This window comes from Andrographis paniculata, unplaced genomic scaffold (genome assembly GCF_009805555.1).
Source record: "Andrographis paniculata isolate CXL003 unplaced genomic scaffold, ASM980555v1 Contig51END, whole genome shotgun sequence".
NCBI classification, from domain to species: domain Eukaryota; kingdom Viridiplantae; phylum Streptophyta; class Magnoliopsida; order Lamiales; family Acanthaceae; genus Andrographis; species Andrographis paniculata.
The window spans coordinates 4,665,183-4,809,361 of NW_026137586.1; the positions used below are offsets into that span (position 1 = coordinate 4,665,183).

Here is a 144,179-nt window from a genome sequence, read left to right on the forward strand (position 1 = left end):
GGGACGTCCAATTACAAAGTTAACATTTCATTAAATACCCTACTTTTTTCCACAAATACCTTTACTTTACATCACATTATTACTTTTACACAAAAAAGTAAGGGCAAAAATGTCATTACACTACTTTTAACTACTCACTATAATTAAAATACTATTATTTCTTAAACACGGCACCAAAAGTAAATGTAAACTTTCAAAGCGGACGGAGAGTATATTTTTTATTAGAAATAATATAAATATAAAAGAACAAAAATCGTTATTATATGTATCTTTATTAGATTAATTTTTAATTAATATATATTTATATTAAATTTATAATTTTAAATAAATATATTTATTTTTAATAAAAATATTATGTGATAAAAAATACTATATAAATGAATCAATAATATTAATATTTTTATATTATTTTTATTCTAAAAAAATAAAAAAATTATAAATAAGGTAATTGACATATAAAAAAATAATTATTTTAAATTTATAAATATGAATTTGTAAGTTATTAAAATAAAATATATCTATATAATTATTAAATAGTATATAATTAATAAATAGTGTAATAAAATTATATATTAATATACGGGAAAGAATTAATTAATTTTAACGATAAATAAAAATAATTAATTTTTGGACTGAATAAACTAATTAAAAACACTAATGTATTGAACATCAAAATTAACTGATTTAAAACAACTAAAATTTTTTCAATAAACTAAAATTTTTAAAAAAAATTATTTACCAAAAGACCGTATAATTTAATATAAAAGAATTCGTACATAATCAGAATTCTATGGTAGTATTAAAAATATTCACATTACTTTGTTTTATTTGTATTTTTAATTGGGTTTTCTCCTACCCTTTTTTTTATAGATTTTATTTTATTTTTTTATTCTCCTTTTTTTCTTCAGTAATTTCTTGTAGATTTTTTTCTTTTTACTTGTACTTCTTCCCCTCCCCTCTTCTCTTCAGTCTTCTCTACTCTTCTTCTTCTAGAATTTAATTTTTCTTCTTCTGTTTCTACGTTTACTTCTTCTCTCCTCTTCTTTAGTTCTTGTACTAGTTATTTTATTTTTCTTCCACTTCCACTGCTTCTTCTTCTTCTCCGGTTTCTTCTTCTTCTCCTTGTTTATTTTTTCATCGCTTCTCCTTTGTTTTTCTTCTTCCTCTAGTTATTTTTCCATTTTTTCATCTTCTTCCTCTCTTCCTTTTCTTCTTCCTCGATCCTTTTCTCTTCTTCTTCCTCTTCTTCTTATCTCTTGTTCCTTGATCATTTTTCTTTATCTTATTCTTCTAGTTCTTGTTTCTCAATCTTTTTTCTTCTTCATCTCTTCTTTGTCTTTCTTTTTCCTCGATCTTCTTCTTTGTTTATTTTTTCATCTTCTTCCTCTCTTCCTCTTCTATTCTTCTTCTCTTTTCTCCAACTCTCCCGATGTACTCTTCGGAATTCTCTGAATTCCTTTCCTCCAATCTTAGAATAGGAAACGGTATCAGCCGAGATATTAGAATGAAACTAACATCAAGACTTGGAGCCGGTCTCAATTTCTTTTAATTCCAACCAATACTCAACAGATTGCGGAATAGCCTGATCATCCACCCCAAATAAAGAAACAATAGAAATTCAATTCAACTTCTTTCTTTCTAAAATCAACTCAAACTCAAAGAACAAAATACAAATCGAAACATCAAACCCAGCAAGAGAAAAGAAAATAAAAATTACCCAGTACCAAACCTGATCTTGAATTGCCAGATCACGAAGATCTTTTTTTTTTTTTTGAGCGATCTCTTAATCGCTACCAATTATTTATCACTTATTCTGATCATCTCTTACAATGACGTCCTCTTCCAAATTCATGGTTCGCCGGATCGGCCGGTTCGGGTCCGACTGGGCCGATCCGGAACCGGCAGGACCGTTCCGGTACTGAAAAAAAATCCGATTTTCTTCCAAATCTTCATGAAATCACTCATTTTATTTTTTTATTTTATTTTGGAGATGTTTTTGTCAATCATTCTCCTTCCATTACTTCAATTTCATATTTGGAATTTGAAACTTGGAAAGGAGAAGATGTGAGTTTAGGGATAAATTTAGGGAAGATATTGTTCGGTAAGATGAAGAAGTAGTGGAAGGTGCGGCTGCGTTGTGAATAAAGAAGGTTGCTGAAGAAGAAGAGGAAGATCGAGCAGTGTTGTCGGTTGGGGAAGAGGATAGTGCAGGTTGGGGAAGAAGAACGAGTAGCGAATAATTGATTGAAAATATTTTGGAAAATGACCTAAATAATTATTTAAGTCTATTTAACTTAATTTTTGTAAATATAAGTATAAAATTAATTTGTTTACTTTGGATCGGAATTAGTATTAGATTATTTTAATTATTTTGTTTATTTAATTTATAAATTTAATTGTTTTGAATTGTATTTAATTTTTACTTAATTTATACAAATTAATTTTCATTAAAATTGATATTTTAGAATAACTCATAACTAATTGTAAAATTATTTTTTTAGATCAAATTATATATATAATTTTTAAATTAATTATATTTATGTTTTAATATATTTAATCGTGTATATTATCATTTTTTAAAATAAAAAATTTTATATAAAAATAATGTTGATCGATATTTGACCGATATACCGCGCCGATATGCCGCGACGTATTTGGAACGGTGAAAGCCGATCCGCGACAACGATCCGCGACGGGGAACCATGCTTCCAATAGTACCCATGACTACATGTTCGAGGAGAGCGTCTGTCTTCTCTTAAGGGCTTCATGGTTTAAACCTGTAGTCGTCAAACTGGGCCAAGAAGGGACGCTGCTGCAGCTGCCGCTGCCTCCTCTTCCATGGATGACACGGAGGACTACTACTATAACCTCTACGAGGATGAAGCGGGCAGAAATCTTTGTGACATATACCTCCTTCGTAGATCCCTAGGTCTCCGCATGGTAATCGGAGGTGGGGCGACAATGGCTATGTCCGAGCAGAACGGCAAGAAGCAAGGCCCGTCGTTCGTTCCACCTCTGCTGGCTCGTCCCAACAGCACAAGCAGACCACTTCTAAGGAAGTTGTCTGCCGCCGTGCCAAGAGGGCTCTAAAGCGTGAAGCCATCGACAAGGCAACGATGGTGAAGCATCTTGCGAGGTTTTGCCGAAAGTAGGAGTAGGTCTGTCTCTCTCTTTCTGTCAGGTAAGACTTTCTGAACAAAAGGCAAGGCGCCATTCCTCGTACAATATTTTCTTTGGTAGATGAAATAAGATGCTTTAGCCCAAAACAGATAATGAGTTGGACTGCAATTGCATTGTGTAAAGTAAATTTCTTTTTTTCTTACATTCAAACTTTCATCTCTAACATGGCCGGATCATTCTCATTTCATCTTTGTTGAATTGTTTTTGTTAATAATTTGCGTTTATATAATAGTATTTGTACAATGTGAATTTAGGAAATGTTTAGTATGACTTTTATTCTGTAGTCCAAAGTTGTATTGGCCAATATTATATGGAAAAAAAATTGAACCATTTCATAAAGGACACTATATAATTCGCAAACCACAAATTATTTACAACAATAATTCAACAAACACAAAAATAAGAAATGTGGCTAAAAGAATGAACCCCAAATGTTAGAGATATAATTTGTATGTAAAAGAAAATCTACGGTACACAACGCAAATACAAACTAATTATCAATCCAACCTATTATCTGTTTTGGTCTAAAGTGATCTACCAAAGAAAATACATATTACCTGACAGAAAGAGAAAGAGAGAGAGAGACAGACACACCTACTACTTCTTGCAGCCGAACCTCGCAAAACTGCCATTTCCTTGTCGGAGGCTTCACTCTTTGGAGCCCTCTTGCCATGGTGGCCGACAACTTCCTTAGAAGTGGTCTGCTTGTTCTGTTGGGACGAGCCAGCAGAGGTGGAACGAACAACATGTCTTGCTTCTTGCCGTCCTGCTCGGCCATAGCTGTTGTCGCCCCATCTTCGATTCCCAATGCGGAGACCTGAGGATCTACGAATGAGGTATATGTTACCAAGATTTCTGTCCGCTTCATCCTCGTAGAGGTCATAGTAATAGTCCTTCATGTCATCCATGGCAGAGAAGGTGGCGGCAGCTGCAGCTGCGGTCTCTTCTTGCTTCAGCTCGACTACAGTTTGATATGAAATCAACATTTTTAAATGATGATTTAAAGGAGGAGGTCTATGTTACTCAACTTGAATGATTTATAATTGAAGATAATTAGGAGAGTTGCACAAAGCCTTGTACAGGTTAAAACAAGCTCCGCGTGCATCGTATGGAAAGATAAATTCCTATCTTTGTAAAAATGGATTTGAGCGAAACAAGAATGAACCCACATTATATGATAAAAATAATTTTCTCATTCTTTGACTTTATGTTGATGATATGATTTATATGGGTTCGTATCTTTTTCTCATTGGTAGACTTAGGCAAGTTGCAATAGTGTTTGGGTTGGAAGTGAAGCAAAGTGACGATGGAATTTTTGACTCTCAACAAAAGTACGTTGTTGAAAATATTTAATATGCTGAATTGTAAGGTTGCAGCAACACCTATGAACTTGAATGAGAAGTTACAGATTGATGATGGTTCTGGACAAGCAAATGAAAAACAATTCAGAAGCTTGATTGGATGATTGATTTATTTGGCGCATTTACGTGCAGACATTGCTTTTATTGTGGGAGTACTTTCCACGTTTATGCATTGTCTTAATTCACAACATTGCTTGGTACTGCAAAAAGAGTGTTATGCTAATTTTGTTGGAACAATTCAATTTAAAAAATCAGGACAAAACAATTTTTATTATAGTCATTCATTCTTAATCGTATCTTCAACCTATGCAATTCATTACCCGGCTAATTAACATGATATTTTCAAATTTCACCACTAAGCATGAAAAATTTTAAGATGTTAAAATTCATTTATTCTTATCAAAGTATCACTACTACCACCATTATTATTATTATTATTCTTATTATTATTATAGTAGTTGTTGTTGTTGATGATGATATATAAGATATAAATAATATGATAATGTTTATTAATAATATTATAAATATTTGATAAAAATTAATTTAAAATTAAAATATATTAGCAAACTATTATTATTGTTTTTTTGAAAATATATATTTTTATATAATAAATATAATATTTAAAAAATATTAGTATCATAATAAATATGTATTATTATCTTCTTTCATTTTCATTTATCAAATATACTATATTGTCGACAGAGGCGGACGCACATAGAGGCAATATGATTATATGTATATATAATACTACTATCCAGTCCTCCTTTCATATTTTATTCTATTATTTATCTATATTCTTTAATATATATACATATAATATTTATATATATAGTATTAAAAAAATAATTAGAATAGATAAAAGATATACTAAAATTTTAGATATGGTGTATTTGTTTGGATTTTGAAATTTGAAATTTTGAATTTAAGTTTTGAATAAATAAAAAAAATTAAATTCGAATATTTTTTTTAGAATATAATAAGTGTTATGTAATATTTTTAATGTAAAATTACTTTTTTAGTAAAAATAAAAAATATAAGAAAAACTCCAACAAAACACATTGGAAAAAAAATCTTCAATAATTTATTTTTTCCGAAATTTTTTAAAATTAGCTCCCCCTCTCATCATATCCTAGTTCAGCCACTGTCCGTAAATTTAACTAGATATATATATTTTTTCTTTGTTAAACTATTAGTTATATTTATTTATTTTTTAAATTTTTTTATTTTTTTGGACAAAAATTGTAAATACAGTTTTTTATTTTATCTGTATATTTATTTTTATTTAAAAACAATATAAGTAAGAATAATAATAATAACTAATAATAAATATAAAAGTAAATTAATATATTGAAGGATAATATAATAAAAATTAAAAATATTAATACACAAAATAATAGTATTATATATGTTACAATGTTTTTATATCATTAATAATTATATATTATTTATTAATAATTATAAAAGTAAATTGTCCATTACTTTCTTGTGATTACAAAACTCGGCGTAAATATCTCTTTACCTTAAAAGTTGCATTGCACCTCCTTATACTTTAAAAAATATTGCATGAAATCCCTTCTATAATTTCAAAACTCAGCGTAAGTTCTCACTTTATTTTAAAAGTTGCATGGCTCTCCTTGTACTTTTAAAAATATTGTATGAAACCCTCCCGCCATTAAAAAAAATATAGATAAAAAATCATCTTCTCATCACACAAGGGAAGTTTCGTGGGGTAGGGTTTCATGCAAAGTTTTTAAAGTATTAAATGGATGTCATGCAATTTTTAAAGTATAGAGAGTTAAATATATAAGCAATTTTTAAAGTTTTTACGCTAAATTCGAAATCGTAGGGAGTTATAAGCAATTTGCCAAAATATCATAATATATAATTAATTTTATTATATCATAATTTTATTTTATTATAATATATATGATATTTAATTTAATTTAGACATTTAATTTTTAATGCCTACAAAATACCTCCTCAAGACTTGTTAAGCCGACGCAAAGCGTTTAAGGTGTGAAGAAGTCTCAAAACAAACTTCTGTTTTTTGCAATTTTTTTCTTTGCAGTTTTTTTATTTTTAACTGAAAGCTTTTTTTGCATTTTTTTTAATGGCCTTTTTTGCAAATCTTTTTTTTTTTTTTTTATGGCGTTTTTTTGGCCATTTTGTTTTTGCAATTTTTTTTTTTTTTTTTTTTTTGCAATTTCTTTTTAATGGTGTTATTTGGCCTTTTTTTTCCAATTTTTTTAATGGCTTTTTTTGCCATTTTTTTTTTGCAATTTATTTATATATATATATTTTATGTCAGTTTTTTTTTTTTTGCCTTTTTTTTATACACATATATCATATTATATATGTATATATATTCTTTCATTATTTATTTTTTCCTTTTTTTTTATTTTCTTATATTCTGCTTTCCTTCACTACCAAAAAAATGATCTTTCACCACGGCTCGACAGTTCGTTACAATAACATCGTAACAAATAATGGTTTTTGTTACGACAATTTCCGTGACCAAATATATATTTTCTTGGTCAACGTTTCAGGTTCTTTAATTACGCAAAATAATCCGTAACAAAAACGGAGTTGGTAGACTTTGTTCAAAATAACATTAGTTACGATTGTGCTTCGTAAGAAATGGTGTTTACTTTTATTTTTTAAATTTAAAATATATTTTGGATTTAAAAAAAGGTAGAAACGCTATAGCGATTTTGGAAAACTAAGAACGATTTCATACCCACACGCGCAGGCTTTCTTATTCCCCTCCTCGGTGCTGAATAGATTTCACACTTAGCAAATTTCAGAAAGTTAGGGCACATCTCATTCTTCGACGCGATTTCTCAATCAGCACTGGACGAAGGTGGGATCGAGGAGGTTAATCGGCACGGCGTCCAGGTAATGTTTTTAAGTTATCTCGAGTAGTATGAGGATCGATCCACGGATCTTCGTCGCGTCCTCTGTAAGGAGAAATCGATATAGGGCGTCGTAATATTCTTCTTCTTTCTCATGTGGTATTGGGAATTGTATGGCTTGTGTGTGATAAACAGAACTTGATTAGTTGGTAGGATAACGTATTCTTGTGTTAGAGAACTAGTAGGCAGATTGTTTAAGTGCCCTGTGAAGTTTGATTTATTAATGTTGTAATTTTATCACATGATTATTTTGGTTCTGGAATTTTGGTTTTTGGTCTGCTGGTTTGAAAGGGAAGAATCTCAATCTGCACCTGTTCGACTCTACCCTAGGATCAGTATGGGTTGAGGTGTTTGTGTTTCTGTCTTGTTGTTTAAGATGGGTGATGAGAGTATAAAAATGATAAAATAATACATGGCTGGAGTATAAAATTATTTATAATGAGAGTATATTGTATCATGACTGGGAAAGATAACAACGCGCACAGCCGCGGGGCTGACAGCTGAGATGCACCCAGCCTGGCTCACTGTCATCTACAGGTATTTCGTCACAATGCCAATCAGCTTCATTTTTGCATTACAATTATACTCATTGTTCCAGTTACAGTGAGTCATCGTCTTTTATTTCAAATTTGTGCAGGAAAGGGAGGGTAAGAGGTGCTGATACTTTGCCTGGATCAGATCAGATCCTTTATTTGTTTATTTTATATATTATAACATAGTTAGATTCAATTCATCGTATTCACTCTCAAATTGATTGAGGGTGAGATGGGAATTGTTTTCACGAGGCTGTTTTCTTCACTCTTCGGGAACAAGGAAGGTCGGATTCTTGTGTTGGGCCTCGACAATGCCGGAAAGACCACCATTCTTTGTATGCCTCATTTTTCGCTTCATACGATTCATGTTGTTGTGGTTGCCTACTTGCCGTGGTGATGACTTTTAATTAATTCTCTATAGCTATTGGTTTTTGCAGATCGACTTCAGATGGGCGAAGTAATGTCTACTATTCCAAGTACTTACCTTGTTATCCTCACTTTAAGCAATTCGATACTGTTATTCTATGAACGTGGGTTGACTGACATTTAACGCGCTAATTTTTGGATATTTTGCGTTGTTTCTAATTGTTTTATGTTATTCTCTTCTCTTGAGCTTGTTTTGGTTGCTTTCTTGAGTTCATTAATTTGCTGCATCTATTTCATAGGCAGAATTTAATATGACAAATGGTGATATGCGAAATGTGTAGTCTGAAAATATGATTAGGGAAACTTTGCTTTACTTGATTAATGAGTAGATGTCTTTTTCATTTTACAGCTATTGGGTTCAATGTGGAAACAGTGCAATATAACAACATAAAGTTCCAAGTTTGGGATTTAGGTGAGTTTATCTTCCTTAATAGAATTGGGATTGTTTTCAAAGTTTTTTGGCTTTCAGGATCCTTGCTGTTTGACTTGGACTCGTGAATTTGTTTATTTTCATATGGGGTTCATCATTTTAATTTTTAATTTCTGAGTTTGGTTGTTATTGACTGTGTCATGTGTCGCCCTTGGTGATTTATGTTGAAATTATGAAAAGAAGAAGTTGAGGACTTCTTGGCTTTAGGTTTTCACTCTCATTAGAGCTCCAGAGCATGAAAACAAATGATGTCCATGGATGAACTATTCACATTAATACACAGTGGAATGAATTTGTAACAACTATCAGCTATTAAATGTTGCCACTGGCTATGGTTTCAAATGCTGCCATACATTATAAAAGATAACTGTAGGTTTATCTTAGAGAATGTAGACTACAAGTCAACATTATCCTTCTAGTTAGCCTAAGATATTTTTTTTTTTAAATATATATAATCACTTCACCAATGAGGGAGGAATATTGTTTTGTTATACTTGCAGTTTCGGCGTGTCTCATGAGCTAAATGATTGGAATGTAAATGTTTTAAACTTGCTTCCTTATTTTTTCTTTTTCATTCTTTCCATCAAGGAGCCGAAGGATTTTATAAGTTATGATTTACTTTATAGACATACGATTTGCTTATGAGGGTGGGTCGTGATTCTAGAGTATAATTAGGCATCTAGGCCATTAAGCTTAATGCAACTACAAAACACAGTTATAACTTTAACCTGTGGAAGTCATAAAATAACATTCAAGAAAATAACCATGGGAATGCTCTTTGTTATCACAATTTCATTTATGCTAAGTGGTTTTGTGATTACTTAGTAGTTTCTCTTCCAACCATTTCTAAGAAGTCATTTTGAAGTTTTTTATTCGTAACATTGGTGGTTTTCCTTGTTGTGGTAGGTGGGCAGACCAGTATCAGGTAACTAATTACTCAAAAAAGTTCCAAGTAATTACTTGTGATTTTTATTTCTATCGTCTATTTAGTTAATTTGTCCAATTTAATGGTTCTCTTTTCAATCACACAATACTGACATGTGTCTGTACCCTGTCTAATATTGCCTATTGGATTTGTGCAGTAATGACATTTCTTCGTTCTAAATCCATGTTAAAATCTCTCTCTAATGATTTTTTTTCATACTTTTTTACTTTTCAATAGAATGTTTTATTTTTTATTCTGTATCTAAGAATTGATAGATTTAGTTAATTACTGCCATGGATAAATAGTTTACCCAGGTGAAATTGTCAAAATAATATTCTGTTTTCAGGTAGGAATTGCTTTTATTGTTATTATTTTTTTAGAAAAATTTTAAATTTTTTCTTTTGTATATTTTTTAATACTTTATGTGGTGCTTGACAACATCAAGTTCACTTTAATTTTTCAATGGAAGTGGTAAAAATGTCTAGCAGTAGTTTTTTTTTTTTTTTTGCTATATTATTGCAGTCACATTGGTTGTTGTTCACTAGGAGCTTTGGTTAACTATTGAATTTCAATGATTGTTTATCTCGAATGTGTTTATATATATACATAAGTGGATAAGTCAAAATTTTGAATTAAGACAACACTTTGCCAAATCCTTCAAATCTGGATAGATTGCTGGTACATTTTTTTGTTGATAGCCAAAGTGCTACATATTTTTATTACTAGATGATGCTATAGTGAGAATCCTTATTTCTATATAAAACATGACTTGTGGTGAGTGAGTGCATCTTACAATAGACCTTACTCATCTTTGAACCAACCACATGATACACATATACTAAATGATATTCTTATTTTCCGGTATCTTTTCCTTTTTATTTCTTCCTAATCCCTTGAATCGATGCTAAGATGTTTTGCTTTGTTGCTTAGGCCATACTGAAGGTCCTATTTTCCCAATACTCAAGCGATAATATATGTTAGTGATTCAAGTCATACTGATAGACTAGTGGTTGCCAAGGAAGAATTCCATGCAATATTGGAGGTGATATTTCCATTTATGTACTATCAGAAGAAAGTTCATCACCTATATATTTCAAAGGGGATGTTCTTGTTCCGTTTTACACCAAGGTTAATGGAAGATCAAATAAGCTAAACTCTATGTTACTGGACAGATCTTAAGAATGTAATGAAAATATTTTTTATTTCATATGTCACCATCACATATTCATGGTAAACAACTTGCTTGTGCTTGGCTTCAACAGGTATGCTGTCCCGATTATGGTACTTTTAGTTGTCAAAGGTTAACAATGTTCTCATTAATTGTGAAGCTTTAAATTTCAAGAACATAATAGAATTAGAGTGATGTTTTTTTAATAAACACTTTAGTAGTTTTTGTAAAATATTGAATGGCCACCGTTTGCATAATTTTGCTGCACATAATCCTTTGAAGTTCTCTGAGTGTTCTTACAGTAAGTTCCTACCTAGGTGGCCCTGGAACTTGAACCAGTACTTAACAGTTTGTTTACCTTTAGCTTTGGTTTTTAATATTTTAGGCCTTGGCAGTTTGTTTTCAACTTAAATAGAAATGAAAAATTGTTCTTGTTTCTAGTTGTTTTAATTTTTCCTACGTCAGTTAAACTGTTTGTTTAAACTGTTGATGATCTTTGTTAATGATTGACTGTACTTTCCTCTTTCTTATATGGAATTACATTGGTCCCTTGCCAGGAGGAAGAGCTAAAAGGCGCCGTTGTCCTCTTGTTTGCTAACAAGCAGGTGGAATTTTATACCATTCTTTCTGCTATATATATATATAAACATTAACATTGCACTTAATTTACATACGATAAGCATAAATTTCTTGATGCATTTGCATACTTGTTAACTCTGTGTGTCGGTTGAAGTTGCTTGTTAATCCACTCACAAGTTAGATAAGTGTACTCTCTTATGGCTTAACATTATCTGACTTACAGGATCTTCCTGGAGCAATGGATGATGCTTCGATAACTGAGGCCTTAGAGTTTCACAAAATTAAGAATCGGTAATGGTCTATCTTCAAAACTTCCGCCATAAAGGGAGATGGCCTCTTTGAGGGCCTAGACTGGTAATTCATGGATACATAATGTGCTTTGGTACCTAATTCATGGATATAATACCATGTACTGTACGACATGTCTGAATATACATACTCGTATTGTTCTAGTTGCAAAGCTTTACACTTCTAATGTCTGTGTTATGGCATGTTATACATACATTTTGAACGTCTGTTGATATCTATGGCTCAATATACTCAAAAATTGCACTTGTGGATGCTGTAGGTGACACACTTTTCCTGGTCAAGGTCTTCGTGACATCCGCCTCAGTCCCGGACACACCCCTTATTTTGCCGACCATTGCTGGGGCGACTACCCTTCGCGATGTCGTTGGTGAAGATCCTATTGAGTGGAACTACAAGGACGTAAGGATCTACTTTAATACCTTTCTTGTATTGCCTTCCGAAATTTATAAGAAGTATGACTTAAAGTAATCTCTGTGTTGGCAATTGCAGCTCATGCGCCGGGCTTGAAATGTTGGTACCGATACACCCATGTTAATTGCCCCGTTTGTCATATGGATTGAATGTCGAACCTGTCTTTGGATGGATTGTGTTGAGTTTTTGTTGAACTATGTCTGGAATTGATGCGTAGACCTTTGTGGTTTGAATTCGTATGGTGAAAAATGTGCCTAATGGGATTGATGGATAACCGTATTTGCTTATTGCGTTGTTTACTTGTGTTTGAACTGTTAAGCACGTTTTGCGGAACAGGTTGTTGATGTGTAGATACTAGTAGGCTTGTTCTATGGGTTGCTTTACTTTGTTGGTAGGTATGGAATTCAGATTTTAATATGAATTAATGTTTGCGCGGGGCGTAATGATGATGATGTTTATAGCAATCTTTGTATTCGTAATTTATTTTCGTATCATACGCATCACAGCAGGTCCATTTGTTACGAACAATTTCAATTGCAGCGTACCCCCTGTTTTTCACAATACGCAATTTTTCCGTAACAAAAGGCCAGAAAATCGTTACAAAAAGTGGTCTTTGGATATTTGTTGTTACAGACGGTTTCGTGACTATAAGTAGGTAATATTTTTTTTACGGCGTTCAATGCCGTTACAAATAGTCGTAACAAAAACCAAGTTCTGACAACCGGTCAATGGAAAACACTTGTAACGCGAGGAACTTCCGTAACAAATACCGTAACTAAAAGTCCTGCCACACGCGCGGAAGGATCTACCTTTCGTTACGAGAGAAAATTCGTAACAAACATCGTAACAAATACCATACTTCAGGGAGCATTGACCGATCGTAATAGTTACGAAAAGTGGCGTGGCAAAAAACATTCGTTACGCGAGTACACATTACGGAAAAAAGTCGTAACAAAGGCGTAGCAAATACGCAAATTGCACGAAATATGGCTTTTTGTTACGATTTTCCGGCCGTAATAGAAAACAGTTTTTTTGGTAGTGCTTACACATGTCTTTCCATATGGCTCAATTTTTAGACACTATATAAACCCCTCACCATGAGAGAATTTTGTCATTCTCAAATTCTCGTAACTTTGATTTCTCCCATTCTAGTGTAGGCTTCTTTCTCTTGTGTTGTTCTATTTTTTATTTTTTGTTTTGTGTTTTTTTTTTTGTAGGCAAGATGGCTTATTTTAAGGATGTCTCCCCTCTCCCTCTGGAAAAGCCGAGTTGGTGATTTTCGAGTTTGAAGGTCAACCGTTGGACAAGGCGACTCGTCTATCGGTGCATCCACCACTCGTATGACGTGGAGCTGCTCGATCTCGTTTGGAGGTTCCAAATTTTTCGAAGACGTGGTTTCGGAATGTCGCTGGTAGAAAGCATACCTTGCAATCCTCACTTCATTGACACATGCCGAATGATACTCTCCCACTTCCAACCTTGGGGCGCCGAATCATGGAGGGGGGGGGGTGCGCTTGGGATGGTCTTCGCAATCCTCACTCCATCGACACATGCCGAATGATACTCTCCCACTTCCAACCTTGGGGCGCCGAATCATGGAGGGGGCGTGCGCTTGGGATGGTCTTCCTTCTTTTGATGGCAATTTTTCTTATGTGGCCTGCTATTGAGAATTGGCGGAGGACATGCTGGATCGATGCGAACGTCCGCTAAACAGATGATGCATTTACAATGCGGTCTATGCTTTTTTGTTCTCATACGACTATTCTCCGGAGATTGTCAAGGTCGTTTGCGAGGCGGGTGTCCCAGTACCAACACCCTTTTGACTGCCGCTGGTGAAGTGTCGATATCTCTCCGCGACTTGGCATCCTTGGCGGGCCTCCCCATACTTGGCTCCTTTTACGACAAGGTGATACCAAATGCAAAGGAACTATACGAAAGTAAAGAAGATAGGAAGTTGGTTCCTCGTTCGTGCAAATACCTGTTGCAGGCCTACAACTTTCTCCACAGCCGTGATAAAGGTCAACGTGGTGTTAGCACAACCGATTGGATTTCCTTTTGGTGCAAGAAGACTGTCAAGTACAAGTGTCCTCAAATCTGTCGCGGCAAGGAGTCTACTCGTTCTTCTCGGCCCGATGCGACTTACAATCCTTCGGAGAGATTGGTTGCCACGAGCCATGTTCGAACGCGCAAGAGTCATCTTTTGCCGAACTCAAACTTGGATGGGGGCACCTTGAGGAGACTTTTCTCTCAGCGTTCCTTGCTTGTCGGCTTTGCATCTTTGTGCTTCCGTTTGACGATGTTGGTTTGATACGTCCTTTAAATTTCAAGATGGCAAGTGTCTTAGCATCGGGATTTCCAGTAGGCTTGGCCATTCCAGTCTTGACCAGTGTTTATAGAGGGCGGAACCTGATCGCGGATTCATCCTGTCCTAGGAAAGTTCGGACGACACTTCCTCTCCACTTTTTGACCGGATGGATCGCTGAGTATTTTCTGACCCACTACGGCATATGGAAGGGAATCCGCAGTCCGGGGATGGTGAAGCACTCTGTGGCTATTATTGCTCGTGCGTATAAAGTAGATGTTGCATGCCGAAAAATCTTCGCGGTGACTACTTTCGTTGGGCTTGCACCATGATCATGAAAGACTTCGACGTACGGTTCGTTGATGATGGGAAGCATGAAGACTATGAGCAAGAATACTTCATCTTCATTCGCTCTTGTTTTTCTGATGAGAAGCGTTGATGATGGTAAATTTTTTTCTTTTTGACATATTTTTCTATCCCTTTTTTAGTTTGGGTAAAGAATCCCGTGTATGGATGAAAAGATGGCAAGCCAAGATTCCATTATTGAGGTGATTGGAGAAAGCAGAGGTATCTGCTATGACCGAGTAAAGGATGCTCCAACCAAGCCCATAGTTGTTCAGTCTGTTGTGCCCGCGATTTTAGAATTCTGTGGCACAGATTTTGTGAAGATGATCCAGTGCAAATATGTAGGAAAAGTATGGTCCGATCTTCGGGGCAAGCTTTTGAGGACACCAGCTCGGTCGCTTTCCTCGATTAAGAACGAGGTTGATATAGTGCTCCAATCAATTAAAAGCTTTAAGTACACCAACATTTCTCATATTGAAGACTGAGTCAAGGCCTTTTTTTATGATTGTTGATGTAATTTTTCAACAATAAAAAAGTAAAATCCGAAAATAGGAAATTATCTTCGAATTTGATATAATTAGTGCCTGATATTAGGAATCTCTAAACACTGTAGGATACATAAATAAACTGGAAAATAAAAGACTGAAAATTAAATGATGATCCCCGAATCACTGACTTTGTTGTCGTTTGAAGATGATTGAAGATCCTTTGCCAGTTGCTGACCCCAATCTTTAAATATTCCTCAGAAACAACATCTGGAACGTCGCCCGAACGGTTACAACGCCTCCTCTTAACCGTCTACTAATTCCTCTTCTGCTGACACGTGTTCTCAACCATCTTACCAACCGCGTAACCCGACCGACCAAGCTATTGTTCTCACTCGATCTCCGCAGCATCTGACCTCCACAGCAGCCGACTTGCTCATCCGACCGCAGACCAACTGACCTACTTATCCGACCGCAGACCCTCTAACTTGCTTATCCGACTGCGGATCAACCGACCTGCTTGTCCGACCGCGAACCAACCGACCTGTTTATCCGACCACGAACCTTCCAACTTGCTTATCCGACTGCGGATCAACCGACTTACTCATCCGGCCGAGGACCTTCCGTCTTGCGAACCGTCCGACTCGTGGACCATTCGACTTGCAAACCATCCGACCTGTGGACTGTCCGACTAACAGACTGTCCCACTCGCAGACCATCCGACTTGCGGACCATCCGACCTGTTGACCATCCGACCTGCAGACCATCCGACCTGCGGACCATCCGACTTGTAGACCATCTGACCTGCGGACCATCCGACCTGCAGACCATCCGACTTGTCTATTTCCTTAAAAGACGTCCGTTTCACCTGATTATCTTGAAACACCCCTTAATTAATCTAACAGACCCAATTACAGGCCCACATCTCCTTCTAGCTTGGGTCTCTTAACCTAATTATAAAATTCATACGTAACAACTTGCCCGCCGCCATCGGACTTTCAAACGCCACTCTCCAATCGCCGTTTGGAAGTTCGCAATCCATATAACGACACCCCCTTCATGAAACCACCTCTGCAATTGCACCCAACAGCTGCAGCACAGTTTTTTGCCAAAAACTCTTCACTTTCGCTGCTGGCTTTTGCTTTCTCTCAAACTCTACAACTCCCAATTATGGAAAATCAATACATACCTGCACTTCCTTTCGACGGATCCGATCCAGAAACAACATTCGTTGCTACGAAAATACGCACTCCTACTATTCGCCCATACTGCACCACTCCTGTAGATTCCAACCGGATGAGAGAAATCTTGGAAGCAGGAAACCCCCTTGTTGTCAATAATCCCAACTACAAAGCTATCCGTCTCCATGACAGTATCAAAACGCACCTGACAGATCCCAAAGACCCCTACCGCACCTGGTACAAAAGGGTAGCAGAACGTTTCCGAGATCAATGGAAACGCCAACAAATCAACCAGGCAATACTTTTGTCCACTCTCCCATGTTATTTACACGAGAAAGTTCTTTTGGCGATGTCGGCGTTCTGGAACTCGGAGATGGGGCATCTTCCTCCTTCCCACGGCCCCCATCGGCCCAACGCTCATGGATGTGCCATGATCGCCCATCTTCCAATTGTAGGTGAGGACCCTATGATAGGAGCCCTAGATGGACAAGAGCCCAATGCAGACCACTTGGGCTGGTCTTTGGCTAGCGTGAAGGAATGGGGCTGGACCAAATTTTTAAACGACCAACAAGGAGGAGTTGGGACCCCTGTGACCGACCATGAGCATGTCGCGTTCCTTCTCTTTTGGCTCTGCAGGTATATCATAATTTCCCATTCGAAATGTGTCCTTTCTTCTCACCTTGACTTGACCATCCATATAGCCTCAGGTCGGTTCTTTTCTCTTGGCACTCTCTTCCTTGCCAATCTTTTTGTAGGGTTATCCAGGGTTAGCACCCGCCTTACAGATAATGATGGCAAAAAATTAGATACCGCCGCGTCGGGCCCTTTTTGGTTCTTGGAATTATGGTTCCGTCTCTATTTCCCCGAAGCGTTCCAACTTGGCCATCCCCCTGTCACTCCAACACCTGACGAATCTTTGGGAATAGCCCTTAATCGACTATGCTTAGGTCGCAATAACCTCCAAGCATCCGACCCTATCATAACTGCCATTCTAGCCGATGACCGTAGTAACTCCCGATTTTACATGTACAGAAAGTATGTCGGATACGCGTCTGACTTGTTTTGACCATTCCCTGTATATTCACCTTTGTCCGAACTGGATCCACTTCCTCATCCGACTTAATCCTTCGCCTGGGACATTGCTCTTAAACCCAGGTCCTTATTTATCAGTAAAAAAATTGATAAGAAAGGCCACAAAGCGTTTTACCTTCAGCTATCAACCTCAGTTTTTGGCACGCCAGTTCGGATGCCAACAAGGTTTACCTGGCCCCATCGCCTGTCCACATCTAATAATCCAAAGCTCGGACGGGAGAGTTATCCCTGAATTGATTTCTCCTTACATATCTCAACTAACCAATTACATAACTTCCAACTCCTACATTCCCTTCCGATCTTCTCCAGACTTTGTTGAGTTCTTCTGCGAATGGTGGTCGGTCACCTGGGCCTTAATTGCCCCTGACAAGGATCGTCTGCTAGGCATTTTTCTACCTCCGCCTGCCTTGGTATTAGGGGCGGCCCTATTGACCAACACCCGAAGAAAAGTGGTCGCCCCAGGCACTGGATCGGGAGCCCCACAGAGAAAAAGAAGAGCTTCTCAGATTCAAGTTGTCCCGTTCTCTGAAGAAAATCAGCGGACTTCGAAAGACCGATCATCAGGTCGGGCGCTAGTAAAGGCCCGACCCCGTCTAGATATGTTCCAATAACCCAAACTTAATCTGATTTTTCCCTTACAATTTTATAAATCATCGTTTTTATATTCAGGCCCGACCACAGTGAAAGCGACCGTCCAGACTACTTCAAGCCCAACCGAATCACCAAAGTCGTTTGCCGACCAACTTCAAGTACCTGAACCCCCGACCAAATGACGAACCTTAGAGCACGCTCCCCCACCAGCCAAACTGGCAACAACAGGGGCCTCGCCCGATAGTGAGGCGACTGCCTTGCAGATGGGTAGATTGCCTTATGTTGCCTTAGACCCATCTCTTCCTAACGCGAAGCCAATGGTCACGCCAACATCCGCCTCTGCTGCGATCGCTTCTGGTGCAGCCGCCTCTGCTACAGTCTCTCTTGAGGCGTCCGCTCCAATTAATAGAGACGTTCCTGATGTGGCCGTCCGAATTGCTCCCAACGAACCGGCCGCAGCCGCCCTGGGCGTAGCCTTCCTGATGGCAACCGACTTGAGGGCAGCCGACCTGAGGGCAGTAGACCAGAGGGCAGCAGACCTGAGGGCAGCCGACCTGAGGGCAGCCAACCCTCCTCCAGAAGCAGCCAGACGGGAAGAAGAATCAGCAGCTGCCCAACCGAGGGGTCTTTTACAAGAACTACAAGAATTACAAGAAGTCCCTTTCCTCTGATTTAGAGACCTCTGTCAACTTGGTACGCCTTAAAGTCCCTTCTCCAAACTAAGAGCTAGTGTTCACATAATATTAAATACACTATATCTTCATCTGCAGGGACCCAGATCAATACTGCAGTGTCCATTCGAAGCAGCTGACGAATCGGCCATTGCAATACCAGTCGCCCCTTCTTCCAGACCCAGAACAATCCTGGCACCTTCCACGACCACGTTCCGCCCAGAAGTAAGTAAAGCTTTCACAACTAATTCTTGACATTTGTGCTTCATGTAATCTGAAATAAAAATCCATTCTCCCAGGGATGTCTTGATCTAGCCCCCTTGTCAGCTGTTCCAATTTCGACAGATGTCCGAACTATAATTGCGCAGGCTGTTGATCAACCTTTCCCCGACCTGGGATCAGACTTGTTAGACGGTCCCTTCAAGCCATTGGTGGCCTTCTATTTCAAATTTCTTCAGAATTGGTTGCCGCCCCCATTCTTCATTGGCTGATGGAGCGACTATCCGAACTCTGGAATGACATCTTATTCGCTCAACTCCTGTCAGCTGAGACGTCGCTACCCAATTCGGATCAAAGAAGTCTGGAGGTTTCCTTGACTAAAACCAGGGAATCAATTCAACAAGCAACTGTAAGACTGGACGGACTCCTTAGTGCCAAGAGTCACATAGATAAATCAATTCAAAAGAAGGAAGCGGAATTAAGAGCACTTCATCAAGAAAAATCTGTCATGGAAGGCCACATAAACGACGAACAACACCTGATTGATCGGTACAAGAAAAATGAAACCGACTTGGACCAAGAGTTAAAGATTCATGCCCGATCCCAACTCATAAGGCAATACCAGTCGGCTGCTAACACCAGGCGATTCTCCAGGACAGAAGATAAATAGTCCCAGATTAAAACCGTTTTAGAGTCCTTTCTGTAAAATTTTGGAAACCTTGACTTAGTAAATAATTTTTTTCTCCTTTTTTAAAGGATCACTTTCCGAAACTCCAACCCTCCAGGGAATAGATCCAACTCATTTCCTTTATAAACACTTGCAGTCCCTTGTAAATCAATGAACAAACGCTTGACCACAAATTGAAACTTGGGCACGCTTGAAATACTTATTAAAATGCCACACAAACGTCCTCATGTTCTTGTAAACAATTGGCAAGGTGTTATTCAACCCTTCTTCGTGGGTAATCATCCAGTTGGAGGACATGCCGAGGACTTGTTATGCATACTCAAGCAATAGGATTTCAAATTCAGATTCTCCCACCGAGGCAGAAAAACCATTCATCGTGTTATTCGCTTGATGGAAAATGTGTTGGCAGGATATGAGACCTTTCGGGATATAACCAGTAGGGGGCAGATGAGACAACTGTTGTGGGACCATGCAATGAAACCACACCCGTTATCCAGTCGGGAGCGGTGGAGCCTACTGTTGCTGGATCAGAGGAGGAGCGGGAGATTGTTATAACCGAAGAAACTATCGGCGGGATCGATGTTACCGTGGAATCCTATAAGGAGTATCCCGCCGAGGTCCCTGCTGCCACAACCGCTGAAGCTGCCAATAAAACCGAGAGGGTCGAGGCAGTCATAACAAATCTTCCCTTTCTGGAGGTGTCTCCACACAGCCCAAGAACGCCAATAACAACTGGAACACCTATAAACAGTCTGACTCCGGCCTCAGAAAAATCTGACAAAATAATCTTCGATGAGGAGGAGGATGAAGAGGAAAGAAAATTTCGGGAAGAACAAGCTCAGTTGCTCGCCACAATGCAACAACTGGAATAGAAACGACAACGTGAGCGACAGAAGAAAAGGAAGATGAAGGTGCTGGCTAAGTTGCTGAAGTACTGGAAGCTGCTCACCCAACTCCAGTTGCGATTCAAGAAGTACTTGGAGTGAAAGAAAGCAGAGTAGCTGGAGTATGAAGCAGCGAGGCAACTTGTGTTCCTGAGGGACGTCAATCCTGAGCCAGCACCTGATTCCCCAAGAAAAGATGAGCCACTGGACATCAGTTCGGCTGAGTCTGAGGGACAGTCACCATCACCCGCGGAGGCAAGCACATCAGCCTCCCGCGCGACTCTTGACACTTTAGAAAGACGACTGGATGAACTCGACGCAGCCATGCTCAGCCAATACCTGATGACCCAAACGCTGATAGACACATATGCAAAGAATTTGGCTGAGGGACTGGCCACTGGCAGGAAGGCAAGCGCTGCACTAGAAGCGTGTATGAAGGAGCTGAAGACTCGAGTTGCAAGCCTAGGTGCATCTCAAATAGAGATTCTGAAGGCACTCTCAGCCATCACCCAGCAGAACGCAATCCTCATGGAACAACAGCTTGACACAGCTCGAAGTCTCCAAAGAATGGAAGATCTAGTGCAACAGCTGACAAAGAATTTTTCCCAAGGACGAAGACCTACAGGCGAGAAAAGAAAATAAAGAAATATCCTCTCCCGTGTATATAATTTCTGAAATGGCAAGGGCTGTACAAAGAACAAATGATCAACGATACAATAATTTTTGGTAACAAGTGAAATTTATCTTTATTGTATGTCTACCATAATCTGAAGTATGTGTTTTTATTTGAAATACTTGTGGTACCCCGCTGCGTTAGCTCTGTGATATGTTTTAAAGTAAAGTTAGATAACTTAAAAACATCAGACCGAGTAATTTTCCTTCGAACCATTTCAATAATGCGAACATCGATGTTAAACTAAGTAACAGCGGATAGGACTTGTGAGGATTAGTGCCCCATTTGTTTCATTTTCCCATACTCAGTAGGGCAAGCGAACTTCTGTCTATCGACTTTGTTCACAAGAAATGACTTGAAAAGAGAAATCCTTAAATATGGTTTATGACACGATGTGAGCAAAGTAGGGAGGACCTATCATTAGAAAGGAGCTGAAAAGGCCTAGGTGCGCGAGAATCAAATAAGATCATGAGCAGACACAATATTTGTTTGAAACTCTTGATCCAAAAAAAATAAAAAAATGATGATTCTCCGCACCCTTCGGCTGAAGGCTTCCTTAATAAAAAATAATCTCTGTTAAGCAAACAAAGTAGACGATACCGGGATAACTCTATTCATGTTAAATCAGATGACAAGTTTGAATGCTTAAGGATCAATTGTCTCTATCCGAGATTCACCTTACTCTCAATCATGGTACTGATCGTAAGCAATACTTAACTGCAGTGAACATGATGATTCTTTGATCTCATAATTTAGTTTGTTCGAGGACGAACAAAGGTTTAGTGTGAGCAGGTTTGATGACTCCAAATATAAGTATATTCTTTGCTTGTCAAAACTACGTATTACTTGAATTTCTGTATAAAAACTATCACAATAGCTGGTTAATAGCATACTTTATTGATCTATATTACTTGGCATGATCCAGAATTGGTTTGTTGAGATTATTAACAATTTTTGTCCTTTTAAGCGGTGTTTTTGAGCCAGAAAAGCTAAGGCAGACGCCACAAGCGACAGTCATCTCCATTCGCAAATGGTGACTCCATTGCCAGAAAACTAAGGCAAGAGAGGCAAGCGGCAGCTTCTACCGCTCACAAGCGGCAGCCTCTCCCGCTTGCAAGCGACGTCCCAGACACCCACCGCTGCAGAGTGACGGCAGCCCAACTCAAATATTGACTAAGTGTCTCAATTTCAGTGGTACAGCTATTTTACTACCAGCCAACACAAGCAAGCCCGCCTAGCTGCGTTGATGCCCTCCAGTCATCCGGCAAGCGAGGAAGATCTGCGCCCTTACAAACCCATGCAAGCGAAGTGAGCACACTAGGAGTTATGGCCAGCAACTGCTTCAACACAATAACCGTCATCAACTGCCTAACTACCTAGCGGTTGAAACCGCCTTGTAACTGCTTGTGACCGTTATTTCTACATGCTATAAATAGAGCCAGATACCTGTATGTAGATATACTTCGATTGGAGTATAATAGCGATTACTTTTCCGTGCATTCTTGTTGTCTTCCTATTCTCCGAGAGCTCCAACCCTGTAAGGGAGTTCTCCTCAGGAATGGCCAAGTGCCAAGTGATTAGGGATTTCATTTCTCCCTTGGCCAATACTTTACTACTTACTTAGTGTAGTTTATCGCTTTCATTTACAATTTTGTAGAATTAGAAATTCCAACTTTACTAGTAAGTAATGCAATATCATCTAGTTCTTCATCTCTATTTCTTTCACACTTTTTCACACTTATATAAACCCTGATTTTAAAGAATTTCACTTCACTGGTTTAGAGCACAAAAGAATTGATTATTTAAGCCTTGTCTTTTGTCACAAACATTTTTAAGGTAGTTTAATGTAGTTAAGTACGTGAGAGCCTTGTTGACTTGCTTAACTACTGGTTCAAATTCAATTTTGATTAAAAAGAGGTAACAGAAGGGTAAAATCACTAATGAGGCAAACTTTGGGATAATTAATGGGGCATAGGCGGTGGTCTATTAGGTCGCAGAAATTCCTAGTGGCAGTAGGGTTTCTTTCTTATAATGTTCCGATTCTGGGTGTCATTGAAGTCTTGTTGTAAATCCCTTAAGGTCAAATACGAGTGATAAGGATTCTCTACAATCTGCTTTATATATTTACATCATCTCCTCTCTCCGTTTTCGTATTATACATATATGTCCGTTAAACACCAACACCACTCGCTCATTTCATCCAATAAAATCTAGTCATTAACTAACGCACAGTTCAGACACAACACCTCTTCTTCACTCTTCTCCTCTCTCCGTTTTCGTATTATACATATATGTCCGTTAAACACCAACACCACTCGCTCATTTCATCCAATAAAATCTAGTCATTAACTAACGCACAGTTCAGACACAACACCTCTTCTTCACTCTTTACCGCTTAATCTATACATATGTATATTCATCGTGCCACTCGCTCGTGTCCCATTCGCTCAACCATCATTGGCACTCTACCGCTCACCTCCACTTCGCTCGCCTCCACTCACTTTACCCGCTTTCACTTGCAGTTTTCAGTAGAATAAGAATTTTGATCTGCTGCAAAGCGGATCCCCCTTCTGCATTTTCTGCCGCTGTTACAAGATCTGCACTCGATTTGAAATTCATGACTTAAAATCTCTGTGTTCGACCTGGAAACTCTCCAATTAAAAGAGTATAAATAATTATGATAACTACTCAGGGTCTACAACCACCAATGTTTACCCTATCTGATCATTTTCTATAATCCCCCACATTATTTTCTTCGAATGAAAATTCCCTTTTAATGCATACACCCATAACCATACGTGATAAATTTTCAGTTATCATTGATATGTCATGGCAGAACCAGCATTGAATTCCCACTCAATGCTACGGCTGATATGGATAACTAAGTCCAAATCTTTGGGGTCTTGTGTTCTCAGACGATTGTGGATGTTTTGCTGCAATCCTCTTATGAAGTATCTGAGGTAATGCTCATCCGTTAAGCGTGGCACCTGTGTCGCTAGTTGGATGAACTCGTTGATATAGTGATCAACTCCCTCTTTTTGCCAAAGTGTGGCAAGGCGCTCGTTGGGGCTTCCTACGTAACGATCATTAAAACGAAGGACTAGGGCTCGGGAAAACTCCGCTCAAGTGGCGATTGGATGGCGAAAGTGTTGCCATCGAGACTAGTGCAGCGCTGTATTCTCCATGGCGATGCGTGCTAATTCTACCTTGAGATATGTTTGCACCTGGTGGAGTTCAAACTTTTACTCAGTGCGAGCAACCCAATCAATAGGCTCCATCCCGTCAAACGGTGGTAGTCTGACTTCTGAGAGGAGTGGGGTGGCGAAGCTACCGTAAAGGGGGGTCAACCCCCTTAAAAGTTGAGAATCCGGTGCAAGTGGATGTTGCGCCATGGGCGGTGACGCTGAGGGCACTGGGAACTGAGTCGGTGGCTGACCCACTGACGCAGTGGCGTCAACGGCGGCGCTGATGCCGCCAAGCGCTGCCTTGATTGCTGCGAGCAACTCTTGCAGCAGCAAAACCATATGATTCGTGTTCTGTTCTCCCAAAGTCTCGAGCTTGGTGGAAAGATCCTGGCGGATCTTGCTTACCTCATCCTATATTTCTCCAACGGTTGCTTCCAATATCTCGAATCGTTGTTGATTGGAGATGGGCACGATTCCGTCAGCAGAGGACCGGCAGGTCGGACCAATTGTTTTGAATTAGGGTTATCGAAAGGAGAATTTATTCGAATTAATGAAAATAGAGTATCACAGAGGAAAACCAATTTGCTTTGTAACCAAAACCAAAATAATGATTGTCTAACCTAACATGACCTAGATGTGCCCTATATATAGGCGGACTTATGGGCCAAGCCCAAGACTCATAATCAACAATTAAACAGTAAATAAAATAATAAGAGATCTAATAAGAAATAAAATAATAATTATCCTAGATGAGTACGGTGTTTCTCTTTCCTCTAATATAGACCTTGACTTTACCCAACTCCATAACAAGCCACAGTGCCATGCAATATGGCCAGTGGTGTTAGAACCGGCAAGGACGTATGTGTTGTCACGTGCTTTCTTTGCACACCCCTTGAAGGCTGCTCTCTTATGAAATTTCTCTAATCAAGGGAGTGGATAACACGGTGCCGAGCCTAATCGAAGGCAGGTTTAAAGGTTGTAATGTAATTGATTGAGCCTTTTTCATAACTCGATAGTCCCGCCAAAGCATGCGATCCATGCAAAACCATGCTCACAATGCTGTGCATCTTCCCTTAGCTATGTAACCAGGTTGTGTCACTGTCAAACAACATGTGACCAAGAATTTCCCAGCCTTACAGTAAGCACCGAGGGGCTGCCCAACAGTCTGTATATTGTAATGGATGCAGGTGCCTACTTCTTCGATGATGCAGTAGCCCAATGCTGACCTCCAGATCCCCGAAGACCCTCCGTGAGCTCTCCCAAGCTGCGGACCAGTAGGGCCGCCTGCCAAACCCCTCGTCGAGCCTTCTCAAATCGACTACAAAGTGGTTGCAAGATCACAATATTGTGGAAGCAAACTTTTTTTTCGAAGAACGCTCGTATCTGAGAAAGTTCATATAATCATTGTTTTCATCCTAATTTAATATTTACTTATTTTGTCTTTTTTGTTGCATTATTTGTAATTATTTTAATAATTGAAATTATTAACTCTTTTATATAAAAATTATTTTATTTATAAATATTAAATTCATTAAAAATCAGGCAAAATAATAAAATAAGATATAAATATTTTCTTTTAACAATAAGTAAAATAAAAATATAATTATTTCAAATTATAAATATCGTAAAATGATAAATTAATTAATATTAAACATAATATATACTCTAAAACTAAAATTTATGTCTTGTACTTCAAACATAAACTAATTTTATTCAATCAACCCGATTGAATAAAATTACGATATTCTTTTCTCACGAAATATTATATGACATACTATATTTCAAATCAAAATTTAAATCAAATACTCAATTTCAAACCAAATCTAACGAAATATTCTTAATTATTCTTTTATATATAAACAACTAACATCGAACTATTATTTTACCAAACACTTTAATAAAAAAAACTAATATAATTCGCTAACAGCTAATTAAATCAATTAAAAATTAATAGCTAATCGACAAACTCACACTAAATATATTTGAAATTTAAAACTACTAAATCCAAAATGAAAAAGGTGAACAATAATCATCTATTTATTAATTTAAAATAAAGGAAAACAATTAAATTATATTTCTTTCGTTCCACAAGATTAAACCACATTTTTGGCACGGTTATTAAAAAAATGCATCTATAAAGTTAATTGTGTTTAGTTTAATTTAGTTGATTTAATAGTTGTAATAGAGTGATATATATATATATATTTAATACTTTATGAGTGAAATAGTTATTAAAAAATTTTGATATAAATAATTTTGTATGTGAACAAATAATTCCTGTAATTATTTGTAATAATACTATTTATTAAAAATAAATTAATAAATTATTTATAATTACTTAAACTATAAATTAAAATAAAAATTGTGTTTGCTTGAATTTACAAAAAAGAAAAAAACTATTCACCAATTTTTTTAAAAAAAATTATCAAATAAAACTCCTATTTTATTATTTTTTATATTTTATTAAAAAAATTACATTAAAAATATAACATCAATACATATTTATATAATATCAAACAATTTTTTAAATTAAAAAATTTAACATTCAAACATTAAATTTCCAACCAATCACGTCATTAAAGTTTATTCATATAATTTTTCCTCCTAAAAATATCAAATAAAAATTTTATAATTTATTATTTATATTATAATATTAAAAATTAATTTAATATCAAAATATCACATTAATATCTATTCATATAACATCTAATAGTTATTCAAATTGAAATTTTTTACTATCAATACTTAAACCCAAAACCCAAACTCCAACCAGACAAATTGGTAAGTTTATCCAATAAATTTTTTCCCAAAAAAATCAAATCAAACTTTTATTTTTTTATTCAAATTTTTATTATTTTAATTTTTATAATAAATTAAAAATATTTTTTACATTAAAAACATCATGCCAATAGAAACCCTAACCAACTACACCGTTAAAATCTATTTACGGTATTTTGCTTTTAAAATATTCAAATTAAACTTCTATTTATATTTTTTTATATTATATTAAAAATCAATTATACATTTAAAATATCCTATTTATACATATTTATATTAAATAAAAAACTATTCAAATTAATAAAAATTATTATTCACGTAAATCCAAAATCCAAATATCAAACCAAATACATTGTTAAAATTTATTAGTTAAAATATAAAAAATTAAATTATTTTTATTTTTAAAAAATTCGGTTGCGTCTGGCCTAAGTCCGATTTTTTCACATCACACCAGAGTCGAGTTTTTAAATTTATTGGGCATGTTTATTTTTATCAGTTTTAATTAAACATTATTAAAAATAAATTCTTGAAATAATTGTGAGTTAAAAAAATAAATGTGACATAATTGGGTGGGACGGAGAGTGTATGTGAGTGTGCAATAATATTTTTAATTGAAAAAATTATTTAAAACAATTATAGGCCATCACTTTGCTACAGTCAAACTGATCATAATTTTGATTATTAATAACCAATAAATAAGTATTGAGATTATGCATATCAAATTATCCATAATAAAAGTAAAAATAGAAGTTATAAAATAAAAATAAAAATGTTTATTTGCTACTAGAGAAAATTTTTATATAAACAAATAAAATTTTTTAAATTACGTCAAAATCTTTGTATGTATTTTCACTTCTCTAACCTAAGAGTTACTCTATCGGCATATGGTTTTCTAGGTTTGGCATTTTGGCACACCACTTTACAGGTTTTAAGGTTACACTTTTCTAGGTTTGGTAGTTTGGCATCATTTACACATTAATTTTTTTTTATATCTTTAAAGGCACTCCACCAAATCCATAAAACATATACTAGGAATAAACTAAATTGCATGCATTTAAAAACAAAATTAAAAAAAAAAAAAAAGTTGCTATAAAAAAAAAAATTAAGTTCGTTATAAAAAAATTATAATAATAATAAAATAAAATTAAGTTCCATAATGGCGTAGAGGTGGACTCGTGATCGTGAGGTTATTCATGTGTCAAAACTTTCGATGCTTCTAAATCTTGTGTGCTATAATGGTTCATCCGGCCGGTGGTTTACTTTATAGCGCACTCGTTAAGTAGCGATAACGGATTTCCACGTTATAACGAAAATAGTAAAATTGAATTATTTTTTTTAAAAAAAAAACAAACACATTATATTCTTATAGTATTTATATATTTCAAATTACGGATTAGTTCCGGATCAAATATTTTGACTTCGAACATTTTGTTTACCCTTCATTTCTTATGGATTTGCTCTAGCGATAAAGAAAAATAAAATAAAATAAAATTATTTGCATAAGAAACTATATAAAAAACTAAAATAATATCCTCCAATTGTTTTAATTCAAAGTAATATTTTTACTATTTTCTCACTTCTAACATATTTATTTTCTATTTTTGGAAAAAGTAATCATATACTGATTTTAAAATACCCTTAAATTTTATTTAAATTACAAATATATAATTATACGTACAATTACGTTATACATAAAATCAAATGTCAAAAATACCAAAAACTCTTACAAATTTCTACTAACTTAAAAAATACTAATATTATTTATTAATTTATTATAAAATTTCAAAGATCCCATTAGATTGAAACAGAGAGAAATTAATAAAAAAATGAGTAATAATGAATTGATAGAAAATAAGAAGAAGATAAAAAAGAAATAAAACTAGTTTGAAAGTAAGAAGATTGAAGAATAAACTGAAACACCTTCAAAATAAAGAAACCCACACTTACAAAACCAACAAACTATTTAATATTTTTTCTTAAAAAAAAAAAAACAATGAATATAAAAAATCTAAAAAGTATGAGAATACACAATATTATAGGTACGGATGCATCAATATCCTACATTAATAGTATATAATATAAATATCTAACACAATTTTATCTCAGAACGGTGAGGTTGTTGATTTGGAAAATTCAGTATTCGAATCAACACCCGTAATATATATATATAAATAACATACAGTTTTATTATACACAATATATGTGTATAGTAAAGACATGTATTGTTGATTTATAATTATAAGTGTGTTGTATAACAGTATATGGTGTGCTAAAATCAACTATTTTTTTGTGTTGTATAAATAATAGCATGTGGTATTAGTTCATTTTTTGTTGGTTCATAATTATAAGTGTATTGTGTGATAATATGTGGTGTGTTGAAATAATTATTGTTTGTGTTGTATAAGATTATAGCATGTGTTGTATAAAATTATAGCATGTGTTGTTAGTTCATGTGTTGTATTTGTATTATATGAATTTATACGGTGTGTTGCCTGTAGTAACATTATGTGTTGTCTGATAGCACACAGTGTGTTGCGATGTGTTGTCACCATGATGCTGAATTTCCGTAATCACCGCAATTTTATATATGTTACCTTTTTAATTCAAAGTAATTTTTTTGAAAATCATTTTATTTCATTCAAAAGTATTTATTTTTTATTTCAATAAAAATAATCATATACTGATAACAAAATACTCTTAATTTTTATTTAAATTAAAAATGTATTATTGTACATAGTAAGGTAAAAATATCAAAACTTTTTGGATATTTCCACTAAGCAATAAAATATTATTAAAATTTCGGTAAATGATGATCTGGCGGTGTGATGGTGGACTTGTGACATTGAGGTCATGCATTCAAACTCTCGACACTTCGAATCTTGATGCCACACATGACTAGTCTAGTATGATTGTCTTGCTGACCCTAATTTGTAGGCTAATTAGTAAACAAACTTAACACTAAAGTTATCATTCGTACAAAAGAATGTTAACAAATGTTAATTTACTATCCACATACAAAAATCAAATCAAAAGTTCCTGGAGGAGATAGAGCATTACTACTCTATTCTTAGGCTAAAATTATATTACTAGTTAAACTTAGGTTTATTTTATTAAGATAAATAATTTTATCTGTCTTAATTTTATTATATTTATTCTAAATCAATTTATCGCTATTTTTTGCTTAATCTTCATTATCTTTTTATTAACTTTTAAATAAATATTTTATTTTACTTTTTATCTACGGACAATTGGACTAAAATTCCTACCCCTATTTTGATGTTTGAGTTCAGCCCCCACCAATAATGTTCACACACTGCACTCTTCACTTTCTAATAAACATTACCACTAACTCTCCGCACCAATCTTAATGACATTAATGCCCTTCTCTCCCCCAAATATCTATTTATCATTTCTGATATAGTGTGTTCCTCGTTAGGTTATTTTTGCGCGAAGGAGTTCTGTCCAACCTTCTGTTTCATTTGCGCGTAGTCGATGACAATGGTGATGTCGAATCCAAATAACAATTTTTAGGTTTATTTCGCACGAGGAAAACACGGGTAAGAGAAAGCATAGCTTTCGAAAAAATTTTGTTGTAATAATTTTGTTGGTTGACTATAATGGTGTTGTTTGGGATCACAATTGATTCTACCTACGTTCCATTGAAGACAAGATCGGAACTCAGGTATGATCGATCCATCTTCACTATTATTTGATATTAGAAGTAACTGTGATCAATGAAATGATTTATGTGATCGATCCACGTTGTCGTCTGGTTCTTGGAGATAATTTTTATTTTATTTTAGGTATCGGTAAAATATGAAGTTTTCTGACAGTATAAAACAATAAGTTTGATTATTGAAAAAAAAATACTTTTTAGGTTTAACTTTTTGGGTAGATTATACTAAAGGACATCATTATTGTTTGGATGTTATGTATGTAACCTACGTTTCAAAGCATTAAAAGAATAAATATTTATTATTGATCTGTGTTTATATAATATAGTTATGTATGAAATTTTGATGATTGTAATTTGTATGTCAATAGTATTGATTTTGTAATACCATTGGAGAGAAGTGAAGAATTATATTTTGTATTTGGTGAATTAACAGCCTTCAATGGATAGAGAGGAGTGTAATCCCAAATTGTTAATCATGTGTATATATAAAAGGGAGCTTCATGTGGTTGCTCTAAATGAGAATACATTGCTCGCAGATCTTTATATTGATTTATCGAAACAATGGAACACAATTACCATTGAAGTTGTAAAACTTCAATATATAGCGCCAATTCAAAAGAACTACGTGACATTGTTGTGTAACAATAATGTGTTAAATATGTGGAGAATACATATTTTGTTAAAAGTTATGTTTGTGGACATGGTTGCACATTCGAGAAGTGAGCCAGAACTTGCCGCCTCAATGCAACATTGAATGCAGGTGCGTAACTACTATTGTTGTATTTAGTTTGAAGGAATTTTATCATAGATTTTAATCAAAGATGTACCACTTCAAGAATATGAATTATAAGCATTCACGTATACATACCCAATATACCGACAAAGTAAGTATTATCTATACCAACTTTAAGGTGAAATGATGCATGTATTCATTATTTTCGATATATATGATTGGTAATGTATTACCTCTATATTTATTGATTGTGATGACAACATTCTTGCATGGCCATGACATATGAGAGTGCCGTTTTGTTTGTTTGTTTGTTTGTTTTTTTTATGAAGCTGATTGTAGGTAGTCATTGGCTGCGCATTTTTGTTAATGATTGTGTGGGGGACTGTACAAACCTATGGAGGTATTGTAAAAACATCTAGTGGGGAAGTAACGTCAAAGGTATTGTGTAGACGGTTACTTCGGTACTATACACCATTGACACTATCCATCGGTCTGAAATAGATAGGTGGAATGTTACTAATAAGATCAATATCTACAGCTTAAGAAATTACACTGTAATTTGTAACTAGCCATGGTTAATAGATCCAGTTGCACCTTAAATACCCTGGATGCCATTGTAATTAACTGTGCACGGTCTATATGTACCCGGTAAAGAAAGATGGGTACCTACTCTTTTAGCTGAGAAAAACTCTAATTCATAATAATTTTTGTGTTCTGTAGGGGTGAAGCTGAGAGTATATTATTCAATGAAAATGAAATGATTGGTGTTATGGTTGCTGATGAAAGCATGGACTGTATATTAATGCAAAGATGCATTATCAGGGAAGGTCAAACGTTCAAGGACGCGCTTGAATTTAGAAGAATGCTGAAGAATTACTGCATTGCGGCATAAAAAACATTTAAGTACCATAAGAATGAATCGAAGAAAATTATAGCCGCATGCATCGATAGTAGTTGTGGCTGGCGGGTTTATGCCTCATACCATGTTGCAGATTGCACCTTTGGTATTCGTACTTGCAACTTGCAACATACTTGCGAGTTGAGCTTCTTGTAGTCTCGGGATCATTCACATGTAGATGCAAATTGGATATCAGACATTTATAGAGATAAACTACACTATGCCATCATATAAGACATCCGACATCCAGATGCATATTCAAACCGATTATGGGATTGATGTCAAATATCATAGAGCGTGGCGAGGCAAGGAAAATGCGATGAGGTATATCAATGAGAAGGTAGGGACAGTTATGAGAATCTCTCCTGGTACTGTCATGCGTTGCGTGAGTCTAATCCGGGCAGTATGGTGGATTGTGAAGTGGAAGCAGAAACACGACGTTTCCAACGTCTATTTGTATGCTTCAATGCTTGCAAAATTGGTTTTCTTAGAGGTTGCAGACCCTTAATTTTTCTAGATAGGACACATTTGAAGAACAAATACGAAGGATGTCTACTTAGGGCAGTAGCAATTGATGGCAACAATGGGATGTTCACTTTAGCCTTTTCCGGTACATATATTACTAATTTGTTGGTGATTATGCCCAATTTAGGATTATTTGTACAATGGTTGGCAATTATTTACATTCATGATGACCTCTTCTATAAGACGATATATATATATATGAAGAAAGCTTTGTGGGAGTTGTTGCGATTTCACAATAGTATGCGCGGGCATTTTCACATAATTTTTTTTTTTCTGGTGGAGTATATCTATATTTATTAATCTTATACTCATATTGACTGATACAATATGCTTTATAGGTTTGAAGATACTCTGGTTTGGTTGATATGTACTACGATTACTCATGTATGAACCTTGCTAAATATTTCATGTACCTAAGGCTTGGATGTTCATAAAATCTTGTTGCTATGCAGCGGTATCTGCCAAAAATGACAAAAATTGAGAATGGTTATTCTAGAGGTTAATGTTTGCTTTTGATATTGATGGTCGGTATACTTGGAAAGAATACACTTTTTTTTTTCAGATAGACACTCGGGACTTCTACGCATATTGTCTCCGGCACTTAGTAGACAACTTCCGCACATAGATATGTGTAGAATATATGTAACACCCCGGCCGCCTCAAATCGGAGCGTCACCACCACGCCACACCGGAAGGCTCGTTCATCAACCAACAAGTCCTACGTTGTGGCGCTAAGACTTAAATAATAAATACCAACAACTAATAGGGACTTAGAATTAAAGCGCACCGGTTTATCATTTAAATAAATAAAATTCGAATAAAAAACATAAATGGGAAATAGTTCAAAAGTCATTAGTCTTTAAACATAATCAATAAATTTCAAAACATTTTAGAAGGTAAAGTAGTTCTAATTCCCCCCGATGGATCATGTGACGTGAATGCATCATTTAGGCATAACGGAAGCATGATCACCTATAAAAAGATCGTAAAAAGAGGGTCAAGACAACGGTTGAGTAAGCGCAATTAATCGAAGATAAATTAATACGGTATAATGCCACAAAATCATTTGAAGAAGATAGTTGAATAAAATGACACGTATCACATAAGGGGAACTCACACACACGAGTCTTTTAGCACCTCCCTTATATCTCCTTTTCATTCTCAAATAATAGTGATAAGCACATCACGAAGAAAACTCCACTAGGCCTTAATCAGGGCCGGCTCGACCCGTTTTTCCAACCTTATTACTTCGTATGACACGTCACATAATTTCACATAACAAATATAGGGTCACAACCCTCAAGGAAAACTCCACAATATGTACATAAGGGTTCGAAACCCAAAGTACACGTAAATCAATTTATTTATTAGTTTGCAAGGGGCGCCAAACGGCCCACAACCCTCTAGTCTCCAATATAATATATCAAGAGGGGATTGTACACAATCCATCCCTCCATCACGGATGACGGTCTAAAGACCTTTTCATCGTGAATGACGGGCACCTCGGAATCACCCAAAAGGGAACCCGCCATCTTGATCCCTCGACCTAGCCCATTCGGGATCTAGTTCAAGGTTAGCTAGTTATCCTAAAATACCGGTATACCCTCACGTGTTTGCAAGGCACAGAGGTGGAAGGCTATGCTTTATCATCCAAACAATTGACGAGTTGATCAGACTCGACGGGTAGTTTGAATTATCAATTTGACCAAATACTCAACATTGCACAATCGCAGCCCCAGTGTTTGGCGAATTCTCTATTCTAAGGGACTCGTTGAAGGCTAATAAATAAAAATATAGCCGAGTCATGGAATAGTTGGGTGTCCTCGGCAAGGTCACTGCCTTTTGTTGGGATGCTTGATTGCATCCGGAAACAGGTAATGTCTATGATGAATGAACGTCGAGAGAAATCCGAGAAGATAGTAAGTAAGTTATGCCCGAAACAGGAAAGTAAATTGACGTTGTCATACATGGCCTTAAGGAGGCTACAATGTAACCAATCATCAGTATCAACGTTTGAGGTGCTTGATTGTAGTGATAAGTATGCGGTCGATCTGGAAAATAAAAAATGCACGTGTCAAGAATGACAAATATTTCGGCTACTGTGCAAGCATGCATGTGCATGTATTGAAAAGTGTCAATGTCTATATATGACTTTTGCGATGAATATTACAACGTTGAACGCTACAAGAAAACTTACGAAGAACCCATTAACCGGGTGCCAACTCATTATATGAATATGGTGCAGAATAACCCACAGACATAGATAATTCCTCCTATAATATCTGTCCAACCAGACCGGCCAAAGATATGACGGTTTGAATCACAACAGGTGAAACAATCTAAAAAATGTGGTCGTTGCGGTCCCCTAGGACATAATCGGCGAAGTTGCAATGAGACTTTACCTTAGGTATTTTTAGTTATGGTTGGAATCTCTTTTTGTTTTTGAAAGATTGTACGATGATCTACGTACGTGACCACTGTTGGTGGATTTTGAAATTAAATAGTATTCCCCTTATATTCCTCATTGTACACAACTAATATATCGAGGTATGTATCATTTTAAATTAATTCATACCAATCCGTTTTAGGAGTATGTGAACTCATATTGAAAGTACCTACAATATTATTATATTTGTATAAAATATGCCAAAGATAACAATTATTAACAATGAATCGTCTGTAGGTATTAAATATATTTGACGGAGCTTTTACAATGGCTATACGAGTATTTTGTGACATTTTGGAAGTATATCCATTAATATAGGGCTTATACGTAGTAGTAGTAATTGGATGCATCTTTGCCAATGAAAGTATTCATATTCGTGTGCAAGTATTATTAATGTGAAAATGAGTTTTTTTCTCAAGTAACAGAGTCATAATTTGTCAATGATTGTTATTGGATCAAACAATTATGAGTGGATTATGTCATATGCACTTTTTATGCAGTGAGTATGCAACAAGGTGGAAGAATGTCACTTATGAAATAACATAAGTTAAGGTGACCTATGGTAAGAATCCAAATGAAGTCAGTGCATAACTGATGATCTAACATATTCTTTATATTGTGAATGTTCGTTCAAGCATATCTAAGAGTGAGAAGAAACACCTGACAAGAGAAAATGGAGTAGAAGAGATAAAAAATATTAGTCGTGAGATATATTGGACTTCCCCACATTGTTGGAAATGTATTGGTCATCTATGGTTTTATGTCATCGGTCCAACGACGCTTTCAGAATAATTTAGTGAGTACACCGGTGCTTTTAAAAAATTTTGATGAGTACAACACTTCTCAACATTCGTCGATTACATTTAAAGTTAGTTAGCGAACATATTCCTTTGTACGAATACATTCTATTAGTTTAGAGGTATATAAATTAGTGATATGAAGGTACAAATATCATCACTGAGGGTATATGGTTTGGTCCTAAGGGTATGTCGATACCTAATCATGGGTGTTTGAGTTACAAACCCGTATATATTAAGAAGTTTGGATCATATATCATGTATACAGATGTATATAAGACCAAAATACAAGTACATATAGGCAACCTCTTAAAATATCATGCATTAGATTAAACTGGTTTGTAATCAACACAGTCTACGTCAAAATATAACATCAATGCTTAGTACCTCTAATTGGCCACAAATCTAACCTATTCGTCAATCTGACAATTACAATTCACACCCCAATCATCCAGCAAGTGCTAAACAGGTCCTCCGGCCCCCTGATAAAATACGTGCAACAATTTTTGCCCTATAGGCCTTAACATCGTCGAATTCAGCTGCGCAGCCACTCAGTAGATAACGGTTGGTATCATCTAGAGCATAGCTCTCAGCATACATGCATACCATAGGGCCACAATCTAGACTTTCACCTTGGCCTCGACTGAAAATGACCTCCAGGGTATCATCTGCCATTGGCCACAGATGAAATTCATTCAAGTACAGGTACATGAATCGAGTCTGCATAATAATAACTCAAGGTGAATTAATATGTTATGATAGATATAGGGCACATACTATAATTCTTACCAGATTTTTTGTGTTTCCTTTTGCGAAGGGAGATCTCTTTGAACTGCACTCGGTCATTTTACATGAAGCTGTATCCAAAATGCACAAATGCCAATAAAATTTTGTGTGGACCGGAAAAAATACATAGCGAAAACCATCCCTAATTTGCTCCATTACTTTAGCCACTTTGAGCTGCACAACCTCTTGTAGAGATAATTAAAACTCCCTAATATTTTTGCTCACAAGATCTTTGTTTTTATTCATCGGCCACTTTTTCAAGTTTAATGTTGTCTCAACGATTGTCGTCTTCAGTACGTTCAGAATTACACAAAAATGTATTTACTGTAACATAGGATGATCTAAATATTATAAATATTGAAATAAATTAACACCATACAACGACAAATGAATGAACAAAATCACATTGCGTTATCACCCCATGTTGGTGCCTAAATTCTTGACTGCATAGCCATTGTAAGTACGCATCAATAATCTCACCACAGATAACATCGTCAAATAACAGATCGATCACTGATTTGGACGTTACGTATAGTAGTCCATGGTTCCATACAGTCACCCTACAAACACCAATATATTAGAGTGTTTAGCATATTTGAAAATTATACATATAGAGCACAAGCTAGCACTTACCGTATATCAAAATTTGCAAGAAAGTTGCCTATGATTTTGGTCTCCTCTTTGGAAATGCATCCACTCCCACAGTAATTAGTAGACCCTCGATACAATTCCCACTTCAAAGAATCGGCAACAAAGGTCTATTTGTGGCCCGTTTCACTATCACCAACCTACAATTACATAAGTTGCTAATCGAAGCATACACATTGTATATCAAGGCATATAATTTGTTCCGATAAAAATTACCAGCTAGAAATTAAGGTACATGAAAAAATAATAGATGTACAAAATATGTTAATCAAAGGACACAATATTAACGTATGAATGTATTATATATATATATATAAAATTATAATTTATAAATAAATAAAACATTAATTTAAAGTATATAACTAAAATAATTTTAATTTTTTTTATAATTTATATATAAATTTTAAAAAATAAGACAAATGAGCTCGAACGAGCTTAATCGAGCCTAAACGAGCCGAACACGAACACGAGCTCAAACTACAAAAATTCTTAACGAGCCGAGCTCGAAAGCTTAACGAACGAACATGAGACTTGTTCACGAACGTTAACGAACACTTAAAATTTGGCTCGGCTTGGCTCGGATCGTTAACAGCTTTAAACACCACGCAGTCCTTGGCAGTTCTGCCCCAACTTTACTGCCACATATGTTGTATCAAAACGGTAAATACCCTCCATGTTACATACTCAAACCATTGCAATAACGAAAACAAAAAAAAGTTGGAACAGATCTGTTTTGCCGTTACTATATCACAGACTTCCAGAGCAGTCTCCCCAAGAGGGTCGGAGGCATCATACGTCTGCCCTTGTGCCTCAGAAGCTCTAACCATATCTTCGGCATCTTTTTCTTCGTTGTCTTTATCCGCATTAACATTCACCTCATGCTCTTCCTCCTCTTTGTTCTCACTACCAGTCTCCCCAGCCTCTTCCTCATCTCCATTGTTGTCTTTATTATCATTCGGAGCATTACTTTTTGTATCAAGCTTCCTCGTCAACTGTTGGATGATGTAATCTTTTTTCTTGATTTCTACCTTCAACGATGCGATCTCATCCGCCACATTCTACATCAAAAAATTTACTAAAAGGATCAATAATAACTTTATTTAATAAATGACCCATTAATAAATAACGGTACCTCCGACACGTGACTTATAACCTGGACAAACTTCTCTTCAGTTCGGCATCTGAAAAACTCCTCCACATCACTCATCTTCAATGATAGTAGTTCTGAAGTTGCCAAAGCTCTAGAAATTGGTCATTTGCTATCAAGTCATCTGAAGCAACGGGGCACTATCGGTAATCTCCTTGCTTTGTTGAGTCTCAGAATGCGCTCGTTAATCCAGGCCTGTGATGAAAAAAACCAATAATTTCAATTATCATAGACTATCTCAAAATTATCTCACCTAAATACACAGATTAAATACGTATCAACAAACCCATGGTGCATCCAACCAAGTAAGTCTTCCCAAATTTTAAGTCCCTCATAGACTTCAATAGGTACCAATAACATGCGGTCCCCCAAGCGTAGTCACCTAATGAGTTCAAGTCATCGACATAACCCAGTAATAACATTGGAACCCGATAGTTTGTGGTTGTAAACAAAATGTTGGCAAAGACAAACAAAGTATACAATCTGACAAAGTCACCGATGGCCATAACGTCGTTTTGAGTTGCTATACTTTCTTTCAGCTTCGCAAGAATCTCAATCCTTGTTACAGACCTCATTTCCCCCCCGAACAATCTCGAAAAGCTTTCACATGATGCAACGACATTCTTGGACACAAACACGCCTTTTGAGTGAAAATCAAGAACTATAGAAAATTCTTTTGCAGAAAATTTTATTTCTATTTCATTGTTAATTTTAAATGATTGGGACTCGATGTCAAACATATTCACAATCACTTACAACCGATGCCAAGCTAGCTTCATTTTCGGACAAACTAAAAAATACCCAAAAGGCGTGAGTTGCACAACTTTCAACTGTTTGTCATTCATCCCAACTTTAATTTTAGTCATGTTTGTGTAGAAAGGTATAGAAAATTTGGAGGTAAGCCATTTGTATTCTTTTTCAGGTCTGCCATCATTTTAAGATATAGACATGTTTTCATGAGTATATCCAACACAAACATAAGTTTATGGCATAACTACAAAAGTAAGTAGTCTTCTAATTAAGGCATGTAAATTAACAATTAAGGCACACAAAAGACAATAAGAAATACTCGCAAACAATATAAAAAATAAATACGTTTTTTACTAATTGAAAAAATAGATACATTTATAACTAACCGCATAACAGAGACATCGTCTAGCAATTAGTACTTAAAAAATCACCCGACAAGAAACAAGTTACCAATGGTATTAAAAAAAATAAAAATAGGAGCACCGCCCGCCTTACATCTCAATCATTTTACTACATATATAAACTTATAAAAATACAAATGAAGGTACTTCTATTGACAACAAGGTCATTTATAATTTTAAACACATCAAAATAATTCATATTCGACCTAATGGTGCGATAGGATGTCAAAGTAAAATGACCCGCAATCGAGGCTTCTACAACCCAACCGACGCTCAAATAAAATAGATCCAAGCACACCATGTACTCAAAATTTCGATCCTACAAAATATAGAAACTTTAACTTATTTTTTGTATTCCGCTTCGGGGAGGAGATCTTTTTTGACATAATCGAGCGGGAATAGAGCTCTGGATAGTGAATGAAGACTTCTAATGGCGGAATAAGTTCCTACGGGGAGGGTCAACGACAATTTCTTTGAAGGGGACTTTGATGACGAGAGAAAACGTACAACGTGAAGAGTTTAGAAGAAATGTGAAAGCAACGATTTGGATGGTAGTATCTATTAGGTTTTTTTTCTTTTTTTTTTTTGAATTTAGTATTCTGTTACTAATTTTAGTACATAAATAAAAAATTTAGGTACATAACTCTGACTTATTCTTCGTATAGTGAGATAATTTTAGAGTACGTAATTGGATAATGTAAATTTATATAAAAATAACACAAGTACATTCAATATTTCTTATATTATATAGAAATCTTAAGGGTAAAATGGGTATTAGGGAGTTAAGTACAATTGAAAATAAAAAATACCGGAGTACAATGTAAGTGCAAAATGAGAAATGATTGAAACTAAAGGGGGGTATTCAATTAGGATTTTAATGGATTTGTTTAGATTTTGAAAAGTACGTAGACTTAGTAGATTTATAAATTCTATAAAATCTATGCAGAGTTTAATTGATCTTATTTATTGATTTATATGGATTTTGATAGATTTGATTGAATTATTTATTGATTTCCCTGAACTTCATTAAACTTTATAAATTTGTAAATTAAATATATTTTTTTATTGATTTAAATAATTTCAAATATATGCAGTACACTTGTATGTATATAAAAAATTTCAAATACTTAACAAAAATATTAAAAGTACATTAGTTCAAAAAAAAATATTTATTATTATTCTCATTTTTATTTTATTTTAATAATAATAATATTTTTATATTTATAGTTTTTGTTATAGTATTATTTTGATCGTATTTAGTATATTATATATATATTCAACGTAATTAATTTTTATTTTGTAATAATCTATTTAATTGTTATTATTATTATTATTATTATTATTATTATTATTTATATGAATTTTTATACAAAAAAATATATTTATAAATAAAATCACATTAAAATTACAATTTTTATTAATTAAAATTAAAAATAAAATATGGCAGTTGCTCCGGTGCTAGTCCATTGGCAGCCGGTAGCCGAGGGGGCCCACTACCAAAAAAAGGGCTATTCACCACGGGTTGAGAGTCCGTAACAATAAAATCGTAACAAATAGATATATTAGTTACGACAAAATCCGTGACGAAAAAAAAAAAACCCGGTCAACGTTTTAGGTTCTGTCGTTACGCAAAAAATATCGTAACAAATAATGAGATGGTAGAATTTGGTCAAAATAACATTAGTTACGTAAAGTGTTCGTAACTACTGGTATTTAATTTTTTTTTTTGGAAAAGTTAAATTAAAAAAAAAAAAAAAAAGTAAAATACTGGATTGACGCTTTCATTCCAGAAACGATCAAAATGGACAAAAACGCTATATCATCCCACACTTAGACAAATTAGGGCATCTGGTTCATTTCCCTCGTTCGCTTCTCACAGTCGCCCGCGATCCGATTTCCTGTAGCTGCCGACGACGACGCGCGAGGTGAAATCGATCCGTCCCTGGGATCTACTCCGGCGCACCTCACCCAGGTAAGGTTTTGAAGGTAGCTCGAAAAAGATTTTGTATTACGCGAGGTATCTTCGACAAATTAGGGCATAATCTCGAGATTACCAAAAAAATGGGCTTTCATTACGGAAAGAAGATTCGTAACAATATTGTCATAATAAAAGATGGTTTTTGTTATGAATTTTTTCGTGACAAAAGGAATTTTTATTAGTCAACGTCTTTTTTTATTTATTACGATAAATGTTTCGTAACAATTAAAAATATGACAAAAAAATATCGTAAATACAATAATTACGACTTTATTCTGTAACAAAGAAAAGCATTTTTTATAATTTTTAATAAAAAATTAAAAATTAAAAAAATAATCAAACTTCAAATATTGAAAATAATATTTAACAAATTAAATGTAAAATAAATATAAATAAAAATTTATTATTAATTAATTGTATATAAAATTTATTACAATATATAATAAATAAGTAAAAATATATTGCACTATCTACCAGCCGCCCTCCTCCTAGTTTTAACAAATTGAATGTAAAATAAATATAAATAAAGATTTATTATTAATTAATTATATTTATAAAATTTACAAAGGGTGTGTTTGGTTGGATGATTGGATTTTGGATTTGGATTTTGGAGAATTTTGAAGTATGGATTTTTAAGTTGAATTTGTTTGAGAGTTTGAATTTTGTAATGATTATGTAGGATGAAATTATTATTTTATTGAAAAAAATGATATATTGATGTGATAATTTGAAAGAGATGATATTTAAATAATATTTTATTGAAGAAAATGATATATTTAAATTTAGAAAATTTATTTTTTTGTTCTTTTATTTATTGTGTTCTTTTATAAAAAAATTTCAAATTTCAAATTATTATTCATATTTTTTTTTTGCTAAAAATATCAAATCAAATAAATATTTTTTACTTTAATAATATACTAAAAATTAATTTTATATTTAAAATATCACGTCATTGACTCAATATCTATTTATATCATATTATACCATTATTTTAAATATAATTTTAAATTATTTTTTAAAAAAAATAAATATAAATATGTAAAAATAAAATAATATTATCATTCATTTTTTCCCATCACTTATAACTAAATCATAAACCCTACCCACACCCGCCGCCCTCCCCCTTTCTTCTCCAACGCGAAGTTATCCTTTCTTCGTCCTCTTCTTTTTTCTTCTTCTAACTTGCTCAGCCGCCGGCGCCCCTGTAGGTTAAAAATCGATAATGTGAAAACATTTTTCTCATATCGATTTTTAATTTATATTTCTTCCGTTTGCAGTCTCATCTACCTTGGTCGCTGGTCGAATTCTCCCCGCCGCAGCGTCCCGTTGAAGTGAGGGATTTTGGAACACGTCTCCGGCATCGATCCATCAGGTAGGTGGTTTTTCTAGCTTCTCCCTTCTCTTATTTCTTCTTGTCCTGCTTTCCTTCCTCGCCATGCCCTCGTCGGTGAATTTTGTTTATTCTATTTTGCGTTTCCATTCCCATTTGTTCATTGCTTGTTGTTAGGGTTGGTTGTTCAGCCACAACAACCAATGGCCGATAAGTTTGAAAGATTTGTAGTATTTTACATTGTAGATTGTCCTCTAGGTTTTATTTTGAAGCTCCTTCTGTTAGATTTAAAATATGCTATTGAATATTTTTACACATTGAGTCATATATTTGGAAGTCTGATGTTTTGTTAGAAGCAAACTCTGGTATTGCGTGATCCACCATGTTGGTGATGTGTTTGTAACACAGATACTGAAAATTCATTTAGCCAGCAAAGTGCAGCACTTTTGAATTTTTTACATTGTTACTGTATACAATTGTGCCAAGTGAATTTATCGATTAAGTTAAGTGTGATGTTTTGTGCTGTTTGGTTTAGGAATTTGGGCATCCTACATTATGATAAATATATGTGAAATTCCAATGGTGTATGGTTCTGTTTCAATTTTCATGAAGATATGACAGCTTCTCTGTTTGTGTAATTGTATTGCATTTCAGTCATAATATCTGGGAAAGAGTGCTTGTGTTGTGGATTTTTTGGATTTGAAATTTTTCGGATGGAAAAAGGGTTTTTGGATATTATGTTTTGAATAGAAAATAGGTGTCGGATGTGATAATTAAATAGAGGGAAGAAGATTATTTTAGTATAGATTATATGATGCAACAAGATTTTTTTATTTTTTTTAAAAAAAAACCAAAGTGCACACACAAGCAAAGTTAATAAATACACTTTATGATTTGATGGTTTTGTGAACTTTATTTATTTATTGGTGTACCCTCCCAAGACTTTCACTCATTTTATCTTTTCATTCTGCAATAATTGCAATGAAGTACAAAAATGATCTAGCAACACTATCCAATATAGAGTGCTTCTTTCCAAAACAACTTTGAATTTTGTTATTATGTGTGGATATTTAAATAAGTTTCATTGGATTCTACAGCATAATATATACAGATTCAGACGCATATATTGTTAGATAATGATACATACATATGCTGCATAATATGAATATGATATCATATCTACACTCTAAGTATTGGCTCCTTTGTCGGAACCAATACCATTTTTTTTGTTACTTGGTTGTATGCGTCGATTTGTCGGAAGCAACACCATTTGGGCTATTTTAACTGAAAATGAGTGCATATTTAACTTGTGTTTATTTACAGGATACTAAATTGTGGAGACAAAAGTGTGCAGTGTGAATTCAGGATAAGCAACATTGAGTTTAACGGAAGGTCGGATTTCTTTTTAATGCATTTCCACAGTGCAAAGCTTCTAAGTGTTCTATGTTTTCTCGAGTGGTGGTGTAGTTAAGTGTTATGTGCATTCCCACAAACCTGCTTTACTCTTTAGACATCAGATTTGAGGATTTTTTTCATATTCGTACAAAAGGGCAAGGAAAAATTTAGAATAGTAGGAAATTTTTCTTGACCCAAGTAGGGTATGGATAATTCTTGCTGCTCTAGTATCTAGAGATGACGCTCAGAATTTTTGGCGGAGCGTAGACATCATTTAATTCTCATTAAATGGCATCCATAAAAGGTTCTAAAGTGGAGATAATGGCTGATTTTAAACCATGGGCCTTAATGTTGTGATGAATGTTATGTTTTACTTATAAGTGCAATACATGGACTTATAGGTACAAAAATGCAGTTTATTAAAGCTGATGCTATAACTTTGTTCTTTTAAATTGAGGGAGCAAGCCCGTATCAAGACTTAAACATTACAATTTTGAATGCATGTTTTGTTGATGGAATCACATGTATATTGCCTTTTTAGATGGATAGGAGTTGGATAGACGATGCGAACCATATCTCGGCTCAATATTTGGATGGGGTCAGGGCTTTCTTAGATTTCGCATTTAAAGATCGTAGCTCTGAATCTTGCATCTATTGCCCCTGTACATCTTGCGGAAATCGCTTAACAAAATCTCGTAGAGATGTCTTGCTCCATTGTATTCGTTATGGATTCGACCAAACCTACAAGGTTTGGACTTGCCACGGAGAAGGAGAGGTGAACCCTGCTGTTGCAAACGACAACATGCCAATGCGTTGGGAGGAGGAACTAGAACTTCTATTGCGAGAGTGTGCATATACAGAGCACACCGATCCGGGGCCCAGTGGAAATGAACCTCATAGGGATGACGAAAATGAACATATACATCATGGCAGTAAGGGGTATAGAAAGATGTTAGAAGATGTAGAGAAAGAGCTCATACCAGGGTGCAAGAAGATGAGTAGACTCTCGTTTATCGCACGGCTTTTGTACTTGAAGGTTTTGTGCCACTGGTCTAATAATTCTATTGATTTGCTGTTAGAGCTGTTACGGGATGCACTTCCAGACGATGTTGTCCTTCCGAAGAACTTCTATGAGGCTAATAAGCTGACCAAGGACTTGGGGTTCACATGCAAGACTATCCATGCGTGCATCAACAATTGCATGTTGTTTACCGGGGAAGATGTTGACCGTGAGGTTTGTGTTGTGTGTGGGGAAAAGCGATTTACACAGGGTAAAGATAGATCTCCAGTGAAGAAGTTAAGGTACTTTCCATTAATTCCGCGATTGCAGCGATGGTACGTATCTTCCAAAACTGCATCTTCTATGAGATGGCATGCCGAAGGGCGTGTAGACGATGGCAAGATGCGTCATCCAACAGATAGTCCTGCGTGGAAGAGTTTCGATCATCGGTACCCGACGTTCTCTGAGGAGATTCGCAACGTACGCCTCGGTCTGGCCACTGACGGTTTCAACCCTTTTGGGAATATGAGTGTGAGTTATAGTATTTGACCCGTCGTACTTGTGATATATAACCTACCTCCGTGGCTGTGCATGAAGCAACCATCGTTCATCCTCTCTACGATTATAGACGGCCCGCATGGCCCGGGGGATCGGATTGATGTCTTCCTTCAACCTTTGATCGATGAGCTTAAGGAGCTTTGGTATGATGGTGTTCGGACGTACGATGCGAGTACTAAGGAGGATTTCCAGATGCGAGCTGCATTGCTGTAGACTATTAGTGATTTTCCCAGTTACGGTATGTTGTCAGGGTGGCCGACTCGTGGGGCGAATGCATGCCCTGTTTGTGGTTTAAAAACTCATTCCAGATACCTGAAAAATGGACATAAGTATAGCTATTGCGGGCATCGACGGTTCCTGCCGGCTGGGCATAGAATGCGCTTTGATAAACATGCATTTGACGGTTCGATGAGCTTTGACGGAAAGCCTTCTCGCTTGACCGGCGCTGAACTTCTGCAGCAGCTTCAGGATATGCCTACTGAGTATCGTACGGTTGACTTGATTGAGAAACGCATTGCACAGGGGTCTCGCAAGCGTCGCCGGGGGGTGGACGGGCAGCAACAGGTGTGGAAAAAAAAGAGCATATTCTTTCAGCTCCCTTATTGGTCTGAGAATGAGGTACGTCACAACCTCGACTTGATGCACATTGAAAAGAATGTGTGTGAGAATGTACTGTATACATTGTTGGGAACTAAGGGGAAAACAAAGGACAATCTGAACACGAGGAAAGACTTACAGTTGATGCAAATACGTAGTTCTTTACACCCGGTATCGGGTCCTAGGGGCGCTATATATTTGCCGGCAGCTACGTACACCATGAGTAACCCCGAAAAACGGATATTCCTATCTGTGTTGAAGGACCTCCGACCACCTCATGGGTTCAGTTCAAACTTATCGCGTCGTGTGAAGGTAGAACAACAACTAATATGGGGACTTAAGAGCCACGATTGCCATGTTCTTATGCAACGAATTCTACCTATTGCTGCCCGACGGTATACCCTTGAAACGCAATTATTTTAATTAACATGATATATGCCTCCTCTAAATATAACTGAAGGTGCTGATTCAACACTTCCTGTAGGTGTCTTCCCAAAAATGTTGTGCTCGTGTTGATTGAACTTTGTAACTTCTTCAATTCGATGTGCTCAGCTCATAACACAGTTCGTGAACTGGAGCGAATCCAAGAAAGAATTTCTTTGACGCTATGCCATCTTGAAAAGCTATTCCCACCTTCATTCTTTGATGTAATGGAGCATCTGCCTATCCATTTGGCTGAGGAGGCTATGGTGGCCGGTCCGGTGCAGTACCGGTGGATGTATCCCATTGAGCGGTACTTGGGTACTCTGAAGAGGTACGTACGGAACAGGGCACAACCTGAGGGTTCGATTGCACGTGGATACCTCATGGAAGAATGCGTGACTTTCTGCTCAAGATATCTCGGAGACATAGAGACCAAAGAGAACCGGGCTGCTCGAGGGGAGGAGGACGGGACACAACACGGGAAAGGATTGTTTGGTTCTAGGTTCAATCTTGATTACAATACGATGCACCAAATTCATTGCTACATCCTAGGAAATATAGATGAAATCAGTCCGTTGCGAAGGTTTTTTCACATCAATTTAACAATACTTGTATGCGTATCCGACCTGTGTTGAATATCTTCGACTTTTATTTTTGCACTGTAGGATTCACCTTGATACTATTAGGTCATGTCGAACTCGCGCACCCCCACGTGAGGTGCACCAGCAGCACAACGAACAATTTGCGTCTTGGTTTCAATCATATGTGAGTACCGCCTACATCGTCCGTACGTGGTATCTTGACTACACTCCCAAAAAACATTGAAATCACGAGTGTTCATGAACTACTTTACATCAAATGTAGGTAGATGATCCGACAAATAATGATGAGTGCCCAATCTCAGCGGAGATCCGTGCATTGGCGGGTGGACCATTATGCAATGCAACACGGTACTCTTCGTGCATTGTGTCAGGAATACGCTATCGTGTTCAAGACCGGGATGCAAGGAAGAGGACACAGTGTGCAGGTGTTATGGTTACGGCAGATACAGTGAGTTATGCCTCAGCTAGGGACCATAACCCACGAGAAGGTTCCGTGGCATATTACGGGATTCTTACGGACATTGTGGAAGTGTACTATAGCAATCAACAGAAGTATCTCCTTTTAAAATGTGACTGGGTGGATCTGGAGAGGGGCGTTAAAGAGGATGAGTTCAAATATAAATGTGTGAACTTTAAGTATTTGATGTACCCCAAGAACTTGCCCACGGATGAGCCTTTCATCTTAGCGACCCAAGCCTCTCAGGTGTGGTACATTGCAGACCCGGTTGATGAAGGTTGGAGCGTTGTCGTTCCGGTGTCACGGCGAGACACGTATGACGTGTATAGTACGATCGATCATAGATTCAGCACAGGGTTACCTTTAGATGACGGAGGCAATGTTAGAGGAGCAGCCGATTACTGGCTAAGGGAAGGTATTGAGGGGCAAGTAGTAGAAGATGCAGGGCAGATGGACCATGCCGATACTTTGCCTTCGGATTCGGAGGAATCCTCCGAAGATGATGGTGCTTAGCGCAGAATCAAATAAGCGGGCATTTTTGGTAGTATGCGAATATAGCCTAATTGGCCCATTTTTGATGGTTTGGCAACCACGCAACCTTTTTGAGTTCGCAGTTCAGAATAAATTACACATCTCAACAGATGGTCATCTATGCGGGGAGGGGGGGTCGGTGATTGAAGTACGTAATAGGTAACCACTTTCGGACATGCATGCCATCGTTCATAGGCCCTGTTTTCGCTTGATTTGCTGAAGCACTTTGCATCCATTATGCGCGCGCAGGATGTTATGATTTTTTCCGAATATGTCAACGCGGATAAGCTCTTTACCCCCGTTTGCGTATGCTGAAGCAATTTACCCTGATTAATTGCAGTAACTATTATGTGAATTTCTCGTAATATGTCACTTCATAAGCTTTGTTGTGATAAGTGTGTTTTGATTTTCTCCTAATATACGTTTTCATACTGCCAACTAACACTGGTGTCTTGCAGGTTATGGGCAAATCTCAACGTGCTGCCGTTGGAGGGTCACAGGATCCGGCAGTCTCTCCCGCAAGACGTTTTACCCGGGCATCCGCACGTAACAGCCCCCTAGAGGCAACTCATCCCGCAAGCAGGAATCCATCGCCCATCCGCAATCCCACAAAGAAAGTGACAAAACGGAAGGGATCTCGGGTCTCGCCACTGCTCCAGCGACTCCGGTCCATCACATCAGAGTGGGAGAAAGAGCGCGATGCTCGTGGTCAAAGCATGAAGCCAACATCTTCCACTCGAAGGGCAGTGCTTCAGGATTCAGAGGGCCCTTTGGAGGTAATGTGGTTCCTTTGCCGAAAGCATGTCCTTATTTGAACTCTCAGTATAACACTACAATAGGCTGACACTGTTAACCCCAACAGGAACATGATGATAGGGATGTTCCATCACTTTTTGATCCGACGGCACTGACACAGGATGACGATGATACAATCCCCCCCACACAAGCAGATGACGAGACACTTCCGCTGACGCAGGACATGGAGACTGCAGAGAGTGATATGCCACTCTTGGATGAAGGGCCAGGCTCCGACCCCACTCTGATGACAGGAACAGAGGCGGGCAATATGGCACCATTGGACGAGATGACATCGCACGACGGTTTGGAAATTAGCCTTCAAAGATTACCGATTACATTTAGTGACTTCATATTTTGCATGTAATATCCTTATTAGAACATGTAATCTCCTGTTTGTGTCAGCTGGTTCGTCAAAGAAAAAGCAGGGGAGAGGGGCGGCACGAATGCCGCGTGGATGGGGAAAAGATCACAGGATGCTTGTATTCACATCGCCGGATGGTAAAAGCATCGTCGGACCCGACGTAAACGAGTACAAGACAGCCATTGGGGTCATTGCACGCAACGGAGCTCGACTTCCTCTACATTACCCCACGTTCGCTGAGATACCGGAGACGAAGAGACAGGGTGCATGGATGGAGGTTCAGGTGATGCAAACTTCATTAAATTGAAAGTTCTTTTATTTCATATAGATTCTTATATATGGCCCTACCATCTTCTCCGGACCTGGTGGAAACCGTGTGAAACGGCATTCCAGAGTAACAGCGGATTACCAGACTCAGCGGAGAAAGTGGTCTTGGCTGACCTAAGGGAAGTTTGGAGGCACTGGAAATACAGCATCAAATCAACTTACTTCAATCCGATCGAGGACGATGAAGAAGCACTGAAGAAGGTTCCCTCAAGCAGGATTGTGCCCGATCAGTGGCCGAAGTTGGTTGAGTATTGGCGCGACGAGAAGGTGAAGGTACGCATAGGGACATGCCAAATTAATATACGTTAAATCTGCACGGGCATGGACTGAGAACTAAATAACTTTGATTGACGTAGCTTCAATCCAAGAAAAATGCGTCGAACGTAGCGAAAAGAAGCTTTCCACATCGTACTGGGCGGAAGTCATTCACGACTCTGGCAGAGGAGGTACCTTTTATTACAATTAAGTAATTAGTCATGTCATGCTCCATCCCCATATTTTCCTCTCCTGTATTTCATTATGTTTTCGATGACAGAAGGCCTTGTATTGCTGCAGATCAAGGCAAAGGGGAAGGACCCCGACAATCTGGAGATTTGGATTTCCAGTCGCACACAAGGCAAGGGAAAGGATGACCAAGAAACCGAGGAGATATTGGTAGAATAAATTCGTTCCCAACTTAGTTACAATTCAGTCAGTATTTACATCTCTAACAACAAGAGCAAGTTCGGCCTCACTTAAATCTTTCCTGTAGACTTATTTACAGAATGAGCTAAACAAGGTTCCCCCTGAAGGGCGGACTCCCTCTGTTCGGGAGACTCTGTACCGACGGGCCCTTGGGGGAAAGATTAAGAAGCGGTCAAAGGTCGACAGTGCGGCAAGTTCAGCTCATCCCCGCAGCGAGTCAACTGGTTTAACAGACAGTGTAGCATTCCAGCATGGGTGGGAACAACTACAGAATGGAATGGAGGAGCTGAAGGCAATGATGGATGAGTTCAAAACCATCAAGGTTGATGTGTATGCATTCATGCACAGAAACTCCGGAGCGGTTACTGGCCAGGCAGTAAGTATTCATAATCCCTGACCTGTTTGGTATGAGTATCCCATGAGATTTGGATGGCGAAGGAATTTACCATCCTCGGCATGTTATATGATAGGGCACATCTCGTATTGATTCAGTCCCTGAGATTCCCAGGCCTGTGTCCGAGCCAAGCATGACGGTATGATTCCGTGACGCCCTGGAGTTTCTTAGAAATCAGTGCAGTGTCTAATTTAGGCTACTCTTGACTGCGTACTACCTTATCCAACTCATATGCCCTGTCTGTTGTAGGTCGGCACACATGTGCTTCTATTATCCCACACCGGTGAGAAAAAAGTTGTTGCAGAGGGACTTCTGCTCTGCCCCCCTGGGCCAGGTTGGTCCGGTATCTTTGAGGATGTTTAATTAAACTTTTAATATGCCTCAGCGAGATATCGTAGGTTTTCGTGACTGTTCAGGCCTCATATTGCGTATTAGCATGGATTCACTAAGTGTAGAAGTATACAATGATACGATCCGTGGATTTCCAAAGCGATGTAGACTGTTAATGTAGGGGTGGTAAAATAACTGCTATTATGACGACCCATGTTTATTGAAGGATGTTTGGTTTAAAGATCAAGCTGCAATTACATAGGAAATTAGGGTATAATGTGCTTCGCTACCTAACTCATGAATGTAATACCATGTACTGTACGACATGTCTGAATGTACGTACTCCTCTTGTTCTAGTTCCAAAGTATTACACTTATAATGTCTGTGTTATGACATGTTATATATACAGTTCGAACGTCTGTTGATATATATGCTTGAATGTAATCAAAAATTGCTCTTGTGAATGCTGTAGGTGACACACTTTCCTTGGTCAAGGTCTTCGTGACATCCGCGTCAGTCCCGGACACACCCCTTATTTTGCCGACCATTTCTGGGGCGACTACCCTTCGCGATGTCGTCGGCGAAGATCCTATTGAGTGGAGCTACAACGACGTAAGGATCTACTTTAATACCTTTCTTGTATTGCCTTCCGAAATTTATAAGAAGTATGACTTAAAGTAATCTCTGTGTTGGCAATTGCAGCTCATGCGCCGGACTTGAAATGTTGGTACCGATACACCCATGTTAATTGCCCCGTTTGTCATATGGATTGAATGTCGAACCTGTCTTTGGATGGATTGTGTTGAGTTTTTGTTGAACTATGTCTGGAATTGATGCGTAGACCTTTGTGGTTTGAATTCGTATGGTGAAAAATGTGCCTAATTGCGTTGTTTACTTCTGTTTGAACTGTTAAGCACGTTTTGCGGAACAGGTTGTTGATGTGTAGATACTAGTAGGCTTGTTCTATGGGTTGCTTTACTTTGTTGGTAGGTATGGAATTCAGATTTTAATATGAATTAATGTTTGCGCGGGGCGTAATGATGATGATGTTTATAGCAATCTTTGTATTCGTAATTTATTTTCGTATCATACGCATCACAGCAGGTCCATTTGTTACGAACAATTTCAATTGCAGCGTACCCCCTGTTTTTCACAATACGCTATTTTTCCGTAACAAAAGGCCAGAAAATCGTTACAAAAAGTGGTCTTTGGATATTTGTTGTTACAGACGGTTTCGTGACTATAAGTAGGTAATATTTTTTTTACGGGGTTCAATGCCGTTACAAATAGTCGTAACAAAAACCAAGTTCTGACAACCGGTCAATGGAAAACACTTGTAACGCGAGGAACTTCCGTAACAAATACCGTAACTAAAAGTCCTGCCACACGCGCTGAAGGATCTACCTTTCGTTACGAGAGAAAATTCGTAACAAACATCGTAACAAATACCATACTTCAGGGAGCGTTGACCGATCGTAATAGTTACGAAAAGTGGCGTGGCAAAAAACATTCGTTACGCGAGTACACATTACGGAAAAAAGTCGTAACAAAGGCGTAGCAAATACGCAAATTGCACGAAATATGGCTTTTTGTTACGATTTTCCGACCGTAATAGAAAACAGTTTTTTTGGTAGTGGGGGTATGGTACCTGTTGGTACTGGATTGAAAAGATTAGTGCCCTCTTCAAAAGAATATATCAAGAGTCATTAAAAAGGAATAAATATAAACTAACATTGTCAAATATAATAGGTGGTTTTTGACCTGACGGAACATAAATCGAAATAAGAAAATATAAATTAAAATTATGGAATGTTTAGTTTTGATTTAACATTTCCAAATATTAAAACTGATAATTTTAATTCGAACCATTCGAGCAAATTTATTTGTTATTTTTTATATATATAATTTTTAATATTATTTTAAATATATAGAACTTTAAAATATTGGTAATGTTTATATTAAACTTTTAAATTTTTTTTTCTTATTGATATTATTATAATAAAATAATAAATACATATAAAATAATAAATAGTTATTAATGCTATAAATAAAATAATATGTATTTTTTTTATTAATTTTGAAAATCCATTGAAACCTCACCTCGTAACAAGATAGAGTGTAATCTGTTAACAATAATTTTATTAAAGAATCCAACAAAATTCATGAATTTTTAAAGTACATGGATTGTGGATTGTTGAATACCTCAAAATTTTAAAAGATTGGACACTCAGTACTAGACACCCAAATTTTAAAAAACTTTCTAGATTGAATATAAAAAAAGACTTTTTAAAATCTGAATTGAATACATCCAAATTTTAAGAATCCAATAAAATCCAATAAAATTTATATTGAATACACCCCTAAATATTTTTAAAATATGAGATATTTAAATTCAATTGCCCTTATTATCCATCCTAATTTTTATCTATTCATATTAATATTACAATATTACCATTTTATTACTGTTCTTAAACAATCAAAATTATTGAAAATTTTTAGGACGCAATTATAATACAGTCATACACCAGGTATGAAGGATTAATTTTTAAATTCTTCTTTTGTTTTTTTTTTTTTTTTTTTTTTTTATGACGATTAATTTCTAAATTCTTGATGGTTAGTGGAAAAGGTGGCAGTAGAATTATAAAATAGACGTTGACGCCCGACTTCTTCAGCAAAGACAGACACTCTTCTTCTCCGTCTGTCTCTTCCCTTGATCGATTTACGTTTTCGTCCATTTTTGTCTCTTTGGTATTTTCGCAGATCTGATTTAGTATTCCCCTTTTGTTGTGGCCAGCGGTTTCTTGTTGATTCACATGCGGTATTCTTTTCTTGTGGTTTCAGGCAATGTCCGTGTGCTACGTGTAATTGCCAAAAAAGGAAATCTAAGTACAATTTCCAGTCCTGCAGACGGATGGCAGCATCTTTCGAAGGTTAATTGGGAGGCGATTCTGTGTGGATTTGCGGGCGGGGAAAAGAGATGGCCTCCTCTAGCTTTGGATTGGTAATTGTTTTATAATTTTCTTTTCGTAATTTGTGTGAAATGGACTGGTAGACTTTTATGTTCGATCAGTTTTGTTTTTGTTGCTGTCTTTCTGTTTTCTAATTGTTTTATTATCTTCAGGTGCGAATTCGCCATGATTTATGCTAATGGCGTGCAATAATTTGGGGATTTTTAGGATTTGGTACTGTTGAAGCTTGGAGAGGGTTTTAGAGTTTTGGTTCTGTTTAGGAGTGTTCTTTAGATTGATCAATTGGTTTGTGTTTTTCATTTTGAGAAAACATAGTGTAATTCAGTTGAAGATTTCCGTGAACTGGAAATGGTTGCCAGGAGGGGTGCTGCATCACCCTTCTTGTTGGTATTGTTGGCTTTTATTTTCTTCCTCGGGACGTATAATTTGGTGACTTTGGTGATAAACAAGGCTAGTAGTGGTGGTATAGGGGATTTGAATGAACCGATTATTAGTAGGCGTGAGCTTGGTCGAGGGGGTGGTCCAAAATATCATGTTGTGTTGACAGCCACAGATGCAACTTATAGCAAATGGCAATGTCGGGTTATGTACTATTGGTACAAGAAAATGAAAGATGTGCCGGGGTCAGATATGGGAGGGTTTACAAGGGTTTTGCATTCAGGAAATGCTGATAATTTGATGGAGGAGATCCCTACTATGGTTGTGGATCCTCTTCCACAAGGGCTTGATCGGGTAAGGACTGACGATTGTTTATTTGTGATGGCTTTGTTTATAGATATGTAGATATAAGTTTTACCTTTTGGATAGTTTTAAGAGATGAAACTGTAGTTTGTTTTATGTACTGGGATCATTGAAGTTAATTATTCTGATCTGTTGTGTGTAAATTGATTGTGGTGCCGTCTTTTGCATTTCAAAACCGATATTTACTTGGTGCTTTGTTGGGATGTGGCAACAGGGATATGTTGTTTTAAATAGGCCTTGGGCATTTGTGCAGTGGTTGGAGAAAGCTACAATTGAGGAAGAGTATGTTTCGAGCACTTCCTGGTCATTAGTTCGAGTTGCATAATCTAATTCTTGGTTGGGTTAACCGATGCAGATACATACTTATGGCTGAGCCTGATCACATCTTTGTTAATCCATTGCCGAATTTGGCTCAAGGAGATCATCCGGCTGCATTCCCGTTTTTTTACATCAAGCCATCTGATAATGAGAAAATCGTAAGGAAATACTATCCTGAAGAGAAAGGTCCTGTGACCAATATCGATCCAATTGGAAACTCTCCTGTAATTATCAAGAAGGTATGGTCTTCGATTCCTATTATATGTCTTATTGATTTGCCGAACTGCCTTTAAGATATAACTTAATGCCTATGTAATGCCGAACTACCAAACCTAGAAAAGTGTAGATCAGTGTCTATGCGGTGCTGAATTTCCAAACTTTAAAACCTGTAAAGTGGTGTCTATACGGCGCCAAAATGCCAAACCTAGAAACCAGATGCTGATAGAGTAAATCTTACTGAGGTGAGAAAAGTGGTTTTATGCAAAATCAGATCTTGATAATTTTCTACAGTACACTTTCAGGGAACTAAGATATTTCATGTCAGCTATGAATTCTTTTGACTATTATGCACGGTCTTAATTATATCTTCACATTTGTTTTTCCATGATGGCTTCTGATTCTTGTTGCTGCAGTCAATTATGGAGAAAATTGCACCTACATGGATGAACGTGTCCTTACAGATGAAACATGATCCAGAGACTGACAAGGCGTTTGGCTGGGTTCTAGAAATGTATTGGATTTTTTAGAGTTCTTTATACGATGGAAATTTGAGAAACTTGGCATCTATTTTATTGTTACATTTTGCTATGATTTCAATTTGTTTTAGGTACGGTTATGCAATTGCATCTGCATTGCATGGAGTACGGCACATTCTTCGCAAGGATTTCATGCTTCAGGTATGAATGGTTCTTGTTACAGTCTACTCACGTTTACCACATTGTTGTTTTTTCAAATCATCGATGTTCAATGCCTATGCACGTTTTGTTTAGCCTCCATGGGATACAGAAGTCGGCAAGAAATTTATCCTTCATTATACCTATGGATGCGATTACACCATGAAGGTATGCCTTCTTCCATGGACACTTATAATCAAAATGCTTTAGTTCAAGTATTCTCCTGCAATGGTTAAAACCAATAGTTTGTTTTTTTTCTCTACTTGTACAGTATTTTATCCCTATACAAACATTCTGTATGTCCTGCTTTTACTAATAGTAAATAAACAGGGAAAGTTAACTTACGGTGAAGTCGGAGAATGGAGATTCGACAAGAGATCCTATCTTGGTGGCCCTCCCCCAAGAGATATACCATTACCTCCTCCAGGTGTTCCTGAAAGTGTGGTATGTCGTCTAATCACCATCGAATCTAAATTTAGCTTGTTTCTACTTTCTAGATGAAATTTCCGGGTAACATTATGAGCGTGTAACCATATCTACAGGTGAGGCTTGTCAAAGCCGTGAATGAGGCAAGCGCAAACATCCCCGGTTGGGACACATTGTAGATACCATATGCATACACTCACCCGTAGCTTTTGATCTTTTGCGAACCAAGCTTTGATGTGCGCCACTTTTGTTTAGAAACTCATTGTTTTATACTCAGTAAGGTTTAATTATATACAAAACTTATGATGAAACAAATACAGGGTAGAAAATATATATATATATCCCTTTCTGTTGTTGTCGTAAGCTCCATTTGAGAACCTCTTAACATATGGAGAACAACAATTTTTTGTGCTAATATGTTCCTGTATTGATTCGACTCTTGTTGGTTGTAATTTTGTTCTGAAGGCATTGAAATGTTGAAAAACACACTGAATTCATTTTATCTGCAGTAGATCACTGTTCTTGTTGGTTTTGTCGGCACAATTGACATGTTATTACAGGCTGAATTTGGCTCTATCAAGGATGTGTTGTCTGAGAATTCATAGAGGGTCTCATTTTTACATTCAGTTCTTGGTCGAACGCCCATTTTCTTGGCAGCTTTGCCAGCTTCGACTTGGGCTTCTTTTACTGTCATGTTCTTACCAATCTTAATTATGAGGATAGCTGGTGAGCTCGGCGCCCCTTTGACTGCTGCAGGATTTCTTGACGGGAGTTGGGAGTTGGGAGCTGGGAGCTGCTCCGTTGATAAGGAAATTTAAGACTAACTATATATATATATATGGATGAAGAGGAACCAACTCGGGTGGAGCATTCGGATTTTCGGTTACCGAACCGAAATGACCGAAATCAGAAATCCGAAAATTCGTAATTCGAACTAAAAAATCCGAATCAAACCGAAAAATCCGAAATTTTAAATATTTTTATTGTTTTTTTAAAATTTTTAAATTCTTTTATATTTTATTATTATTTTATAATATTAAATATATATAATATATAAAAATTAAATATATTAAAATATAATTAATAAATTTGAGTTTTTTATATTAAAATATAATATTTTCTAATAAAATATTACATATATATATAATAAAAAATATATTAAAATATTATATTTCGGATTTCAGATTGGTTCGGATTTTAAGTATATCGATCCGATCCGAAAATTCAAAATTTATTAAAAATTCAATTCGATCCAATTCGAAAAATCCAAACTAAATTTTAAATTTCGATTTAATTGGAATTGAATTTTCAAATTTCAGATATTTTGCTGACCTCTAGAACCAACCTTAAGATAATAAAGAATGGAGTGGTATTAGCACCGGGGCAATCGGTTCTGGGCTGCCCGAATGTTCTAGTGAAGATGCTGTTCTTTCTCACCGGCTTAAATGTAAGGTTGAATATCTTCCTCACTGTTTTCGGAATCAACGAATGCTTTGTAAGGAAATAATGCGATAATAATCAAATAATTAAAGCTCACGTAAACCAGGGTTTGTTCTTGCACAATTTTTCAAAAATATATCTACCTAAAAAAAATTAATATATTACACACTTATTACTTTTATATTTAAACAATTTTCTATACTTCACATTAAAAAATAAAATCATCTCTTCAAACATTCACTAAACAAACACACCTCAAGTCAAAGCATGATTCTATCTATAAAATAATTACACTCCGGTAGTACTTTGGACAGTGGTGAACTGTTTCTGTTTTATTTTTTTTTTAGATTTTAAACATTTCGGTTTGAAGCGGCTCTCACTTCATAATTACATAAGTAATTTTATTTTACATTATTCAACTTTAACTTAATAGTTATTAAGAATATTGATTCAACCTTAATTATTTATTATTTTGGCATGAAATCACACTTGTTACTCTATAGAGAATAGTAATGGAGTGTTGTCGCAAGATTTTGTAACTTAGTTTTCCTATTGAATCAAGCTTTGAGATCTTCAAGTAAGTTGACTAGGCTTATTATTGTAATCATTTAGAGTCTACGGACTTTAGACTTATTCTCTTCAACAGTTTGTACATTTGATCTATGTGTAACACTTCGCTTAGAAGATCAACTAGGTTTTCTATTGAATTCTTGTAGTCAATAATCCAAACTTCATTGGTGATCAAATATCTTACAATGTTATGTTTCCATCATATATGTCGTAATTTACAATTTTAAAGTATGTTATTAGTCTTTGCTACTACAACTTGATTGTCGCAGTGAATCACCACTGTGAGTACTAGTTTAAATCAAATATAGAATGACATCCATGAAATTTCTAAGTTAAAGCTTCTTCACCGGCTTTGTATAAAATGATAATAACTATACCTCCAAGGAAGTTTAGTGGATTGTACAATCTATATTTTTTTTTTAAAAAAAAAAAGAAAAAAGTCATGAAACAACAATTTTCTTTTCGTATCGACGAATTAGAAGAGATGTCAACTCCACTTTCAACAAGGGAAGCATATCCACCTGAGATAATGAGTCTTTTGTGTCGGGTATCTAATCTACATTGTAGTTCCCTTCATGTAATGAAGGGTATTCTTTATAGTGATGTCAAATTCGACAATAAATTTAACATAATTCAAGACTCTTATTAGCGTCTTTTAGTGTTTGTGACTTGAATTACTAGTGTATCGACCTAGTTTGTGTTCTAGACATATTAGGTTAGGCCTTGTATAATTGGTAATATATTAGATTTCTAATTATTCTAACATACTCTTTTTAAGCTACAGGGTTCCTCATATATTTGTTCATATGTACACCCAGATCTATCTGGGTTTCTTCCGATGTATTATAAAACATTAAACTTTCTCAGTACATTTTTGACATAGTGAGAATGAATTAAAATAATATTTTTTTCTGGTCTTAACTTCTCATCCTAATAATAATATCAGTTACTCCCATGTCTTACATGTCAAGCTTTTAATTTAGACACACTTTTCACATTTGTTTATGAGTAAATTTCAGTTCAGGCACTTTGTGTTATTTAATATTTGCACAGAATCCCCTGTATTTAAGTTTTGGATATTTAGTCATTGTGATTTGAGAAAGTCTGCATAAAAACCCCTATTTTGTCTACAACTAATGGAAGGTTGAATCACGCGCGGTTTGTGTGTGTCTGATAAAAGATAATTCCCAAATATTTTATAAAAAGACAAAAATATCCTTCATATGTTTGAAATAGATGCATCCCCTTCTGTTCAAAACGCGATCTTATTCTGATTAAAGTAAACTCCAAGCATATTTATGGCAGCAACATGCATTTCTCTGCAGCAGTGTGCATTTTTTCTTATCCTAGCAAAATGTTCTAGTAAGTAAAAATCACGGCTATTGGATTATTTTCAAATATTTCAATAACACTATTAAATGCCAATAAAAAATCTGCAGCAGCATGCATTTTTTCTTATGCTGCTGCAACAACCTGCATTGTTTGTTATGAATGTTTTTTAAAATTTTATTTTTATACTAAACAATCTAATCCTATGACACAAAAGAAGTGAAAATGACAACAACAACATAGTTAAAAATAATATTATTGCATATATATCAATATAAAATATATTTGCAATCGAGTCAATCTAAAAACGACACAAATATCATAGTTCAAAATAACATCAATACAAACCTGTCAACATGCAATATATTTGCAACTAAATCATCCATAGGAATGACTTCCCAATTCATAGTTCAAAATAACAAAAAAAACATAGTTCAATATGACACCAACAACACGCCAATATCTTACGATATCACCCTAACATGCCGACCAAAAATTCAAACGCAAAACTCCTCCACAACATACAAAGCCAGACCATGCCATTCACATACATTTCAATCTAGCCACACATTCACAATCCTTTAGAACAATCATGAGTTTGGTTGGGAACAAATGGCACCTCTCGGTTCGTTATTTTGTTGACGCGATATTCTTGATTGACTCTTCTTGTAAGAGAATCTTAATGCATGTAATATGAAAGACAGTGATGATCCTCGTTTCATAGCAAAAATATCATCATCATCAGAAGGACCATCGAAATCGCCATACATCCACGATGGATCTTCAGAATCACTGTGATGCCTTTCAATACTTACATTGTCAGTCTCATTAGCATCATCTCCACCAACGCCTAGTATTTCATCACTATCACTTGGAAATCCATAATCATCACAACCCACCCTCCCATCGCAGCTCCAAAATCCTCTATCGTTGCCCGCCACTCCAAAATCCGTAGCAACCCCCCTCCCCCACCCCCCGCGCTCGTATAGAGTTGCATCTGTTAGAACTTGTCAGGAATTTAACCCTAAGCCCAAGATCTACCGTGTTGTAATAATTGAGATAAGAAAATAAAAGGAAATAAATCTAACCTTATTCCTCAGCATAGTCGGATTTAGATCTGCAAATAATGGAGGGTTTTGTGTTCTTCAAGCCTATGGCGCAACACCTCTTGAGAAAATCGCTAGGGTTTCTGCCGTTACTCCCACGATGAGATATGGAACATAATGGTTGTTACGTCTAGACCTGGGATCACAACCCTATTTATATCCCTTATTATTAAATGACCTCATCACCAAATTAATAATTTACCGGGTTTCTGCACATTGGAGGCCTGCACTTACTAAATACATTTAAGCCCAATAAATTTATAGATCACTTAATATAGCCTTAATCTGACTGATAGCCCAAATAGTTACATTTAACCCACAATTGGATTTTTAATCCAACAATCTCCCACTTGGGTAAATGTACACTGAATAACCTTATGAGCTCATGAAAAATTTGCTATCAGATCCTTTAATGTATATTACCAATCTCATCTATAAATCACATCAATGCGGATCAAAGCGGCCATCACTGCATTTATCGCAATGGGACCGATTAGTGGTCACAACACTAATATAACCTAAGATTCGATCAAGTGCGGATGCACAACATGGAAACTTCATGTAATGTGATCTTAACATGCCTATTTCCAGCTGATCCACCTTAACTTTAATTCAGAACAACTGAACACTGAATTAAAAATGAATACTGAAAAGTGCATACTGAATATTGCAATACAAAATAAAGTAACCTTAGTGTATTTGAACATTACTAATTAGCTCCCACTAAACCAAAATATCTTATATGGTTACACTCTCATACGAGCAACATGCTCATTATAGAACTTATGTGGAAACCCTTTTGCAATTAATTGGATCCGCAATCATGGAAGCTACATGAATATGTTCAATAACTAATTCATAATATGAAGTCATACAATTAAGCAACTGATGATTATTATTATCAAATAAGGTACTAGTTCTAACGAATTTTGAATTTTGGAAGAGACAAAACTCTATATCCGAATGAACAATAATAACTCAATTTGTTCAAAATAGAGATCGAAATTAAATTTCGACTAAAGATGGTACCATAAAAAAATGTCTCATCCAAATTCAATTAGTACCAAGACTCAGCAATAATCTAAAATTGTCAATGACTTCAACTTGAACTTTCTTTTCGTCACCCATATAGATGTATCTTTCAACATCAATTGATTTCGACAATAAAATAATATTGCATAGACAAACTGATGTGAGTTGTTACACCAAAATCCACCCCCAAGTGTGTCTATGTACTGAAATTAAATTAATTTCAAGAGCAAGCCTAATAGGACAAATATGTTCTCTGAAATGTCTAACTTAATGTCCTCAATTTAGTAGCAATATTAGACATGTTCAGGATGTACTCCTTTATGTTTCCCTTGTCGTTGTACTTCATGGTAATGAGACTCTTGAGAAGAATACTCATTTTCCGCCTTATCGATTTCGGTAAAACGTTTCTTAATTGCGACAAGGAATCCATATCATCATATAGAAAACTCCTAAAATTTATGGAGTGCTTTTCTTAATAATAATCAGACTTAGGCGTTGGAACTATCCCACTTCTCAAATAACTGTTTTTCATATGCAGTGTTTCTCGCCGTATGAGTGGGTTGGTCTACTCTTAATGCCAAGTCAAGATTCATGCAACCAAATGAATCAAAATTGATTCTTTTTAGTGCTTAAAGTTGTCTCGAGACAGTGTTGGGACTGAATAAATATACACATAAATATTCATGAAGCATAATGAAGCTCAATAATAATGCATTCTCATCCCAAGACATTAAGTGCGACATCAATGATCAATCTTTGGATCAATAACATTGATTGCTAGCAGTCATCTTGTTGCAATAATCATATACGGACAATAAGTAATGTCAAACAACAACCAATCTTCGGATTGATTTACTATTCACATAAGTTAAATCCATATAATCGTCCCATACATACTATCGCAGATGTATATTTCATTCTGTCAATTACTGACTGCCTTTGGGCCGAAGAATAATCACATGAATTAAAATACACATAAACACTTACGTTATCAAGAAAAAATCTTATATAAGAGAGGTTACTTTGGCAACGTCAAATACTTGATCTTCACCGTCAAAAAACGCAGCATGCATTATTAATGAATTTATAATTTTCTTAAACTAAATTATAATCAGAATCATGTTCAATATATACGGGCCTGATTCCATAGAAAATAAAGAATGCTTATTAGCAACTGAATGCACATGTTTATAAGCTATTGAATGTTTCGTATGTGAATTTATAAAATAAAGTAGCAATTATATCACAAGTTATCGAGCAACATCAGCAAATGTCATTGGACAAATTAATGACTCGCAAGTGATAAACTTATTTTGACAATTAAATGTAGACAATAAATTAGTGTGTCAAACAACACTTCATCTTTGGACAGATCTATTAATCACACACAAATAATCAAAATTATCATCACCACATGCAATGTCACTAAACATGTATGTAACTACTTAATGACTGTGTTGTCTTTGGGTCATTCAGGAGCCTTATAAGTCACAAACACAAATTTCTAATACACAAAATAAACTGATTTACACAGCAGAGGCTGCTTTGGAAATATAACTGTTTCAACCAATTCATAAAATATATTATATTATTTATTGCTAATTAAATTCATCTTAAATAAATCATATATATGTCCAATACATATTAAAACTATAACAACAACAATTAATTTCTGGACTCATTAAAATAATTTAGTAGTCCAAGAAATTATTAGATGCAACAGAATTATACAGACAAAAGTATGTCACCCAAAGAGACTATGAATTAATATAATGAATATTTATAGTCAAATTTGCAGAAATATATATTGTCGAAAATACATGCTACTGTAATAAATTTAATAGCATCATAAAATATATCAGAATAAATCCATAGTTCTGATTATCCATAAAAATCAGCCATAAGAAATAAATAAATAAATATGGCATTAACAAGTTACTAACTAATTGAGTATGACCATTCCATAAATTATTTCAATAAGAATAAATAAACAAATAAATAAGTAGAGTTACATGGCTTGACAGTAGTCACTTTCAATAACAACAACTTGTTGCGAATGGATATTCCATACCAATTGAACTTAATTCATGTGGGCGACAATGCGTATACCAATTACCGAATGATGCAAAGTATTATAGGGCTGCAGACTTATTCTAGAGAAAAATACAAAGCAGCACATTCAATTAATTAACTAAATCATATATTAATTGAGACAAATAAATGTGCATAGATATAACCAAATATGTATAATTTTATTTATACAATATAATATAGTTGCACACGAATGGATACACACATGCATAAATCGGAATTGAATTTAACATTCTGATTATTAAGCAAGACCAATTTTACACCACCATTTATCCATATATATATATATACTGTAACTAACCAAAAAAGTTATATAATACCTGTGGACAACATATGCTATGCTGCATACTGATTTCATAATTAGTAATAGCATGACTTGATATTGTATTTTATGTGCACAATATTTAATGTTCAAATCAATTCATAAATTCAAAACATGCACTTAAATCACAATCTTAATGCATAATAAAATATCCACATCTGACCGTTTACTTTCATGCATTGAAAATATGGATAAACATTCAAGCACTCTCTAATCTCGTATGCGAATCGGCCACAATTTCAATTATACATGGTTCGACAATTACGCAGCAACCAACAATTAATGCAGTACGAGATAATTCTAATCACCATTGGCGACAAGCCATCATGCTAAGTAGAAGCATTGCGTTAGTAGGATTACACAACTTATGCCTTGCCACCAAAATTATTTAAAATAATAATATCAATAAATAAATAAATATATAATCGATGCACAATAGGCATGATTGGATCCTTCTAATTCAAAATCAATTAGTTGTTTTCAATTAATGAATCACTCGACCTATTTGAGGATTAATGTCAGTGCATGTAAGAAACAATATAGATCCATTGACTTTATAACCAATTTCTTATTTACTTTTAGATCCATACCATGAACCAAGGAACTAGATACGAAAATACAGAGGAAACACACAACAACAAACAGTTTTGGCGGCGCTGCAGGCGTCTCTAATCAAATCATGAAATGATCAAAGCACCGACCCAGAAATTGTATCACATAAAATTGCAGGTAAATTTCCATACAATCACATCAGCATTGATTAATTTATTTAACAATTAATTAATTCAACCAAAACAGTAACAATTGAAACAAAGTTCAATTAATTAATTGTAACATATACGAATTTAATCAATCGAAAATATTTTCGATCCTTGGCCAAAGTGATTCTGATTAAACATCTACTCATTAAATATATATCTCAATAATTCAACACGGAAAGGCTCTAATACCAATTGTTAGAACTTGTCAGGAATTTAACCCTAAGCCCAGGATCTACCGTGTTGTAATAATTGAGATGAGAAAGTAAAGCGAAATAAATCTAACATTATTCCTCAGCATAGTCGGATTCAGATCTGCAAATAATTGAGGGTTTTGTGTTCTTCAAGCCTATGGCGCACCCCTCCTGAGAAAACCGCTAGAATTTCTGCTGTTACTCCCACGATGAGATATGGAACGTAATGGTTGGTACGTCTAGACCTTGGGATCACAACCCTATTTATATCCCTTATTATTAATTGACCTCATCACCCAATTAATAATTTACCAGGTTTCCGCACATTGGATGCCCGTACTTACTAAATACATTTAAGCCCAATAAATTTATAGATCACTTAGTATAGGCTTAATCTGACTGATAGCTCAAATAGTTACATTTAACCCACAATTGGATTTTTAATCCAACAGCATCAGCCCCCGCTTGTGATTCAACATTTTGTTCTGCCTCCCCAATCGGTTCTACACTACGTTCTTCCTTCTCCATATTGAAACCTATAATACATGACAAACAAAATTAAAACATACGGCACCAGAATATTAAAAGGCACCGACAAAAATTAGTATATTACCTTACCCACCACCACAGTCTTCACAGAACCAAAAAAAAAAAAAAAAAACTACGTTGTCCACCTCCAAAATGCCTAACAATAAATTAAAGTAATCCCAAACAAATCTCAATCCCGACAAAATTATACATATATTTATTCATAAATGACACCGGAGAAAGTATTTTATGTCAGGAAAATGCATTGTTCAAAAAACCCAATAAAAGTTCTCTAGACCAGAAATAACTCATACCTTCAAATTCACGTCCATGACCAACACCAAATTTATGGTCCAAGAATGCGTCGATCACTGGAGAATGTTGAATGCTACTCGGAACCCTAATCTCAATCCCTATTCGAAAAATTGGAAATTTGGGGAATGGAATACAGATAATCGCAATTGGTTTATTTGTTTATTTCTTTGTTTTAATTTTATATCAGAAATATTAATTAATTAATTATATTAATTTCATGAAAGGGAATGGAATGGGAGGATATAATAGTCATTTTAAAATTTATTTAACTCCGTTACTTAAAAAAAGGGAGCTTCTGCAAAATATCAATAACATAAGGTGTTTTGAAGTGATTTTTTTTTTTTTTTTATAGAAGAGATTTCATGCAAATTTATTAAAACTCAGGTATTGAATATACAATTTACCCTTTGTTTATTTTAAAATCATTTGATAGTATAATATTATCACATTTCAAGTTCCAATGCAAAGGTGTCTCTTTATCCCGTAAAGGAACTTTATCCCTTTACGCACAATTTTCTCTTTTCCTGGAATAACATTTCATTTTGATTGTTATATATATTTCTTATTTTAATTCACCATTTAAAAATGCATTTATTACATCCATTTGGTGAATTTAAAAAATTTTTATCGATGCTATCAAGAAAGAAACACTCAAATGGATGTTATTTTGGTTATCGATGAATACATATTGAGGAAGTCAAACATTTATGCTTGTCTAAAGCCTTATATTATATTACAGGTGGAATTTATATTTATCAATATATACATTAACCTTGACGTTTTTTTTTTTATTTATTTACACCCTAGAGGTTTGCAACATTAAGATAAATCAAAGAACATTCAGGTATTATTTTGAATAATGAAGTCTATTTCACTCTCTCTATAGCTTTTTTTTGAAAAAAAAAAAAATGAGCACCAAGACTAGACAGAGCTTTCATAATCGATGTTGGATATTATCCAACACAATGTAATAAACTATGGAGTAAAAGTTTTCTTGGCTATTATACTTTTGCTTTTTTTATGTTTTGTAGTCTCTCGATTAGAAATACTAGTCATTTTCCTTTTGTCACCTCGTTGTTCTTCATCTACAAGTTCAAGACTAAGCTAAATATTTTCTTTATAAGGATATATTTTCAAAGAGTATTGTATTTCTTAATTCAATCATAGTACCTTTAGGCATCTCATTGAAGTTCGATTTGTAAACTATAAAACGATTGCACTACTATTTAGTGCATATCTAATAAATATACAATCTACCCTATTTGGGTCAATAAAGACTTTCTTGGGAAGTAGAACTTTCACTTTCGCCAGACATCCCTACTCTTTAAAGTATTTATGATTTAATTTATTGTCTTTCTATAAGTCACGAGGAGTCACATCCTAACCTTTAAGAAGAATTTTATTTATAATATAGTAATTTGTAGTCAGTACTTCTCCCTCTATAAGTTTTGGGGTAATCTGTTCAATAACGCATTATTCATTTCTCTTAGGCATTCGAGTTTTTTTATTCAACAATGTCATTTGATTAAGGTGAGTAAGGAATCGTTGTCTGATGAATTATGCCACTTTTGTTGCAATATTCTTCAAATAGTGCTACATAATCTCCACATCTACTACTTTGAAATGCTTTAATTTTGCAGTTAAGTTGATTTTCAGTCCTATTTTTAAATTTTTTAAAGACTTTTATTAAATAATTTTTTTTTTCCTTTAGTAGGTAAATATAGCAATATAATATATTGTGCAATCATATATAAAGATGATAAAGTACGTTTCACCACCTCTTGTTTGCACAAACTTTAAATCACAAATGTGACTTAATTTCAATGACTTAGTGTTACTTTTGATAGAAAAAAAAAGTAACTTACCCATTTTTACCTCTCTACAAATTTCACATATACTTTGAGTGTTCACTTAATTGATATTTAGTAAATTTATATTTACTAAATTTTTTTAGTATTTATGTTTCCATAACCTAATATACAAAGCCTTAAAACATGAACACTCAATCAAATAAAAAAAAAACCACAATTTTATTTTCTATGGGTGTTCAGCGCACCGCCATTACATTTAGTTTGGATAAGCCATTAGTAAGATAACCTCTAACTAAAGACATCTCTTTCTTAGTCAAAATGAATTATTAGTTCAAAATTAGACATGACATATGGCTTTAGTATCGAGAACTATGCCTTTGGAATCTCCACATGGTTGATCTTGTACATTACAACAACATGATCAACATCATTGAGGCAATGATCAATCTGTGGGCTGTTTCAATCAATTGGAAACTCGACTTCTTCTTTTGAGAAAACTTACAATCATTCTCCAAATGTCTTATTTTTCTATAGTTAAAATAGTTACTCAAAAATTTAGACTGTTTTGCCTTATTTTTTCCATCGTCAGTTTGAGTTCGGTGTGTATAATTTTTGGAAGAAACTTCGATCAAGTTAGTTTTGTTGATATCCCCACCTTTGGCCTTGTGATATTTTCATTATCCTTCTCAATATGGGTTTGGACAATTAGATCTTCAAGCTTTACCTGCTTCAGCTCATGCTTCAACCTGTGCTTGAAATTTCTCCAACATGAGAGCAATTGTTTGATCATCACACTCGTAGTGAACATTTTTAGTAGCGGAATCTTATCATCGAGATTATAAAATGATAGATGTTGATTGTAATAGTTGTTAGCAATTTATGTTCATGATTGCAATAGGTAGACACACCAACGGATATGATTTCATTCATATAATATTTACTTGGGACTTAAGCAAAGTACAATTGGGCTCTCATCCATACTAAAATTCGAGATTTTCTCAAGACAAAATAAAATAATTTCGGATTGGGTATTGAGCTTCAGAGCAAAACTTGACCTCACCTAAGATATATATCATCACCTCCCACGGGCATTCTTGAAAGTGTGGTATGTCATCTAATCATCAAAGTATATAAATTTAGCTTATTTCCACTTTCTAGATGAAATTTCTATGACAACATTATGAGCGTATAACTATATCTACAGGTGAGGCTTATCAAACTCGTCAATGTGGAAAGCGTAAACATCTCTAATTAGGACATATTGTAGATATTGTATGCATACAAGTGTCTATAGCTTTTGATCTTTAAAGAACGAATGTTTTTATATCATTTTCTTTTCCTTTCCCATTTGTTCCTCGCTTATCAACCTTCCTGGGGAATTTGATCTTTATGTTGAAATGACAATTGCTTATTCTAATCCCCTTGGTGTTTATTGAGCTCATGCCTTTGTAATGTTTTTACCTCACCAACAGCACATCTCTAACTTCCTACCTTTGACCTCTCAGGGATGCGTCTGGTGACAACATTATTCAATGACTCAAACCATCTAATATGGAATTGTGGCATAATACGGTCACTCTCAACTAAGGTAAAAGACGGCTTTATTACTAGAGAATTTCCAAGGCCTAATTAAAATGTGGTTGTAGTCATTTGAAAGATAACAAATAACATGATTTTCCAATTAATGCTTAAATTTCTCTCTTCACAGCCAATATATATTTTTGGTTTTGTAAATTTTGATCATCAACTATAGATTATGCTCAAAGTCAAAGTGAGATATGAGCATTGCAATGACCTTCTCATTTATCAATTGAAGAGGGAAATCTCAAGCCTAACCGAAAGTGAGCATAACTACTTACTTCACCAAAATAAATAAGCTAAAAAATGAGTTGTACTACTTCAATCCTATCCTTGAAGAAAAGAAAAAAGTTGACGTGTACATTCATCGGCATGATATAATGGATGGGTCTGAATGACACATTTAATTTTGTAGAAGCCAAATTCTCGTGCAAATTCCATTTTTTTCACTTAAAATGATCTATAAAATGCTCACGAATGTTGAAAGGGAAAAAAGATCCATAGGCTTGTTCACTATACCAATCCAACATTTCTCTTGATCTTCCATAGCCCATAGGCCAACCCTCAAAGTCCTTTGACAAAGGAGAAAAAAAATAAAAGATTGATAAAAAAAAGAGACCATTTCAAGAAAAATGATCGCACTAAGGATACATACTTTAAACTACATGGAACTTCTGATTGATTTAATAAAAATTAGGACAAAAAAAAGGAAAAATAGAGACCCTCCCAACGAATATACTAAGAGTGTCTTCTTGGTTGAAAAAGAGAAACTAAAATACAACTTTTTAAACAAGCTTGCTAAAATACAATTTTTAATGGGCTAGTGCAAAAGGCAATACATATATCAAATATTAAGTTGAATAACTCTATCATTCTATATGATGTTTATCTAATCCTTGATTTCAAATATTGTCTTATATCAAAACTTAGGTTATGCTTGGTATTTAATTTATTTGTGAGTTTCAGAGCCAATGAATGCTTGATTGAGAACCAAAAAAGTAAAGTTGATGCCGGAAGAGGAAATTCAAGGGCAATATATATCATTTGTTTTAGGAATTATATTTTAAGGTTTTAGTTGTATAAAAGGAATTTCCTTTGAACCATAGACTAGGACATCCATCTAATAAAGTGTTGACACACCTACCTTATGTTTTTAATATTCGACGGTAAATAAACCTTATGATGCATGTCACTTTGCTAAACAAAGGAAGTTGACTTTTAATGAAAGCAAATCATATGCTTTATGTAGCATTGATTTGTTTCATTTGGATATTTTGGGATCATAGATTTTCCTTTCTCAAATAGAAGTATATACTTCTTAACTATGGTGGATAATCATGGTAGAACAACGTGTACTATATAGATATTTAACAAAGTGACAAGCGTTCGTCACATGCTGTAAAATTTAAATAAAATAAACCTACTTCCACAATAAAAATAACATAGTATAGCTGAAGGAAGGTCATTTCCTTAGGAAATCAAAACGGTTATATTTTCGGGTGTTCAATATATAGATATAATAAAAGAGGGATTTTGGAAGTTGGAAATAAAAATAAATAACAAACTAAAAATCTACGGCTAAAGGATAAACTCAATAAAAATAAGCTTCTAGTCTAAGAATGAAATTGACAACTTGGATAATGGGATCATCGATAAATATTTAATTTCATTGGTTTTTATATAAATTAGTTATAGTTACCGACACACGCCTAATAACCAACTCTTCCTTAATTTCTCGACAGTTAATGTATGCCCGCCAACTGCTTCCCTAATTAGATTAGAACCCTAGTGATGCCACAAAGAATTTACTAGCCTAACCGTTTTGCGAATTAGAAGAGCCTAATTCAATTTAACAATTACCTATGCGGAACTATTTAAAATTGATTCCTTGATTTCCTAGTTGTGCCTGCCTCTAGTTGCTACTTTAACCAAATTAAAACGCAATTACGGACGCCTAATTCAGTTTAGTACTTAATATTTAATCTAATCGAAATACCTGGCCATAATACCCAACCAAATCAAAGATTATTAAACATTAAAATTAAAAATCACATATATACTTAGGAACCAAGAAATAATATAAATCAAAACATAGTCTAATCTCACAAATCCATACAAAGTTGTTTCTTTCACTCTTAAACTATAAAAGTAAAGTACTCGCTAATCATAGGAGGAAGAACAAAGAAAACAAAGATAAACATTGCCTGAGAATGATGTTGGTAGGGGTAGAACTCGAAATCTTCTTGGAAGAATCTTTCTTCTTCTTGCCCTTGCGCGATTTCCCCCTGGAACTGTTTTGCACTATGTTCTCTCCTTGGCAACCTAAAGTGGCACCTCCTCCCCTATTCTTTTCTTTTATTGCTGATTTTATTTTGTAACAATTGAACTTTGGGCGTTTTAATTAATTCTTCAAAGTCATTAGGCCTTTTTATTCTCTTTTCCCTTAAATTCTACCAATTTTATTATTTTTCTTCTGAAAATCATAAATAAACAATATATACAAAAATCAGGTAGAATCTAATCAAAACTAACCAAATATCACAACTAATATGAATATTTAACGAATGCGATTTCTGGCTATCGCAAAGTCAAAGTCACAAGCCTTAAAATTATCCACAGTTTTCTTACAGCTTGTTTAAAATCAATTAAAAAAAATGAAAAATATGACAACAAAAAATATTGCAAAATTCTTAAATCACTGCGTTCATAACTTATTGCATGAACGTGAAAAGACTTGTGCATACAATCCACAACAAAGTGGAAAGATGGAAAGAAAGCATCAACATCTTTTAAATATGATAAGATCACTATTTCTTCATTCCAACCTACCTACATCATTTTTAGGGGAAGCACTTTTAATAGCAACATGTCTTATAAACTTGTTTTTTTTTTTTTCAATATTGATTAAGTGGAAACGTCCTTATCAGGTGTTGTATGGAACTCAACCAAGTGTAGATCACTTGAAAGTTTTGGATGCATTTGTTTCACCCTAAATGTTGATCCTTATAGGTCAAAGCTTGAGAAAAGTATAGAAAAGACATATTTTGGGATATGAACAATGATCAAAGGAGTATAAATTCTTGGACATAAAAAAAAATATATATATTCTTAGAATAACTTGGGATGTAATTTGTTATAAGGATGTTTTCCCTAACTTTGAATAGAAATTCAACTTCAATTTTGACATTTGACATTTCAAAAACAAGGGAATATTTCTTTACTTGTGCCAAATTTCATTGATTTCTCTAATGCGCCAAATTTTCAAGGTAGAAATGAGAACTATATATCTTCGGATAGAAGGTTTAAATAGACCTCATAAAGCAAAAATAAAATCGGGTTGGATAGATGATTATGTTTTAAAAATTACATAAGTATATTAGAAGATGGAGGTGAGATGCCTCTTGCCTATGCTAAAGGTGAATAAAAATCACAATGGATAAAGGAAATGAATGAAAAAATAAATAAATAATTAAGGCTTTTGAAGCTAATGGCACGTGGAAATTGACCACTCTACCATATGAGCAATTGCATAATTGGGTGATAACTCAAATTTGAGCATATTTTTCTATTGCAAAATATGTTTATTATCTATAATTTTGTGCAAAAATCATCACTATATTTGTTTTATGGTATATATTATCATTATATTTCACTTAAAATTATTTGAGCTTCCAAATATGAGACTTATACTAAAAAAGTCTAAAAATTGAATTTTCACCAGAAAAGACCTAAAGGTTGTGAGTTATCACCTAATGCAAACAATCTGTGGAGAAAAATCCCTTTACTAGAAAGTTTGTTATTACCATAATATTGTTGGTCAACAAACTTCTTTAGTCGGAGTGAGATTGATGCACTTTGGAGGGAAGTATGAGACCTTCAGAGAAGATAATTGGTGGACTCAACATTCGTCTCACACTCACAATGATGATGATCACAACTCTAAGTGAAGTATTTCCTTTAAAATACTTATGCTACGATCTATGCAACCAAAAAAAAAAAATTTATGTGTTGAAAGCGATCACCCCCGATAATCGAGATGGACAACAGTGATGCAAATAGAAGTTGTTGCAGTTGCAACTATTGCAACCAATTAATTATCCATCCTAAGTGCCAATAAAATCCAACTCTAATTGTGTAATTTTTCTCAGAGTTCACTCATTCATCCTTTCAACTTTTGTAGTAAAGTTTAGATATCAAATTGTAAGGAGCTCTTTTTAGTAGTTTAGAGTGGTTATTAGAGAATTTTTATGAAGGTTCTTCACCTCTGACCTCCCAACTCTGCCATTGGAATCAATTTCTAGTGATGATTTACTTGCTATTACTTAACTATACTAGTTTTATGTAGAATAAAATATCATAATTTATCCATATCCATACTTGAGTTTTTTAAATCTAGTTTTTTTAAAAAATTATGGAAGAGCAAATATGAATTAATTATCTTTGTGTTTAACACATTATAAATGGAGTCAAGATGGTCTGTAGTATATACAAAATGGTAGCAACGATAACTTTTCAACGTCATATATAACTCGTAATCCAGTCTTTCATGTGAGAATAATGAACATTGAAATTGTATACCAATTTTTCCGACACCACTTCTTGGTTGGTTCATATCCTTGGATTATGTTAGAAGCAAATTACATCTTTTTACATCTTCACCAAGAATTTTATACAGTCTGATGTTTAAAAAATATACATTCTAAGTTGTGCATGATGACACTTGTTTAGGGAGAGGTGTCAAAATATAAAAAATATCAAAGACTTAGAAGTTCATAGCTAAAAGGTGTCTGAGAATCGAGGTAAGAAGGGAAAAGATGAAGTTTAAAAAATCAATTCTTTCATAGGTATTCCCTTATGTACAGTAAATTTATAATCTTTAGTCCATTCATTGATTTGACCGATTAATAGTTTTTTAGGGATTAGATTAGATTAGATTCTTTAGTTAGTGATAAATTTTTTAGATACAAGCATATGATCATTCTATAATCATGATTGAAGATACAAAAAATCAAATCTTCCCAAGTTTTTATTCTATTTTGTCCTCAGTAAGGTTTAATTATGTCTCAATTACTCATACCATTAATCACTAACTTGGTTTTCTTTTGACCACACTAAAAATATTAGAATTACTTTAATATTTTACCCCCTTAATTTTGATATTTTTCTTTTTGTTGATCTTCTATGCTCCACACTAATGATCTTGTTTTGAATACATGCACGCATGAATCCATGTGTTTGCTTCGGCCATGAAACACTGGATTATTCATTGGTGTTATATCTAATTTATTATCAACAAAAAGTCTCACACTGAAGCTTTTCGATTCAGTTAAGTCCTTCAACAAAATCCTTAACCATACGGCTTGACATGTAGCCGGTATTGCTGCCATAAACTCTACTTCACCAAGTGACAGAGCCATAATGTGTCGCTTATGAGATAACCACGTAATTGGATTATTTTAAAAGTAAAATATTATTCTGGTGGTGCCCTTTATATAATCGAAATTCATTATGCAGCTTATGTCACTTTAGCCTAGTAACTTCTATCGCCTCTTCTTGTGTATGCAAAACCTCATTATATTGTACCTTTTAAATATTGAAGTATTAGTTTCACTACCTTCAGGTGTTTTCTTTTAGAGTGCTCATATATCGACTAGGGACCACAACTGAATAAGAGAGGTCTGTACTTGTATGAATCAAGTATCGAAGATGGACAATAATTAAGCGATAACCTATTGCTTTCACATGTGTGTCGTGTTTTCCTCATCCTTCGGTAAACTAGATTTTTCATCCATCGGCCAATTTGTTGGATTGTTTCATATTTTAGTTGCTTTTAGAATTTTCTTTGCATGCCCGACTTGACTTATCTCGATGCATTTCTTATTTTGCCACACTTCTATTCCCAAGTAGTAAGTCAGCAGCCCTAAGTCATTTCTCTTGAACACCTAATGTAATATTTCATTAAATCGAGTTAATTGGTATTTACTTGATCCAATGACAATGAAATCATCCGCATATATGTCAACTATCAAAATTAATTTTGAATAATGAAGCTTATACACCACTTGCTCTTGTGAACATTTTGTAAAGTCCAAATCTTTGAGTGTCTTGTCGAGACGTATGTTCATATTTTCTGGCGCTTGACGCAAGCCATAAAGGGCTTTGTATAGACGGGTTACCATATGCTCTTTTTTTTTTTATATAAAAAAAACCATCAAGTTGAGACATATACTTCTTCTTAAAATTCTCCATTCAAGAAATCTACTTCATGTCAAGGTGATGGACCACACGCCTTTTCATAAAAACTATAGGTTCCAATCAAGCCACCGGTGCAAAGATGTTCAAAATCAATTCCGTTACGTTGAACGTACCCCTTTTTTTTCAATGAACTTTTTATATAAACATATTTCCATCAACATCTTTCTTTACTTTAAACACTCATTTATGTCTGATTGACTTATAGCCGTGTAGAATAGTTGTGAGCTTCCAAGTATGAGTTTTTCAATAAACATAATTATGCTTTCATTGTTTCCTACAACAAACGAATAATTGTAGCCTCTATGTATGTTGTAGGTTCAACACCTGCAAACATCAATTCATCTGATTCAGCTTCCATATATTTTGTCTCACTTTAGATATCGATCAAACTTCTAAAGCCCTTAATAAGTGTGTGTTCATATGCCGAAGAGTCCGCACTTGTTCCACTGTTTTCACCCAATGAAGCTACATTTAGAGCTGCTACTGAAATTCCATCAGTATGCTCAACAATAGGTTCAAGATGATGTTTGATGGTGGTATTGGTTGGTACTTCATCCTACGGGATATGAATAAAAAATCATTAACCCGTATTTTTTTGTATGTCTCTTCCATGTGTGCTTGGGTCAAATTTTTTTTTTTATGAAAAATGATATCACGAACAACCACCACCTTCTGCTCATGTGGATTAAGAATTTGGTAGGTTTTAGAACCTGATTCAACACCCACATAAAATTTGAAGTAATGTGCTTGCTAAGCTTTAAGACCTGATCAATCGGCTTCTTTACATTTCAACGCACCCAAATAACTTTAGGTGTTCAAATTTTTGCATAAATCCTTTGAGACCTTAATCTTGTGTCATCCCTTTCATCATTTTGGTTAGAATTTGGTTGATTATGTACATAGCATGTCTAACATCTTCGCCCCGCATTATATCTGGCACATTCATTGTTCATAATAATGACCTTGTTACTTCAAAAATGCTTCTATTATGAAACTCTGCCACACACCATTTTTTGGGGGGGTAAGAGGTTGTAAGTTTCCTATAAATACCTTTTTCTTAAAAAAATTGAATAAATCTTTTTAAAGGTAAATCCCCCCACCCATCAGTCCGTAAACCATAGCTTCATCGATGTTTTTTTTATCGAGTATTAACATGAAGTATCAGTTACCTAACACCATTGAGGGAAATATTGAAGCACATAGATCAATATAAACAAACTCAAGAGGTTGACTCACCCATTATTAAGCTTCTTTTGAGAATGTATCTCAATTGTTTTGCAATCATACATCCCTCGCAAACTTGTATAGAATGTTGTATAATGGGAACATTTCGAATCAATTAATTTCAAACCATTCCTTCAATCGTATGAAAAATCACATGAGCCAATCAAGCATGCCGCATCTATACTTTAATATCGAGATTCACCATTAGACAAACATGTTGAGTAGTCTGGAGTGCAATCTTATGTAATAGATTTCTCAACCGTTCCACCAACATAATTAGACAACCAATATCATCTTAAATCGTTAATAACTCATTCATCATCTTGGTTTTGTATCCTAATTCAGTCCTCCATCCAAGACTAAAAATATTACTATCTAAAGTTGGGATAAAATATATCTGAGATGAGTTCTTTTTCATTCTTGCACTTCACCATCATAAACCATTTGTCTGCGATCTGAACCTTAGAACCATCCCCAAGACGGATGTCACCAGTGGATTTTTCATCTAGCTCTATAAAGAATCTTTGAATTCTAATTATATGATTGTTTGTACCATTATCAAGGAACTAAACATCTCCTCTATTCTTCCAGTCCCTTCGAATGTACTAGGACATACATTATTCTCATTCAACAACACCAACCTATTCTTTTTTATATATCCATATATGTTGAGTAAAAAATCTGGTTGTTCTTCTTGTATTTGAGCCAAATTCACTTCGCCTCTTTTTCTCTTTTGCCGCTTTGAATTTGGATGCATAATGGTTATATTTTTCACAAGTAGAACATGTAATGTGTTCCTTTTTATCTCTAGGCTTGTAATTTTTTTATTTTTTTTTACCACAATCTCATTTCCAATTGATTTTGCCTCAACCAACACTACATCAACACTTTCATTACAAGTTCAAAATCATAATCTATCTTCATAAGCCTTTAATCTACTGATAATCTCATCGAACGACACGGAGTCCATATTTGAATATTGTTCAATTGATGCTACCAATTGTAGGTACTTGTCGGTAAATGAATTAAGAAATTTTCTCACTAGAACACTATCCTCAAGTGTCGGCCCAAGGTTATTATATCTGGAAATCATCCCACTCAATTTTTGGTTAAATCATCGATAGTGTCCCTGTACTTCATTTGAATAGCCTCAAACTCAATTTTCAACGTGTAATCGAGCCTTCTGCACTCGATCAGTCTCAAGCATGCCGCATTCTTGCCGTCTTCTTGGTCACATGTAGTATATCCTCCGGTGATCCTTCAAAAAATGAAAGCTCTTCACGTTCACATTTGTGTCATCCGGTAGTTTGATGGACTCCCTAGCCCTTGTGCATTCAAAATAGCTTTCATTCGGATTGCTCAAGTAGTGTGATTCGAAGACGTTAGCATGGAACAATGCTACAACACACCAAAGTCATGTCTTTCCTTGACATATTTGGGCATAATATAACACTCTAATCTCTAATACAGTGTTGCTACTCTTCTAAATTAGAAATAAAAATTATAGAAAAATACACAAGATATATGCAAGGATGAAGAACAACACACTATATTTCTTGATTTTCTAGAATTCACTCGAATTAGAAAATATACATATATATATATATATATATATATATAGAATGAAATGACACACTTAATACACACAAAAAAAATGTTGGACACAAAATAGAAACTAAATGAAAGTACAAATTCAAAATATGTTTATTATTTTTCAAATACTCCTACAATTAATCACCAAACTGATTTTCTTCCAACCACACTCAAAAATATCATAATTACGTTAACAAATACACAGTAGAAAAAACAATATATCCCTTTCTGTTGTTTTCTTAAGCTCCGATCCCTTTGAGAACCTCTAACGTATGGGAAACAACATATTTTTTTGCAAATATGTTCCTGTATGGATTCGACTATTATTTGTGTGCGTATTATGTTCTGAAAGGCATGGAAATGTCGAAAACACATTTCATTTATTCCTTCAGATCACGGTTCTTGTATTTTCTTTTTTTCAGCACAATTGACATGTTACACAGGCTGAATTTGCCTCTAGCTATCAGGGATGTGTTGTCTGAGAATTCAAAGAGGGCCTCATTTTTACAATCTGTTCTTCGTCGACGCCCATTTTCTTGGCAGCTTTGCCAGCTTCGACGAAGCTCTTCATTGCATTTTCTACATACAGTTTGGCCTCTTTTACTGTCATGTTCTTACCAATCTTATGAGGATAGCTTGTCAGCTCGGCGTCCCCTTTGATCGCTGCGGCCAGCTGCAGGATTTCTTGCTGCCATTCGCTTAATTTGGCATCTTCCTTGGGCCCTCCCGCCCGGATTTTGACCGGTGTCGGGAGCTGCTCTGTTGAGAATGTAATGTAAGAATACCTAACTATATATAAGAAATGGTTGAAGAAGACAGTAAAGAATGGAATGAAATGGCTTTAGTACCGGGACAATCAGTTCTGGGCTGGGCGAGCGTAGTGAAGATGGTGTCGAAGGTGCCTGCCCAGGCCTCCCGCTTTGTCAGAGGCGAAGATGTCAGATTGAATATCTTCCTCACCGTTGCCGGAATCGACGAATGCTCGTATTCCGATGTCACCGTCGGCACACCGTTCGGGCCGTGTACAACTGCAGCAATTTTAGCTTAACGACTACTTCTATGAAGGGTTCACGCACAAATATACTCTTATAGAAAGTTAATTTATATAATTGCTTATTCAAATCGAAGAAAGTGTAATACTCTCTCTGTCTTACCTGCCATGTCCAAGTTACCGGTCTCACATGCTCTTTATCATTTTCATTTTTTTAAAAATAATTACACAATCTCATTTTAAATTTTTTATTTAAATTTTTAAAATTTTAATAAACTAATTAGTTATATCAATCTTAATCTATAATGATTATATTATAAGTTAATTATTTTCACTAATATATTTTTAATTATTACTAATTATATTTATCCTAAATTATTGTGTCTTAATTATTTTCACTAATATATTTTTAATTATTACTAATTATACTTATCCTAAATTATTGTGTCTACCGTGATTAGAACATCGAACGTAAGACTGAGGGAGTAGTATATAAACAATAACAGGTCAATAGTTTAGCAATCTAATTGAAAATCTATATATATAAACACTCTATATATATTTATAATATTAAAGCATATCAGATATAGCATTAAGATTTTTAGCTCTAATTAACATTTAGCTCTAATTAACACACACATTTGCTATATATAACATATATTTGACAAAATTGTTTATGATTTTTTTGACTTATTCCTTTCATATTTTAAAATCTGTAAGATTTTCTCGTATTTTTTTAAAAAAATATATTATTCAAAATCCACAAATGTCTGAACTTAACTAATTGATTGACACAACACACATTTTAAATGATTTTGTATAATATTCTTTTATAATACAAAGAAAATTGTGAGATTTTTAAATTAGGGATATGAATCCAAACTACAAGTAACCTAAAAGCAATTATGCATATATAATTTAAAAATCATGCAATATATGTATATCAATCAGAACGAGGTATATATGTAATGTAATTAAGGGTCTTACGTAACGTACCGATGCCCTTCTTGATCCATGGTGAGACGACAATGGTGGGAACCCTAACTCCCAGGCGGTCGAACCGGAAATAAAAGGGTTCCTGGCCGACGACATCATCCGGGCTGGGCACGCCCTGGTTGGGCGTGGGCACGTGGTCGTAGAAGCCGCCGTGCTCGTCGTAGGTGATGACCAGCGCCGTCTGGTTCCACTGCGGGCTGGCTCTCAGCGTCTCGTACACTTCCTTGACCAGCATCTGCCCCTCGTACACGTCGTGCGACGGGTGGTCGTCGTTCGCCGGCGCCGTCAGGCTGTCCATCCACCGCTGCTCCACCACCACGTACCCCGGGAGCTTACCCTTCTTCGCGTCGCTCTTGAACGTCAGTCCGTACGACCGGAATTTCAAGAGGTATTTTACCTTCCGGAGATTCTTGTAGAACAGCGTCGCCGGAATGCTCTGGGAGTATATTCCGAAGGATATTCCGGCGTCGTCGAGGTCCTCGAAAATTGTGCGCTGCGGGTAGCCTTTGAGCAGCAGCTCCGGCTTGTTCGAGGTGGCGCCGTACGACGTCCCTGAGTGCACGTACAGGCGGTTCGGCTGCGTCGACGCCGGCACGGCGGCGAACCACCGGTCGAACACCGCGAATTCTGATACTAGGGATTTGTAGACTGGGACCTGCCCATCGGTTAAGTTAATTAATGCATTGAAACCCTCGTCGGACAATTTGCGATATATAACGTCAAATTTAATTTGGAAGAGATTGAACAAACTAACATGTATAAAAATATTACAAACATAATTCTATAATTGAAAGATTATTACAGCAATAAAAGAATAAGATGTTAAGATTATTACACATATTCCTAGATTTAATTTACTTAAAGAAATAATTAAAGGTTGTGTTTGTGTTTTAATTTTGGTTGTTTTCTTTTAAATAAAAAGATTGTTACAATATGTATTCTTTTTATATTTTTCTTTTGTTTCACTTCAAATATTCTTTTTTACTGTTTTAAAAAAATTAATAATATACTAATATCAAAATATCTTTCAACTTTTACCTAAATTACAAATATATTACTACATATACAATTACTTTACATATAAAATTAAACACCAAAAACATAAAAAAATTTTACACGCTTTTACTAACTAATAAAATATTATCGAGTATTTAACTTTTTTGAAAAAAAAAAAATCAATAAAAGTTTGAGAAAAAAATATATCAAAGTTTTTAATTTGAAATTCCATATAAAAATTACATTTTTTGGTTTATCATAAATTAATAGCATATTAAATTTACTATCTAACTAAAAAAAGTGTACAAAATAAACACACTATTTGTCATTGTTTAGGGTTTTATTCAATAAATACCCTTCCAAAGAAACTCATCTACCAAAATTGCATTATAGATATATTATATATATAGAGAGAGAGAGAGAGAGAGGGAGAGAGAGGGAAAAAGATGCCTTATCGGGTTGGAATCCGTTCATGACGGCCTGAGTCATATTAGGGTTTATGGAGAAAGCCTGTTGAGCGAAGCCGTTCATCGGCGGCGGTGCCGTGGTGGTGATGTTGGACCCGAATATCTGCTCCCGGATCGCCTGGAAGGAGTGGCCCGGGTCCGGATCAACGAAGTGCGACTGGTCGCCGAAGGTGATCCTAGTCGAGTGCGGATCGGACGAGTTCACCAGGTTCGACTCAGTGCCGTCCACGCCATTGATTTCCGGGTTCAGCTTTTTCATCCATCCCAGCATGTGGTCGAACGACCGGTTCTCCATCACCAGCACCACCACTGTCTTGATTGGGCTTGGGCTGGCGGCGGAGGAGAATGAGTGCACCAGGTAGAGAAGGACGACGAGGACCGCGGAGGAGGATTCCGCCATTGATGGGCCTGACTGATTGAAGAAATGGTGACCTCTCTGACTCTGAGGACTGACGGAAAATGGCTGCCTGCCTGCCTGACTTCCTTTTCAATAGGCACGGTTTGTCGTTGTGGTCCGGGCCCTGCTGACTCCATTTGATGGGTTGACGCTTTAAATGTTAATGTTATTATAGAAATTTCAATTATGGCCTATTTATATATTTGGTTGAATATAATTAAGTACATACTAAAACATATTTTCATTATATTTATTTGGGATAATAAATGTACAGATTTTATTTTGACCATACTTTTGAAGTTTGTGAAAAAATTTATAAATAATACTGTAAAGGTGTGCTTTTTTTTTTTAGTCACATTTTACAAAATTTTTATTATTTCTTTTAATCTTTAAAAATAAAAAATTAAATTTTTATTTTTATTTTTTTTATTATAATTAAAATCAATTTTATATTCAAAACATTATATCAACATCGATTTATATATAGCATCATAAAACTATTTCACTTAAAATTGTGTATTATTTAATTCTTAAACCCAAAATTCAAATCCCAAACAAACATATCCTAAGTAAACTTTTCTTATTTTTTTTTTCTTTTTTTTAATAATTGTTATCTGTAAACAGCTGACCGAATCTAATAACTTGCAAACTATATCCCAGAAAACAAGTAATACTAGACGAACTATGTATTGTAAGCAAAACCTAAAGACTGTCGAAGTTTGAATAAAGTCATATATTTCACCCCGTACCACCGCGCTATATAAGTATGTGTAAATAGTAATGTTGCTAGGTAAGTATAATTTCGAATGATATAGATTAAGAATTATATTTTCTTTTGTTGGTTTTTTTTTTAAAAAAAAGTCTCACCAAGAACTACTGGATTTATATTCATCCACTTTCTTTTGTTGGTTTTTTTTTTAAAAAAAAGTCTCACCAAGAACTACTGGATTTATATTCACCCACTTTACTGTTTATGATATAATGTAAATAAATTTTGAATATGATGAGTTTGTATTTTATTTTATTTTATTCAAATAAAGAATATTTCAATCAATTCAGTTTTAATAAAAATATAAGGGGTATTTATTTGTATTTTTGACTGAATAATTTTTTATATTAAATACGAAAAATTGTGTTTGTAATATAAAATTTTTATTTTATATTGGTATTTTGTAGGTGAATGAATCTATATCACTACAAGAAAATATCATTTTTGTAACGAAGTTTTTTTATCCCTAAATTTATTTTTTCCATTACTAATGACATTAGAGACGGAATTAGGGATGAAATTACGTTAACTACGTACACTTTAGGAACATAATTCCGTTACAAATATACTATTTTTTTGTAGTGATATTATATTTTTAATAATATTTATAGAAGATTGTGTCATTCAATATTGAGTGAATTAAAATTTAAAAAAAAATCAAACTCATATCAAAATAAATAAATAAAATAACTCGATATTTTGAATAAAAAATAGATTTTACATATAATGTAATTTCAAATTTAAATAAGTATTTGAAATAAAAAAATTTGAAGAAAAAAATTGTTACTAAATACTTTTTTTCATTTAAAACTTCTTTTAAAGGAAAAAATGTTAATAAATAAGGCAAAAAAGAATTTCAAAAGTACCTCAACGTGAAGGAGACTCAAAGATAAAAGTGGAGCCAGAGCTCATTGGCCACGGAGCCGCTCAACAGCAATGGATTTTCAAGCCTCGGAGCCAAAGACTGTTGCCTCCACAGAGCCGAAGGCAACAATTTCCATTGGATTATGGTGCTTCCACAGGGCCGAAACCAGCAGCCTCCATGGACCTTAGGGCAGCAACTCCTTGGACTATGACGCCTTCATCCTGGAACAATATTTCCAAAAGGTCAGAAAGTGTTGTCTCCATTGAGTTGAAAACAACTACCTCAATTGGACTGCGATGCTTCCACAAACCAGAGGAAGGTTGCCTCCATAAGATAGAAAGCAACAGCTTCCACAGATCATGGGATAACTACCTCCGTTGGCCTTGGGTTAATAATTTCGTACTTAACATTAGTGGAGGGCCTATGCACTTTCATACTTTATTCAAAAAGCTCCATGGAACAAGCCAACAAGAGGAAAACCGAAGATTTTATTTAACTCGAGGTTATGGGGGATACAAGTCAGAGTAAGCGGCAGATTTGGTCCAGAGGAAATGGAGGAAGTTCAGAGTAAGTGGAACCCGGTCTAGAAGCAATGGAAGCGGTTAGGAGCTGATGGAAGGAAGTTACCAGGTGGTTAGGAGCTGATAGAAGGATACGAGGTAGTTGGAGGTAGTAGTGGGAGGTTACCAGACAGTTAAGAGTAGTGGAGGAATAATTGGAACCGCCTCTTTTAGTGGGAAGAAGCGGTTATTCTATCTTACGATTAAAACTAAAAAAAACCACATAACACAGATGCACAAGAAGATGAACTCATATTTTTCTCTATTTTCTTTTCATGTTTTAATTTTGTTTTATGCATTTTAATTCGAATTACATGTTTTTTTTTTATCCGCTTTCCAGTAGATTTATCGAAGTTTTAGTAGATGTTAGTTTAAATTCATCGAAATCGATCGTTTAGGCTCGAAGTCTTGCTTAGGCTCGAAGCCGTGCAGGCTCCACCGAAGGAGCCGCCCAAAATCCGACGATGGACAGACTCTTTGGAGTACTTCTGGAACCCACACCGATAAATCGACAAACTATTTTGGAACCTTCGAATTTTAGGATCCAACGGTAAACAAAACCTAACTTATGTAATACTATCACTAAGCATCATGTCTTAAATCACTTTGCGTACATAACTATTATGCATGTATGGCATAACTAGCTATCCTATCATACAAATATGCAAACCGAACTTTCGATGTTTGTGTTTTACTTTCTCCAGTTCAAGACTAATATTTTATCTTTGTTTTATTTGATTGTCAACTGTAAATATATTTATTTTTCTTTTTATTAATCTCTATTATAATATAATATTTTTAAAATTTTTAATACATTTACAATAATATCCTTTAATATTTTTTTTTATAAATAAACATATGTCATAAACATGTCTTCAAACTCAATATAACAATTGTTATGAATAAGTATTACTATTCCTTAAATTTAATGCAAAAGCAAATAGTTATATTAAATCGGTATATATAGGTAATATTTTAGATTTTGTATATATACTCAAAATATTATTTTTATATTTTATATTTATGGTAAAATTTTCAAATAATATCATATGCTCTATAAATTACTATAAATTTAACAAAATATATAATTAAATTTATTACAAATTGACTTTAAATCTCTTTTACACATAATAAATTGATATTAAGCTCTCTATTTATATTTATGTCTTTATTTTAATATTAAAAGATACAAAATACTTTGATGTTATATATATCCCTATATAAATATTATATAAACCCACTAGCACTTCTTACTCTACTAAAATACTTTGATGTTATATATATATATATATGTATATCCATATAAGTATTATATAAACCCACGGCACTACTAAAATACTTTGATGTTCTATATATATACCCATACTAGAGGGGAGCTGTGCGATGCACGGTGTGATTATAAATTTTATTGAATTGTTAAAATTAATTATTATTATCAAATATATAGTTTTTAATATGAAAAATTATTTGAATAAATCAAAAATTTTACACAATAAATTTTTAATGTTCTAAATATTTAATATTGATAGATTTTATGGATCAAATATAGATATTACAAAAATAAATTCTATATATGATATTAATGATATCTACTCATATTATAAAGTCATCTTATTAGTAAACACACAAAAAAAAAATTTCAAACAAAACTAAAGTCAAATTTTATTAACTTGTAATGTTGTTTCAGTTTTTATTTAAAAGTATAATTTAATTATATATTATTTGGATCTCTATATAATATTAGTAATGTCTATTCAAATTTATATTTTTGGAAGAATATTCTTTTTTATTGGATTGTTAAAATTAATTACTATTATCAAATATATAGTTTTTTAATATGAAAAATCATTTGAATAAATCAAAATATTTTACACGATTAATTTTTTAGGTTCTAAATATTGGATATTGATAGATTTTATGACCAAATATAGATATTACAAAAATGATATCCATATATAATATTACTGATATCTACTAATATTATAAAGTCAAATTTTATTAACATGTAACTATCATTTTAAGGTTTTTTTTTTTTTTTAAAACAATAATTTAAGTACATATTTTTATAGACAATTTTTTAAAATTATAATTTAGTTGAAAATCTTATTAGTAAACAAAAATCTTAAAAACACGATAGCTTATAAATTAATTAATATACAAAATGATATTCAATACGCAGATAAATAATTTATACATATATTATTCCTTTGAAAATTAAAATATAAAACTAAAAAATAAGTTATTTATTTTATAAGTCAATAGTATATAGTTATAATTTATCTCAATATGATTGGATATAAGTTTGATTTTTTTAACTATGTATATATTTAAAAAAAATGATTTGAAAATAATGCTTTTATTTATTTTTTTAAATTCTTAATTAAATTGATATAATTAAGTAACAAAATATCAAAATCATATTTGTATATTTTATTTTCAACAATTTATTTTTATTGTTCATTTATAATAACACACTCCTCTTATTTGTTTGAAAGCTAATAATTCTGTTCTAACATTCAAATATACAATGTTAAATTCTTTTACTAAGGTTTGGTTTTTGAGTTTGAAATTTGAATAGTAAAAATTTTGAAGTGACGTAGTTGTATGATGTGATATAAATAAGTGTTGATTTAATATTTTGAATTTAAAATTAATTTTCAGTACTCCCTCCATCCCGTAAGAATGTATACATATTTTTTTTTGTTATTATGTAAATACAAAGTAATCATTTCATTATATATCCCACTTTTTTTTTTATTCACATGTACCCTTATTTTATCGTCGCATAAGATATTTAAAATGAAAGATTTGTTCTTCCTTCTTTTTTCAATACAATTATCTATATATATAATTTATCATTTCATAAAAATCAATATTTAGCATAAAATATATATATTTTTTATTTCTTATAGTTCACATAAAAAACCTAAAAAATGGGCCTCACACCAAACAAATATATTATTCAATAAAAATTTGAATTAAAATAATTATATAATATGATACAATTAAATGTTGATGTAAGATTTTGAATATAAAATTGATTTTCAATACTCCCTCCGTTTTGTCAAAATGTATATATATTTTTATTTTAAATTGTCCAATTACAAATTAATCATTTTATTAATTTTTTTTTTATAAATACTCATACTTCACCATCACACGAGATAATTAAAATTTTATCCATTTTTTTCCAATACAATTCTCAATATATAATTTCTCATTTAACAAAAGACAATATGCAATAAACTTGAAAAATAAGTCTCACACCAAACAAATATATATTTTTTTTTTAAAAAAAACGAATTTAAAAAAAAAAACGAACACATTAAATAAATAATTAAAAAAATAAAGTAAATAATATTATTAGTATTCTTCTTAAGCCGCCATGCATCCCACCTCTTACAGTAAGTGGTGGGCCCCACAAAAGAATATAAAAAAGAAAACTGTATTGACACGTGGTGAAACAAAATCGTCGCTAAATATATAATATAAACGATAAGTATTAGATAACCCACAAACACTTCCTACTCTACTTACCCTTTCAAAACATTTACCTTTATATATTCTATATATACATTTGTTTATATGTTTTGAAAAAAAAATATCTATAAATGAAAGAAAAATTATAGGCATAATTTGCAAAGGGCATCAGGCAAAAGACTACCCCACAATACTCTTTCTTCTCAAACAAAATTTTATCCAATAATAAGTTTCATTTTCCTCTCAGTGAGTTTTGAAAAAAAATATCTATAAATGAAAGAAAAATTATAGGCACAATTTGCAATGGGCATCAAGCAAAAGACTACCCCACAATACTCTTCTTCTCAAACAAAATTCTATCCAATAATAAGTTTCATTTCCCTCTCAGTGAGTTTTGAGATATTTTAGATATTCAGTTTAGATTTAATAAATTTATATGTAGATTTGATTTTATCCATAGATTAGATTACTTAGATTTGAGTCTATCGAGTCTGTTTTGCATTGTCTATATATAGGTCCTTTATTTTGATAATTAATAAGACAATTTTTTATTTTTCCTCCAAAATTTCTATCATGGTATCAGAGTCTACTTTTCTCATGCCGTAGATATAGCCTACCAACCCGCGTTTCTCCGGGTACATTCAACCTGGGATGTACCCGGAGGTCTCCCAATTTTGAAATTTTTTCTATAGTTTCTAGCCCTTTCTTTTTCTGATTTTGATTTTATCTTGAGTCCTGAGTTTGTCTACGATTGAAGTCATGTCTGCACATCTGTCTGCGATTCTGCGATCTGTCTACTTCGTTTCTCCAAAGCCATATTTTTTATTGCAATGAGAGTCCCGTTATTTCCGACCTTGTGGAGAGTACTCACGTCGTTTTCAACTTCAGTAGAGAATCATGTTGTTTTCGGCTCTGGTGGAGAGTTAACTTGTTTTCGGCTCCAGTGGAGTCATGTCGTTTTAGGCTCCGGTAGAGTCATCTTATTTTCGGCTCCGGTGGAGTCATGTCGTTTTCGGGGCTTCGGCGGAGTCATGTCGTTTTAGGCTCCGGTGGAGTCATGTTGTTTTCGGCTTCGGTAGAGTCATGTCCTTTTTTGCTCCAGTGAAGTCATCTCGTTTTCGGCCATCTCGTTTTCGGTTTCGGTGGAGTCATGTGGTTTTCAGCTCTGGTGGAGTCATTGATAGTTAGAAATCGCATGTGCTAAATGTTCATATTATATGCGATATTTGATTTATTTTGATTGGGTTCTACCTAATTTATATGTGTTTATTTGCTGTGTGCAGAGGACAAATATCAAATTTGGCGTAATTGGCATAAAAAGTAAATAAAAATTCAGATTTGCACCACCTAGTTAGTCATGACCATGACTAACTATACCCTCCTGACATGGGAATTTAATTAAAAGCCCAAAAGCCCAACTACAAAATAATTAGCGCAAAAAATAAATAAAAAGAGGTGGAGTCACACGGAAAGAAAGAGAGAACGGCCAGAGAAGATACACACAAGAGCCGGAGACTGACAGAATCATAAATCGCGCAGGAGCAAATCGACAGAGAAAATTTCTCCTCCCACTATGACTTTATCTTTCTCTATTGTTCTTTGTTATTTGATTATGGAGTAGATATTTTTTTTGTTTGGGGGATGATAATATTTTAGTTCTTATGTTTTGGAGATTATTGATTTTCTTTATAAAATTTCTTTTTATTATCAATTTTGTTTAATCCTGAAATAATGATTGTGATTATTAAATTGATACCGATATTTAAATTAGTTTGATAATCTAAAGTCAATTTAGGTAGGATATCCATAATTGTATTCGCAGTTGAATAGGTGGCAATCGGGTTGAATAGTTCCTTCCCAGGGGTTAGACAATCAATTCTAATTGCTCATCTTATGGGTGCACCTAGGTTTATTATCTTAATTAGGGGTAGTTAACGGTTGTACCTTAATTACCTACACAGTAAGGAAAAATTGGTTGTCAGAGCTTATTGATAACTATAACCAATTTATTGATACTTTAATAAGAACTAACTTTATTGTATCAATGATAAAACACAAGTGTCATAACTGCATCATCCCTTGAACCAGACATCTCTTTTATAGCTAGTTCTCCGTTAATTTAATTGTTTTGTTATTTTGTTTTCATTAGATAATAAAAGAAAATTCTCCCATTTATTTACTACATTAGAACACGAAAAAGTGAATCACACAATCTCTGTGGAGACGATCCCTTTCCCTTGTATTACATTAAATTGTGATCACGGAATATGTGAAATATTTGATTGACCGCGCGACAGGTCAATTTTTTGCGCCATTGCCGGGGATTGACGTTTTTTTTTTTTTTACTCTTTTGTGTTATTTTCATTTATCCTCTTGTTTATGCCTCGTTCTTCTCGTACAGGTGAACTGATATTTAATCTTGAGATCGAGAAGGTTGAGCGAAAGCTGCGAAAAGTTCATGGACTTGTAGGCGAAGAACCTCACAAACACTTGCAAGAGTTTAACGTGGTGTGCTCCATCATAAAACCACCAGGTATTACTGACGAACAGATCAAACTCAGAGTCTTCCAATTCTCACTCAAAGATGCTGCAAAAGATTGGCTTTGCTATCTCTCACCTGGAAGCATCGACACATGGAACGGCATGAAAAAAGAAATTTTTTGAGAAGTACTTTCCAGCTTCCAGAGTTGCGATTCTGAAGAAGGAAATATGTGGCATCAAACAATAATTAGATGAAATACTCTATGAATATTGGGAACGATTTAATAAGCTTGTCATTAAATGTCCACAACATGAAATTCCCCATCAATTATTGATTCAATATTTTTATGATGGTTTGTAATTGATGGACAGGAACATCATCGATGCCGCAAGTGGTGGAGCTCTAGTAAATAAGACGCCAGCACAAGCTTGAGATCTTATTGCGAGGATGGTTGAGAACACACAATAGTTTGGCTCGAGGGATGTTGGACACACAAGTGGAAACAGTATCGACCATTTTATCCAATCGATCCAGCAACAACTTTATGCATGCCCAACCCTCCAAGAAGGCTATGCAGTGGATGTAAATGCTGCAAACTATGGTGTGAATGGACCTCCAGTGTATAACCCGTACTCCAACACCTACAATCCAGGCTGGAGAGATCATCCGAACCTGCGCTATGTAAACGCACATCAGAGTAATGCTTTTCACCCATTCGGAGCTACGCAGCAGTTACAACAACCTCATTTCTATGAGAAACAGCCGTCCCAAGCACCCACAAGGAACTCCAGTCCGTCTTTGGAAGACTTGGTGAAGTCTATGGCTACCACTACCCTGCAGTTCCAACAAGAGACGAAAAAGTTCCAACAAGAGATGAGATCGACAGTTGACAAATTACAAGGTCAGATCAATCAAATATCAGAGGAGGTAAGACAACTACGTGAAAGAGGAATTTGGTCCACTCAGCCTGAGCCAAATCCAGTGAATGTCAGTGCCATCACTATATGTAGTGATACGATGGTTGAATGTCTTTCCCGACCTAATTCAAAGAATACGAGTGCTATAACACTCTGTAGTGGGAAGCAAGTGGATGGTCTAACTACCATCTAAAAAGAGCAAAGTGAAGAGGAAATTGAAAATGAGATTGAAAAGGAAGTAGAGATCCACGAAAAGGTACATCCTAATTATGTTCTTCCTACTGAAACTAAATCGGCTCCTTTCCTTGACAAGTTGAAGAAACCACAAAAGGAAAATAAGCAAAAAGAGATTATGGAGATATTCAAGAAAATGGAACTTAATATCCCGCTCCTAGAAGCTATCAACCAAATCCCAAAGTATACAAAATATTATAAAGAGCTGTGCACCAATAAGAGAAAATTGCGAGGGGATGAGTACATTATAGCGGATGAGAACATGCTGTTTTCAAAAGAAAGGTATCACCTAAAACAGGTGATCCAGTAAAACCTTTTATGTGCACTGTAGGAGTGAAGATAGATGTTAAAAAGGGCACACTCAGCTTGGAGTTTGATGGAGAAGAATTTCATTTCAATATTTTTAATCCCATCAAATGTCTTGTTGAATTTGAATCATTATATGCAATTAATTTTATTAATTATGTGGTACAGGAAACAGATGAAGTTGGTAATGAGAATAAACAAAGAACTGTGTTGACAAAACAGTTAGAGAAAAGACCAACTGACAAGATGACGAGTAAGAGAAAAACAAATGATTGTCGAAAAGTTGAGATGGATTCCCAAGGGATCACCATTGTTGGCCGCAAAAAAGTGCCATAGGGAGAATCAAAATTTTAAGGTGAAGAAAAAGTATGGGGCCAATAGACATCGCTTCAAATTACACCACGAGGGACCCTCACTTGATCCTATAAACTCGGCACCCGTTTCCGATTTTGATGTTCCGAATTGATGCGTGACGAAGTCTAGCTCAAAGACTATAAAGAAAAACCCTTTTTGGGAGACAACCCAAATTATTTAATTGTTTTCCTTAATTTTAATCTTTGTTTTTTCTTTTATTATTTTAATGCTAATAACACTTTGGATGGTTTTGTTTGGTATGGTGCAAGCCTTTTGGAAAAATAATTATTGGCTCTTGGAAAAGGCGCAAGAGATGACTTTTAGTCATGGTCATAACTAATTGGCACATCGCATACTGTTTTTTTTTTTTCACTCAACCAATTTCTAAAATAAAATATAGTATTTGGTCATGACCATGATAAAACACTACCTATCACACTGCCTCTTCTCTTTCCTTTCCAATTTTAATACTAAATCCCAAAATAAAAATAAATAAATAAATAAATAATTTTAAATCTCTCTCCCCCTCTCTCTATTTCTCTTCTTCTTTTCTCGCCCTCCGTCGAACCAAACGCCGTCTGCACCTCCTCCTATCTTCTTCTTCTTCTTCTCCTCCTTCTTTCTCCTCATTCTTCTTCCTCCCTTCTTCCTCTTCCTCTTCTCCAATCCTTCACCGGTTCTCCTTTGCCCAGACTCCATCCATGCCGGACGCCTTCCGTCGATCTCCGCCGCAACTCCTTCCAGACGCCACCGAGCCAGCCAGCGATGACTACAACACCAGCGCCCCTTGCGACTCCACGCCACTGCACCGAACCGTCTTTTCCTTGCCGTGAACTGGTCCGCCCAGTCCAGACCAAACTGCTCTCCGCCGAGCCCAACCGCTGCGTGCCTGTCACGAAGAAATGAAGAAGGAGAAGAAGACAAATATTAATAAAAGCGTTAACTTGTAAAAGCGTGAAAGCGCTTCTTCCTAAGTTTGCAATTTAGGGTATACAAATACCTGTATTGAACCAATTTTGAGGGCAATGAAAAATCTAACTGAATTACCTGTCTTCTTCTTCCCCAATCCCTCTGATCCCTTGCACGCTGTCTTATTCTTCCACAATCCCTCTGATCTCTCGCGCGCTCAGGCTGGAGACGTGACAATTTGGTATCCGAGCCAAATTTCGTTGCTCTCTCTCTAGATGACGCGATCTCAAACACAAAGGTTAGATGTTCTGGAACAGCAAGTAGCAGAGGTTGTAGACGGCCAAACTGCTATAATCCAAGGCCAGATTCAAATGGAAGCTAGGCTGAATCTAAGCTAGATGCGAAGTTGGAGAGTCTAGGAGATTTGTTGAAGACTTAATTTCTGAATTTCATGAAGGAACAACAAGGTGGACCTTTATTCAGAGGTAAGGAGCCTCTAGATCCTCATATTTCACATATTGCTCTCGACTCTGGTGTTAAACCTAAGGAAGGAAGGGGAATACTGTCTCCAACTCCCATGACTAGGTTAAATGAAGCTCACTCCACTTTGCATAATAATAAATTACGATTGGATTTTCCAAAATTTAATGGAGATAACCCCAGGCTGTGGCTTAGGAAGTGCACTAGGTATTTTGCTTACAATCCAGTGTCTGATTATGACAAACTCAGCCTTGTTGCTATGAATTTGGAAGGAATAGCAGATAGTTGGTTTGTGGACTATATTGAGGAGGATATCAATTTGTCATGGGCTGAATTCTCTGCACTAGTGTTGGAAAGGTTTCTGAATCCAGCTTGAGGAAGTCTAGTTGCTCAATTTAATAAATTGAGGCAAAACGCTACTGTGCAGAATTATGTCCAGGAGTTTGAAGAAATGAGAGCCTTATTAAGAGAGGATAATAAAGCTTTGAGGGAAAAGTATTTTGTAGAAAGCTTCATTGGCGGATTAAGGGAGGAGATTGGAAAGTTCGTGACAATGCAGAAGCCCAACACTTTGAGGAATGCTATTCAATTGGCCATCCAAAGTGAAGATATTGTGAATCTTCTCACTAAGGGACAGAGAGGATTGAACAGGGGTAGCAACCATTAACCAACAATGCTGGTAACTAAAATTTGTTCAGATGTTGCTAAACCAAAATTACCTCATATTCGAAGGCTGTCCCCCAAGGAAATGAAGGCTAGAAGAGAAAAAAATTTGTGTTTCAATTGTGATGAGGTGTTCCATATAGGACACAAGTGCAAAAGAGTATATTTGATCATGGGAGAAGATGATGGGGAAAGTGAGACCGACATTGGAACTTTGGAATTGAGAGAATGCCAAGGGGTGGAGGAACCCCAAATCTCTTTGAATGCTGTGGCTGGTCAGGTCCTTTCCAACACCATTAAGTTGTTAGGAAAGTCCAAGAACTATGAACTGGTTATTTTGCTAGACTCAGACAGCACTCACACTTTTTTGGACCCAAAAACAACCTCAAAGTTGGGATGCACAATGGAGTTTACTAATCCTTGGTTGATAAGCATTGCCAATGGGAACAAGGTAGAATGCAGATCTAAGTGCCCTATGTTTGCCTGGGAAATGGGGGGCCACAGGTTCAGTGCTCCAGTGAGATTGTTGAAATTAGGGGGCTGTGACATGGTTATTGGAGTGGACTTGCTAAGTCAGTTTGGAAAGGTGACCATGGATTTTGCAGAGCATACATTTCAGTTTTGTTTTAAAGGGAATATGGTTAAACTCCAAGGAATCCAGCCTGGGATTGCATTAAGCATGCTAACTATGAACCAATTTAGTAGGGAGCTGGAAATGGAAGACACTGGGGGTTTCTTATGCATTATTTATGGGCAACAACAGTGGAGGCATCTGTTTGTGATACTGAAATTGCGACATTGCTTCAAGAGTATCAACATCTATTTGAAGTCCCTGTTGGTTTACCCCCTAAGAGAAGCATGGACCATAGAATTCCCACCAAGCCTAATATAGGACCTATTAAGCAACATGCTTATAGGTATCCTAAGCTTCAAAGGAGGGAGATTGAAAAATTGATGGATAAGATGTTGCAAACAGGGGTTATTAGACCCAGTAACAGCCCCTATTCCTCGCCTGTGCTGTTAGTTAAAAAGAAGGATGACTCATGGAGGTTTTGCATTGATTATAGGAAACTCAATGCAACTACAATTAAAGATAGCTACCCGATTCCCTTAGTAGATGATTTATTGGATGAGCTAGGGGAAGCAACTATCTTTTCAAAGATAGACCTAAGGGCTGGATACCACCAAATTAGAATGCATGAAGAGGATATCCCGAAAACAACATTTGTAACTGCCTCCAGCCTATATGAGTTTGTTGTGATGCCTTTTGGCCTCACAAATGCACCAGCTACCTTTCAAGCAGTTATGAATCAGATTTTTAAGTCTCACTTGAGAGATTTCATCCTGGTTTTCTATGATGATATACTTATCTACAGCTTGAACATGGTAAAACACTTGAAACACTTGAGGATAGTGTTTAATATTCTATCTCAGCATACTTTATTTGCAAAAAAATCGAAGTGCAGTTTTAGAAGAAGAGAGATTGAGTATTTAGGGCATATAATTGGAAGTGGAAGAGTGCGGATGGATAAGTCTAAGGTTCAAGCAATGCTGGACTGGCCGACCCCATCTAATGTTAAGGCTTTAAGAGGATTCTTAGGCCTCACGGGATACTACAGAAAATTCATTCAACATTATGGAACAATTGCTAAGGCCTTAACTGATCTTACAAAAAAGGGGAGGTTTGTGTGGTCTCCAGAAGCTGAGACTGCCTTCCAAATTCTAAAAAATGCAATGACTACAGCTCCGGTTTTGGCCTTACCTGATTTCACTAAACCTTTTGTTGTTGAGACTGATGCATCTTACAAGGGCTTGGGAGCTGTTCTCATGCAGGGCCAGCACCCTTTGGCTTTCCTAAGCAAGGCTTTAGGCCCTAAAAGTTTGGGGTTATCAATATATGAGAAGGAATTTTTAGCTATTATATTGGCTGTGGAGAAGTGGAGGTCTTATTTGCTTCACGCCCCATTCATTATTCGAACAGATCAGAGGAGCTAGAGATACTTGTTAGATCAAAAAATCTCAATACCATTGCCGCATAAATATTTGACCAAACTCCTGGGGTTTGATTGCAGCATTGAACACAAAAAAGGAACTGAAAACAGAGTGGCTGATGCATTGTCTAGAGTTCATCCTTTAAATGAGGAATTGGTGGAAGGGAAATGTGCAGCTATTACTATCTTTAAGCCTATGTGGGTGGGTGAAATTATCAACAGCTATGGCACTGATTTGTTCCTCCAGAATATAATAGCTGAGCTGGTTACCTTACCATATAATATGTCTTTGTACAGCTATCATGAAGGACTATTGAGACATGAAGGCAAATTGGTGGTGGGTTGTTATGGAGATCTAAGAGATCAGATCCTACATCAATTCCACAACTCAAGTGTTGGTGGTTATTCGAGCATTAATGCCACATTTCAGAGGGTGTCCAGTGTTTTTTGGTGGCTAGGGATAAGGCAGCATGTACAGACTTTTGTCGCTTCTTGCCAAGTGTGCCAAGTGAGCAAGCATGAGAATGTGCATAATCCAGGGTTGTTGCAACCCCTACCAGTTCCGGAGCAGGCTTGGACTCATATCTCTATGGATTTTATTGAGCAATTACCTAAATCAGCCAGCAAAGACACCATATGGGTGATTGTTGACAGATTCACCAAATATGCTCATTTCATTGCCATTGCTCACCCATTTACAGCCTTTAGTCTTGCTCAATTGTTCCTACAGTCAATCTACAAATTACATGGCTTACCTCAAAGTGTTATTTCTGACAGAGACAAGGTATTCACTAGTCAATTTTGGCAACAGTTGTTTAAGGTGTTGGGGATTGAGCAGGGATTAAGCACAACCTACCATCCACAAACCGATGGACAAAATGAGAGAGTAAATCAGTGCTTGGAATCTTATCTCAGGTATATGTGCAGTGCTAATCCTAAGCAATGGTTCAACTGGCTACCTATGGCAGAGTTATGGTACAATAGTACGACTCCATTTCATGCATTATATGGTTTCCATCCTACACCATGGTTTTCTAGCTCTATACCTTACACCAATGTGGAAGGGTTTCAAGATTTGGTCTCCAATCGACAGCAACCCCGACATCTACTTAAACAGGCCCTATTGGCAGCTCAATCTTGTATGAAGTATTATGCAGATTCTCATCATCGTGAACGCGAATTTAAAGAAGGAGATTGGGTTTACCTCAAGCTTAAGCCTTATCGCCAACTTTCACTTCACTCCAAGGATGTCTGGAAGTTAAGCCCCAAGTATGCTGGTCCGTTCAAGATTTTAGCTCGTGCTGGTGTTGTTGCCTATCGCTTGGAGTTGCCCACGTCTTTTCGCATCCATCCAGTTTTCCATGTTTCTCTTCTGAAGAAACATGTTAGTCCACTGTCTATTGTCACTGCCTCCTTGCCTTCTTTTGATGATGATGGAAAGATTATGTTGTAACCAGTAAAAATTTTGGCCCGTCGCCTTGTCAAGCGAGGATCTTCGCCGGCAACCCAACTCTTGGTTCAATGGGCTCACCTTCCTGAGGAAGAGGCCACATGGGAGTTCTTTGAGGATTTCAACATACGCTTCCCTGGTGTTGCGAATTGAGGACTAGTCATGTTTGAAGGGGGAGGTACTGTCACAAAGAAATGAAGAAGGAGAAGAAGGCAAATATTAATAAAAGCGTTAGCTTGTAAAAGCGTGAAAGTGCTTCTTCCTAATTTTTGCAATTTAGGGTATATAAATACCTGTATTGAACCAATTTTGAGGGCAATGAAAAATCTAACCGAATTACCTGTCTTCTTCTTCCCCAATCCCTCTGATCCCTCACGTGCTGTCTTCTTCTTCCCTAATCCCTCTGATCTCTCGCGCGCTCAGGCTGGATTGAGGTTGTGTGCCTGCCATATTGATTTTTCTGATGATTCGGCCAGACCTCAGTTGTATGACATTTTGTATTGATGTAGGATCAGCAATCTTGCCTTTCTCCCACTGTGGTCGCCAATTTGTTGATGTAATTTTTCAACAAAAATAAAGTAAAATTCAAAGATATAGAAAATATCCTTAAACTTGATTAATTAGTGCCTGAGATTAGGAATCTCTAAACACTGTATGGTACAGAAAATAAACTGGAAAATAAAAGACTGAAATTTAAAGTGGTGATCCCCAAATCTGACTTTGCTTTGTTGAAGTTGATTGAAGATGCCTTGCCAAATGATGACTTCGTCCTTAAATATTCTCTAGGAAACTGTACTGAAAACCGTCGCCCGAACGGTTACAACGTCTCCTTCCCAACCGTCTTCCAACCCTTCTCCTGCTGACACGTGTCCTCAGCAGACCAAAATTATCCCTATATTTCACTCTTTGAGCCGACCACAGACCTTCCGCCCTTTTGGCCCGACTTCGTCCTTCGCCCGACCTGCTTCTTCGCCCGACCTCACTTGGGCCGACCTCCGCATCAGCCGCCCTCCGTCTTTGACCGAAGACCTCCGCGTCTGTCCGTACCTCTTCCTTGCCCGACCTTCCTCTTGACAGACCTCCGCGTCTGCCCGACTTCGCCTTCCATCCGATCTACGGTTTACCCAACTTGGGTACACCTTTTTCTTTTAGACTCCGCCCGACCTGAATACAGCCCGAACTGCTGATCACGGACAACCATCTCTTGGTAATACCTGAGTCTGGATTTGGATCAATTCTTAAGATCTCAACTTTCTTCCTTTTCCCGACCTGAAGGCCTCCCGACCTGCAGACTTCCCATCCTGATGGCTTTCCGTCTTGAGGACCTACCGACCTGAAGACCTTCCGCCCTTTAGTCTTTCCGTCCTGAGGACTTCCCGACCTGAGGGCCTCCCGACCTGCGGACTTCTCGTCCTGATGACTTTCCGTCTTGAGGACCTACCGACCTAAAAACCTTCCGACCTGAGGTCTTTCCGTCCTGGGGACTTTCCGTCTTGAGGGCCTTCCGACCTGAAGACCTTCCGCCCTTTAGTCTTTCCGTCCTGAGGACTTTCCGTCTTATATTTTTCCTTAGAAATAAACCTATTTTCCTTGATTTCCCCACGGTATCCTTCAGCCAGTTCAATTAACTCTATTGCCAGGCCCATTCTTCTTTTTACCTTGGGCTTTTAACCTAATTCTAAATTTCGTACATAACAACTTGCCCGCCGCCAAGGGACTTTCAAACGCCATTTAACAATCAATGTTTGGAAGTTCATAAATCACCACCCTCTTGAAAAATTTCCTTAGCAACTGCACCAGTTACTGCAACACTCCTGATTAACTTCCTTCTCCGCAATACGAGCTTTTGTGAATCACAATCCCAAAACACACTAACTATGGCGAATCGATACATTCCTGCCCTTCCTTTCGACGGAACCCTCCCAGAGGGCCCGTTTTCAGCCTCGAAAGTACTAACTCCGACGATCCGCCCATATTGCACTACTCCTGAAGACTCAAATCGGATGAGGGAAGTTTTGGAATCTCGAAATTCCTTGGCTATCAACAACCCTAACTACCAAGCAGTTCGCATTCGAGACAGCATCAAAACCCATCTCACAGACCCAAAAGATCCTTACCGCTCTTGGTATCGACGGGTAGCGGAACACTTCCAGACCCAATGGCGATCTCAAAAAATCGACCAAGCAATACTATTGTCCACCATGCCGATCAATCTGCACGAGAAGGTGCTCCTAGCCATGTCTGCCTTCTGGAATGCGGAAAATGGGACTTTTCTCTTACCATCGGGCCCCTTTGGTCCAACTCTTATGGATGTGGCAATGATCGCGCATCTCCCAGTCGTGGGTGAAGACCCTGTGATGGGAGCCCTAGATGGGCAGGAGCCATCAGAAGACCATCCAGGGTGGTCTTTACAAGGTGTGAAGGAATGGGGTTGGACAAAGTTCGCAACCGACCAGCAAGGGGCTCCAGGGACCCCCGTGACCGACCGGGAGCATACTGCCTTTATTCTTTTTTGGCTTTGTAGGTACGTCATTGTTTCCCCTTCCAAATGTGTTCTTCCTTCTCATCTCGACCTGGCCATTCATATCGCATCAGGTCGGTTCTTTTCCCTTGGCACCCTGTTTTTAGCCAATCTGTTTGAAGGACTCACCAGGGTTAGCCTTCGTTTAACAGATAATGATAATAGAAAATTAGACACTGCCGCATCGGGTCCTTTTTGGTTTTTAGAACTTTGGTTCCGTCTTTACTTCCCCAACGCGTTCAACTTAGGATCTCCGCCCACTATGCCAATATCCGAAAAACATTTGGGATTAGCCCTCAACCGACTCTGCTCAGGACGCAATAAACTCCAATCTTCCGATCCAATAATAACCACAATTTTAACAGATACCCGCAGTAACTCTCGATTTTCTATGTATAAAAAGTATGCGGGTTATGCTCCCGACCACTTTTGGCCCTTTCCGGCACCAAATCCTCTTCCGACGCCTGAACCTTGTCCTCATCCCACCTATCCTTTTGCTTGGGACGTTGCCCTCAAACCCAGGTCTCTTTTTAGCAGCAAAAAACTTGATAAAAAAGGGCAAAAAACTTTTTGCACCTTTAATTATGAACCTCAATTCATGGCGCGCCAGTTCGGCTGTTGCCAAGGTATCCCTGGACCCGTCGCTTGTCCGCATATAATTTTTCAAAGTCCTGACCGACGAGTCCTACCTAATTCAATCCCTTCTTATATCTCCCAGCTCACCACGTATATAGTTTCCAATTCTTATATTCCTTTCCGCTCCAACCCTGAGACTGTAGATACATTCAATGAATGGTGGTCGGTTGTATGGCCCCTGATTTCCCCTAGTGAGGATCGGTTGCTGAACATACTCCTTCCCCCCCAAGGATTAGTTCTAGGGGCGGCTAGACATACTAGCACTCAGCAACAAACAGCCGCCCCGGGAATCGGATCTAGTGTTCCAATGCGAAAAAGGAAAGCTTCCCAGCTGCAAACACCCCCGACCTCTGGGGCCGACCAGCAAGCACCAGCGGACCTTGGAACTACTAGGACGTCAGCAAGGACCCGACCCCGAATAGGTAATTTTTCTTAAAACCGTGAACCAATTCACTATATCGTAACTTTGATTTCACTCATTTCATTCACCAGAACCGACCTTGGTAGCGCCGACCATACAAACGACGCCAGCCCCAGCCGACCAACTTTTAGTCCAGACTGAAGCATTTCCTCTCCAAACCCCTACTCCACTTCGCAATTTGCCAATGAGCAGTCGGGCGGAGGACCCGACAAGGAGGCAAACTCTTCCTCCTGCACCGAGGAGCGGTCGGGCCAGGCACCTGACCAGGAGGCAATCCTTACTAGAACTGCCTATAGAACCAGTAAGTCCTCTTATCAGCAATACTTAGGATTACGACCAACCTTGGTATATTTAACAACAACATTTCCATGATTTTTCACAGACACCTTCACCAATCGCATCAGCAGCAGGGGTCTCTTCAGACAGTGAGGGGACTACTTCTCAGATGGGTCGACCGCCATACATGGCATCAGATTCCTCCATTTCGAAGGAAGAACCAACTGCCCCTGCCGAAGCTGACCCTCACAACGACATCCCTGCTGCTGCTGATCCCGAAATAGTCCAATCGGATGCAGCCGTGCTGGAAACCGAAAGTGCCCCAGCTGCGGCTATCTCAGTTGCTCCAGAGATCCCGGCTGCAGTGGCTCTAGATGCAGCCGCCCAACCTGCAGCCGCCCAGCCAGCAGCGGCGCTACCTCCAGCAATCGAGTGGCAGGCAGAAGAACCACCTGTGGCAGCCCAACCTCCAGAAATAGAAGAAGTTTCTTCATCCGATTCGGAGACTTCTGTGAATTTGGTAAGATTAAACCAATCCATGCCATAATGTTTCTTTCGGAAAACACTAACTGTTTTATATACTACTTTCCATAGGGACCCAGGTCGGCACCTCAGCGACCATTCGCAGCAGCCGACGAGTCGGCTGCTGTTATACCAGCTGTCCGCCCTACTCGACCGACCTCATTGCTGCCCCCCTCACTGACAGCAGTTCGCCCAGAGGTGACACATATCTTATCTGAATAAATTTGCACCTCCCTTGGAATACTTATTGACACTGTAAGACTTGCAGGGGCCTTCGGACTTAGCTATCCTATCGACTGTTCCAGTTCCAGCGGAGGCCCAAACTATATTCACTGAGGCCATTAACCATCCCCTGTCAGAATTAAGATCCGACTTATTGGACAAACTCATTCAGACGGTTGGTGGCCTTCTTTTTTACACTCCGACGGAATCGCCAGCCGTCCCCATTCTGCATCGGCTGATGGAAAGACTTACGGAGCTCAAGACTGAAGTGTTAGTTATTGGACTCCTGTCAGCCGAAACCCCCCAGCCTGTCTTCGATCAAACAACGCTGGAGAATTCTTTGGCTAAGACCCGAGAATCCCTTCAGCAGACTACTGGAAGGCTGGGCGGTCTCCTTAGCACGAAGGCTCGAGTTGATGAATCCATTCAGAAAAAGGAGGCAGAATTGCGGGAGCTAAGGAAAGAACAGTCTACCCTGGATAAGCAAATTATCAATGAGCAGCGTCTGCTTGAGAAGTATACAAAAAACGAGGCCGAATTGGATCAAGAGCTGAAAACCCAAGCTCGATCCCAATTCATCAGAAGATATCAGACGGCTGCTAATACCAGAAGGCTATCCAGGGATGAAGTCAAATGGACACATATAAAAACTGCCCTAGGGGCACTTTTGTAATACTTCCCCCTCTGTAACAACATTTGACTTAGTAATATATTTTTCCTTCTTCTCTCAAAACAAGGATCACCTTTCAATTTCCAACTTTGTAGGAACCGAAACAAACTCCTTCTTTAAAAGAACACTGTTTTTCACATTTTAAGAAACACATTCCAAGGCATATTTTGAAACTCAAACACTTGAAGTGTTAACAAACATGGCGAATGACCGACCTCATGTTCCATCAAGCAACTGGGAAGGTGTTCTTCAACCCTTCTTTGTAGGTAATCACCCTATTGGAGGCCATGCAGAAGACTTGTTACATATACTCAAGCAACTAGACTTCAAATTCCGATTCTCCCAACGAGGTAGAAGAACCATTCATCGCGTCATCCGCCTAATGGAAAAAATCATTGAGGGGTATGAACCTCTTCGTGACATCCTTAGCCGCATTCCTGACCTCCATCATCACATGGAAATGATTGAAAATCATGCAGCAACCATACTTCCAGATCTTGGTTGGGATAATATATTTTCCAATCAACGAAAAGTCTTTTCAAGATTGCGTACCATTGTTGACCGTGAATATCAAGCCATAACAGACATGCAAGCACGTACCAATCAAGATCTAGACGAAATGCAAAGCCAATGGGAAAGGTACCGACCAGATTTGGAAGATCTTATTGAAGAAGAACCAGAATTAATATCCACTCACTGGAATGAAAATTCTGATTCAGAGGCAGAAAATTTCTCACAAATACATGATGACTAACAGAAATGAACCTTTAAATAGGTTCGAACCCCATAAATGGGTTCTGAATAATATTTTGTTTCATGCAGTTTTGTTATCTGAAAAGGCAGGATAATACCTCTTCAGATATTTAGCATTAATACAATCATGTACTCTTCTACCTTCATGATTTACAATAATGAAAGCGCCATTCCCAATATCTTTTTGAATAATGTATGGTCCTTCCCAATTCGGTGACCACTTTCCCAATTGGTCAGTTTTCTTATATGTAGGAAGAATGGTCTTCCAGACTAGGTCTCCTTTTTGGAATGTCCTGTGAAGAACTTTCTTTCCGTAATTCCTTGCTCTGTTTTCACTCTGTTTCACACTTCGACTTATTGCATGAAGTCGGCTAACATCCAAATCCTCCAACTGTTGCAACATAAGTTGTTGGTATTCTTTTGTAAGATCACCATCAGTAAACTCTGTTCGGCCAGATGATACTCGGATTTCGGCTGGTAAAACAGCATCTTGGCCAAACGTGAGTTGGTAAGGTGAGAACCCTGTGGCCGTATTTCTGGTATTCCTATGTGCCCATAAAGCCTGAGACAATAACAAATGCCACTTTCTTGGGTTCCCTTCAACCATCTTCTTTATAATCCCAATAATAATCTTATTTGCTGCTTCCGCTTGTCCATTGGCTTGGGGATAATAAGGTGACGAATGATGTAATCGAACACCGAATTCTGCCAAGAAACTAGAGAACTTTTCCCCTGTGAAAACCAGGCCTTGGTCGGTTGTTATAGACTGAGGAATGCCATATCTGTAAATAATTTGATTCAAAACGAAGTCTATCACCTCCTTCTGATCTACATTTTTCAAAGCAACCGCTTCTACCCATTTGGTAAAGTAGTCAGTCGCGACCAATATGAAACAATGATGTTTCGATGAAGCAGGATGTATCTTACCAATAATATCCATAGCCCATGATTTAAAAGGCCATGGTTTTGCCAAAAATTGCAATTCGGTTACTGGCAAATGGTTTAAATTTCCATGTCTCTGACATTCCTGGCAGCCTTTGGCAAATTGTATGCAATCTTCAAAAATCTTTGGCCAGAAAAAACCCAAACGATGAATGGCCCATCTCATATTCAGACCTGCCCGATGAGCTCCACATATCCCACCATGTACTTCTGTCATTACCTCTAGAGCTTCTTTAGACCCCAAACATTTCAAAAGTAAACCTTCAAATGATCTCTTATACAAAATTCCATTTATCAATTGAAAACGCAAAGCCTTCAATCGTGTCGCAACTGAAACACTTGCACCTGGATTCTGTAAATACATGATAAGTTCTGTTCTCCAATCGGTCACTGTTTCACTGGTATCTTTGTGTCCGACTGTAACTACGCCATCGGGCTCCTGTCCGACAGTAACTTCGCAGTCGGGCTCCTGTCCGACAGCCTCCTGCCCGACCGTAACTTCGCAGTCGGGCTCCTGTCCGACAGTCTCCTGCCCGACCGTAACCTCGCAGTCGGGCTCCTGTCCGACAGTCTCCTGCCCGACCGTAACCTCGCAGTCGGGCTCCTGTCCGACAGTCTCCTGCCCGACCATTCGATCACATATTGGGTCTGTCTTTCCTTCTATGCCCGACTTGACCTCCGACCACATATCCTCCAGAATTCCTTTACAGGCCCTTTGAGCCAACCCATCAGCACGTTGGTTTTCTTTCCTCGGAATGAACTCAATTATTACTTCTGAGATTTTTGTCAGTAACCGACCCACAATATCCCTGTATCTGCGAAGATGAGGATAATTGCAAACATATTGATTGTTTACCTGGTTGATTACTAATTGAGAGTCCCCCCTTATGATTACAGACTGGACCTTCCTGGCTATTAAAGCCTCCAAACCCAAAATTAAAGCTTCATATTCTGCCGAATTATGGGTCATGGCTTCCAATCGTAGTTGTAAGTTGATCTTTTGACCGTCAGGTCCTTGCAAAAAGACCCCTGCCCCTGATTTGTTTCCAGAGGTAGAACCATCAAAGAACATCAACCATGTTCTGGTACTTATATAAGGCACACATCCGACCTGTAGATTATCCAGATATGATGAACAACTAAGTGGTCGGACACTATCACAAAGAGAATACCCGACTTGTGAGAATTCTGCTAAGAAGTCGGCTACTGCTTGTCCCTTGATTGCCCTCAAAGGGGAATGTTGAAGATCAAAAGGAGCCAATTTGATGGCCCACTTCATGAGTCTGCCCTTCATAGTAGGCCTCTGTAAAATCAATTTGATGAGATCCACCTTTGATATGACCTCAATTCTTCTGGGCAGCAAATAATGCTCGAGTTTAGTGCAAGCGAAGACCAATGAATAACACATTTTTTCTGGCATAGTGTAATTCAGTTCTGGCCCTGTAAGGGTTTTACTGAGATAGTAGATTGCCCTTTCCTTCCCGTCATCACCATCCTGTGCCAATAAACAGCTAACCACTTCATATGTATTTGCCAAATAAAGTTTGAGTGGCCGACCTTGTTTAGGAGGCATCAAGACTGGAGGGTGAACCAATGCCTGCTTGATAGCATCTAAAGCCGTCTGTTGATCGGGACCCCATTCAAAAGCATGTCTTCCAGCTTTCAACAATTTAGTAATGGGTCTGACCTTGCCAGCAGCATTAGAAATGAAACGCCTCAAATAGTTCACCTTACCCAAAAGACTTTGGATTTCTTTAACCGTCTTGGGTGGCCGACTATCAAGAATGGCTTTAGCCTTATTGGCATCAATTTCAATTCCTCTCTCATGAACTAAAAATCCTAAAAAGCTCCCGGCTGATATTCCAAAAGCACACTTGGTTGGATTCATCTTCAACTTGTACTTCTTCATTCTTTCGAATGCCTCTTCAAGATTTTTCAAATGTTCGTCAAAACTGGAGGATTTAACAATAACATCATCAATATAAACTTCCATAGATTTGCCAATTAAATCATGAAAGATTGAATTCATGGCTCTTTGGTAAGTTGCCCCTGCATTCTTTAACCCGAATGGCATGACTGTCCATTCATAAATACCTAAAGCCCCTGGACACCTGAATGCTGTCTTAGGAATGTCTTCTTCTGCCAGAAATATTTGGTTATAACCTGCATAACCATCCATCAGACTAAGGACTTTATGCCCTGCTGCTGCATCTATCAACATGTCGGCCATAGGCATCACATATTCATCCTTAGGGGTAGCTAGATTCAAATCCCTGAAATCAATGCATATCCTTATCTTACCATTTTTCTTGACCACTGGCACAATGTTAGCCAGCCACTCCGCATAACGGCAAGGCTGAATGAAACCCACTTTGAGAAGTTTTTGGATTTCTTCCTTGATTTGAGGCATCAGATCCGGGCTCATTCGCCTTGGAGGTTGTTTGTAAGGTTTACAACCTTCCTTGATAGGCAATCGATGCTCTATTAGACTTCTTGTCAAACCAGGCATCTCTGAATAATCCCATGCTAAACAATCAATGTTGTTTCTAATAACTTCGAGCATCATTGTTTGTTGCTCTTTAGACAAATAACCACTTAACCTGATCACTTTTGGAACCAATTCGGTTCCTAAATTAAACTCCAATAATGGGTCTTGTGATGAAGCTGTTGGTTCTGTTTTTTCTAATAAATCGGGCCAACGAAATTGTTCATCTTCTTGGAGGTGAACATCAAGAATCTCTTTACTATTTTCTGCTTTATGTAATAACTGCTTTAAATAGAACTTATTAATAAGAGAACTACATACTTCTAAACTTGTATCATCCATAACAAACAAATTATATGGGAATGGGTGTGGCTTTATCATGAGCCATACAATAAAGGTGTTCTTTTAATAGAACATCGAGTTCTGGCCAGTGACTTTATAACCCTTGTTTGGGTATTCCCTGGCCATATACAATTGAGACATCGGAGCCAAATGACTGGAATAAAACACTGACTCTTCAACTTGTTCTGATACATCGAATGGGTTGTCATTTGCTTCCATTTTGAAGACCTGATTTCCTTCCCAGAACATTAACTGCTGGTGCAGTGTTGATGGTACACATTGAGAAGCATGAATCCAGTCTCTTCCCAGTAAGAGAGAATATGTAGTATCTGCGTCCACAATAAAGAAAACAGTGGAGATCTTTTTTGGTCCGACTTCAATTGTGGCAACCATCATTCCTTCAGGCTTGGTCGGCTGCCCCGTAAAGCTTGTCATTTCGAATTCCACAGGAGACAGATCATGAATTCCTTTCCCTAGCTTCTTGAGAGTCTTCAATGGCATAACATTAAAGACTGCCCCATTATCCACAAAAACCTTTGTGATTGGTTTCCCGCAAATGTGAGCATTAACATACAGAGGTTTCAAATGGGAGATCGCACCCTCTGGAATAGGAGGAAACACTATCGAAGGTGTTTCCGACTGAGGCTCGGAATCTGAAGTCTTTGCCCACTCTGTTTCCTCTAATTCATCATCTGCCAAGAATGCCCATAAAGGTTCGTCCATAGTATCATCTACCAGACTCGCCCACATCGGTTCATCTCTCATCTGATTAATCTCCGTCATTCGACAAGGGATTCGTGGTCCCAGACGAGATTTAACAGATCTTGAACTTTCCTCTGTAGTTACAACTTCTTCCTTTGTCTTATCCCGAGATTGAACCGTCAAAGATTCTATACGGAATTCTTCAGGAGATGGATTGATGTTAATCCGTTCACAATGTTGGCATCTAAAACCTCTAATTATTTCATCTGCCATTCCTTTACCTTTCCCCTGTCCCGACGAACTTCCTTTGGTATAGTCGGAAGCGCCTAATCCGTCGTTCGGTTGCTTTCCTGAACAGACCTGACTGGACCGACTTTTTGGAGATTGCATGGCTGCTCCCTGCTCGTTGGTCGTTTGTTCTGTAAAGACTCTAATGGACTGATCTCCTGCCAAGTGGTCGGCTGCTTTTTGTTCGTCGGTTCGTTGTTTTGCTGAAGGAACTCGTTTCCCATACTTTGCAGCATACCTGCGTTTGGCATTGCGAATCTGTGTACGATTCATACCTGGGAAACGAGGATCTATATCAACGGGTAAAGGCTTTTTATTTCGAGCCCAATTGTTCCCGACTGAACCTGTTTTTCTGGTCGGATGGTCACGCACTAAAACCTTTTCTTTCACCTCCACATTAAAAGAACCGTCTGGACGGTCCCATTTTTCAGCGACTGGCCTTTCAACAACTTTGAGTCGTTCTTCCGGTCGGCCACTGTTTGGCTTACTTCCTTTTTTTGTTCCGGGGCTTGCCTGAGTTCGTTCCCCTGTTTGTCCATCATTGGCCGAACTTTTCCCTGTTTCCGAACTTGGATGGATGTCAACCATTGCCGTTGTTACTTTCGGAAACGGTTGCTGGTCTACACCTAGAGTGATGTATTTGAGCCGACCTGTCTTGATGGCCTTTTGAATTTCCTTCCTGAAATGAGTACACTGACTTGTATTGTGTGTGAAAGAATTATGCCACTTACAATATGGTCTCCCTTTGATTTCTTCTTTAGTGGCCAGTCTTTGCCCCTTTGGAATACGGATCTGCCCATCAGTCAGCAGGATATCAAAGATTTCATCAGCTTTCGAACTATCAAACGTCGGTTGCTCCTTTCCTTCAGATCCTGGTACTGGCTTCAATTTGGGGCACACATAAGGTTTTCCAGAAAGGATTTCGGCTGCCATCTCTTCTGACTGATTAAAATCAAAGTCACATGTTTCTGTTCCCATACTCGCCATATGTTGGCCTCTATTACGCCTGTTATTCTGATCTTCCTCTCTGAACAAAGACTCTAAACGTCCAGCCTTCGATGCAAGACTTGCCAAATCCTCAACGTCCAGGGCAGTGAGTGCCTTTCTTAAGCGAGTATGCATATTCCGGACCACTAAATTGGTCATCTCTTTCTCACTGATTACTGTAGGACATCGCCCCTTCATCAATCGCACCCTTTCTATAAACTGTGAAGCAGATTCTTCTGGATACTGTCTCAATTCTAGTAAATCAGTTAAAGAAACAATTGGTAAAGGATTGAAGAATCTAGCATGAAATGCCATCTCCAGTCCTTCCCATGTCTGAATTTGTCCAGGAGGCAGACTTACAAACCACGAAAACGCCGTTCTAGTAAGAGATAAACCAAACAGCTGCAACTTATAAAAAGGGTTATTGCCAACTTCTCCTAATTGTGCTGTGAACCGACCAACATGTTCTATGGTGGAAGATCCGTCCTCCCCTGAGAATGCATGAAAATCGGGTGGTCGATAATTCCTTGGGAGGGGATGTTCATTAATGATCCTTTCTGGGAAAGGTCTCTGATATGCAGGGCGGTTAGTCATCTGAGGAGTTAGCCCAAACTGATCCCTTAATATATGTGCAATCTCATCAGGATCTACATGAAAGCGTTGCTGATCAGGAACATGGAAAGGATCCTGCACAGGAATATGAATAGGATCATGTATATATCCTCCAGGCCTGTCCTCCCTTGTATTGTTTGGCTGCGGACTGGACACCCTTGGTCCCAGCGGAACAGTGTTGGGAAACGTCAGAGGAGATTTTCCCCTATCCGTTCGGTTGGGATTTGTGGCACTTGGAAACGCACTATCCACGAATGATGGCCCTGCGAAATTTGTCTGTAATCTGGATGGTGATACTCCTGGTGGAGTTTGAGTGGGTTGAAGGCTAACCCTTGACAGTGCTTGATCCAACATATTCTGTATTAGATTTTGTTGGTCACGCATCATGCTCGTTTGTTGCTCACGCAACATATTCTGCATAACCAAAGTTTGCTGGTTGTTCAGTTGTTGAACATAAGACCTCCAATCATTTGGTGGTTGTGAGTTTTCCCCGGCATTTGGCACAATAGGTGGTGGAACGGATTCACCCGCCGGTGCCGAAGATGACTGCGGTTGTGAACCTGCCATATGGACCCTTCCGATGATTCGGCCGGATCTAAGACGTATGAAATTATCGCCGGAATTAGAATGAGCAATTGTGTCTTCCCCCCAGTGGAGTCGCCAATTTGTTGATGTAATTTTTCAACAAAAATAAAGTAAAATTCAAAGATATAGAAAATATCCTTAAACTTGATTAATTAGTGCCTGAGATTAGGAATCTCTAAACACTGTATGGTACAGAAAATAAACTGGAAAATAAAAGACTGAAATTTAAAGTGGTGATCCCCAAATCTGACTTTGCTTTGTTGAAGTTGATTGAAGATGCCTTGCCAAATGATGACTTCGTCCTTAAATATTCTCTAGGAAACTGTACTGAAAACCGTCGCCCGAACGGTTACAACGTCTCCTTCCCAACCGTCTTCCAACCCTTCTCCTGCTGACACGTGTCCTCAGCAGACCAAAATTATCCCTATATTTCACTCTTTGAGCCGACCACAGACCTTCCGCCCTTTTGGCCTGACTTCGTCCTTCGCCCGACCTGCTTCTTCGCCCGACCTCACTTGGGCCGACCTCCGCATCAGCCGCCCTCCGTCTTTGACCGAAGACCTCCGCGTCTGTCCGTACCTCTTCCTTGCCCGACCTTCCTCTTGACAGACCTCCGCGTCTGCCCGACTTCGCCTTCCATCCGATCTACGGTTTACCCAACTTGGGTACACCTTTTTCTTTTAGACTCCGCCCGACCTGAATACAGCCCGAACTGCTGATCACGGACAACCATCTCTTGGTAATACCTGAGTCTGGATTTGGATCAATTCTTAAGATCTCAACTTTCTTCCTTTTCCCGACCTGAAGGCCTCCCGACTTGCGGACTTCCCATTCTGATGGCTTTCCGTCTTGAGGACCTACCGGCCTGAAGACCTTCCGCCCTTTAGTCTTTCCGTCCTGAGGACTTCCCGACCTGAGGGCCTCCCGACCTGCGGACTTCTCGTCCTGATGACTTTCCGTCTTGAGGACCTACCGACCTAAAAACCTTCCGACCTGAGGTCTTTCCGTCCTGGGGACTTTCCGTCTTGAGGGCCTTCCGACCTAAAGACCTTCCGCCCTTTAGTCTTTCCGTCCTGAGGACTTTCCGTCTTATATTTTTCCTTAGAAATAAACCTATTTTCCTTGATTTCCCCACGGTATCCTTCAGCCAGTTCAATCAACTCTATTGCCAGGCCCATTCTTCTTTTTACCTTGGGCTTTTAACCTAATTCTAAATTTCGTACGTAACAGGAAGACTTGGTGAAGTCTATGGCTACCACTACCCTGCAGTTCCAACAAGAGACGAAAAAGTTCCAACAAGAGATGAGATCGACAGTTGACAAATTACAAGGTCAGATCAATCAAATATCAGAGGAGGTAAGACAACTACGTGAAAGAGGAAAGTGGTCCACTCAGCCTGAGCCAAATCCAGTGAATGTCAGTGCCATCACTATATGTAGTGATACGATGGTTGAATGTCTTTCCCGACCTAATTCAAAGAATACGAGTGCTATAACACTCTGTAGTGGGAAGCAAGTGGATGGTCTAACTACCATCTAAAAAGAGCAAAGTGAAGAGGAAATTGAAAATGAGATTGAAAAGGAAGTAGAGATCCACGAAAAGGTACATCCTAATTATGTTCTTCCTACTGAAACTAAATCGGCTCCTTTCCTTGACAAGTTGAAGAAACCACAAAAGGAAAATAAGCAAAAAGAGATTATGGAGATATTCAAGAAAATGGAACTTAATATCCTGCTCCTAGAAGCTATCAACCAAATCCCAAAGTATACAAAATATTATAAAGAGCTGTGCACCAATAAGAGAAAATTGCGAGGGGATGAGTACATTATAGCGGATGAGAACATGCTGTTTTCAAAAGAAAGGTATCACCTAAAACAGGTGATCCAGTAAAACCTTTTATGTGCACTGTAGGAGTGAAGATAGATGTTAAAAAGGGCACACTCAGCTTGGAGTTTGATGGAGAAGAATTTCATTTCAATATTTTTAATCCCATCAAATGTCTTGTTGAATTTGAATCATTATATGCAATTAATTTTATTAATTATGTGGTACAGGAAACAGATGAAGTTGGTAATGAGAATAAACAAAGAACTGTGTTGACAAAACAGTTAGAGAAAAGACCAACTGACAAGATGACGAGTAAGAGAAAAACAAATGATTGTCGAAAAGTTGAGATGGATTCCCAAGGGATCACCATTGTTGGCCGCAAAAAAGTGCCATAGGGAGAATCAAAATTTTAAGGTGAAGAAAAAGTATGGGGCCAATAGACATCGCTTCAAATTACACCACGAGGGACCCTCACTTGATCCTATAAACTCGGCACCCGTTTCCGATTTTGATGTTCCGAATTGATGCGTGACGAAGTCTAGCTCAAAGACTATAAAGAAAAACCCTTTTTGGGAGACAACCCAAATTATTTAATTGTTTTCCTTAATTTTAATCTTTGTTTTTTCTTTTATTATTTTAATGCTAATAACACTTTGGATGGTTTTGTTTGGTATGGTGCAAGCCTTTTGGAAAAATAATTATTGGCTCTTGGAAAAGGCGCAAGAGATGACTTTTAGTCATGGTCATAACTAATTGGCACATCGCATACTGTTTTTTTTTTTTTCACTCAACCAATTTCCAAAATAAAATATAGTATTTGGTCATGACCATGATAAAACACTACCTATCACACTGCCTCTTCTCTTTCCTTTCCAATTTTAATCCTAAATCCCAAAATAAAAATAAATAAATAAATAAATAATTTTAAATCTCTCTCCCCCTCTCTCTATTTGTCTTCTTCTTTTCTCGCCCTCCGTCGAACCAAACGCCGTCTGCACCTCCTCCTATCTTCTTCTTCTTCTTCTCCTCCTTCTTTCTCCTCATTCTTCTTCCTCCCTTCTTCCTCTTCCTCTTCTCCAATCCTTCACCGGTTCTCCTCTGCCCAGACTCCATCCATGCCGGACGCCTTCCGTCGATCTCCGCCGCAACTCCTTCCAGACGCCACCGAGCCAGCCAGCGATGACTACAACACCAGCGCCCCTTGCGACTCCACGCCACTGCACCGAACCGTCTTTTCCTTGCCGTGAACTGGTCCGCCCAGTCCAGACCAAACTGCTCTCCGCCGAGCCCAACCGCTGCGTGCCTGTCACGAAGAAATGAAGAAGGAGAAGAAGACAAATATTAATAAAAGCGTTAACTTGTAAAAGCGTGAAAGCGCTTCTTCCTAAGTTTGCAATTTAGGGTATACAAATACCTGTATTGAACCAATTTTGAGGGCAATGAAAAATCTAACTGAATTACCTGTCTTCTTCTTCCCCAATCCCTCTGATCCCTTGCACGCTGTCTTATTCTTCCACAATCCCTCTGATCTCTCGCGCGCTCAGGCTGGAGACGTGACAATTTGGTATCCGAGCCAAATTTCGTTGCTCTCTCTCTAGATGACGCGATCTCAAACACAAAGGTTAGATGTTCTGGAACAGCAAGTAGCAGAGGTTGTAGACGGCCAAACTGCTATAATCCAAGGCCAGATTCAAATGGAAGCTAGGCTGAATCTAAGCTAGATGCGAAGTTGGAGAGTCTAGGAGATTTGTTGAAGACTTAATTTCTGAATTTCATGAAGGAACAACAAGGTGGACCTTTATTCAGAGGTAAGGAGCCTCTAGATCCTCATATTTCACATATTGCTCTCGACTCTGGTGTTAAACCTAAGGAAGGAAGGGGAATACTGTCTCCAACTCCCATGACTAGGTTAAATGAAGCTCACTCCACTTTGCATAATAATAAATTACGATTGGATTTTCCAAAATTTAATGGAGATAACCCCAGGCTGTGGCTTAGGAAGTGCACTAGGTATTTTGCTTACAATCCAGTGTCTGATTATGACAAACTCAGCCTTGTTGCTATGAATTTGGAAGGAATAGCAGATAGTTGGTTTGTGGACTATATTGATGAGGATATCAATTTGTCATGGGCTGAATTCTCTGCACTAGTGTTGGAAAGGTTTCTGAATCCAGATTGAGGAAGTCTAGTTGCTCAATTTAATAAATTGAGGCAAAACGCTACTGTGCAGAATTATGTCCAGGAGTTTGAAGAAATGAGAGCCTTATTAAGAGAGGATAATAAAGCTTTGAGGGAAAAGTATTTTGTAGAAAGCTTCATTGGCGGATTAAGGGAGGAGATTGGAAAGTTCGTGACAATGCAGAAGCCCAACACTTTGAGGAATGCTATTCAATTGGCCATCCAAAGTGAAGATATTGTGAATCTTCTCACTAAGGGACAGAGAGGATTGAACAGGGGTAGCAACCATTAACCAACAATGCTGGTAACTAAAATTTGTTCAGATGTTGCTAAACCAAAATTACCTCATATTCGAAGGCTGTCCCCCAAGGAAATGAAGGCTAGAAGAGAAAAAAATTTGTGTTTCAATTGTGATGAGGTGTTCCATATAGGACACAAGTGCAAAAGAGTATATTTGATCATGGGAGAAGATGATGGGGAAAGTGAGACCGACATTGGAACTTTGGAATTGGGAGAATGCCAAGGGGTGGAGGAACCCCAAATCTCTTTGAATGCTGTGGCTGGTCAGGTCCTTTCCAACACCATTAAGTTGTTAGGAAAGTCCAAGAACTATGAACTGGTTATTTTGCTAGACTCAGACAGCACTCACACTTTTTTGGACCCAAAAACAACCTCAAAGTTGGGATGCACAATGGAGTTTACTAATCCTTGGTTGATAAGCATTGCCAATGGGAACAAGGTAGAATGCAGATCTAAGTGCCCTATGTTTGCCTGGGAAATGGGGGGCCACAGGTTCAGTGCTCCAGTGAGATTGTTGAAATTAGGGGGCTGTGACATGGTTATTGGAGTGGACTTGCTAAGTCAGTTTGGAAAGGTGACCATGGATTTTGCAGAGCATACATTTCAGTTTTGTTTTAAAGGGAATATGGTTAAACTCCAAGGAATCCAGCCTGGGATTGCATTAAGCATGCTAACTATGAACCAATTTAGTAGGGAGCTGGAAATGGAAGACACTGGGGGTTTCTTATGCATTATTTATGGGCAACAACAGTGGAGGCATCTGTTTGTGATACTGAAATTGCGACATTGCTTCAAGAGTATCAACATCTATTTGAAGTCCCTGTTGGTTTACCCCCTAAGAGAAGCATGGACCATAGAATTCCCACCAAGCCTAATATAGGACCTATTAAGCAACATGCTTATAGGTATCCTAAGCTTCAAAGGAGGGAGATTGAAAAATTGATGGATGAGATGTTGCAAACAGGGGTTATTAGACCCAGTAACAGCCCCTATTCCTCGCCTGTGCTGTTAGTTAAAAAGAAGGATGACTCATGGAGGTTTTGCATTGATTATAGGAAACTCAATGCAACTACAATTAAAGATAGCTACCCGATTCCCTTAGTAGATGATTTATTGGATGAGCTAGGGGAAGCAACTATCTTTTCAAAGATAGACCTAAGGGCTGGATACCACCAAATTAGAATGCATGAAGAGGATATCCCGAAAACAACATTTGTAACTGCCTCCAGCCTATATGAGTTTGTTGTGATGCCTTTTGGCCTCACAAATGCACCAGCTACCTTTCAAGTAGTTATGAATCAGATTTTTAAGTCTCACTTGAGAGATTTCATCCTGGTTTTCTATGATGATATACTTATCTACAGCTTGAACATGGTAAAACACTTGAAACACTTGAGGATAGTGTTTAATATTCTATCTCAACATACTTTATTTGCAAAAAAATCGAAGTGCAGTTTTAGAAGAAGAGAGATTGAGTATTTAGGGCATATAATTGGAAGTGGAAGAGTGCGGATGGATAAGTCTAAGGTTCAAGCAATGCTGGACTGGCCGACCCCATCTAATGTTAAGGCTTTAAGAGGATTCTTAGGCCTCACGGGATACTACAGAAAATTCATTCAACATTATGGAACAATTGCTAAGGCCTTAACTGATCTTACAAAAAAGGGGAGGTTTGTGTGGTCTCCAGAAGCTGAGACTGCCTTCCAAATTCTAAAAAATGCAATGACTACAGCTCCGGTTTTGGCCTTACCTGATTTCACTAAACCTTTTGTTGTTGAGACTGATGCATCTTACAAGGGCTTGGGAGCTGTTCTCATGCAGGGCCAGCACCCTTTGGCTTTCCTAAGCAAGGCTTTAGGCCCTAAAAGTTTGGGGTTATCAATATATGAGAAGGAATTTTTAGCTATTATATTGGCTGTGGAGAAGTGGAGGTCTTATTTGCTTCACGCCCCATTCATTATTCGAACAGATCAGAGGAGCTAGAGATACTTGTTAGATCAAAAAATCTCAATACCATTGCCGCATAAATATTTGACCAAACTCCTGGGGTTTGATTGCAGCATTGAACACAAAAAAGGAACTGAAAACAGAGTGGCTGATGCATTGTCTAGAGTTCATCCTTTAAATGAGGAATTGGTGGAAGGGAAATGTGCAGCTATTACTATCTTTAAGCCTATGTGGGTGGGTGAAATTATCAACAGCTATGGCACTGATTTGTTCCTCCAGAATATAATAGCTGAGCTGGTTACCTTACCATATAATATGTCTTTGTACAGCTATCATGAAGGACTATTGAGACATGAAGGCAAATTGGTGGTGGGTTGTTATGGAGATCTAAGAGATCAGATCCTACATCAATTCCACAACTCAAGTGTTGGTGGTTATTCGAGCATTAATGCCACATTTCAGAGGGTGTCCAGTGTTTTTTGGTGGCTAGGGATAAGGCAGCATGTACAGACTTTTGTCGCTTCTTGCCAAGTGTGCCAAGTGAGCAAGCATGAGAATGTGCATAATCCAGGGTTGTTGCAACCCCTACCAGTTCCGGAGCAGGCTTGGACTCATATCTCTATGGATTTTATTGAGCAATTACCTAAATCAGCCAGCAAAGACACCATATGGGTGATTGTTGACAGATTCACCAAATATGCTCATTTCATTGCCATTGCTCACCCATTTACAGCCTTTAGTCTTGCTCAATTGTTCCTACAGTCAATCTACAAATTACATGGCTTACCTCAAAGTGTTATTTCTGACAGAGACAAGGTATTCACTAGTCAATTTTGGCAACAGTTGTTTAAGGTGTTGGGGATTGAGCAGGGATTAAGCACAACCTACCATCCACAAACCGATGGACAAAATGAGAGAGTAAATCAGTGCTTGGAATCTTATCTCAGGTATATGTGCAGTGCTAATCCTAAGCAATGGTTCAACTGGCTACCTATGGCAGAGTTATGGTACAATAGTACGACTCCATTTCATGCATTATATGGTTTCCATCCTACACCATGGTTTTCTAGCTCTATACCTTACACCAATGTGGAAGGGTTTCAAGATTTGGTCTCCAATCGACAGCAACCCCGACATCTACTTAAACAGGCCCTATTGGCAGCTCAATCTTGTATGAAGTATTATGCAGATTCTCATCATCGTGAACGCGAATTTAAAGAAGGAGATTGGGTTTACCTCAAGCTTAAGCCTTATCGCCAACTTTCACTTCACTCCAAGGATGTCTGGAAGTTAAGCCCCAAGTATGCTGGTCCGTTCAAGATTTTAGCTCGTGCTGGTGTTGTTGCCTATCGCTTGGAGTTGCCCACGTCTTTTCGCATCCATCCAGTTTTCCATGTTTCTCTTCTGAAGAAACATGTTAGTCCACTGTCTACTGTCACTGCCTCCTTGCCTTCTTTTGATGATGATGGGAAGATTATGTTGTAACCAGTAAAAATTTTGGCCCGTCGCCTTGTCAAGCGAGGATCTTCGCCGGCAACCCAACTCTTGGTTCAATGGGCTCACCTTCCTGAGGAAGAGGCCACATGGGAGTTCTTTGAGGATTTCAACATACGCTTCCCTGGTGTTGCGAATTGAGGACTAGTCATGTTTGAAGGGGGAGGTACTGTCACAAAGAAATGAAGAAGGAGAAGAAGGCAAATATTAATAAAAGCGTTAGCTTGTAAAAGCGTGAAAGTGCTTCTTCCTAATTTTTGCAATTTAGGGTATATAAATACCTGTATTGAACCAATTTTGAGGGCAATGAAAAATCTAACCGAATTACCTATCTTCTTCTTCCCCAATCCCTCTGATCCCTCACGTGCTGTCTTCTTCTTCCCTAATCCCTCTGATCTCTCGCGCGCTCAGGCTGGAGACGTGACAGTGCCGTCTCTCCAAAGTCCCTGCTCCAGTCCTCCGGTAATGGGTAATATCCTTTCATTCCTACATTCTAACACTGTCAATTCGAAGGATAATCTGCCTTGAATGGATTTGAGCTATTGTGAATTTACCTGCCTGCTATTGTTTATAGAAATTGAGATTCTAATCTTGATCAATGAACTTCAGTGCATTTGGAGTTTTTACATGTGCTTTGTTTTGGGTGTCGATTCATCTTTTCAATTTGACACCAGATTGTTTGGTATTGGCATTTCTTGGATATTTTGTTTTTGATTTGGCATTGTCAACATAGCATGATTGAATTTTGCACTCCCTCTTTGTTGAATCTCCATTATCAGTATTTTTCGTGCTAGAATTGGTTCCTTTGTGCACAGATCGAGCGTTATTGCTTTGGTGCTTTGAAAGTTTTATATGATTTTGGCTATATGGCACTTCGATTCACTAATTGTGCATTAAGAAACATTTGATTATTTATATCACACATCAACTCTTCTCTTTGCATAGTTTGTTCTTTGGCTAGTCTATTTTTGCAGCATTCATAGAATCTCTTTAGCCCCCTCCCCAAGATGCACACTTGACCACATCAACATACACCGACACTACAAGCAAAAACATGCTATTTCTACACACCTACCGTCACCAAGTAAGTCCCTTTCTTCTTTTACTTTTCTTTACATTGAGGACAATGCATACTTTAGGTATGGGGAGAGTTACGCAAATTTTTGGGCAAAATTTTCATTTTTTTTGCTACTTTTTTATGCCGGATTTGCTGTGTTTTCGCATGTTTTTGAGATTTGTCTAAAGTGAGTCAAAGGTGATTTGTGTGATAGGTTAGTTTAGCATGACTAATGACATTTGATTGGTGATATGTTGAGTCATAGAGAAGATCGACAGAGAAGATTTCCCCTTTCACTATGTTATCTTTCTCTATCGTTCTTTGTTATTTGATTATGGAGTAGATACTTCTGGTTTTGGGGATGATAATGTTTTGGTTCTTATGTTTTGGAGATTATTGATTTTCTTTATAAAAGTTCTTTTTATTATCAATATTTGTTTAATCCTGAAAATATGATTGTGATTATTAAATTGATACCGATATTTAAATTAGTCTGATAATCTAAAGTCAATTCAGGTAGGCTATCCGTAATTGTATTCGCACTTGAATAGGTGGCAACTGGGTTGAATAGTTCCTTCCCGGGGGTTAGACAATCAATTCTAATTGCTCCTCTTAGGTAGTAATTATTTTGAATTGAATTTTTCTAGATTAGAATGTGATTAGGCAATATTTTTTATGGGCGCACCTAGGTTTATTATCTTAATTAGGGGTAACGGTCATACCTTAATTACCTACACAGTAAGGAAAAATTGGTTGTCAGAGCTTGTTGATAACTATAACCAATTTATTGATATTTTAATAAGAACTAATTTTATTGAATCAATGATAAAACACAAGTGCCATAACTGAATCATCTCTTGAGCCAAACATCCCCTTGATAGCTAGTTCTCCGTTAATTTAATTTTTTTGTTATTTTGTCTTCATTAGATAATAAAAGAAAATTATCCCCGAGTGAATCACACAATCCTTGTGGAGACGATCCATTCCCCAGTATTACATTGAATTTTGATCATGGAATAGGCGAAATATTTGATTGACCGCGCGATAGGTCAGTCATGTCGTTTTTGGCTCCGGTTGAGTAATCTCGTTTTCGGCCCAGTTGAGTCATGTCGTTTTCAGCTCCGGTGGAGTCATGTCATTTTCGGCTCCGGTGGAGAGTCATCTCGTGTTCTGCTCCAATGGAGTCATGTCGTTTTCGGCTCCAGTGGAGTCATGTCGTTTTCGGCTCCAGTGGAGTCATGTCATTTTTTGCTCTGGTGGAGTCATGTCGTTTTTTGCTCCGGTAGAGTCATATCGTTTTCGGCTCCGATGGGGAGTCATCTCGTTTTCGACTCTAGCGGAGTCATCTCGTTTTTGGCTCTCGTAAAGTCATGTCGTTTTCATTTTTGGCTCCGGTGGAGTCATTTCGTTTTCAGCTCCGGTGGAGTCATGTCGTTTTCGGCTCCGGTTAGGTCATATCGTTTTCGGCTCTGGTGGAGTCATATCATTTTCGGCTCCGGTGGAGTCATGTCATTTTCGGCTCCGATGGAGAATCATCTCATTTTCGACTGCGGTGGAGAGTCATCTTGTGTTTTGCTCCGGTGGAGAGTCAACTGCTAATTTTATTCGTGTTTTCCTTTTGCGTTTATATTCAAATTTCTTATCAAACTCAAGTTAGTTTCTGTTATACCACTTGAGTTTGAGGGGGGACGTTGAGATATTTTAGATATTGAGTTTTAGATTTAGTAGATTTATATTTATATTTGGTTTTATACATAGATTAGATTACTTAGTTTTAAGTCTTTCGAGTCTGTTTTGTATTGCTTATATATTGGCCCCTTATTTTGATGATCAATATACAATCATATTATTTTTCCCCAAAATTTCTAACAGTGGGCAATGCAAAACAATTGGTGCGTATACTACTTGAATATTGTTATTTATGCGAATATACTGTTGTAGACAAAAAAATTGGGTTATAATTTTTTATAAACATAAAATCGTATAAATTACATTTAATTTAAATATATGCGGGTCCTATTCTCTATTTGGATCATTTGATTCTCTTCCCGGGTCGATTCATTTTTCAACTTAGATTTGGATAGTTTCTTTGGTCCGAAGGGATTTGGTCTTCTGTTTGGTTTTGCCGGCTTTTGGAGGGTTTTGGTATCCGTGTTGGTGATTTTGATCGTCAACTTTGGATTGATGTCTTCTTTGGATGATCCTAGAGAATTTGATCTTTGAGGGGGTAGATTTGGTGCTCCATAACGCTTTTGGCGGCGTGTCCCTTTGACTTTTGGATTAAAGAGGGCCGAGTTGATGCTTTTGATGACAAACGCGACGAACATCTTGAAGCTTTGGGAGGGACTTTGGATGCTCTTCCTTGGCTTTGATGGACTCCTCGATGGCATTGGGAGTTTTGATCCTTTCTCCGGCTCGGGCATATGACGAAAAATGTTAACTCCATCGATTTATCAACCAATATTGGATCGTTTGTCCAAATCGGTGACTTTTCGACGAAGAACGCTTCGAAAGACACGAAGAACGATGAAGAATATTGCATAGAGCTTAAAGAGACTTATCTTTGTGCGAGTCTTCAAATGAACTTCGGTGTATAATGAATTGGGCAATGCTCCTATTTATAGGGAATGATGGCCCTGGCTTCTTTTTCTGATGGTGCCACTTGGCGCATCTCGATTGGTCAACATAAATATTTTATAATCTTTTTTTTTCATTGGATGTTGTTTTCTATTATTAAAGGATTTGATAGCGCACCTTCCTATCTTGTCAAGATCTTTATATTATTTTCTTTTTCGGAAGATATTATTTTATATACTTCCTTAATTGATAAGATTAATTTATTTTACAGCCAAATTTATTATGACTCTATTTATGCACGTAATATTTATACGATATCTTTCATTTTTAGCAGATTTTTGCATTTATGGTTGATATTTATTGTACAAAAATTAACATATGTGCATAATTAACTACGATATATTTATTTTAATAGATTTTTTTTAAAAAAAAAAAAGTTCATGGATTCGTGTGTATTTAGAAAATCTATAAAGTTTATGCTGAGTTTGATGGAATTTTATAGATTTTATTGAACTTTTTATGAATTTATATAGATTTCGTAGAATTGTAAAATAATTTTTTTATCGATATATATAATTATATAAATTTATATCAAACACAAATTTTATAAATATAATATATTTATAATTAAAGTTATTATATATTAATATATTTTTATAAAATAAAATTGATATTAATGAATAATAACACTACTATATTGTATAATAATATTTTTTATTTTATAATTTTAGTTTTATATTATCATTCGATATACCAAATTAATATTATATATTTTATTAGTTATTATTATTATTATTATTATTATTATTATTTATATAACGTTTTTAGATAAAAAATAAATACGTATATAAATAAAATAAAAAATATAATTTATGATTTTTGGAAAAAAAAATTAAAATAAAAAAAAATAAATATAAACTAACGGTTCAATATATATTTAAATATTTATTCTACTGTCACCAAAATAACAATATTGTGTATTCGATAATTGAAAAGAGACAATAACACCGGAATAACAATATATTGCATTTGATAATTGAAAAAGAAAGATGACAGTAATACATTTTATTATGATAATAACATTTTTTAATATTATATTTATAATATAAAAATATATATTTTGAAAAAATTTGATAATAATTCGCTAATATATTTTAGTTTAAATTTATTATTTTTATTAAAAATTATAATAATTTTAATAAATATTATCATATTATTTATTCATTATACAACAACAACAACAACAATAATAATATTATTAATAAGGCAAAATAACAAAAAATCCCCATGTGATTTGCGAAATTTGTTGAAAACCCCCTATAATTCTAAAATTCCAATTTACCTATATGTGGTTTCGAAAACGTTGCAGAAAATACCCTCTCCATTAATATTTAATAGTGATGGTAAAACATACGCTTGAAGTGCGAGTGGTATAAAAAAATGATATATAAAAGAGGTCAAATTACAAAAAATACTCTCGTATTATTAATTTGACCAAAAGTCAAGATCTAAAACAATCTTCTCCCATTTAAGCACCAGAAAGAAGCTCCCCCATTGTCTTCCTCACCAGTCTTGAGCACACCAGTGTGGGTCACCATCGCTGGAGAGAGGAATAAACACACGAAGTCGAACCCATACAATCAGATTGAGAAAAATCAGCACATAATTTGGTTGAATCAATTTGTCGAACACCTGGTGTACGAGAATGAGGAGACAAGATTTCATAGTCGAGGAGACGTCATTGATTCAAACATGGCTGAATGAACAACATCAAACAACCAGAACCTTACACCCAATTGGCTCAAACACCAGACAAATGAAACACAATTGATTCAAACAGGCGTGAAGAATGACTTATTTTTTACTCAATAAATTAACTCAAACCACCTCGCTCTCTTTCTATCTGCTCAATCATATTTGTACATTCATATATACACACGTTTAAATACATATGTATATATAATTAGGAGATAATTAATTAATAAAAATAATTTATAGCCACAATTAGATTGTATATAATTTTATGTGAAGTGTAGGGGAGTATTCTCTCGTAAGAAACAACAGGACACTAAAATTCTTAAGCAAACAATCAATTAAACTGGTGAAGCTAGGCAAACAGAGCAATGGAGGAGTCTCCGGTCGGCAGCGGTGGTGGTCAGGATTGAGGAAGACAAAACAGTTGTGTGTGTATATTACAATATGTATGTATGTTGTTTCAATATGTATGAATGTGTGTATAATGGAAAAAGAGTTAGGACATAACGGTCAATATTAAAAAAAAAATTAACGCCGTCAATCCAATTTTGAATGTGGGGGCGAGTATGCAGCATTTTTTAAACCAGAGATAGGTAAATTAGAATTTTAAGACCATAGGGGGGTTTTCAGCAACTTTCGTAAACCACAAGGGGATTTTTCGCTATTTTGCTTATTAATAATAATAATTTTAATCCATCAAAATCTCAACTCACAAGGAGAGATTTTATACATTACAAAATTTTCATAATTTCCCACTAAAAGTTTATAAATTGTTGAATACCTCAAAATTTTAAAAAACTTTTAAAAGTGTTGATTGAATACCTCAAAATTTTAAAAGATTTTTAAAAGTGGATTGAATTAATACACTCAAATTTTAAAAGTCCAATAAAATCCTATACAATCAACATTGAATACACCTCATATATTACAAATATACCATTATTTTACCTTGAGGACATTTTAGTCTTTTTAGTTTTATTCTTATTCTTAAAATATAGTACAAAAAATAAATAGATAGATTGATATAAGACGGATAAAGTATATACAATATGCATATTATTTTTTAGAGAATAAATTTATATGTAATACAAATAAATAAAAAAATATTTATTTATTTATTTATAATTAATATAAACTAATGTTAGAAAAATATATTTTAAATGTAGATAAAAATATTTAATTATTATAAGACATAAAAATATCTATTTATTGAGCATATATTGGGGTTTGCTTTTCCACGATTCTCCAAAATACATTCCCGAAAGAGTTAATATATTATATACATTTATTATTTTTATATTACTTTGCACAATTCCATATACGTCACATAAAAATATTTTTTCAAACAATTTTACTAAACAAACACACCCATAGAAATAAAAGGGTTTTGGATAGATTGTAAAATGTTATAAATATAAATCAATTTAATTAAATTTTAATTTCTTTATTTTTATCTATCTTCTCAATAATTAAATATTTTTATTTATATTTAAAATTTCTTATTTTTTTTTATAAAATTAGTCTATAATAATTATAGAAAATAAATATATTTTTTATTTATTTGTATTATATAAAATTTTATTATCTTCAAAATAATATATATATTTTATTGAGATATAATTATTAAAATATTTAAATATCTATTTTAAATTTGCTTTAATCATATATATTAATTTTTATTTTAAAAATAAAAGCATCAATTATATAAAAAGAATAAAATAATGATTAAAATACACTATCTAAAATACTCTGTTCTAATCTAAACAATCATCTTAGGCGAAATGGAGAGTATACGGGTTATATATTTTTAAAATGAATAAATTTATTATAAATAAAAAATATGTCTAATTGTTATGAACAATCTAAAATGAATAACGTATCAACCAGAAAAAAATATTACAATCTAATTAATTGATTATATAATATATTCAAATAATCTATATATTACAATCTTATCCTTCAAAATAAACACACTTTTATATACGAGACATTTTTCGTAACATACCTAGTTTAGATTTATAAATGCCAAAAATAAAAAAATAAAAAAAATTAACACTATTGTATACTAGATATGCTTTAATATTTTATTATTATTATTATTATAACATAGATACACTCAACAGTTGAATGTGCTCTTGCCTTGGATAAATTTCGATCCAATTTAATAAACACACTTTTATATACGAGACATTTTCGTAACATACCTAGTTTAGATTTATAAATGCCAAAAATAAAAAAATAAAAAAAAATTAACACTATTGTATACTAGATATGCTTTTATATTTTATTGTTATTATTTTTATAACATAGACACTCTCAATAGTTGAATGTGCTCTAGCTTTGGATAAATTTCAATCCAATTTAATACCCGTAAATTAGATCTGACAATATGATGCTTTACTCAGGGGCGGAACCAGACGTTCACAAGAGGGGGACTAATTCTTCGAACTTCGAAGAGAGCACAACTTACTTATTATCCAATAAATTTATAATAGAATTACCATATTTAAAAAATCTTACAAAATATCAATCTACGACAATAACTACATATTACAATATTAATTTTTGTATTATATTAAATTGATAAAAAAAAAAATTATTAAAGAAAATCGCCCTTAAAAAAATCATCTCTTATTCATTTGATTGGGAGTTTTTTAAAGTTATTATTATTATTATTATTATTATTATTATTATTATTATTTACTTTTTTTATATTTATTTCTATTACATCAAACAATTAATATAACTTAAATTTTTTATTATTTAAAATTTAAAATTCAAAATTTAAAATTTCAAAAAACAATAATAAATTTTAGCTATTTTTAAATTTATTTTTATCATTTTTTATATTATATATATAATAAAAATAAAAAACAAAAATAAAAACAATGGGTGGGGGAGGGGGGCTCGCCCCCCTTTGCCCGACTTGCATCCGCCTCTGGCTTTAATATTATTAATTATTGGTACTGAGTCAACTCAACACTAGTATGATATTGTCCGCTTTGAACTAAGTTCGCACGGATTTGTTTTTGGATATTCTCCAAAAGGCCTCATACTAGTAGAGTTCACTTGGGACTTATAAGGTGTGAAATTTTCTACACAACTTCCGATGTGGGACTTGGGTTTGCACCCCAACAATCCTCCCCTCAAATCAAGGACCAACCAATGGACCTTCCCTGCCCACCTTGTACCGCCTATCACAAAGGGACTCGCTGCCTGACCACCTTAATCGGACCGACCGAACACTGCCAGGAGACTTTCGACACAAGGCACATCCGCAGGTCACCTGCGGGCGAGCCCACCACCACAACCAATGCCCACTGCCACCCATTCCACTTGACCATCTAACCGGGCGCAGTGTTGGGACTGGGTCAACTCAACACTAGTATGAGGCCTTTTGGAGGATATCCAAAAAAAATGTTGGGATTCTCGATCTTCCTGAACGTTGGGTGAGCTGCACAGATTCTCAACAAAATAATTAGTGCGGATAAAACTCGATGATTAAGAATGTAAAACAGAAATATATATTAAAAATTGAAAGAAGAATTGATCAATCGGTATAGTAGGCTCAGATTCGCAGCCACTCATTCGCCAACTCCAAGTCGTCCTACGAGATAACCCACAAAGGTGTCGATTGCGGTGGTTCCTAACACGAAGTAACCCAAGAATCCTAGAGTGCTCCTCGCACACGCAGTATCAGGACAGAAAAGGTAACGAGAGAAGTCGATTGGCTTAAGTAGTAAGTTCGTCTAGCAAACACACCATTCTCCTAAAATCCCAAACCCATATATATAGAGGAGGGATGGATATATAGAACCCAAAAGAGTAGGGAACAACCTTACCTTATCAACACCTAGGCGGACTCGATCAATTTCGAAGAAATAGGGATAGCATCGTGAATGACATAACATATTTGAGAAATATTCAAAAGTTCGAACATAATGGGGGGGGGAGATCGGTTCTGATTTAGGGAGATAAAAAACAAACCGGGTTGGTACGGGTTCGGGTCGGATCGGGTTTGGGTCTGGGTGTGTGTCGATGGCTGAAACACACCAACAATCTCCACCTTGTTTCTGGTCGACCTTCGTGGTTACATTGGAGGGCAATCGAGAGTAGGAACATGCTATCATCATCGCCATTATTCCTGCAATATCAACACGGAGTCAATTCCGTAGAGTATATATTAATCACAGAGAAATAATACATGCTATCAATAAAGAACAGACATGTTCTAATCCAATGTATCAAAATTTAACATATTTAAACATGACTGTAACTTAGAAACAGGCAAGCATTTGGTTCCCATATCAGCAGGGTTAAATTGAGAAGGTATTTTTTCAAGCTTAACTGACCCTTTTGCAACTATGTCTCGTGTAAAATGAAACCTAACATCTATGTGTTTGGTTCTATCATGAAAAATAGGATTATTGCATAATTGGATTCCAGACTGACTATCAGAATAGACTGTCACATTGTCACGCAATTTTTCAATTTCAGAAAGCAAACATTTCAGCCACAACGCTTCCTTTAGAGCCTAAGTTATTGCAATATATTCTGATTCAATAGTAGATAGAGCAACAATATGTTGGAGTTGTGATTTCCAACTTATACATGAGGCACAAAAAGTAAACACATAAGATGTTGTGGATTTTCTATTGTCTCTATCGTTCGCATAATTAGAATCCACGTAACCTTTCAATTTTACTCATTCAACACATTTTCCAAATTTTAGCCCTAGGTTACTAGAACCACACAAATATCTCAATAACCACTTGACTGCATTCCAATGTTCAGTTCCAGGATTAGACATAAAACGACTCAAACAACTCACAGAATATGCAAATATCAGGTCTAGTGCAAATCATCAAGTACATCACAGAGCCTATAACATTCGAATATGGCACATCTTTCAAGTATTCATATCAGATTCAGACTTAGGACATTGATCTTTACTTAGCACAAATTGAGAAGCTAGAGGCACATTAGTTGACTTTGCATTAGACATACAGAATCGTTTAAGGACTTTCTCAATATATGCAGATTGATTTAATAGACGTGTAAAAGCAGCCCTATCTCTAATAATGTTCATACCAAGAATATTCTTTGCATCACCCAAATATTTCATGTCAAACTTATTGCTCAAACAATCATTAACATGCTTGATAGTATTCACACAAGGACTAATCAATAACATGCCATCCACATAAATTATTAAGAAAACAGGAACATCATTTGATCTCATAAAGTACAAGCAATGATCAAAATTACTTCTTGTGAATTTTAAAGATCTCATGCACTCGTCGAATTTAATGTTCCACTGTCTAGGTGATTGTTTCAAGCCATATAAAGATTTCTTCAGTAGACACACATGATCAGGCTTACTTTCATCTACAAAACCATCGGGTTGTTTCATGTAAATTTTCTCACTTAGATCACCATGTAAGAAAGCAGTTTTAAAATCCATTTGTTTTAGTTCCCAATTAAAGTGAGCAACTAAGGCAAGCATGATCCTAACAGTAGTATATTTAACCACAGGTGAGAAAATTTCAGTATAATCATTCATTTCTTTTTGAGTGAATCCTTTTGCTACCAACCTAGCTTTAAATCTAACATTGTCATTTTCATTTTTGACTTTGAAAATCCATTTGCAATCAACAATAGAGCAATTAGTTGGCCTAGGAATAAAAATCCACGTATTGTTAACATGCAAGGAATTCATTTCATCATGCATTGCATTTAACCATTTTTCAGCATGTTTAGAATTAAAAGCTTCTTCATAGGACTTAGGTTCATTTCCATCTAATGTCTCGAATACACTAAAAGCATAAGAAGTCAAGTCGTATTCATCAAATCTAGACAGTTTCTTAGTGGTTCTCTTAGTCCTATCTCTCGTAAGTTGGTAGTTTTCTATGTTCTCGTATTTTGATTCAGAATTTTCAACATTTGGTAGGTCATTTTCAAGCAACTTATCATGAGAATCATATTTTCATGCAACTTTTCAGAACTTTCCAATTTATTTGCCTCCACCTTATTTGGCTCTACCTCATTAGAAGTCAAATCTATTTCAGTATTTGGCACATTCAGACAAGGCATCTCGTTTTCATTAAATGTGACGTCTCTAAATTAGTACTTTGAAACCTGATTCATCTTTTAACCATAGCCGATATCCTTTTACTCCTAAAGGATAACCTAAGAAAACACATTTCACAGCTCTAGGTTCAAGTTTATCACCTTTATATAAAGCATATGCTGTACACACAAATACTTTCAAATTGGAAAGATCAAGTTTCTTACCCGACCATACAGATTCAGAACTTTCTTATGTCTAGTTATACATGATTTAGCACATAATGAACCAAGCAACTTATTGCAAAACTCAAGACTATTATCTGTTCTCAAAAATTTAATGCGCTTACCTGTTTGGTTTTCTATTAACTTTTTCGAGTAAAAATCAATTTTGGTCCCATTCAATATCAAAATTATCAATTTTGGTCCCATTAAAAAAAATATATCAATTTTAGTCCCACTCAAATGAAAATTTATCAATTTTAGTCCCAAAATGGTTGACTGGGACTGAACACGGCCGTGTTGGCTTGAACACGGCCGTGTTGGATGACTCAGAAGGTGACTGGGCATCCTAGGCAGCCAACACAGCCGTGTTGGTCTCAACACGGCCGTGTTGATTGCTCTGCACTTCGGAACACGGCCGTGTTCCTGCCCATGTTCTCAACACAGCCATGTTCTAGGCCATGTTCCTGGCCATGTTCCTGACCATGTTCTCAACACAGCCATGTTCTAGGCCATGTTCACGACCATGTTTTCAATATAATCATATTGTAGGTTATATTTATTATTATTTTTACTTTTTGGTTAAAATTATTTGATATATATATTTATAATTTAACAAAAATATTTTTTACAATTATTTTATAATATAAAAAATAATCAATTTTTAATATTTTTAAAATATATAAAAATAATAATATATTAATATATATTTTTTAATGATACTCCCTCCATCCCACTTACCATGTCCACATTGCCGTTTATATCCGTCCCACATCTCATGTCACTTTCCTTTTTTTGGAAAATAATTACACACTATTTTTTAATTTAATTTTAATTTTAATTAAACTAATGAGTTATTTTAATCTTAATTTATAATTATTTATATTATATGATAATTATTTTTACTAATACATTTTTAATTATCTATTAATTATATTTATATTGAAAACATGGTCGTGAACTTAGCCTAGAACATGGCTGTGTTGAGAACATGGGCAGGAACATGAGTTAGAACATGACTGTGTTGAGAACATGGGTAGGAACATGGGTAGGAACATGGCTGTGTTCAGAACACAGGCAGGAACACGGCCGTGTTCAGAAGTGCAGAGTAATCAACACGGCCGTGTTGGCTGCCTGGGACGCCCAGTCACCTTCTGAGTCATCCAACATGGCCGTGTTCAAGCCAACACGGCCGTGTTCAGTCCCAGTCATCCATTTTGGGACTAAAATTGATAAATTTTCATTTGAGTGATAAAATTGATAATTTTTTTTGAATAGGACCAAAATTGATAATTTTGATATTGAATGGGACCAAAAATGATTATTACTCAACTTTTTCCATGCTTGAAAAATTTCAAAAACATCTGATTTTTGTTCTAATAGGAAAATCCAAACTTTTCGTGAAAATTCATCAATTACTGACAGAAAATAACGACTCCCACCTTCAGTAGGAACATGAGCTGGACCCCACACATCATCATGCAAATACTCAAGCACATCTTTACATTTAGGCACTTTAGGAGCATGGGACAAATCAAATTTTACCCTATGTTGGTTACATAAACGCATGAGTCACAAAAAGGCACAGTAGTAATCTTATCATTTTCAAGAAATCCATTTTTCTTTAAGATTTCAAGACCTTTATCACTAAGGTGACCTAATCTTCTATGCCACAATTCAGTTTTATCATTAACAACAGAATTCACATATGGCATTTAATTTGGTTCAACATAAGCAACGTATAAATTATTTTGTCTAACAGCCTTAAACGCAACAAATGAACCTTTTAAGACTTTCATAACGCCATTTTCCCGTTTTTCTATTAATCCACTTTCATCTAGTGCAGCACATGAAATCAAGTCATTGCACAAATCAGGAACATGACTAACATTCCTTAAGGTTAACACATAGCCAGAGTCAAACTTTAGACAAACATCACCTATACCAACAACTTTACAAAATTTTTCATTTGCCATTGAAACACTAGCATGCGAAATAGATCTATAGTTTGAAAACAAGTTTTTCAAAGAAGACATATGAAAGGTACACGCAGAATCAAGTAACCACTCATTAGCACATGTAGTATTAATAGCAGTACAATTTCCTTTAACCATGAAAACATCTCCAATATATTCATTTCCTATAGTCATATTAGCATGCTCATTTTGTTGGTATCTAAAGTTCTTAGGATGCGGACATTGCTTAGCATAATGGTTGGGTTCCCCACAGTTGTAACACTTTCTGTTCTTAGGCCTAAACATAGACCTAGATCTCTCATTGCTCTTTCCCCTATTCTTTTGGTTTTTTGTGTTTTTTCTAACTTGTGACCTACCATTGGCAAACATCACTTCATCACTAGCATGTTTATGATTCTTATTTGTATGCAAGTCAAGTTCTTTGCTTTTTAATCCATTCATGACAGTTTCAAGATTTATACTATCTCTGCCATATTTGATAGCAGACTTAACATCTGAGTAAGAGTCAGGAATTGCATTCATAAGAACAATAGGGGCATATTCATCAATATTCTTATCGCCTGTTTGTTTTATATCTTGAACTAACTTTGTAAAAACATCTAAATTTTCATCAATATTTCAATTCAGATCAAGTTTAAAACGGAAAAAATTTTCAAGTAAAAACAGTTTGTTTGGCAAAGATTTTTCCATGTAAAGCTCTTCTAATCTTTCCCATAACTCTTTCGTAGAATCAAGTTTTCCTACCTTTCTAATCACAGAATCAGATAAGTTCAAGATAATCAGAGAATAAACACATTCATCTATTTCAACCTTTCTTTCATCATTCATTAACGCATTATAATCACCATCAATTGCTTTGGAAACTTTTTGAGTTACTAAAAGTCCTTTCATTTTTTGTTGCCAAATCGAAAATCAATTTTTCCATCGAATGGTGCAATATTGAAAGAGGACACAGGCGACATATTAATGAATAATTCACACGGTCACATAAGGTGGCTATTAGAGGTCAACTACCTACTCCTTTTAGGAGCAGCTTGGTACGTAATAGCCAACACATATAACCAAGTATGTCGGACAAGAATTCACTAACTATCAGTGGTCAGCTACTTACTCGCTCTTGGAGCAGCCAGTTACGTGATAGTTGTGTCACACAATTAATCATGTATTAACAATCACGAATACCCAAGTATTATCTAACACATAGAAGTTCAAGGGTTAGCCATACCGATTGGGGCAAATTTTACCAATTTCTCTTTGCAACTAGGATTGCAAATTCAGCCCGCGTTCAGCTTTTAACCTTGCTCTGATACCAACTATTGGGACTGGGTCAAATCAACACTAGTATGATATTTTCCGAGCTAAGCCCGCACGAATTTGTTTTTGGATATTCTCCAAAAGATCTCGTTCTAGTGAAGTTCACTTGGGACTTATAAGGTGTGAAATTTTTTTCACAACTTCCGATGTGAAACTTGGGTTTATACCCCAACATCAATGTATAACGAATGTTTTAATATTATCAATGTATAAAGTGCTTATTTATATGATTTATTTATTTATTTTTAATTACATTGCTAAACAATTGACTTTTTATTATTTATATAATATTCTCTTTATTCTACCTTATTTGTTAATTATTTATACTTTCTTCTATTCTACCTTATTTACTTTTTTTCTCATTTTTAAATTTATAATTTTTCTTAATTATAATATATAATTATTTTAATTTTAATTGATAATTATTTTTACTAATATATTTTTTAATTATTCACTAATTACGGTTTTAGAGACGAGGGAGCTAGTATTACTTTGTATAATTTGGATTTGCAATTTTATATAACATAATTTTCTTCAAGAGTATATGTGCGTACAAACCGTTCTTAGTAATGATCGTTTACAGCGTGTAGAATGATCCATGCTAAAAAAGCCTCTCAAGAATGACGTGGGCATACATATATTATTTACATAAAAAAGAAAATTGAAACACAATAGTTTATGTAATACATAGAGTTGAATTGATGGCTTCCCCTGGCCCTCACCTGCACCATGCAGGATAAGAATAGACAGCCTCTATATATGGTTCAGTGTATAAGCTGCCTAAAAATGCTGCAGTTGTGCCCACGTTAAAATACGAGCATTAGTCGAAGATGCGAAACTGAAGGATTGGCCGCAAGAAATCCTGCAGCGATCAGAGGAGCAACCGAGCTTCGTCAAAGCCGCCAAGAAAATGGGGTCGACCAACAACAACTTGTACAAAGGAGGCCGGCAATACAATCAATATCAAACATCCTTCCTTCATACAGACAACTTTCTGCCTCTGATAACATGTCAAAATCAAATGTGCATGCCCAAAACACCAACAAGAAGAGTGTGTTCTATTAATGCAGGACTAAAAATTCAATTTGTTCTCCACATAACATAAATAAATACGCACACAAATAAGAGTCGAATTCATACAGGAACATATTTGCACTAAAAATTGTTGTTTTCCATATGTAGAGTTCTCAAAGGGAGCTTAATACAACAACAAGGGATTTTTATTATTACTATTTTTTTCTAAATTGTATTTTTGTATATAATTAAGCCTGGCTGGGGATAAAAAAGGAGTTTCTCGACAAATTAAGTCGCACACACACATCAAAGCTTGGTTCGCAAATGATCAAAAGGTACGGGTGAGTGTATGCATGCATATGATATCCGTATCTACAATGTGTCCCAGCCGGGGATGTTTTCGCTTGCCTCATTCACAGCTTTGACAAGCCTCACCTGTAGGTACATTTAAACGCTCGGAAATTTCATCTAGAAAGTAGAAGCAAGCTAAATTTAGATTTGATTGTAGTTAGACAACATACCACACTTTCAGGAACACCCGGGGGAGGTAATGGTATATCTCTTGGGGGAGGACCACCAAGGTAGGATCTCTTGTCGAATCTCCATTCTCCGACTTGACCGTAAGTTAACTTTCCCTGTTTATTTACTGTTAGTAAAAGCACGACATACAAAATCTTTGTATAGGGAAAAATGTAAAGTACTAGTAGAGAAGAATACTCGAATCACAGCATTTTGATTATAAGTGTCTTCATACCTTCATGGTGTAATCGCATCCGTATGTATAATGAAGGATGAACTTCTTGCCTACTTCTGTATCCCATGGAGGCTAAACCAAAAGTTCATTGGCATTGAGCATTGATGATTTGAGAAAACAACATTGTAGTAAACGTAAATAGGCTGTTACAAGAACCATTCATACCTGTAGCATGAAATCCTTGCGGAGAATGTGCCGTACTCCATGCAATGCAGATGCAATTGCATAGCCATACCTAAAATGAATTGAGATTATGGAGAAATGTAACGATAAAATATATGCCAATTTTCTCAAATTTCCATCGTATATAGAGAATCTACAAAAGAAATTCAATACATTTCTAGAACCCAGCCAAACGCCTTATCAGTCTCAGGATCATCTTTCATCCTTAAGGACACATTCATCCATGTAGGTGCAATCTTCTCCATAATTGACTGCAGCAACAAGATTCGTCATGGAATGAACAAAGTGTGAGATACAATTAAGACCATGCATGATAGTTGCAAGAATTCACGGCTGAGGATATGAAATTTCTTGAGCAGTTCTCCAAAACTGTATTGTACAAATTACAAAACCACCAAAATCTGATTTTGCATAAAACCACTTTTCACCTCAGTAAGATTTACTCTATCAACATATGGTTTTCTAGGTTTGGAATTTTGGCATGTTTAGGTTAGGCAGTTTGGCACTGTATAGACTACACTGATGCACAACACTTGTCTAGATAGGTTAGGTAGTTTGGTACCACATCGACATTAATTGATATCTTTAAAGGCAATTGTGGAAATCAATCAGACATATATTAGGAATCGAAGACCATACCTTCTTGATAATTACAGGGGAATTTCCAATTGGATCGATATCGGTCACAGGACCTTTCTCTTCAGGATAGTATTTCCTCACGATTTTCTCATTATCAGATGGCTTGATGTAAAAAAAGGGGACTGCAGCCGGATGATCTCCTTGAGCCAAATTCGGCAATGGATTAACAAAGATGTGATCAGGCTCAGCCATAAGTATGTATCTGCATCGGTTAACCCAACCCAACCCAACCCAACCAAGAATTAGATTATGCAACCAGAACTAATGCCCAGGAAGTGGTCGAATTAAACATACTCTTCCTCAATTGTAGCTTTCTCCAGCCACTGCACAAACGCCCAAGGCCTATTTAAAACAACATAGCCCTGTTGCACAGCACCAAGTAAATATATATATATATATCAATTGTCATGCAAAAGACGACACCACGATCAATTTACTGACAGCAAATCAGAATAATCTAACTTCAATGATCACAAATACATACAAACAAACTACATTTTCATCTCTTAAAACCATCCTAAAGGTAAACTCATATCTCCAACATATCTACAAACAAAGCCATCACATATAAAACAGTCGTCAGTCCTTACCCGATCGAGCCCTTCCGGAAGAGGATCCACAACCATAGTAGGGATCTCCTCCATCAAACTATCAGCATTTCCTGAATGCAAAACCCGTGTAAACCCTCCCATATCTGACCCCGGCACGTCTCTCATTTTCTTGTACCAATAGTACATAACCCGACATTGCCATTGGCTATAAGGTCCATCCGTGGCTGTCAACACAACATGATATTTCGGACCACCCCCTCGGCCGACCTCATGCCTACTAATAATCGGTTCACTCAAATCCCCTATACCACCACTACTAGCCTTGTTCATCACCAAAGTCAGCAAATTATACGTCCCGAGGAAGAAAATAAAAGCCAATAATACCAACAAGAAGGGTGATGCACCTCCCCCACTTCTCCTAGCAACCATTTCCAGTTCACCAGAAAACTTAAACTGAATTACACTATATTTTTTCAAAATCAAACACAATCCAATTGATCAATCTAAAAAACACTCCCAATCACAACCAAAATTCTAAAACCCTCTCCAAGCTTCAACAGTACCAAAAAAAAAAATCCCCCAAGTTATTGCTCACCATTAGCATAAATCATGGGGGAATTCGCACCTGCAGTTTATACACAAATTAGAAAACACAAGACAACGACAAAAAAAAAAAATGATTGAACAAAAAAATGTTGTTCATTTCGGGAAAAGAAAGAATTAAAAACAATTACCAATCCAAAGCGAGGGGAGTCCAGCTCCAATCCCTCGCCGGTAAATCCACACAGAATCGCCTCCCAATTAACCTTTGAAAGAGGCTACCATCCCATCCGTCTACAGGACTAGAAATTGTGTTTAGAGTTCTGTTTTTGGCAATTCCACGCAGCACAAGGACATTGCCTGAAACCACAAAAAAACGAAGACGGTGTGAATCAAGAGGAGTATGACTTTTGCAGAAGAAGAAGAAGTCGGGAGTCAACGTCTGTTTAATACGTACGGCAAAATTTTACTGCCACCATCTTTACTGTTCATCAACAGTTTAAAAATACGCCTTCATACGAATGACTGTATTACATAAATACATGTATTTAGATTTATATGACATTTGTTGAATTAACGTTTGTTGGCCGTTTTGCTTGAATGATATCTCACCAAATATTAAATCAAAGTATCCGTCATATAATTAGTTTTAGCTTCGCCATTAAGAAATAATAGTATTTAAATTATAGTGGATAGATAAAAGTAGTAAAATAATATTTTTGCTTTTATTTTTTTAGTATAAAAGTAATGATGTGATGTAAAATAGAGGTATTTGTGGAAAAAATGGGATATTTAATGAAATGATTACTTAATAATTGGACGTCCCAAAATAAAAATATATATACTTTCTAACTTGACAGATGGAGTATATGATTGAGTGAATATTTGATAATAATATATTAATAATATTTGTATTTATCCATTATATATATTTATATATATTGTAATAGTTTTGTAGAGGGAAATAATTGAGAAATAAAGTTTATTTTTTCCTCCTCAATTACTCTATATTTTGTTAATTTTGTATTAGTGGTATCAGAGCTAAAGCTATGAACGGGCTCGATCCCATTATCCGTGCCGGTTCTCGATGAAAAAAAAAATTAATCGATGGACCGTTCAAATGACGGTGCTTTTCGATTTTCATGAATTACTGAATATTGTTGAAAAGGGTATTCCAGCATTACCGGATGGTGCAACTGCTGCACAACAGACAACTAATCGAGAGAATAAAAAAAGATAAAAAAAGCCTTCTATCTTATTCATGAAGGTATTACCGATGAAGTATTCGAGAAAATTGCTGGAGCCACCACATCAAAGCAAGCATGTGATACATTGCTGACGACATATAGAGGTGATGTGAAGGTTACGAAAGTGCAGTTGCAAACATTGAGACAACAATATGAGCTTTGGAGATGGGACCATCTGAGCCGGTGGCGGAGTATGTAAGTCGTCTTTAATCAAATGAAGACACGTGGAGATGAGTTTAGTAAACAAACCAAGGTGGAGAAAATATTGTGAACTTTAACGGCAAAGTTTGAGCATATTTTCGTAGTCATTGAAAAGGCTCACGATTTATTGACAATGACCGTTGATGAAATATTAGGCACACCACAAGCCTATGAGCAGTGTATTAATGAAAAACAATTGGAGAAGCCAATTGAACAAGCTTTCTAAGGTTCGGTGTCGCTTAATACCAAATAAAGTGATGAAGCTACTAGTCGTAGCAATTCACATGGAAAAGGACGTGGCCGTGATGGTCACCACAACATACAATATTGACACAAAAAAGTTGAGGCAGTGTGGAAAATTTTGATCATTCCAATCCAACCCGTGAAAGAGGACAAAATTACAGTGATCATGGTCGAGGGCGTGGTTGGAACAAAGGAAGGTTTGACAAGTCAAATATTTAGTGTTATACTTGTCATAAATTCGGTCATTTTTCTAATGAATGCAGATACAAAGACATTGACCAAAAGGCGTATTATGCACAAGAAAATGACGATCAAGATGATCATGGTGCTCTTTTGATAGTTATTTCCACCAATGAAGTACCAAACTCTAATACAAGGTTTCTAGATATTGGATCAACAAATCACATATGTAATAGGCATGAGCTTTTTGTTGAACTTGAAGAATCGGTCCGAACCCAAGTTAAGTTTTCCGATTACAACATAGTGTCAATTATAGGGAAATGATGCATCCTTATTAAGCTAAAGAATGGAGATCACAGTTTCATATCAGAGGTCTTCTATGTGTCTGCTATGAAAAGTAATCTCCTAAGCATGGTCAATTATTGGAGAAAGGATATGAAATGCATTCTAAAGGACGTGATTTGTCGATTCTCGATAGAAAGGTACACTTATTTTGAAGACTACTTTAACAAAGAATTGTATGTTTCATGTTGATATTCCTAGCCATGTGTATACATGTTTTATTGCAATGGTGAAATATGAGTCTTGGTTATGGCATTTTCTTTGGTCACTTGAATTTTCAAAACTTGAAAATGCTTGCTCAAAGGAATATGGTGAAAGGCTTGCCAAAGATCGATCACCCCAATCAAGTGTGTGAAGCATGCATTTCAGGAAAGCAAAGTAGGTTACCATTCAAAGCTGAGAATAATTGGCGAGCGAATCACATACTGGGCCTTTTTGTTCACTCCGATGTTTGTGGCTCGATGAGTGTTGAATCTCATGGCAACAATATGTACTTCTTGAAATTTATTGACGATTTTTCTCGAAAGATTTAGGTTTATTTGCTACCTAAGAAATCTGCAGTGTTCATAAGCTTTATGAAATTTAAAGCTCATGTAGAAAAACATAGTGGTTTTTCTATAAAAAGGTTGCGAACGAATGGTGGCGTTGAATATATCTCTTCTGAGTTCAAGAGTTTTCTAGAGGATCATGGAATTGAGCATCAGATAACTCCACCTCACACTCCTCAACATAATAGAGTTGCGGAGCAAAAAAATAGAACCATCTTAGATATGTCGAGAAGCATGTTGAAAGCCAAAGACTTGCCAAATTCTTTTTGGGGAGAAGCTGTTGTTTGTTTGGTGTATTTGTTGAATCAGTTCCCAACAAAAGTTTTTCGTAACTTGAGGCTAGTGGTAGCATAGTGCAAAATCAAACCTAAAGTTCAACATTCGAGAGTATCTGGTTCTGTGGTCTACGTACACATTCCGGCGGTCACTCAAACAAAGCTTGATGATTATGGAGAAAAGGCCATCTTTGTGGGTTATGCGCATGGTGGATACAAAGTTTTTAACCCAATAACAAATAAAGTCAGCATCAGTAGAGATGTTATTTTTGTGGAGGATGAAATATGGAGTTGGAGTTTGCCTTCACTCAAAGCCAACCTGCTGAATTATTTGACAGTGCTTCTCAATGTGGAATTTATAGTATGGCTAAATAAACTACACAAGCCAATACTTTCAATGAAAGGCCGACAGAAGCCAAGTCTTCTGATGAAAGGCTAAGGCGTCAGTGACAACTTCTAGTCACACTACGTGACTATGAGGCAACCTCATGATGTCATTTCTAATGATGGAGAAATTGTGGATATGACTATGTATGCAGATTACGACACTACCTCGGTTGACGATGCAATGAAAGATACCAAATGGGTGAAAACTATGGAGGAGAAATTGAATTCTATCCAGAAAAATCATACTTGGGAGCTTGTGAATTCTTCATATAATTGCAAACCCATTGATGTCGAGTGGGTTTAAAAGGAAGTTAAAGGAAAATGGAGAATTAGAGAGGTATAAAATGAGGCTTGTGGCGAAAGGCTATGAACAAAGGCCCAAACTCGACTTTCAAGAAGTATTTGCGTCTCTAGCTTGAACGGAGAAGATAAGGTTGTTGATAGCCTTAGTTGCGCAAAATTGTTGGAATATACATCAAATGGATGTAAAATTCACATTTTGGACGACCCACATCAAGAAGAGATTTATGTGAAGCAACCTCCCGGATTTCAATCGCATAGAAGTGAGCACAAGGTGTATAAATTGAAAAAGGCCTTGTATGAACTCAAACAAGCCTCACAAGCAGGGACTATGCGGATTAATTTATTCTTCTCCAAAATTGGATTTCAAAGATGTCCAAGTGAACATGGTCTTTATGTCAAAGCCACTCCCACTGGAGATAAGCTGGTGTTGTGTAATATGCTGACAATCTTATTTTTGCAGGAAAAAATCCTCACATGATTGAAGATTTTAAACTATCCATAAAGCGCGAGTTTGATATGACCGAGATGGGCTTGATGTCATACTTTCTTGTCATCAAAATTACTCAAAGAACTTGTGGGTTCTTTGTTGCACAACCGAAGTACCTTTCTGAAATATTAGAAAGGTTTAACATGCAAGATTGTAATGTTGCACGAACTCCAGTGGAGGTTGACACTAGGTTGATGAAAAGTGAAGATGAGTCTGCCGTCGATGCGACATATTTCAATCAAATTGTTGGAAGCTTACGATATCTCACATGTTTGAGGTCGGATATTACCTATGGTGTTTGGCTAATTAGCAGGTTCATCGAATCTCCACGTCAATGCAGTTTCAAGTTGCTAAAAGGATTTTGAGGTATTTAAAGGGCACTAATGATTATGGTCTTTTTTATTCATTTTCTAGAAACTCTCTTATTGGATTATCCGATAGCGATTGGGGAAGAGATCTTGAGGATCAAAAGAGTACTTCCGGAAAATTTTTTATGGTTCTACTGTTATTTCCTGATCTTCGAAATAGTAGTCTATTGTGGCACTATCAACTTGTGAATCTGAGTATGTTGCTACGTCCATGAGTGTTTGTCAAGCTATTTGGCTGAGAAATGTGTTGGATCAAACTGGCATTCCAGTTGAAGGTCCTATACAGTTGCAAGTTCATATTATTTTAGCAATTAATTTGGCCAAAAATCCTATAGTGCATGGGAGAAGCAAACACATAGACATTCATTACCATTTCTTGAGGGACGTCGTGAATGAAAGGAAGATTGAATTGAGGTTTTGTAAATCTGAAGATCAAGTTGCCGATATTTTTACAAAGCCATTGAAGCATGAATCACTACAAAAAAAGTATCTAATTAGCTACAATATATTTAGCTACGAAATATTTATGTATTTAAAATATGTCATTTAGTACAAAAATTAATTTCATCATAAAAATAAATTATATACTAAAAAATTAATTTGGTCGCTAAAATTTTTTTACTAGACAATTTTGTTTTCATAGTAAAAAGGTTTTAGCTACAAAATTATTTTTCATAGTTAAAAATCATTTGGTTAAAAAAATCATAGATATTTTGTGCTAAAACTCTTTTGTTATAAATTTTAATTTTATAGCAGAAGAGCTTTAGCTACGAAATCATATTTTCATAGCTATCTCTCTTTTCTTAATTTTCATTGCAAAAAACTTTTTTTTTTGATATGAAACTCATATTTGTCGCCAAAGACCTTTAGTAACGCGGTATAAGTGACGAAATGAGTTTCGTCGCAAAAATGCTTTTGCTATGAATTATTACATTTTGCTATGAAATTTTTTTGTAGCTAAATTTCAACTTTTTGGTAGTGAATCATTTGTGAAATTGAGGAAAATGCTTAGGATGACTTCGGCGGAATATCATAATTAAGGAAGGGTGTTAGAACTTAATTATGATATTTATGGAGAATAATCCTATATTAATTTGGTGATTATATAATAAAGTTTGATATATATTTTGATTTATGGGATAGTTAATAATGAAATATATAATAATATATGATTGAGTTAATATTTGATAATAAATTAGTGATATTTGTTTATCCCGTATATATATTTATATATATTATAATAATTTTATAGAGGGAAAGAATCGAGAAATAAAGTTTATTTTTTCCTCCTCAATTACTCTCCGAGTCATCCAATACGGACATGTTCAGTCCTTGTCGGTTACCATAAGACTAAACTAAATTAATTTTAATTAAAATTGATAATTGTAATATCCAACGAGTCCAATAGTAAGTTTTGCTCACCTAATCTTTTATTTTTTATTTTTTAAAAAAATTGTTAAGAAATTAGTTACAATACCATTAGATATTGTTGACAGATCTTACGGGTTACCAAAATTTCACTTAATATTTGAAGATAAAT

At 36.0% G+C, this 144,179-nt stretch overlaps 6 protein-coding genes, 1 non-coding gene and 1 pseudogene across 11 annotated transcripts; 5 read left to right on the forward strand and 3 right to left on the reverse strand.

The window, feature by feature from the left end:
- Nucleotides 1-8,218: 8,218 nt before the first annotated feature.
- LOC127253783 (ADP-ribosylation factor 1-like) lies at nucleotides 8,219-12,216 on the forward strand (annotated as a pseudogene).
- A 32,598-nt stretch (nucleotides 12,217-44,814) lies between these two features.
- On the forward strand, nucleotides 44,815-52,930 carry LOC127253519 (uncharacterized). 5 transcript variants are annotated; one of them, XM_051278155.1, is made up of 12 exons: nucleotides 44,815-44,835; nucleotides 49,465-49,782; nucleotides 49,869-50,106; nucleotides 50,207-50,448; nucleotides 50,559-50,765; nucleotides 50,849-50,938; nucleotides 51,048-51,146; nucleotides 51,244-51,552; nucleotides 51,647-51,709; nucleotides 51,820-51,904; nucleotides 52,373-52,512; nucleotides 52,603-52,924. In XM_051278155.1, exons 2-12 carry the CDS (start codon nucleotides 49,468-49,470, stop codon nucleotides 52,618-52,620), a joined length of 1,806 nt encoding a protein of 601 aa, XP_051134112.1. In that variant the 5' UTR covers nucleotides 44,815-44,835; nucleotides 49,465-49,467; the 3' UTR covers nucleotides 52,621-52,924. The 5 variants fall into 5 exon arrangements, with proteins under 5 accessions (XP_051134112.1, XP_051134111.1, XP_051134109.1 ...); XM_051278154.1 differs by lacking the exon at nucleotides 44,815-44,835 and adding an exon at nucleotides 49,108-49,165; XM_051278152.1 differs by lacking the exon at nucleotides 44,815-44,835 and adding an exon at nucleotides 49,207-49,312 and having other exon boundaries at nucleotides 51,256-51,552; nucleotides 52,603-52,930.
- On the forward strand, nucleotides 45,380-46,609 carry LOC127253662 (uncharacterized). Its single transcript, XM_051278350.1, has 2 exons — nucleotides 45,380-46,369; nucleotides 46,436-46,609. Exons 1-2 carry the CDS (start codon nucleotides 45,380-45,382, stop codon nucleotides 46,607-46,609), a joined length of 1,164 nt encoding a protein of 387 aa, XP_051134307.1.
- LOC127253521 (uncharacterized) lies at nucleotides 47,112-48,157 on the forward strand. Its single transcript, XM_051278156.1, has 2 exons — nucleotides 47,112-47,388; nucleotides 47,478-48,157. The coding sequence occupies exons 1-2, from the start codon at nucleotides 47,138-47,140 to the stop codon at nucleotides 48,049-48,051; spliced, it is 825 nt and encodes a 274-aa protein (XP_051134113.1). The 5' UTR covers nucleotides 47,112-47,137; the 3' UTR covers nucleotides 48,052-48,157.
- Nucleotides 52,931-54,526: 1,596 nt separating the features above from the next.
- Nucleotides 54,527-57,758, forward strand: LOC127253892 (hydroxyproline O-arabinosyltransferase NOD3-like). Its single transcript, XM_051278697.1, has 10 exons — nucleotides 54,527-54,648; nucleotides 54,742-54,901; nucleotides 55,022-55,601; nucleotides 55,825-55,892; nucleotides 55,966-56,167; nucleotides 56,561-56,658; nucleotides 56,755-56,824; nucleotides 56,918-56,989; nucleotides 57,152-57,265; nucleotides 57,364-57,758. Exons 3-10 carry the CDS (start codon nucleotides 55,218-55,220, stop codon nucleotides 57,424-57,426), a joined length of 1,071 nt encoding a protein of 356 aa, XP_051134654.1. The 5' UTR covers nucleotides 54,527-54,648; nucleotides 54,742-54,901; nucleotides 55,022-55,217; the 3' UTR covers nucleotides 57,427-57,758.
- Nucleotides 57,759-79,856: 22,098 nt separating this feature from the next.
- On the reverse strand, nucleotides 79,857-83,243 carry LOC127253663 (non-specific phospholipase C2-like). Its single transcript, XM_051278351.1, has 4 exons — nucleotides 82,827-83,243; nucleotides 81,381-82,035; nucleotides 80,242-80,421; nucleotides 79,857-80,152 (listed from the first exon to the last, which is right to left on the reverse strand). Exons 1-4 carry the CDS (start codon nucleotides 83,241-83,243, stop codon nucleotides 79,857-79,859), a joined length of 1,548 nt encoding a protein of 515 aa, XP_051134308.1.
- Nucleotides 83,244-91,606: 8,363 nt separating this feature from the next.
- On the reverse strand, nucleotides 91,607-91,713 carry LOC127253933 (small nucleolar RNA R71). The gene has a single exon (XR_007839368.1). It is a non-coding gene; the product is annotated as a small nucleolar RNA R71 (small nucleolar RNA).
- A 43,692-nt stretch (nucleotides 91,714-135,405) lies between these two features.
- Nucleotides 135,406-138,478, reverse strand: LOC127253812 (hydroxyproline O-arabinosyltransferase NOD3-like). The gene is made up of 9 exons (XM_051278586.1): nucleotides 138,253-138,478; nucleotides 137,558-138,143; nucleotides 137,262-137,329; nucleotides 136,968-137,169; nucleotides 136,482-136,579; nucleotides 136,311-136,380; nucleotides 136,146-136,217; nucleotides 135,913-136,026; nucleotides 135,406-135,826 (listed from the first exon to the last, which is right to left on the reverse strand). The coding sequence occupies exons 2-9, from the start codon at nucleotides 137,945-137,947 to the stop codon at nucleotides 135,764-135,766; spliced, it is 1,077 nt and encodes a 358-aa protein (XP_051134543.1). The 5' UTR covers nucleotides 137,948-138,143; nucleotides 138,253-138,478; the 3' UTR covers nucleotides 135,406-135,763.
- Between the last annotated feature and the right edge of the window lie 5,701 nt (nucleotides 138,479-144,179).

Coding starts and splice junctions, on each gene's coding strand:
- LOC127253662 (XM_051278350.1), top strand. CDS start 45,380: ATGGATAGGAGTTGGATAGACGATGCGAACCATATCTCGGCTCAATAT. Junction 46,370..46,435: donor ACCCTTTTGGGAATATGAGT/GTGAGTTATAGT, acceptor CTGTGCATGAAG/CAACCATCGTTCATCCTCTC.
- LOC127253521 (XM_051278156.1), top strand. CDS start 47,138: ATGCAAATACGTAGTTCTTTACACCCGGTATCGGGTCCTAGGGGCGCT. Junction 47,389..47,477: donor CTACCTATTGCTGCCCGACG/GTATACCCTTGA, acceptor CACTTCCTGTAG/GTGTCTTCCCAAAAATGTTG.
- LOC127253519 (XM_051278151.1), top strand. CDS start 49,244: ATGCGCGCGCAGGATGTTATGATTTTTTCCGAATATGTCAACGCGGAT. Junction 49,783..49,868: donor ATTCAGAGGGCCCTTTGGAG/GTAATGTGGTTC, acceptor TAACCCCAACAG/GAACATGATGATAGGGATGT. Junction 50,939..51,047: donor TCACGACTCTGGCAGAGGAG/GTACCTTTTATT, acceptor GTATTGCTGCAG/ATCAAGGCAAAGGGGAAGGA.
- LOC127253892 (XM_051278697.1), top strand. CDS start 55,218: ATGGTTGCCAGGAGGGGTGCTGCATCACCCTTCTTGTTGGTATTGTTG. Junction 56,990..57,151: donor GATGCGATTACACCATGAAG/GTATGCCTTCTT, acceptor GTAAATAAACAG/GGAAAGTTAACTTACGGTGA. Junction 57,266..57,363: donor CAGGTGTTCCTGAAAGTGTG/GTATGTCGTCTA, acceptor CCATATCTACAG/GTGAGGCTTGTCAAAGCCGT.
- LOC127253663 (XM_051278351.1), bottom strand. CDS start 83,243: ATGGCGGAATCCTCCTCCGCGGTCCTCGTCGTCCTTCTCTACCTGGTG. Junction 80,422..81,380: donor ATGGATCAAGAAGGGCATCG/GTACGTTACGTA, acceptor AAATTGCTGCAG/TTGTACACGGCCCGAACGGT. Junction 80,153..80,241: donor GCCCAGAACTGATTGTCCCG/GTACTAAAGCCA, acceptor CATTCTCAACAG/AGCAGCTCCCGACACCGGTC.
- LOC127253812 (XM_051278586.1), bottom strand. CDS start 137,947: ATGGTTGCTAGGAGAAGTGGGGGAGGTGCATCACCCTTCTTGTTGGTA. Junction 137,170..137,261: donor AAAGCTACAATTGAGGAAGA/GTATGTTTAATT, acceptor TAACCGATGCAG/ATACATACTTATGGCTGAGC. Junction 136,027..136,145: donor GATGCGATTACACCATGAAG/GTATGAAGACAC, acceptor GTAAATAAACAG/GGAAAGTTAACTTACGGTCA.